The sequence below is a fragment of the Lampetra planeri genome, chromosome 52 (genome assembly GCF_965212315.1).
Source record: "Lampetra planeri chromosome 52, kcLamPlan1.2.h2, whole genome shotgun sequence".
Lineage (NCBI taxonomy): Eukaryota > Metazoa > Chordata > Hyperoartia > Petromyzontiformes > Petromyzontidae > Lampetra > Lampetra planeri.
Window position 1 is genome coordinate 6,337,813 of NC_136158.1, and position 143,374 is coordinate 6,481,186.

At 52.1% G+C, this 143,374-nt stretch overlaps 5 protein-coding genes across 9 annotated transcripts; 1 reads left to right on the plus strand and 4 right to left on the minus strand.

The window, feature by feature from the left end:
- The first annotated feature begins 4,201 nt into the window (after positions 1-4,201).
- Positions 4,202-37,375, plus strand: LOC144734700 (uncharacterized). The gene is made up of 17 exons (XM_078617007.1): positions 4,202-4,548; positions 5,967-6,075; positions 8,330-8,637; positions 11,173-11,260; positions 11,952-12,021; positions 14,171-17,052; positions 18,499-18,602; positions 20,896-21,003; positions 21,447-21,523; positions 22,127-22,246; positions 22,409-22,584; positions 23,416-23,518; positions 25,278-25,439; positions 26,500-26,578; positions 28,631-28,730; positions 29,213-29,421; positions 31,319-37,375. Exons 1-17 carry the CDS (start codon positions 4,533-4,535, stop codon positions 31,465-31,467), a joined length of 4,860 nt encoding a protein of 1,619 aa, XP_078473133.1. The 5' UTR covers positions 4,202-4,532; the 3' UTR covers positions 31,468-37,375.
- LOC144734701 (centrosomal protein of 85 kDa-like) lies at positions 36,857-51,997 on the minus strand. 4 transcript variants are annotated; one of them, XM_078617012.1, is made up of 11 exons: positions 51,390-51,996; positions 49,932-50,308; positions 49,390-49,589; positions 47,874-48,002; positions 46,702-46,854; positions 45,616-45,749; positions 45,067-45,163; positions 44,091-44,153; positions 42,921-43,028; positions 41,170-41,395; positions 36,857-39,944 (listed from the first exon to the last, which is right to left on the minus strand). In XM_078617012.1, the coding sequence occupies exons 2-11, from the start codon at positions 50,227-50,229 to the stop codon at positions 39,754-39,756; spliced, it is 1,599 nt and encodes a 532-aa protein (XP_078473138.1). In that variant the 5' UTR covers positions 50,230-50,308; positions 51,390-51,996; the 3' UTR covers positions 36,857-39,753. The 4 variants fall into 4 exon arrangements, with proteins under 4 accessions (XP_078473138.1, XP_078473136.1, XP_078473134.1 ...); XM_078617010.1 differs by having other exon boundaries at positions 49,390-50,308; positions 51,390-51,767; positions 51,834-51,854; XM_078617008.1 differs by having other exon boundaries at positions 49,390-50,308; positions 51,390-51,997.
- A 1,460-nt stretch (positions 51,998-53,457) lies between these two features.
- LOC144734714 (carboxypeptidase inhibitor SmCI-like) lies at positions 53,458-77,362 on the minus strand. Of its 2 annotated transcripts, XM_078617043.1 has the most exons (8): positions 77,192-77,339; positions 65,780-65,956; positions 62,433-62,477; positions 60,799-60,966; positions 58,993-59,046; positions 58,108-58,281; positions 56,409-56,453; positions 53,458-54,997 (listed from the first exon to the last, which is right to left on the minus strand). In XM_078617043.1, exons 1-8 carry the CDS (start codon positions 77,253-77,255, stop codon positions 54,822-54,824), a joined length of 903 nt encoding a protein of 300 aa, XP_078473169.1. In that variant the 5' UTR covers positions 77,256-77,339; the 3' UTR covers positions 53,458-54,821. The 2 variants fall into 2 exon arrangements, with proteins under 2 accessions (XP_078473169.1, XP_078473168.1); XM_078617042.1 differs by lacking the exon at positions 60,799-60,966 and having other exon boundaries at positions 77,192-77,362.
- A 7,714-nt stretch (positions 77,363-85,076) lies between these two features.
- LOC144734667 (uncharacterized) lies at positions 85,077-109,634 on the minus strand. Its single transcript, XM_078616958.1, has 21 exons — positions 109,375-109,634; positions 105,358-105,560; positions 104,832-104,919; positions 102,999-103,118; positions 102,093-102,234; positions 100,958-101,084; positions 100,175-100,349; positions 97,531-97,709; positions 96,883-97,050; positions 96,271-96,432; positions 95,234-95,340; positions 94,123-94,255; positions 93,358-93,562; positions 92,449-92,630; positions 91,546-91,702; positions 89,517-89,678; positions 88,966-89,114; positions 88,074-88,246; positions 87,618-87,675; positions 86,913-87,071; positions 85,077-86,543 (listed from the first exon to the last, which is right to left on the minus strand). Exons 2-21 carry the CDS (start codon positions 105,505-105,507, stop codon positions 86,496-86,498), a joined length of 2,844 nt encoding a protein of 947 aa, XP_078473084.1. The 5' UTR covers positions 105,508-105,560; positions 109,375-109,634; the 3' UTR covers positions 85,077-86,495.
- A 5,865-nt stretch (positions 109,635-115,499) lies between these two features.
- Positions 115,500-130,121, minus strand: LOC144734628 (uncharacterized). The gene is made up of 4 exons (XM_078616897.1): positions 130,068-130,121; positions 125,764-125,929; positions 118,608-125,653; positions 115,500-118,014 (listed from the first exon to the last, which is right to left on the minus strand). Exons 1-3 carry the CDS (start codon positions 130,119-130,121, stop codon positions 118,650-118,652), a joined length of 7,224 nt encoding a protein of 2,407 aa, XP_078473023.1. The 3' UTR covers positions 115,500-118,014; positions 118,608-118,649.
- Positions 130,122-143,374: the final 13,253 nt, after the last annotated feature.

Below are 143,374 nucleotides of genomic sequence, written 5' to 3' on the forward strand. Positions count from 1 at the left end.
CCTACCAGGCAAAGGCCACTGGGGTATTAACTTGTTTTTCAGAAGCGACCTGGCCACAAATGGTAGCTCAACGAAGCGGCTTATCATTTGGACATTTATAGTCGGGATCAAACACCCGACCTCCTGCATACCAGGCGAGGGAGTTAACATCACACCACAGTTGCGCCCCTTAAAAAAACAAAGTATACAAGTTCAAATTGCATCATCAATTCCCAAGCTTCGGAAAGGGCAGTAAAACGACAGCAGCCACAGACCACACCAAGACAAACATACAGCCGTCTCTCAATAGAAAGTGCACATTAGAAATCTCAGTACGTTGTGTTCAGGATTGCCGACCATGTCACGTTCCACCTGGCCAGCGGAGCGCGTTTCAGATATTTTTTTCGAGCAAAAAAAAAACTTCATTCCAGCTGCGACTGTCTGCGGCGTCACCGGCTCGGAATATACTTCCGTGCGCGGCACACCACGTCCCAGTATACCTGGTCGCCGCTTTGGGCTGTGGGCTGCCCGTAACGTGCTACCGTCTACTGCCGTGTATCAACTGCAGATGATCATCTGTTATCTGGCTGCTTCCAACGTTACCCGGCGGTCCCGGGGCTGATCCGGCGAATTCGGCAAAACCGCTCTAAAGGCTGTAACCAGGTCCGGCGATCGGCACCACGTGTGTGGCAGATAACAAGTCGCTACGCTTGATTTCAGGGTCTAATATGATATACACTACATTAGACACTACATACAACTTCATGCAAATACTTCACGTGTTTTTACATCACCCCATGCAGAGTCTTCGAGATTGGAGTGGTACGTACGGTGCAGTAAATACAGTCACTTTTTAAAGTAGGATAAAAAAAATGTCCATGTGTCTGTTTATTTATGGCAATTTCATATCGTAAACAAAACAAAAACGTAAACACAACACCTTCAAACATAATTTCATTCAAGAATGTGCAAAAATAATCGATTTCAATTATTGATGATTCGCGATTATCCGGCGCCCCATCCCCGCCGGATAATCGATGATCTAGGGGCACTCATTTATGGAGTTGGCCCAATATTACAATTGTAGGGCCACGAAACTTGGGCAATTGTTTGGTTTGCTTATTTTACCCCATGTATTTTTTTGTTGTTTTACGAGCACCCTAAAAATCATTGTCCCTAGGGTCGTTAGATCTGACCAGCTCGCGTGACGAATCCAGTGGAGGAACCCAGGTGCCACACAAAGCGACCAGCTCCTGCTTTGTCCACGTCTGAGCGAGACAATTGCCCAACGAGGCTATTGAACGGCGCCTTCGGGGTGAGCGTAACAAACCGAACCCACGTGGCTGGACAAATGCGCCACGTGGCGAAGAGGTACGTCACTTACGAGCCGTTGAGGCGACTACCTGAAGGTAGAATTACAAAGTAGAGACCTGTACCATACCTGCCAGCCCATGTCTATTTGTTTGTGTTTCTCCCTTGTGATGTAGTATGAACGTTGAGATTTATAAGGGCACCGGGTGACCAGTAAGGTCTCAATTGGTCTGATAAGGGGTTGACAGGTATGGGGCCGTCCATAAATGACGTCACGCGATTTTGGACGATTTTTGACCCCCCCCCCCCCCTCGTCACACGGCGTCACAAAAAGTCAGACCCCCCCCTCAAATATGACGTCACAAATCTCTGCCCCACCCCCCCCCAAAAAAAATGCTTCAAATCGCATTAAACTATTGACATTGTAGTGCGTATTTAATGTGGCGCTGCACTCTGATGTTGTAGGAGAAAACATTTAGGTGCGTGACGTCATTTATGGACGGCCCCTTTAGGAGCAGGTGCGGCTCAGCCTGAGGTGGCCGCCGTTGCACGAGAGCATGGAGTTAAATCCGTCACGTGATGAGCCGGGCGGGGTGGGTGGGTGGGCAGAACTACGCCCGGCCGCCTTTGTCTCCCCAGCGGCGACGGTTACACGCCGAGGAGGTCATTTGAGGTCATCGTCACCGGTGCCTGTGGCCGAGAACGGGAATCGAACTCGGGTCTCGGGCAGGTTTCGCAGCACTAACCGCTCCACTAGCGATCCCTACAAAGACAAAGGAGCCCCTTCTCCCCCGTATAGCCTTAACAGACTGTTGGGGCAAGTGGTGTTAGCGAGCACCGCTCCACACACGCACATACCCACACACGACACGCACACACCAACACACAACACACACACACCCACACACGACACGCACACACCCACACACAACACGCATAAACCGACACACAGACACACAACACACACCCACACACAACACGCACACACCGACACACGACACGCACACACACACCCGCAACACGCACACACATACCCACACACGCACACACACACACAGACACACAACACACACACACCCACACACAACACGCACACACCAACACAACACGCACACACCCACACACGACACGCACACACACGACACACACAGCGGCAGCAATCAGTTCCTGCTGATGTGGTAATAAATACCAATCGTCATCCCATTCCTGTCAACGCCTTATCAGCGCCCTACCTTACTACAGACCAATTCAGACCGTATTGGTCACCCCGTGTCCTTTATAAATCTCAACGTTCATCCTACAAAGTCCCATCACAAGGAATAAAACACGATAAAATAGACAAAACAATCAAATCGTTGCCGGTATTGAAAACGTACTCTTCGGTTCTTTCGGTAAAGTCACGTATATAGGTAAAAAATTAAATACATTAAATCACGACGTTTCGGGCGCTCGTGTTGCGCTTGTGTTACGCCCGAAACGTCGTCATTTAATTTATTTTATATTTTCTACCCACGTGACTTTACCGAAACAACCAAAGAGTATGGATCCCTGCAGTCACGAAAACTTCAAATCTCGATCGGTATTGAAGCGGCTGCACGCCGTATGGACCTGAACACACAATGTCCCTGCACAGGAATACGGCGTTAAACCGCATGGGTTGGGGGCCGTCCATAAATGACGTCACTCGATTTTGGACGATTTTTGACACCCCTCCCCCCCCATCGTCACACGGCGTCACAAAAAGTCAGACCCCCCTCCTCAAATATTACGTCACAAAGCTCTGCCCCCCCCCCTCAAAAAAATAAAACATGCTTCAAATCGCATTAAACTATTGTCATTGTAGTGCGTATTCAATGTGGCGCTGCACTCGGATGTTGTAGGAGAAACATTTATTAAAAAGTATATTTTATTAAGTAGAACGTGTTGTCTATATTCATTTAAAGTTGCGCATTTTGATGTGACGTCACATTTCTCAAACCCCCCCCCCCCTACTCGTCACACATCGTCACAAATGTCTGACACCACCCCCCCCCAGGTGCGTGACGTCATTTATGGACGGCCCCTTAGCCACGGTATGAAGTCGTGACGGACGCAGTCACTCGGCTCAACACGAGTCGACTACACACAGCGCTCGATAAACCCGGCACCATCACGGGACTGCCACTCGCCATCATCATCGTTACAAATTATATCGCTGGTATCAGTGTCGGATGATCCTAGTAGCACAAGTAGCTACACATGTAGTAGCTACACAAGTAGTAGCTACACATGTAGTAGCTACACATGTAGTAGCTACATGTGTAGCTACTACATGTAGTAGCTACACAAGTAGCTACATATGTGTAGTAGCTACACACAAGTAGCTACTACACATGTGTAGCTACGGTCCACGCACTTTCAAGGGCCCCGCGCTAAATGCTTCCAAGCTATCAATTCCGGTTCAGTGATTCTGCACTTGCTCTATTACTACAGTACCATACCGCCTTCAACTTTCACGAACGACTGGGTGTTTAAGGTTAGCGATTTGTCGTATTATCTGGCTTTTTAGCAAATGAAAAAAAACACAATTTACTATGCAAGTAAAAAAAATTGTGTTTTAATATTTGTGTTTAAAAAAAAAATTGGACCCCTTTATAACAACATTTGCTACAGGCCCCGCACTCGCTTCATACGGCACTGGCTGTTACCGGCCGCCTAAAGAGAAACGGGGCAGCGAGCGCAGAAGCCTCCGTCGCGGTCGAATGGAGTCGAAGCCACTTGCGAGGCGCAGTCACCTGGGAGAGGGCGCAGCCGCGGGGCGTCGTCCTCCGCCGATGACGTCCGCGGCAGAGGCGCGCACCTGGACGGGGCGAGGCCGTGACGTCACCGCTCACCTGTCCCCGCCCCCACCGCCACCGCGACCAACGCGCGGCTGCGCAGATTTCTTCCTGTCGCACAGGTGCGCGGCGCCTCCTCCGCCAGAAGCCATCTCCCCGTCTCTCTCTCTCCCCTACCCCCTCCCTCTCCCCCCGTGTGTCCGTGTGTCTCTCTGTGTGTGTCCGTGTGTCTCTCTGTGTGTGTCCGTGTCTCTGTGTGTGTGTGTCTCACCCTGTGTGTGTGTGTGTCCGTCTCTCTCTCTGTGTGTGTGTCCGTGACTGTGTGTGTCACCGTGCGTCTTGCCGTGTGTGTCCGTGTTCTCCCTCTGTCCGTGTCTCTGTGTTTGTGTGTCTCACCCTGTGTGTGCGTCTCGTCTCCGCGTCTCCATGTCTACACGCCGAGGTGAGACATTGTTACGCAGCCAGAGCCACTCACGAGATGTAGATGTTTGATGTTGATGTTGTTGACGAGGTTGATGATGTTTGCGTCCACGTCTCGTCAGAGCTAATTCCGGGCCGTCATCATCGTCAACATCATACGCAGCATTACCATCTTGACTGGCTAACATCATCATCACCATCTTCACTGGCTAACATCATCATTGCCTTGTTCACTGACTACCATCATCATCACCATCTTCACTGGCTAACATCATCATTGCCTTGTTCACTGACTAACATCATCATCACCATCTTCACTGGCTAACATCATCATCACCATCTTCACTGACTAACATCATCATCACCATCTGCACTGGCTAACATCATCATTACCATCTTCACTGGCTAACATCATCATTACCATCTTCACTGGCTAACATCAACATCATCATCTTCACTGGCTAACATCATCATCACCATCTTCACTGGCTAACATCATCATCACCATCTTCACTGGCTAACATCATCATCACCATCTTCACTGGCTAACATCATCATTACCATCTTCACTGGCTAACATCATCATTGCCATCTTCACTGGCTAACATCATCATTGTCATCTTCACTGGCTAACATCATCATTGCCTTGTTCACTGGCTAACATCATCATCACCATCTTCACTGGCTAACATCATCATCACCATCTTCACTGGCTAACATCATCATCACCATTTTCACTGGCTAACATCATCATTACCATCTTCACTGGCTAACATCATCATCACCATCTTCACTGGCTAACATCATCATCACCATCTTCACTGGCTAACATCATCATCACCATCTTCACTGGCTAACATCATCATCACCATCTTCACTGGCTAACATCATCATCACCATCTTCACTGGCTAACATCATCATCACCATATTCACTGGCTAACATCATCATTACCATCTTCACTGGCTAACATCATCATCACCATCTTCACTGGCTAACATCATCATCGCCATCTTCACTGGCTAACATCATCATCACCATCTTCACTGACTAACATCATCATCACCATCTTCACTGGCTAACATCATCATTACCATGTTGACTGGCTAATAACATCAACATCAGCTGTATTACCATAAGTACTGGGTAATAACATCATCATCATCAGCACAACACACGACCGCATTTCTCCCCAGTGACGATGTCGGGCGGAAACGCAGACGTTGTCATCCGCGCTGTGGATGATGGTGGTTGTTGTTGTGGTGGTGGTGGTGGTGATGGTGGGTGATGGTAGTGGCAGTGGTAAATGGTGTTTATCTCAGTGGTGATGGTGGCCTATTCAGAAGAGGACAACCATTGTTAGCTTCTCAACAAAGTGGTGATCGTTTTATCGAGTCAGCCCCCAATACCAGGATTCTGTGGTCCCCCCCCCCCCTCGCAGGTTCAGCGATGCTCGACCTGAGCTTCCTGTCGGAAGAGGAGCGGGCGGTCATCCTGGAGGTGCTCCATCGCGACGCGGAGCTCAGGAAACGGGAGGAGGAGAGGGTCCGGTGAGTAACTCCGTCGTCGGTGTCGGCCGTGATCTATCCACTGCTGAATGCAACCTTCTTCAGCTTTTGGTCCACCTTCCCTGTCGGCGCCTCGTGTTTCCTGCGTCCATATCCCAGCGAACGTTATGCCGACGTCGGAGTAACGTTGCCGCGCTCACTGGGAGAAGTCGCCACGTGGGACGACTCTGCGCGGATAATTCAAAACCCTCTTGGTTAGGCCCGTTGGCAGGTCACCAATGTAATTCCGAGCAGCGGCGACGTTTTGATAGGAATAAAACTGCGTTAATCATTACAGAAATGTATTGCGCGAGAGGGGAAATTAATGCGCACGAGAGAGAGCGAGTTCACGGGGAAGGTGAGAGACAGAGTTCATTGGGGAAGGTGAGAGACAGAGTTCATGGGGAACGGTCAGTGAGAGTTCATGGGGGAAGGTGAGAAAGAGAGAGAATTCATAGGTGAGAGAGAGAGAGAGAGAGTTCATGGGGAAAGGTGAAAGATGGAGAGAGAGTTCACGGGGAAGGTCTTCTTCTTCGTGTCTCCTGTCCAACCGAAATCATCTTTTCCCAATATTCTGCACAGGCCACCGCTCCTGGTGTTGGCATTGCCAAATCTTGACAGGTGCATTGTGGGTGCTGCAGCGCATCTCAGGAGATGATCCACGGTTTGCATCTCCTGACAAGTGCACATTGTTCGCTTGCGATGAGCCCCCCCCCCCCCCCCCATGATTTCATGAGAGAGTTGCATCTTGCCGAAACCCAGTCTCAGTCTGTGTAGGCTCTGCCATGTGAGCCATTCGGAATTGGAGCCAGGGGCGAGGTTGATGTTTCCCATTCTTTTTGTCAGAGGGAAGTTCGAGCAGATTCCGGTGATGTGGTGTCAGTGGTACGGTGGACCACAAGAAGCTGTTTCTCGATATGACAGACAACGACGGTGGTGGTGGTGCTGGCCAATGACCACGTAGCGGATGACGATTGTACCCCTCCACCATTTGCCGGTCGTGGTCACCTGCTACCCTCCTGCTGATGCTAGGGGGCGCTGTGCCAGATAGTTGCCAGATAGGCAGGGAACCAGGGGTGGCTCTCGGGCACCCTGACACGATTCTGCACGTGTCGTTTAGGGCGGTGTCGACACGTTTACTGTGGGTTGAGCGTCCCTAGGTGGAGCATGCATATCCAGACACAGAGAAACAAAGTGCTAATGCGGTGTTGTGTAGAGTGGATAGATGTGCTCCCCACTTGGAATTTTTGCAAGCTTTCGCATAATGTTGTTTCGCGTGTTGACCTTGGCTTTGGTGTTTAAAGTGTGCCTTTTGTCGCTGAGTATACGATCCAGTGTTTACCCCGAGGTACACTGCGTGACGGGGAAGGTGAGAGAGAATGTTCACGGGGAAGGTGAGAGAGATAGAGAGAGAGTCCACAGCCACTTAGTAAGGTTTGTCACATCAACAAAATGTAACCGTTGCCAACAACCTTTACAATTCAAGCACCATGCTTCGCCAGTGATTATGTAATGCGGGCGTAAACGGCCTCGCGGATATGACGTCACGGGGGGGAGGAGTTAGGTCACGTGAGAGAGAGGGGTGAGGTCTTAAGGGAGAGATACCGGAAGAGACGGGAGAGTGTTGGGGACAGAGACACAGTGAGGCCACGCAGGGTGGAGGTTGGAGAGTGGCGAGATCGCCACACACACAGTAAGACTCACGGAGGAACGGGGAGCAGCGGTGGAGCTGCAGTGAGAGCAGCCGGAGGGCCGCACCAGGGACCTGCAGCAGAGCTGCAGGAGCGCAAAAGGCTACGGGAGCGAAGGCAGCTGTGGAGCTGCCAAGCGGGGAGGCTCTGAGCGAGGGCCGTGTGGGACAAGTGTAAGGAACCCAAATAAAGGACAACGGAGACAGACCCAGTGATCGAGTCCTTTATTACAATTACAACAACCACTAGCTTCGTCAGGCGATTTGCCAGAATGTTTAAATGGAGCAAGATGATGGCATCACTGTGTGCCGATCGGGTGCGAAGATTGGAGGCGGACGGGGGTTAATGTAATGATATAAATTGGTCCATAATAGAGGTTTTTTGGGTTAGATCGTGTAAATATAAATGCGTCTGTTAAACCCGCCACCACCCGGCACAGCCAATTAGTAATTGTTTGTTACCTAAACAGAACTTACCAATTCGTTCCTAGTACAGCACTCTCGGTGCTAAATTTGTGTTGCTGCTGCCGCTGCTGCTGCCACTTGCCACTGCTACCGCTGCTGCAGGCAACAGCAGGGGCGGCTTGCCAGCTGGAAGGAGCGATGGAAGGTGAGTGGCGACTGGTTCAACGTCACCAAGTCCCGGCACCACCCCCTCGACCAGACGCCCTCCACGGACCTCGTCCAGGTCTCTCTGCAGCACGACGACACCAAAGCCGCCACCGCCACTGCCGCCGCCGCCTCCTCCTCCGCCTCCTCCGCCGCCTCCTCCGCCACCGCCACCGCCACTGCCACCGCCACTGCCGCCGCCGCCTCCTCCGCCTCCTCCGCCTCCTCCGCCGCCTCCTCCGCCTCCTCCGCCGCCTCCTCACCCGGTGAGAGAGTGTGGACTGCAAGGGGGGGGCCCGCACATTTTCACCTTTTGGCTAAAAATCGGTGGTGGTGGGGGGGGGGAGAGAGGGGATCGGGGGGTTGTCGAGGGAACGCAAGCATGTGCGTGTGTGCGCGCATGTGTGTGTGCGTGTGTGCGCGCATGTGTGGGTGCGTGTGTGCGCGCATGTGTGGGTGCGTGTGTGTGCGCGCGTGTGTGTGTGCACGTGTGCGTGTGTATGTGCGCGCATATGTGTGCGTGTGCGTGTGTGTGTGCATGTGTGCGCATATGCATTGGTGTGTGCGTGTGTCCAGCAAAAACAACCTCCGACCTCCTCACGGTGCCGGATGGCAATGCTGTGGTGGGCAGTGCCATGGGAGGAGGGCCAATTTAGATTGACCGTTCCCTTCATGACATTTGTAACCACCACAGAGGCCAAATGGGGGCTCTGGATGGGTGCGAGGGGCTGGTAACCCCTCCACCTTCAATTAATTACCACAAAACCACGTATAAAATATCTACTTAATAAGCTAGTGCCGGAGGCCCTGGGGGACAGGCGTCTATGACGTTTCCTGGCCAAATCCCTTTTGGCGGAGCCAGGAGATTGAATTTTTACCCTCGGGGTTCCTCCAGAAACAACAAAAAGTCATTTCGGATGGCCACGTGGAATGTTCGAACACTCACTGTGGAGTAGAGGCTGCCACTCCTCTGTCGGGAGCTGGACCGGTACCGCCTGGATTTCTGTGCTATTCAGGAGGTCTGGTCGACCGGCTCTGGCTCCTGCCACCATGAGGGGTGGACAGTCCTCTACTCGGGGCAGGAGACTGCCAAACAACAGTGTGTGGCTCTTCTTCTGAACAAAAGAATGAAGGGGGAAGTTGGAGCGTGGCGGTGAAGTGTGGGAAGCGGTAAGCCCCAGACTACTTTGGGCTCGCCTTCCCATCAACCGGAGGCGAGGAATGGTGGTCGTGGTTACTTATGCCCCCACCAAAGACGAACATCCGTGAAGGGGATACAGGCAAGGCCGATGAGTCAGGTGGCTTCTATGGCCTCCTGTCACAGGTGCTAGCTAAAGTGGCCCCTCGGGATAGAGTCATCTTGTTGGGCGACTTAAATGCCTGAGTTGGTCATGATGCTGGCACCTGGGCCGGAGTAATTGGAAGACATGGGTCAGATCAGCTCAATAACAACAGTAGGAGGCTGCTAAATTTTTGTGCAGCCCATGGGCTTATAATTACCAACACTCTGTTCTGGCATCGGCACATCCACACAACATCATGGATGCATGCCGGGTCCAACCAAGAACATCTACTGGACTACGTAGTGATGGAACAGCGGATGTGGGCCCATGTCCTTGATACCAGGACCTACTGTGGAGCTGATCTGCCCACTGTGACCATCGACTTGTCATCTGTAAGATGCGCCTGCCATTCTTTAACTCTGGTGGTGGGTGTACACCCAGGACCCCATTCAAACCCAAGGTGACCTGGTGTCAGCTAGCTGATGAAAGTTGCAAGCGAAAATGTAATCATCGCTTGCGGCTGGGGTTGGCATCGTCCCCCACTCCTCCAGATGTCGAGGGGAAATGGGCGAGGTTTAGGACTGTGACTCATGCAGCTGCAATGGCTGCTTTGGGTACATGGTCCAGACCTCCCGAGATACCTTGGCTGATGGAGGTGTTCAGGATGGCTGAAAAAATTTGAAAGGCCTACTCTCATCATCAGAACCAATTGGTGATGGGGCAGTTGTGGAGTGAGTGAAGAGTTACCCATACCTGGGCAGTGTGCTCATCACCAGCTCCGGTTTGACAGCAGAGGTCTCACTCCGAATCAGTCGAGCGCCATTATCTTTTCATTGGTTGCGTAACACCATGTGGAAGCTTACCTGGTCTGTAGCTCCGCACGAAGCTGCAGGTTTTCTCGGCCACGGTCATTTCCTACCTTCTCTATGCTTGCGAAACGTGGACTCCCCTAATGGAACATCTTCGCCAGTTAGAAACATTTAGGTTGGCCTGCCTATGATCCTTCCTGGGTTTAACCAGGCTGGATTGTGTGAGGAGCTCACAAATCCTTGAAAGATCTGGACAAAGTCCCATCGGTGAGCTCCTCTGGCAGGCAAGGCTGCGTTGGCTGGGTCATGTCGCCTGCATGTTGTTGTGCGCGTGTGTGTGCACGCGTGTGTGCGTGCGCGCGCGTGTGTGTGTGCGTGCGTGTGCCCCCCTCCTCGCCCCCCCACTACACTACCACTTGTGGGAGACCGGTAGTGTAGTAGTGGCTAGCGCGCTGCGCTATGAACCCAGTGACCCGAGTTTGATTCCCGCTCATGGCAAACACCGGTGACGATTGTCTGAACCGGTCATGGGCCTCCCCTAGCTCGACTGCCTCAAACGAGTGCCTGGCCGCGGTGTGTAAAAACATCGCCACTTGGAAGACAAAGGCGGTCGGGCCTGGTGCTGGCACTTGCCCCAACAGTCTGTTAAGGCAACACGGGGGATCTTTGCCTTGTGTGTGTGTGTGCGCGTGCCCCCTCGTGTCCCCAGGAGGACCCCAGCGTCGTGGAGATGGAGCGGCGGTCGGTGACGTTCCCCGGCACAGGAAGCCGGTTCCTCGCAAGGCTGCCGATGAACCGTAAGCTCCCGGCCCAATCATAGAGATCCATTGTAATTTATGACTACATTAACCCCCCCCCCACCCTGTTCTTACCACCTGATTGGCTCACAAGTGACGACATCACATTTATCCCCCAACAATATTTAAGGCCTGAAACAAAGGAGGAGGATTTCTCCACAACTCTGGCAGTCGCCCGATGATGCTGGTGGTTGTGGTTGTTGTAATTACCGGCGAAACGTCACGGTACTCAAAGTGTAAATGTTGTAAAGGGTTTACTCTCAAACACAACAACTGATTAGTGCTGAACTAGTAACGAATCGGCATGTTTTGTTTGCTTGGCAAACCTCACTAATTGGCGGTGGTGGCGGGTTTAACGACACATTTATATTTTATGCAACCTAACCGAAAAAAAAAACATCTCATGAATAATATTGGTCGTGAAAGCCTCCTACTACTACTACTAAACTTGGCGCTTGCGTTGTTGTCTCGTCGGTAGCCGCGGTGGTGGTGTCACGGCCTCCGCTCCGCACCGGTTGTCAACCGGCGAGCAACTCGCTCGGCCTCACCAGGGTCATGCAAGCTAGGTGGAGCTGAACCTGGGTGGTCGTGCACCGGGCTGGTGGCCAGAATGGAACGCATAGGATTGCAGCATGGCTACGTGTGTGTGCATGCACACGTGTGCGACGAGCTGTGCTGCGTTTCCCAACAGATCCATCGCGACAAAAACAAAGCGGGACGCGGGGCATCCCATCATCGTGAGCGATCCCATTGCCGTGCAGGTAAACGCTTGGCGACACGTGACGATGCGTGACGACACGTGACAATGTGTGACGATATGTGGTAACACGTGATGACGTGTGGCGACGTGTGATGACGGGTGACGATGTGTGACAATGTGTGGCGACGTGTGGTGACGTGTGATGACGTGTGACGATGTGTGGCGACGTGTGACAATGCATGAAAACGCGTGATGACACGTGACGATGCGTGACGATACGTGGTGACATGTGACGACGCGTAGCAAAGCGCGTGATGGCGACACGTGACGGAAACGCGTGACAGCGACGCGTGGCGAAGCGCGTCTGTGCTCCGGTGGCCACAGCGTTACGACGTTACACACGTCCCCTCTCACAACACCAACAGCCGTTTGCTGCCAAGTGGCGGTGACATCACCGCAATGCTTTTGTGGACAAGTCGCTTTTAAAAGAGAGCTACAATAGCTTAGTGAGTGTGGGGCCTTACATGGTAAAATGAAAAAAATGCTTTTTTATTCATCACACTAGCAGGAAGTACCCGGCGTTGCCCGGGTCTTAAAAATATTTCAAAGCTCCTCTTAAAAATGTAACAGCAGTGCGTACTGACTGTGGTGGTACTTGCTATGATTACAGCAGTGCATACTGTGGTGGTACCTGCTTTCACTGCAGCAGTGCATACTGTGGTGGTACCTGCTATGATGACAGCAGTGCATACTGTGGTGGTACTTGCTATGATTACAGCAGTGCATACTGTGGTGGTACCTGCTATGATGACAGCAGTGCATACTGTGATGGTACCTGCTATGATTACAGCAGTGCATACTGTGGTGGTAGCTGCTATGATTACAGCAGTGCATACCGACTGTGGTGGTACCTGCTATCACTACAGTAGTACATGCTGACTCTATGGCAGTATTTATCGACTCTATAGCACAAAGTACTCACTTGACAGAGTGGTGTGGTGAGGCCTAGTTCGGTGCAGAGCCTCAGGCCTCGCCTAGATTGTCCAGCTGGCCGAGGTGGCACCTTGGCGGGCTGGGCTGCTACCCCTGACAGTAATATCTACGGCCTATAGTGGTAGCATCTAGCGACTGTATAGTAGTAATAACTGTACGCATCTGGGTGGGGGGGACATCACACAGTTAAGAATTTACGTGAGCGTTTATATCATTTTAACGCAAAAGAAAAAGTCCCCCTCACTCCCACCGAAGGCGTGCGACTTGGTATGGGCCATCTCCCCCACCAAAGGCGTGTGAGTTGGTATGGTCGTGCATACGTCATAAGTAATAAAATAATATTTTAGCGCAAAAAAATCGCACTAAATCGCTAATTAAACTAATTGAAAGTTGACGGGTGTGAAAAAGGAATAGCGCTTGCTGACCGGGGGACTTATGGCGTGGTGCCTGGCTATTTTTTTTCACAAACCCCACCGTTGGAGAGCCAAGCGAGCGACCACAAACAAACCCACAAACTCAATTTTTTTTCCTTTTATATATATATATTGGGGTGAGGAGGTGAGGTGATGAGGTGGGGTGATGGTGACGAGGTGTGGGGAGCGATCGGAGGAACTTGGCAGGGGGAAGGCTGCTGGTAGAGAGGAGCAACACGGAGTCCGTGCAGAAAACAGGTTCCCTGAACAGACGGAAATAATGGAGGGAGGATGCCCCCAGGGCACCTGTTGACGAGGCGAGGTGAGAGTAGGGCAAGAGGGGGGGGGGGGGAGGAGGTTTTTTGGGAGAATTAAATTTGATAATGAGCAAGTAACATTCCGGTGATCATGCCACGTTGGCCGCACGTCACCGAGAAAAGCGTGCTGGCAACCGCGGCCGATGGCGGGAGGGACACGTACGCGGCCACAGAACCGGCGTGGAGCGGAGGTATCTCGTCGGCTTGAGGGCGAGCTACACCTGGGCAGGGCCGAATCATCGGAAGCGATGGTGGTTTTTTCGTCCGCTCCAGAGATGGAGTGGCGGAATCAGCTCGTATAGCATTGAGAGGCCTTCATCTAGCAGTGGATGTGCAAACGCAAATTATCGCCTTCGCATATCTTCATTTGCCTTCCCGACCCCGTCGATGTGTCAGACGAGTAACGGGGCCGCCGGTCGGTTGAGCAACAATGACCTTGAGGTTGGTCTGTCCTGCATGTGTGGTGACTGCGACGTCTGGCTTGTAGATGAGAAGCAATCCGTTTGACGGAATCGGAGCGTCCAGTTTCTCGGAAGATGACGCCGGCGAGGTCCCTCCACGCGAGACCAGGCCGCGCTTGTCTCCGCCACCATCACGGCCTTCGTCAGAAGCATCCAGGACGTCGGCACCATCACCGCGGGCCGCCACCGCCGCCGCCGCCAAACTTCCAGAGAGCAACGACGGGAAGACTCCACAAAAACATCGGACAGGGGCGAGCCGCAAAGAGGGAGAAAATATTCAGCCGAGTCGACCACCTTCTGGCGGACAGCTTCCTGTCAGAGACAAACATCCACCGCTCGCACAGGCGGCAGCAAAGTCGGAGGCGTTCAAGAAACGCGAAACTGGTCGGGGCGAATCGTCGCCCGGTCGCTCCGATGAACGAGGCTCTACCGCCGCCTCTGATCCTTCAGCAAATGCCGCAGGCGACGGAGGCGGCGACTCCGAGCGCAATCGCCCGCGAGCCGCCAGTAAGCCATCGGCGGATCGCGAGGATGCCGACGTGGGGACCGTCGCCCCCAGCGTTCCCACGCGCCGGGAATGCGGGAAGTCTCCCCATGAAGCTGCGGGAACTTCCTTAAGTCGTGGGGGTTTGAAGGAGGAGGAGGAGGGTGGCCACTCGCCAGCAGAGCCGGCGTTACCAGATCTGCACCACCGCGAGAAAACCAGACAAGCATCGAGCGAGAGGCATCGATCCTCTCCGAGACAACAGCAAGACCATTCTCGCTCGGACGAGCCTTGCCGCGTCGAAAGCAAAACGCGTGCGGAAGATATAGTCGGACGTCCTGACGAAGACGACGTCGCACATCGGTTCCCCGATGCGACGCCCCATTTGAACAAATCTCTGCTGTCGCCGCCCGGCGGCAGAATGGACGACGCTGACGCCGTCGCGCCGCCGAAACCGGCGGCCCCGGTGCCGCGGCCTCGTCGGCCTCGCGATGAAGCGTCGGGAGGAGACGTCTCCAGCAGTCAACTGAGACCACCACCAGCGGCGGCGGAGGCGACAGGGAGTGGAGAGCCTGATGGCACAGACGACGGCCGAGTGGAGGGCGTGACGCGACCCCGGGTCGACTGTCATCGAGAGGTGCGTAAAGTGCAGGCGGCGGCGGAGGAGGATGAACATCGCTCCAAGGCTCCGCAGGCGGCGCCAAAAGGTGGCGTCATCGGTGTTTCGCTGGCGCGGCAGAGGGACGGAGATTATTACAACGGGGAAACGAAACACGCAGACGATAGGCGTCGGGAAGGTGGGTCACGTTGGGCTTCCACCGCTGACGAAGCGGTGGAAGAAGAAGGAAATGGGGAAAATTATCCGAAAGAAATGCAGGTGGTGGTGGCCGATGATGATGATTATTCCAGAAAGTATCCAAGAAAGGAGCCTTTGAAAGCAGAACGAAAATCCAAACTGCCGGCACGAGGTGATTCCAGGGGAATAAAGGAGAGCGAGACAACGACTGAGATCATGGATTCTAAAGCAAAATCATCGCAGTCCCATGCCAAGACGCTTGAAGAAAAAGGCGACTTGAGGGTTGAGGCGATATCACCTGCAGTCGAGTACGAGGTGGAGCACAGGTCACGCCACAGCAATGATGACGCGCATCCGGCCAGTGACGCGCGTCCGGCCAACGATGCGCGCCCGGCCAGCGTGAGCATCCGGAGCGATGCCTTTGGTGGGAATTCTCCTTCCGGCTCCCTGAGGGAGGGCGCGCTCGGGCAAGACGGGGAGCCGGTCGTTCGGAACGTTAAACGTAGGACAGCGGCGGCGGCTCCGGCTCCGCTCGTGCCAAAGATGATTTCCAAAAACGTCGAATCTCTCCTAGACAAGGTGGAAGTGATGATGGCGAAAGCGATTCTGGACGCGCCGAGCATCGGGAGCGGGAATTCTCCAAAAGGCAAGCGTGCCATGTCTCCAGACGAGAGAGGAGATTTTGTCTCGGAGGAGGAGGTGGAGTTGGAGGTGGAGTTGGAGGTGGAGTTGGAGGAGGAGGTGGAGGAGGTGAAGAAGGAGGTGAAGAAGGAGGTGAAGAAGGAGGTGAAGAAGGAGGTGAAGAAGGAGGTGAAGAAGGAGGTGAAGAAGGAGGTGAAGAAGGAGGTGAAGAAGGAGGTGAAGAAGGAGGTGAAGAAGGAGGTGAAGAAGGAGGTGAAGAAGGAGGTGAAGGAGGTGGAGGAGGTGGAGGAGGAGGTGGAGGAGGAATTGGAGCAGGAGGTGGAGGAGGGGGTGGAGGAGGTGGAGGAGGAGGAGTTGAAGAAGGAGGTGAAGAAGGAGGTGAAGAAGGAGGTGAAGAAGGAGGTGAAGAAGGAGGTGAAGAAGGAGGTGAAGAAGGAGGTGAAGAAGAAGGTGGAGGAGGAAGTGAAGAAAGAGGTGGAGGTGGAGGTGGTGGAGGAGGTAGAGGAGGTAGAGGAGGTAGAGAAGGTAGAGGAGGAGGTGGAGGAGGTGGAGGAGGTAGAGGAGGAGGTGGAGGAGGAGGTGGATGGTACGGTGAGGGGCGGCGGCGCGACGAAGACGAGCGATGCAGCGAGGAGCACCGTCTCGCGGCAGGCCCACGACCCTCGTCGAGCACCCTCACCAGGCGGCAGCGTTGAGGAGCGCGATGCGACAATTGACGCTCGGGGGAAGAGATCAGAACGACGTGACGACGTCGAGGTCGCCCGTTACGACCGAGACGGCGGCGGCGATCACGACGATAGCGGCGGCGATCACGATGGTGGCCGTGATCACGACGATGGTGGCCGTGATCACGATGGTGGCCGTGATCACGATGGTGGCTGTAATCACGATGGTGGCCGTGATCACGGCGATCGCCGCCGTCGTGTGCCGGAAATCACGGTGAGCAACGCCAAGGAGACTCCTCCGCAGGCTTCTCCTGCGTCCAGGTAAAGAGCGGCCGCGTTGAGACTCATGGACACCGACAGCGCCCGTCACCACTCCGCTGCCACCAACGCCACCGCCGCTGCTGCTGCTGTTGTCACTGCTGCTGGTGTTGTTGCTGTTGTCACTGCTGCCGCCGCTGGTGCCACCGCTGCTGCTCACATCAGCCACATTGAGGCAGTGCTATCGCTTGTCCCCGATTGATCTCATTTGCAGCCCCTCTATAGCCAATTGGTGGATATTCCACATTCCTATTGTAGGATGTAGTTACTATGCCACTGATAATGTAGTTTCTATGCCACTGATAATGTAGTTACTACGTCACTGTTAATATAGTAACTATGCCACTGATAATATAGTTGCTATGCCACTGATAATCTAGTTACTACGTCACTGATAATGTAGTTACTACGCCACTGGTAATGTAGTTACTACGCCACTGATAATGTAGTCACTACACCACTGATAATGTAGTTACTCCACCACTGATAATGTAGTTACTACGCCACTGATAATGTCGTTACTATGCCACTGATAATGTAGTTACTACGTCGCTGATAATATAGTTACTATGCCACTGATAATATAGTTGCTATGCCACTGATAATCTAGTTACTACATCACTGATAATGTAGTTACTACACCACTGATAATGTAGTTACTATGCCACTGATAATGTAGTTACTATGCCACTGATAATGTAGTTACTACGCCACTGATAATGTAGTTACTACGCCACTGATAATGTAGTTACTACACCACTGATAATGTAGTTACTACGCCACTGATAATGTAGTTACCACGCCACTGATAATGTAGTTACCACGTCACTGATAATGTAGTTACTACACCACTGATAATGTAGTTACTACACCACTGATAATGTAGTTACTACGCCACTGATAATGTAGTTACTACACCACTGATAATGGCGTTACTACGCCACTGATAATGTAGTTACTACTCCACTGATAATGTAGTTACTACACCACTGATAATGTAGTTACTACACCACTGATAATGTAGTTACTACACCACTGATAATGTAGTTACTACACCACTGATAATGTAGTTACTACTCCACTGATGATTTCGTTACTACGCCACTGATAATGTAATTACTACGCCACTGATAATGTAGCTATTACGCCACTGATAATGTAGCTACTACGCCACTGATAATGTAGTTACTACGCCACTGATAATGTAGCTACTACGCCACTGATAATGTAGCTACTACGCCACTGATAATGTAGTTACTACGCCACTGATAATGTAGTTACTACTCCACTGATAATGTAATTACTACGCCACTGATAATGTAGTTACTACGCCACTGATAATGTAGCGACTATGCCACTGAGGATTTCGTTACGACGCTACTGGCGCAGCCCCCTCGCTCGTGCCGAGAGAAATGTGATGTTTTTTGAAGAAGTTGCCAACCACCACAGATTGCCTGGAGATGCGTCGGACAATGACGACGACCTGGCAGCGCCGGGGAGGCCGGGATGCATGCCGAGAGCGGGCACCCTGGACATTGGCAGCGCCGTCATGGGTGAGTGGACCGGTCGAGGTGTCCGGTGAGGCTGACCGAGCGAATGAGTCGGTGACTGGGGTAGCACCTTGGCGTGACTGGGGCGGCAGGGTGTCACCATGGTACTGAATGAATCTGTGATCGGGGCGGCAGGGTGGCATCATGGTATTGAATGTGTCGGTGACCGGCGCGGCACTGTGGCTTGATCGGGATGGCAATGTGGCACTGAATGAGACAATGACCCGGGTTTAAATCCCGGCACCATTCCTGTGTGGTACGTGCACGTTCTCTGCCAGTTCTCCGCCAGTTCTCCACCAGTTCTCCACCAGTTCTGCAGAGTGAGTGCGAGGGAGCCAAGTTTAACTCCCACGCTCATCTAACACCGGTGACAAATGTCTGATCCGGTCCTGCGCCTAGCCCGAGGTCGGACTCAGCCTGGTTCACCCACCCCCTCGTGTGCCGTGCCAGCAGGCTTCATAGGTGCTCACTATAACAGCACTTGTCCCAACAGTCTGTGAAAAGGACCGTTGAGTGTGGAGTTTGTATTTTCTTCCCCCTGTTCAGCATAGATTTTCCTCCGGATTCTCCAGTTTCATCCTATCACAAACCAAAAAAAACATCTTAAAACCATTTGACTAAACCATTTTACCAGGTAAGGCCCCATTGAGCTGTGTAGCTCGTTTTCAGAAGCGACCTGGCTATCACAAATGATAGCACAATGAAGCGGCTTATCACAAATTTATAGCAGTTAAACGCACGTTGAATCTAAATGGGGGGAAAGAGACCGTAAACTCCAAATCCAAAACAGGCGTCATGGTTGGGATCGAACCTACGACCTCCTGTATACCAGGCGAGGTAGTTAACATCTCCTACCCACCGTGGAGCCCCAAACCACATCACAATGCCGAGAGATGATCTGCAAACTTGCTCAACTGGGATCGCACTAGCACAGCAGCAAACACCGCGCCTCCTGCTGTGAAAACCTCACAGGACATCTTGCTAATGACGAGTCTTTGAGACTGGCCGAGGCTTTGCCGGGCAGGGCGAGCGTCGGTAAGAAACAACGCTGCCGGCCGAAATAATCGTTGGCTTTGTTAGACGGAGTTAACGGAACGTCGTTATTACACCGCCCCCCTCCCCCCCCAAACATCGGCTGGGGCCCCGCGGAGTGTCCCGGTGTCTCCACGGAGGCCTTGTTGAGCTTTAGTATGTGTAGTGACATGGGAGGGGAGGGGCTGCTGGGGGCTCTGGGACCCTGGGTGGGCCAGACGCTTAAGCCCCTTGGCACCAGGCGTTGGGTTCTCAGGCGCTTAATCCCCTTGGCGCCGCCAAAGGGGGGGGCTGTGTGTGCTCTGTGGGAGATCTGGGGGCGCACACGGCCCCACCCCTCGTTGGGGACTAGTTATGAAAGCGGAGCTCCCTGGACGATCGGGGCCAGTCGTAGCTCAAGACCCAAGACCCAAGACCAGCCATCTGAGGACCCTGGGACGATGTGAGAGCCAGTGGTGGGACTCTGGAACTCCCGACTCGACGACCTTGTGAGGGCGAGTTCCAGAGCGTAGCCAGAGTAGAGTATCTAGGCTGTGTACCTAGGCTGTAACAGAGTATCAGGACTGTTGGAGTGTTGTATTGTAATAAAGGAGTTACCTCTACAAGTGTCTCCGGAACCCGTTACATATGTACCGTGTATGTTGAACTTCTTTCGCACCGTATGTAGCCAACCGTGTTCATTGGAGGTGCGGGGGAAGGACAACAAACTATGGGTCTCTGTGTCTATGGGTCTCTGCTTGAGTCTATGGGTCTCTGCGTGAGTCTATGGGTCTGTTTATGTTTGTGTGTGTTGAACTTCTTTCGCACCATACGTAGCCAACCGTGCTAATCGGAGGTGCGCGGGAAGGACAACAAACTAAACAAAAAAAGCAGCTCTAAAGAAATGAGTTTGTAAATCTCGATGATTTAAAAGTGCATGGCCCTCAAGTGGCTTCCCAACATTCGGAAGGGAAGAGCGTTTCAGACGGCCACGGAAGCGCATCCGAAAGCGCTCGCGATGGTGGTCAGCCAAAAGCCGCCGCCGCTGTGAGTTTCTCGACGGCCGTTCACGCCGCCACTGTGTCCACTGCGCCGGCGTCTCGGTGGAGCCGAGAGCTTCCCGACGTGCACAATCCCGGATCGCGCAAGGCACCCTGTGGCTTCGTGGCCGTGCTCCGGCGGCGACCCCTATCAAGACGCGTCCGCTTGCCACAGCATGTGTTGAGTATCTGTGTGAGCTTAGCCTCGAGTTGATGCCGCATCCGTTGTGTGCGTTATGCCGCAGGGAACGGCATGAGCCCCGTCGCGAGGATGCTCGCTCGGGCGAACAAGAGCAACACCAACAACAAGCAGCTGCTGACGCGTAGCGTGGAGGACCTGTCGGCCGCCACGGGTGAGCACGGCGCTCGGCACGCACACGATCAGCGCGGTTGGCTACGTGCGGTGCGAAAGAAGTTCAACGCGCATGCTCGCACACACACGCAGATACGTCGGCAGCCGTGCGAGGAACGTGGCCGTGCGCAAAACAGAGCGGAATGAAAGCTGAAACGCGATGCGCGGCCTTCATCCAGCAGTGGATTGACCATGGCCAACAATGACGATGACTGATGACGATGATGATGGCAGCGACGATGATGATGACGATCATGATGACTATGACAACGAAGACGATGATGATGATTGATAATGACGACGACAGCAACGATGATGATGATGACAGCGACAATGATGACAATGATGACGATGATAACGACGATGATGATGATTATGATAACGATGACGGCAGCGACGATGATGATGACGGTAATATAAGCGTCTCGTTATTTTGCATTTCAGGTAACGGCCAAGACCCGGAGCCTGCGGAATCGGTGAATTTGAGCCGATCTGTGCCAGATCTGTTGGCATCGGACGAGGTAAGACTCGTTGGGAACGGCTGAAACTTGTCTTCCCAAATGACAACTCGTGAACAAATGCCCAGCGTGCAATGTGGCAAACGAATATTGGGATGTGCTCAATGTAGCCGAGCGGTTCTTGCAGCAGCTACGTTAACCGCAAACCCCTACATCTGCTATCTGCTGTTATGCAGCGGCGGACGTCAGTGTCCTGGCAACGCCGTTGGAAAAGAGTCGGCAATCGTGCATCGGCATCTTGGTACTGGGTTGGACCCTGAGTGGCACGGGGGAGAGATCGTACGTCCGTCCATCTGTCCGTCTGTCCGAGTGAACAGCGAGATTTCTGCCTTGCCTGTGTAACTCCCAAAATGTCGCGTCACACCAGGTACTTTGCCACGGCGGCACACCGGTGTGATGTCACGGCGGTGTATGCCGGTCACGAAGCTCATGGACGAGACAACGCCACGCAGGTTTTAAACGACCGGACGCGCGCCGCTGGCCGCGATGACGGAGTGGCGGCCTAGCGGACGCCCCCCGCGGAGATGGAACGATGAAGATGGGAGGTGGCGACGGCGGCGTGGGGGAGGCTGATGGTGACGACGGTGATTGTGTGTTCGTTCCCAGAGTGAAAAGGACGACGAGACCGACTCCATGACGGAGAACTTCAACTTCCGACTTCACCGGAAGACCGGCAGCACCGTGACGAGCCACACCGTGTCCAGCTTCACGTCGTCGTCAGCGTCGGTGAGACGCACGGGGCGTGAGGCGGGGCGTGAGGCGGGGCGTGAGGCGGGGCGTGAGGCGGGATCATCATCACACATCATTAACCGCAGCATAAAAATAACGAATTATAATTAATAAGGATGAGGATGCTGAGATCGTGTGCGGTGCGCACGCGGTGTGCAGGTGAGCAGCAGCATGATGAGCCTGTACAGCGAGGCGGGCGACTTTGGGAGCGTGAGCGTGACGGGCGAGGTGGAGTTCTCGCTCTCCTATGAGGACCGCCGCGGCGAGCTGCTTGTCCACGTGAACCGCTGCCGTGGCCTTGCAGCCGCACACGGCAAGAAGAACCGCTCCGACCCGTGAGCACCAACACCACCACCTACGTCACCACCACCACCGCCACTGCCACCGCCACCACTGTCAGAGCCACCACCACTACCGCCACCACTACCAACACTGTAACTGCCGCGCCACGACCACTGCCACCACCGCCACTGCCACCACCGTCACCACGACCAAATGAGCAAAATCACAATAACGGTACTCATTGCTGAATAAAATAAACATTCACTTCATAGGAGCAGTGAATAAATATAATGATTACACCGTTAACCAAACACTGGCTGGGGCGGAGTGCCCTGGTGTTTTCATGGAGTCAGCGGGGCTACGGTCGTGTGGTTAATGTGAGCCATTCCACGGCATCCGGGGTGGTGGCTGAGTGGAGCAGTTCGCTTGTTCCACCAGAGTACACGTGGTTGTATTGGGGTAGCTGAGTGGAGCAGTCCACTTGTACCACCAGAGTACTCGTGGTTGTGTTGAGGTAGCTGAATGGAGCAGTTCGCTTGCTCCACCAGAGTACACGTGGTTGTGTTGGGGTAGCTGAGTGGAGCAGTTCGCTTGTTCCATCAGAGTGCACGTGGTTGTGTTGAGGTAGCTGAATGGAGCAGTTCGCTTGCTCCACCAGAGTACACGTGGTTGTGTTGAGGTAGCTGAATGGAGCAGTTCGCTTGCTCCACCAGAGTGCACGTGGTTGTATTGGGGTAGCTGAGTGGAGCAGTCCGCTTACTAGAATCACGTTTGGCTGGACCCTCGTGAAAACGAGTCTTGAGACTCGGCGAGACTGTGTGCCTGAGTAAGCCACAACAAGAGGAACAATGAGATGCCTCTTCCCTCTCCCCCCTTGCCAACAGCTACGTGAAGATTTACCTCCTGCCAGACAAATCGCGGCAGAGCAAACGCAAGACGATGGTGAAAAAGAAAACCCTGGAGCCCATGTACAGCGAAGTTCTGCGCGTGCGTAACCACCACCACCACCGCTTCCACCACCACCACAACAACCACCTCACCACCACCAACTCTACCACCACCACAAATTACCATATCCTCCAGATTATCCACATTTCTCCCCGTATTCTATAGTGAGAGTTTGGGATGTGTCTTATAATCGATAGCCATGTGCATGCGTGCATGCATGCCTGTGTGTGCATGTGTGTATGTGTCCGTGCGTGTGTGTGTGCGTGGAAACTGGGTTTAACCAGGCTGGATTGTGTGAGGAGCTTACAAATCCTTGAAAAATCTGGACACATTCCCATTCGTGAGCTCCTTCGGCAGGCAAGGCCTCCTTTGGCTGGGTCATGTTGCCCGCATGCCCAGGCACCACATGCCCAAGCAGCTTCTCTTTATCCGCATTGAGGGGGCTAAACAGGCACGATATAGAGTGATGTGGTACGGGAGGATGTGGAGCGGAGTGGACTTGCCGACGACTGGTTCCAGTGGTGTCAACATCGGCCTCTGTGGAGGAGGCTCGTGAAGGACGCTACTGGGCAGTTGGAGGCAGTCGCCCTCCAGCAACAACGGAGGGCAGAGGAGTGATGCTTACAACAACGAGAGGAGCACCGGGCGGATAAAATACAGCAAATTGGCACAGTACGGGGTACAGCTGGTACATCTACCGGTCATCTCAGTCAGGCAACCCATGGCACCTGGGTCTGTCCCGAAACCTTCTGTCAGCGAGCCTTCGACACTTCATGTGGCCTCAAAGTGCACCTGGCCTGGCACAGGTGCCGTGGTGACGTCAGTCACTTAGTAGCGGATATTGGTGTGCATGCGTGAGACCAGATTTGTGTGACTTTATTGACACCGTGCGTACGTTTCGGGGGTGGGGGGTGGTCTTACTTTGAGGCATTTTGTAATCTCGAGATTATGGGTGATGGTGGCTCTGCTGCTGCACTTGCCCTGTGATCCAGCACTGTCCATGCAGCAGTGAGGGTTGGTGGATCGCACGCAGATGGGTTGTGAAACTCCCTTCCCGTGTGCGTCGAGGAGGAGCTGTACCCCTGGTTCGCCAGGAGAAGGCGGCACAGCAAAAATGTGGACTCCACCTGCTCCGTCTGTATGGGATAGAGTGTTTCCCTCTCGCACGCCTGGGGTTTCTGTGGGTGCTTCGGTTTCCTCCCATATGAATTGGCCGATAACCCGCTGCGTAGCTGCTGCTGCATCTTCGCTCGTCTATGGGTGGGTGAGTCAATGAGTGGGTGGGTGGGTGTGTGAGTGAGTGAGTGAATGGGTGGGTGACTGAATGGGTGTGTGGGTGACTGAACGGGTGGGTGGGTGGGTGACTGAATGGGTGGGTGGGTGACTGAATGGGTGGGTGGGTGACTAAATGGGTGGGTGGGTGACTGAATGGGTGGGTGGGTGACTGAATGGGTGGGTGGGTGACTGAATGGGTGGGTGGGTGACTGAATGGGTGGGTGGGTGACTGAATGGGTGGGTGGGTGGGTGGGTGGGTGGGTGGGTGACTGAATGGGTGGGTGGGTGGGTGGGTGACTGAATGGGTGGGTGGGTGGGTGACTGAATGGGTGGGTAGGTGGGGTTCCTCCTCCTGGCGCCTCTGAGTCATACCCTCTCTCTCTACGAGAGTGAGCGGACACTGTGTGGCGGCGGCACAGCGTTACAAGTTGACATCGTCGTTGCTAAATGGGAGCTGGCAAGCAACGTAACCCTGCCGCTACCGCTGCTGCTGCCACTGCCACTGTGTGTGACCCCGCGCCAGTACAAGGTGGACAGAACGGAGCTGAGGAAGCGGGTGCTGAACTTGTCGGTGTGGCACAACGACACGTTCGGCAGGAACATCTTCCTGGGGGAGGTCAACCTCATCCTCAACAGCTGGGACTGGGCCAACCACGTCATGAACTGGTACACGCTGCAGCCAAAGGTGAGGCGTGGTGGCGCGGGTGTGTGCGTGCGTGCATGCATGCGCATGCGTGCGCCACCACGAGACATAAGCGGCCCTCCTGCTTTGTGTGCGCATTTCATCCTCTCCGTGGAATCTGGCTGACCACCGAACAAAGATGGTCACCGCATCGCAAGCACTTTCGGATGCGCTTCCGCGACCGTCTGGAACGCTCTACCTTCCCGATGTTAGAACTGCATTTTGTGTTTAGTTTATCATCCTTCCCCTCCCTGCACATCTCCAATTAGCACGGTTGGCTATGTACAGTGCGAAGGAAGTTCAACGTACATACACACCCACGTGCTATGGTAAAAGGTCGAGTCGGTGATGCCCTGCCATTCAAATGAGCCGCATCGAGGCATAGGTGTCCGTTTCCCGTTTACAACCCTGCTGCAGAGCCAGTGATGGAAATTCCACATTCCTATGGTGGGTGGGGACAACTACTGTTGATCTTCCTCGCCCTGGAGGGATGATGTGGGCTGAGTCAACCCACCCCCTCCTAACCAGGGTTTGTAAGATGAATATGTAGAGGGCATTTTGATGGTCGGCTCAGCCGCAACCGAGTACCTGGTAAAGTGTGTAAACATTGCCACTCGGGATACAAAGGCGGCCAGGCGTGGTGGTGCTGGCCACCCACCACTTTGTGTGGCGCGCCAGCCTTGTGAGTACGTATGTTGAACTTCTTTCGCGCCCTGCGTAGCCAACCGTACTCATCGGAGGTTTGGCCCTTCATGGGGGCTGCTCCCTCAACAGCACTTGCCCCAAACAGTCCGTTTTAGGCCGCATGGTGGATCTTTGCCTTCCTTCGATGATGACGGTGAGCAGAGCAAGAGGATTTTGGGTTAGATCGCGTAAAAAAAAAGTGTCGTTAAACCCACCACACACCCGACACAGCCAATTAGTGAGGGTTTCTCACGTTAACAAAACGTGCCGATTCGTTACGAGTGCAGCACTAAACCGGTATGTTTTGGAGAGTAAAACCCACTGCAACATTGACAAAGCCTACATGTTAAACAGAATGACGTTGCCTTGTCCGTTTCAGGACTTCACAAGCACAGAGCCGGCAGAGACCAGGGGCCAGATCCTCATTGGGCTCAAGTTCATTCCGGCAAATTCTATTGGTAAGCACTGAATCCGCGACCCGCACTGAAACCGCTCCGACGGGGAATCGACAGCAACACCACCAGGTGGCGGACGGCTCAGGCAGGCCTTCGTCCAGCAGTGGATAGATCATGACGATGACGACGACGACGACGACGATGATGATGACGCCTCTCCAGTGTTGCCGCTTGTTCGAAGTAGAGAGACCAAGTACTACGAAAGCACTTGCAAATGGCAACATCACTCCTCGCACTTTCCTGTTTTTTCGCCAGCCAAGCCCAGGCCTCCCGAAATACTGGAGCTGGCTTCTCATTATTGCTGGGGACGTCGAATTGAATCCAGGCCCCGTTTTTCCCTTGTGGCGTCTGCGGCAAGAACGTCAATGCAAATTCTATCCAATGCAACGTTTGTAAAGCTTGGTAACACAAACGCTGCAGTACTTTAGCCTGCATCCCCAGTTCAAATTCCAGCTGATTCTGCAAATATTGTACATCATCCACTCCAACAACTCCTACTTGCACAACCACACTCGCACCACCACCTCATCCATTGCAACCACCGTTTCAACCACAACAAAACGTCCACAACAAAAACGACCTAAAAATCCTTCAACTAAACATCAACGGCATCAACAACAAATCTCTTGAACTCAGCACCTTCCTACAACAAAACTCCATTAATATAGCCCCCATCCAAGAAACTAAATTAAAATCCACTTCTCGCCTGCCCAACTTTCAAAATTTCACTTTCCTCCGTCGAAACCGACCAATAGCTGGTGGCGGTCTCGCTTTCCTTATCCATAACAGCATTCAATTTGAAGAAATTAAAATCCAAATGCCTCCTTCTGATATCACCACAGAAGTTTTAAGCGTCCGTATAAAATCCCATCTAGGCCCACTCACTATAATCAACGTCTACATCCCACCGACCAGTTCTTGCCCTTGCAACTATATCAGTTCAATATAAATCGACTTTTACCAAACAACGACTCAATTGTTCTTCTTGGTTCTTTCGGTAAAGTCACGTAGAAGGGAAATAAAAATAAAACATAATAAAATAATTCTCACAACGTTTCGGCCACAACGCAAGCAGCCGTCCTCAGGTGAAGAACAGGTCTTAGAGTCGCGGCATCTGTTCTTCACCTGAGGACGGCTGCTTGCGTTGTGGCCGAAACATCGTGAGAATTATTTTATTATGTTTTATTTTTATTATTTTATTATTTCCCTTCTACGTGACTTTACCGAAAGAACCAAGAAGATGAATCCCTGCAGTCACAAAAGTTTTAAATCGAAATTTGACTCAATTGTTATTGGAGATTTCAATGCCCACAACAAACTTTGGCACTCTTCCCTTTCAAATGCACGTGGTGACCTCATTGCCGATATCTTGAACGGCTCCTCCTATGGGGTAATCAATAAAACGAATCAAACCAGAGTTCCGTCACCTGGCCCTTCGTCCTCACCGGATATCTCAATAGCGTCAGGAAACCTCCTTTCATCAATCGACTAGAAAGTCTTTACGGCCCTTAGGTCCGACCATCTACCTCTTGTGTTGACCCTCAATGCTGCCAAGCCTTCACAAAAACCACTTGTATTATAACTTTTAAAAAGCCAAATGGCCACTTTTTATTTCAGAATCAGAAGCATTATTCGCCGACAACATCAACCATATCCACACATCCGCACATAACTCTGAAAAGATTTTCAGAAACATCATCGCGACTACCACCAAGCACACCGTGTAACGGTCAGCAGAACTGCTTTCACTCCCATCTCACAGCGTGGCAGTCGAGACAACGGCGGCGAGTTTCTTAAATTCCCCCCTCTGCCCCAACGCCTTTGTCCACCCAGCAGTGTCAAAACAAATGGGTTAACTGCAGTTAGGTCGACAGGCAGCTCGCGTGTGATGAGGTAAAGTGTGGGTACTCCCATCTCTTCTTCCAATAAGGTGCTAACCAGCGTGGCAGACTAGGCCCAAAAAATATCCTCTGCTGGCCAGCAGAGGCACGAGCCGGGATAATTGCAGGGCCCTCCTGGCGCCTTGACTTTTAACTGTTCCTCCCTCGGCGACAGGTGGCCAGAGTCCACCCACGGGCGAGATCCACATCTGGATCAAGCAGGCCAACAACGTGCTGCCCCACCGAGCGCAGGGGGTCGACTCGTTCGTCAAGTGGTGAGTCCCGACACGCGACCGTGGGCAGCGGCCATGCACACGGCCGGTTAGTGCGCCGACATTACGCCCCCCCCCCCCCTCACACCCGCCCCAGCCCTCCGTCCCAGCCGTGTGTCCACACACAATTGTGCTGGATATTCTTAGCGTGTTTATCGCATCAAATGGCACACTTACTGCACATCCTAAGACGAGGGAAACCGGAGGACCAAAATAAAACCCATACAGATAGAAACAGATGACGATTCATTCGCTTGCTGTACCACCTTCTCCTGGTGAGCCAGGGGTCTGGGCATCTCCTAAGACCCTCACGGGGAGTTTCACGTCATTGGTGTGGTGATCTGGCAACCCCCTTGCCTCCCGACTTGCCGACCCAACGACGGCCGCGTATTTTTCACCTGTTGATTTTAAGCTTCGAATCTTCAACAACAACAAAAAGTTGAATTTACCCCAACATGCGCTCTTTCTCTCTTCCCGACGTTCAGCTACATCCTTCCGGACACGAGCCGGAAGAGCCGCCAGAAGACGCGGGTGATCCGCAAGTCGATAAACCCGGAGTACAACCACACGATGGTGTACGACGGCTTCCGCAACCAGGACGTGCTGCAGGCGTGCGTGGAGCTCACCGTCTGGGACCACGAGCGGTTCTCCACCAACCAGTTCCTGGGCGGCGTGCGGCTCGGCAACGGAACCGGTGAGCGCCGGGCCCGCCCTCCCGCCCGCACACCAATCCTTTTAGGGGGGGGGGGGGTCACGCTCGCAAAGAGCAATAATACAGTCGAAGGAACGAAACAGGGAGGACCTCTCAACAAATGTGGCTGTCGCCTGATGAAGCTAGTTGACTGGCGAAACGTCGTACTCGGATTATAAGTGTTGTGGCTTGGCTCTCCAACACACCGGTGTGCTGTACTAGTAACGACTTGGCACGTTCTGTTTACGTGACAAGCCTTACTAATTGGCTGTGTCCGGTGGTGGCGGGTTTAACAACACATTTATATACTTATATAAATCCGGCGCCCCCACCCAGCGAAGCCGCCAGATGAATCGACGATTGACCCTAGTAGTAATAATGTCCGCTTGTGACGCACTTGTTATGTATGTGTGTATGCTGAGCCTCTTCCGCACCGTGCGTAGGCAACCGTGCTATTTTGGAGGTGTGGGGGAAGGATCGACAAACTAAACGCAGAGAAGTTCTAAAGACATTCGTTTTACATCCTAGAGAGAGGGGGGGGGGACCACAGACGACTGGGAAGGTGGCAGCCACTCGGTGCCCAAGCTCTGCGGCCCTCTCTATAGAGGGTGCTTCAAAACAATGTTAACACTTATATGGGACTATCGTTTGTAATGGAAAAAGAACGGATAATAATGATACACTGTAACGTGATAACAAATGTCATGTTAATAGCTTAAAAAAGTCAATCTCCACTTGTTGGCCATCATTGTCAACACATTGCCTGGAATCTTCTCCAGGTGGTTTCCAGAGCCCGAAGGCACATTTCTCGTGGTATTGTTGCAAATTCTCAGAAGTGTTAAAAAAAAATGTAAGCACCCTGTATATTAAGGTGCTTGAGGCCAAGTAAAGTAAATGGGAGGAAATCGGAGCGGCCCAGAGGAGCCATTTCATCCCACACAGACGCAACGTTTGCGCGATCCACCAACCCTCGCCTGCCTCCACAGCGCTGGGTGACAGGCGTGCGTAGCCAGCCGGTTACAGATGTTGGCGTCGCTCCACAAAGGGAGTCCACAAGGGCGCGGTAGAGCATGGGGTGCTCGCCTTACTTCGAGGGTGCGCTGCTGGAGAGAGGCCCCTTCCAAGGCTGCCTTCCTCCATCCTCTAGCTCTGTTCGCAGCTCGCTTTAAATACTCATCTCCACAATAGGTGCTGCCACACCTGGACCTACTCAAGAACTTACTGGGCCACCTAAATTAGTCGCCACCTGCTGTGAATGTTCTTCTCCCCCACCCAATCAACTCACCAACACAATAGACATCCATATCATCCGTAACACAGGCGCAACGTTTGCGCAATCCACCAACCCTCGCTTGCCTCCACAGCGCTGGGTGACAGGCGTGCGTAGCCGCCACCAAGACGACTCTAGCCTCCTATGGTTGAAGTTTACAGTGTCCTGGGCGGATGCTAGGGTCGTTAGAATTGGTTTGTTTTGCAGAACCTGTAACCAGAGGAAGCGGTTTTGCCACACCCAGCAGACATGTCCAGCGACAAACCTGACCCTGATAGGCTGGACTGAGAACTGTGAAGGCCACAGCGGTGTCACGGTTAACACGCCAGACTTCGCTGGTTCAACTCCATCTCCTGACGCGGCAGTTGCCGCAAGGGCACGAGACTCCTAATTCCCCAGTGGGTACGTGGCAGCCGATCGGGCAGGTCGCGTGCTCTAGGCTGTAGTGTGGGGGTACTCTCGCGAGAGACGTCCGGCCGGCGTGAACAGAGAGGAGTAGGCCTCTTGAGCGGGGCTGGGGCCTTTCCCTGTTCACCCGTGAGCCACCGATACCGATGGCTGCGTGGCCTACCGATGGCTGCGCGATGACCGCGTGGTTGTGCGTTTGTCGCCTGTGCCGACGCTTGGCAGGCATGAGCTACGGGCAGCTCGTGGAGTGGATGGACTCGCGCGGGGAGGAGAAGCGCCTCTTCGAGGAGATGGTGTCTCGGCCTGGCGAGTGGGTGGAGGGCGTCCTTCCCCTGCGCACCAACATGGCCACCACCCAGGACTTGAAGTGATTCTCGGGAGGCGAGACTGCAATCCATGGAGGCCGGCGACGTCCGACTCCACTTGCCACGTTGCCACGGGACGGGCGCTTCGGATGCGTCGCAAGCGTTTCAGATTTTATTTTTTGTCCGACAATTGGATTGTTGAGGACCATTCTTTTTTGGGGGAAACTTAAAATTGGTGAAGAACACGCTCTCGAACAAAGGCGGCGCCGCCCCCCAATGGTGCGTCGCTTTCGGGTGGAAAAGTGCGCGGAAGCAACGCCAACAACAACAACGACTTGTTTTCTGGGCCCGGTTCTCGGATCAATCTAAGAATCAGATCTCGAATCCAGTCTTTGTCAAAAAAGACACTTGTTTTTTAAAAAAAGGCACTTATTTTTTGACAATTTTCGAACCATCCTCTAAGGCTGCAATAATACTTCACAGGCTTGTTGCGGTGCACTTATGAACAAGACGCCGCTGAAAGTAAAAAAAAACAAGCACATACGGCTACGTACGGTGCAAAAGAAGTCCATCGAACAAAGATGGCGACTGCATCGCGCACTTTGAGATGCGCTTCTGCAGCCGTCTGGAACGCTCTTCCGTCCGATTTTAGGAAGCCGCTGGGGCTCATGCACTTTTAAATCATCGTCATTTAGATTGACAAACTCATTTCTTGATAACTGCTTTTCGTGTTTACTTTGTCCTTCCGCCGCACCTTCGATTAGCACGGTTGGCTACCTATGGTGCGAGAGAAGTTCAACATGCATACAGCATGCGTACGTGATTACCTTCTGTTTAACACGTAGGCTTTCGCGACCAGTATCATCCATAATGCAGGTTTATATGTATTCATGAATCCTCCCCTCATCCCACTTCGCGCAAGAAGGGCACACAAGTGATAATCATCACATATCTTCCTCTATTTCAGGAACGAAATAGGAGGATCTCCCCACAAATTTGGCTTGTTGCCTGATGAAGCTAGTTGTAATTACTGGTGAAACGTCGAACTCGGATTATGAATGTTGTGGCTTTGCTCTCCAACAGACCGTTGTGCTGCACTTATAACGAATTGGCACGTTCTGTTTACACTAATTGGCTGTGTCAGGTGGTGGTGGGTTTAATGGCACATGTATATATTTACGCGATCTAACACAAAAAAAAACCTGTATTATGGATAATTATGTTCTGCTCTTGAGACATCGTGCACAGCTGTCAGTAAGCCGCACGCTTCATGTGGTCACGTTCACGGTACTTTGCATTTCGACATCGGCCGGTCACCTTCAGGCTGAATCCACCAACCACCACCGCCTCTTCCAATTGGCATTTATTGCTCCTGCTGTTGCTATTATCAGCAACTGCAAAGCTTAACAACAAAACTTTCTAAACATTAAATATTTAAATGTTAAAAAAAACTTTTCATCGAAGTAGGATTAATGCATTTTGCAGATGTCCAAGGGATCCCTTTAATAAAAAAAAATTAACATTGTTTATAGGATAAGCATAGGAATTGTTATTTAACATGGAATGTAATGTGTATTATGCAGTTACGTCGTCTTAACTTAACGCCACACACCGTTAGATCTTATTTGCAAACAGTCTGAAATTGAAGAATAACAATCATAATTATTTACGCCCCTTTGTCAATCCACTGCCGGATGAAGGCCTCCCCACACAGTAGTACGTTTTTTTTACCCTTTTATCTGGCAACAAAACTGACACCTTTATACAAGTGATCATGTTTGCATTAACCACAACACTGGCGGTCAAAATGCAAACAAAAAGACAATTCTGATAATGTATGCACTGTCCTTGAAATTGATTGGTCCACACCTGAGACAGCTTTTCTTAGAAACTAGTCTCACATGGTGTTGGACCAGATGACGCCAAAAGGCGCACAACTCTAAGACAATGCACCATCAGAGTATTGAGAGCTCGGGGTAAGCATTTACATTATGAGACCTCCTTTGCCAGTAGTAAGATATCGTAATAGTTTTTTACCTCCCCACACAGTCTGTCACAGGGATCGTTGAACCATACTTCCCCACGCTGGTCAGTGTGGGTTTATTCAAGTCTGGTTGTCATCCCCAAACGGGTTCACAGGTCCCACTTGCCCTACCCATTGCTGGTCGCAGCTGGGAGTCGAACGCAGGTCGCCGGGTTCGTGGTGCCCTGTGGCTGCCCCACCTATGGGACCTTTCTTGCCAGGATCAAAATGACCTTTTAACATCTCAACACCTATAGAGTATTGTTTTTTTCATTTTTTCTCGTCATTTTGATTCCGGCAAAAAGGGACCCATCGATATAACTGCACGACCCGAAGCTATTCGTGCTCTGGATAGGTGCATTGCCTTTGTGCTGATCGCGTTTTGGCGAACGCCGGTATTGATACTCGGCCATAAAGAAGGCTGTTTCTGCTGTAGGCCAATCAGTTTCAAAGACAATGTGTAACACGTTTATTTATTTTCTGTTCCTGGGTAGTAAGTGTTATTTTCTAATTGCTCATGCCTCAAAAGTATAGAAAATGGCTATTATTCCCTGCAAACTTTGCTTTTGTGACCAGGACAGTGATATTTAGAAATGTACCGATTTACCAGAACATTCCAGATAGATTCAGTGCCGAGTAAACTTGGAATAACTTCTAGAACAATCTAGAACGTTTCAGTAATATAAAGTGGTATAAATACAGGGGCCTTAAGCCCACCAGTTCAGTTTAGTTCCAGCTGCCTACGTGGATACATATCTGCATTTTTCTGAGATGGCATCAAGAGGCTGCAAGCATCCGGCAGACGCATTTTGCTATGTCTGCGGCCAATTTATCAAGACAAGAGTGAAAAAGTCACTCTGTGGAAGCATCTGCTAAGATGTGCGAGGCCAACAAGGCATATTTTGGCATGCCTGTCAGGGATCAAGACAAACCCTGGGCACCTCATTTCACCTGCGAGCAATGCAAAAAAACTCTGGATGGTAAGATGGACAATTGTTGCACGTCATTTTATGTTAGAAAATGTGTTAAAATTTGTAAAATTGTAAAAGTTTTTAATTTTAAAATGTTTTACAATTTCAACGTTATTGAAAAGATATATCATATATGAAAAATGTTGCGAGAATCTCTTACACATTAGTCATGGGTGAAATTTATTTTATAGGATGGTACAGAGGGGAAAAGAGAGCCATGAAGTTCGCTATCCCAATAATTTGGTGGGAACCCACTGACCACTCAAGCAACTGCTACTTCTACATGGTGGACCCTTCCAAACGTCGGATTGGACGTATCTGGACCTTCCTCAATCCATCGCCCCGGTGCCAGACTGCCATGAGCTCCCCGTACCCACTCCTCCGGAGAGCAGCCGTCTTTAGAAGAGAGCAGCAAGTCGGAGACCGAGGAAGACGTAGATCCAGATGACAATTTCAGAGGTGGGGCTGAGGAAAGAAACCCATACTACCCCAACCAAAAAGACCTCAATGGCTTGACCAGAGATCTTGGTCTCACCAAGTCCAATGCCGAGCTTTTGATGTCTAGGCTCAAGCAGTGGAACTTGTTGGATAAAAGTGTGCAAGTCGCAGATCAGAGGAAGCGTCACCAACCTTTTTGCAGCTTCTTCACCCGTCAAGATGGGCTCTGCTTCTGCAACAATGTGACCAGTCTGTTCGAGGCAATTGGAATCGCCTGTAACCAGAATGAGTGGCGCCTCTTGATTGACAGCTCATCCAGGAGCCTCAAAGCCGTGCTGCTCCATATTGGTAACAGGTACCCGTCTCTTCACCTGGCTCACTCGGTGCACCTCAAAGAGGATTACAACAGCATCAAGACCTTGCTGGACGCCTTGAAGTATGATGAGTATGGCTGGGAGGTCATCGGAGACTTCAAAATGGTGGCATTCCTGATGGGTCTCCAAGGCGGTTTTACCAAGTTTCCCTGCTATCTTTGCCTTTGGGACAGCAGGGACACCAAGATGCACTACCACAGGCGGGACTGGCCACAGTGGACCGAGTTCTCTGTGGGGAGGAACAACGTCAAGTGGGAGCCACTTGTGGACCCCTGGAAGGTGCTGATGCCACCACTGCACATCAAATTGGGCCTTATTCAACAATTTGTCAGAGCTGTAGATAAGGAGTCGGCAGCCTTCAAGTACCTTCAAGACTTCTTCGTTAAGCTGTCTCCGGTGTCTTCATCGGACCACAGATAAATAATATCCTGGAGTGCAATGAATTCCCCAAGAAGCTCACTAGTAAGGAGAAAGCAGCTTGGAACAGTTTTGTCGCAGTGGTTCGTGGCTTCCTGGGCAATCACAAGGTCGAAAACTATGTGGAGCTGGTTGAAACTCTGGTGAAGAACTACGGCACAATGGGGGCTGTAGGATGTCCCTCAAAGTCCATATCCTTGATGCTCATCTTGATAAATTCAAGAACATGGGAGCATACTCGGGAGGAGCAAGGCGAGCACTTCCACCAGGATAGACTGGACTTTGAACGCCGCTACCAAGGACAGTATGACGAGAACACGATGGAAGGCCACATTTAGGGGCTGATTCGTTAAAGTGATTTACAGTATCATCGTAAATCTCGAAAAACTACTCCTAAATATTTTAAAGTCATTTTTGTATTACTTTAGTATAAATACATGTTAATTTTGATTCATGTTTTTTCTGATTTATGTTAACGAAAAGACACATTTAATCATTGAAAATAGGTACATTTCAACATATCACTGTCCTGGTCACAAAAGCAAAGTTTGTGGGGAATAATAGCCATTTTTATTACTTTTTAGGCATAAGCAATTAGGAAATAACACTTACTACCCAGGAACAAAAATTGTGTTACATCGTGTTATTATCAGAGCATGTTTGTTTTGTTTTTGCAACAAGTACCGGTACTGTGTGTGGTTAATGCGGACTTGATGCCATGCAATCTGTATCCATTTGACGTTTGAACATCTTAACACCTGCTTCATTGCCAGAAAGGGTAAAACCTATTATTTGTTTCATCACTGCGCCACCGCTCCCCGCCCGAACATTTCTCGTGTTCCTCCTGCCCCCCCAAACGGACGGACTCCGAGTGCCGCGAGGTTCATCTTTGGCGTGACTCACGAGGATTCCTACCGTGACGATTGATGCTCGCGGCCACCTGCACTACAGAATACCAACCGCACCCATTTGCCAAAGTCGTGGCCACGATGCCACCCACTCCGAGCGGGCGCGACCCAGCAAACATTTCTGCGACGCAGACGATGACAATTTTCGGTCAGGAACGGGGGGGGGGGGGCGTTTCATCCTCCTACAGGGCTCTCCCTCCTGCCATGTTGATGCTGTGTCTGCACTTATCTGCTCCAATGCTCCGCTTGTGACCACGTGGGCTTAAAAGTTGTCTTTCTTAAATAAGGTCACAAAGTGAATACAATTTGTTCTTTTTTAAAATGTTCTTTTGCACGTGACATTGTGTAAAGGTTTTTTTTATTGTATCGGTTGTAATTTGTCGTGTGTAAATACGTTTACAACTCCCAAAACATTTACACTCGTCGTCTGTAACCATACACGGGGCATCGTCAGGTCACAGAGCCCATTCCACGGACCCGCGAGTGGGAACCACATGGCAGTGGTTCCTGCTCGCGGGTACACCACGAACCGGTGCGTGCGAGAATCTATTAAGAGTTGTGCAAGTGAAGTTGTGTTTGACATTTCGAGGTCAACAGAACAAACGGAAACGCCGAGACAAAAATGAGAACACGGTGCGACGGTGAAGAGGAAATGTCGCCGATTTAGAAGAAGAAAAAGAAGAGAACTGGCGGTCGAGGCGACTGGTGCCGACACCGCTGCGGCTGGGCAAATCTTGTATCGTCTCTCTCGTGTTATCCACTATTGGTTGTAAATCTACGGTTTAGTTTTGTTGCACCACATTTACAGAGTATACACACAAATTAAAACAACTTCGGAGACGACGGATGTTTGTTTCGCTGGGTTATTGTAATGACTTGGCAACAAAACAAAAAAACCTCCTTTGACGGTCGGTAACGCTGTGGTGACTGAGCAATCCCATTGGGGTGGAGGCCGATCTCAACCAGCAGTGACCCTCAGGGCCACCAGTGGCCAATGAGGGCTCTGGAAGGGTGTGAAGGGGTGGGGGGTGACCCCTTCACCTGCAACTCAATTGCTGGACGTCTGTGAAAAAGAGCTTTACAGCTCAACGGATTCCTCCAGTATGAATATTCAGATTCTGAATTGCAATAATACCTCGATTTATGTCTTCCCCCTTTAACGTCGTTTCGCAGATACGTGGTCAGTCCATTAATAAGTACCACTACCAGCTATGCGTCGCATCAACCCACGCTCACATTGCCGATGGTGGGCAGACCCGGGTAAAGCTGCGTGATCCGGGATAGAACAGCCATTCCCTGTTCACCTTCGGGTACAGAGATGTCCTCTAGCTCCTACATTATTGAACATCTTTTTCGCCCGCGCAGTTCCAGAAGCTTTCCATGGGTGTACCAGAGGTATTTCCATCTGGTACAGATACCAGTGGGAGGGCTGATCGATGCCTGGGGTGAACCTAAAGCGTGCCATGAAGAGGTGGGGAGCGGGGGGCTACCATCAGCCCTACCAAAAATGAAGCACCTTCCCCGGGTATTTTGCGTCATCGAAAAAAACTACACCCCCTCAACTCGCCACAAGCGATAGGGGCAGTCGTGGAGAGAGCGGAGGAGTTTCCATGGCTGGGGCTCTCGGTGCTGCGAGTCGGCAAGATGGGGGGACCCCCCCCCCCCACCACAGCTGGTGCTGGACAGACCACCAGGAGAGACACCTCCAGGCGGACCAGGGCCGGATGAAGGTTCTTGTCGGCCCGAGGCACTTCTAATTCGTAGGCCTTCAGTGATACACTGTATAAATAATAATAATTATTTTACCCTTTAATCTGGCAACAAAACTGACACCTTTTTTACAAGGGGTCATGTTTGTATTGACCAAAATATCTGCAGTGCATACATTATCAGAGTTGTGTTTTTTGTTTGCAATCCGACCGCAGGTATTGTGGTCAATGCAAACATGACTCCTTGTAAAAAAGGTGTCAGTTTTGTTGCCAGATAAAAGGGTAAAAAAAAATGATCATATTTTGCTACTGGCAAAGGAGGTTCCAAAGGTGTAAACTTTATAGAGTTGGTACTGCCGCTGTCAATCCGCTTGTTTCTGACGCGGTACTTCGTCCAGCCACTGGACGTCATCACTGCTGATTATGTTCATTATTTAGTCTGTGCCCTAATTAGATGGGAGAGCGCTGTGACCCGCAGACAAGCAGATTTAATTTTAAATTGAAGAAAAAAAGAAAGCCTAAACATTTAAGCGAAAATTTAATTGGATAACGCAGCTTTAAAAGGATGGCGTTCATCACAGATCACACATTCAACAACAAAAAAACACGGGCAAAATTAGTTTTCGTAGGCCCCTTTAGTTTCCGTAGGCCCTAGGCAGTACCTACTGTGGCCTATTGGATAATACGGCCCTGTGGGGCAGCCACAAACGCAAGCGCGCCGACCGCTGGGATGGTGCCAACAGGGGCGATGTGGGCAGAAGGTAGGATGTCAGTGACCCGCCCCGACTGGTCGTCTGTGGAAAAGAGCTCCATAGCTCATGGGATTCCGTCCGGTATCAATGAACATTCCGATTCTTAAGCTGCACATGGCGCCGATGTCGTCACCATATTAACCCGGGGCACGGCCGTCCGCAGCCAACACAGGGTTGGGGCCCGTTCCCAAATATTGGTGGCAAATTGTGAGTCGCAGACGCATTGAGTGACGGTGCAGCACTCCAGTCACCGTGTTAAATCGTACGAACGCACTTCTTTATTGTCGACATGCTGCAAAAACAAGTTACTTAAATACGTCATGCAAAAGTCAGCGACTTCCTGCTGCTCAAACGAGCACCGGTGCGCTGACCTGCTTATTGCCCTGTAGAGCCAGTGACCGTGGAAATTCCACACTCCTATTGCAGGGGCCATGTTGATCCAGAGGACGCATCCACTTAACTTCGCCACACTGTGGTACTCATTTTGATGATCCCAGAAGGATGATGATGGGCTGCGTCAGACCCCCAACCAGGAGTCGAACTCGCAACCTTCCGCTGCCGAGCGGCTCGCTTGACCGCCGAGCTACCACCGGGGCAGGATGAAATCTTAATAAGCAAATCGGGGGATTATTAAATCACTAAAATAAGGTGCAAACAAAGACTGAAACCCAATATTTTTTAATCCAAATGATAATTTCTCCAAACCTTCTTAAAAGCACCCCTTCGCTCGTCACCGGCATGGTGGCACCGGCGTTGGCGCCTACTGCACGGCGCAGTTCTCCCCCACGTCCTCGGCGTAGCGCTCCGAGAGCACGGCACGCGCTTCATCCACTTCGCGCCGCAGTTGCCGCACGCCGTCCAATGTGGACGCGAGCGGCATGGGCGGGGAGCTCGCCGAGCGACGGTCGGCACCGCCGCCACCGGCGGCGTCCCTCTCATCGTGCGCGAGGCCTGGGAGGGGGGGGCGGTGAGAGAACACGCACGCCCTATGAAGAGGAGCCGCCAATCGCAAACCACGATGGCCACGTGTAACGAGGTCCCCCCCAATGCCAGGACCGACGACTAACTGGGGGGCGCTGCCACAGCGGAGGAACGGAGTTCCAACACCGGGCTTGCAACTCGGAGGTTACCGGTTCGATCCCATCTCCCGGCGTGGCAGCTGAGACAACGGTGCCAAGTTTCTTAAATCTCCCCCCCCCCACGCCTCCAACTCCCCCTCACTGCCGCCTCTGTCCACCCAGCGGTGTGCACGGGTTCATCGCAGTTAGCCGATCCGCAGGTCGCATCTCGGTGGACTATAGTGTGGGTATACTCCCTCCTCTTCCGAGACGTTCGGCCCGCCCAGCGTGCAACAGTAGGCCCGGCTAACTACCTCCAGCTAAACGCCGCCTCAACTAAAGTCCTCCCATATCGGCACAACCGTTGACATTTGGCGAGATCTCCGGTTTTCGTGTTCACCGCCGCTGGCGTCACACGCCGGCACGGAGCAACCGCCACCCCGAAGCGGCCGCTGGTGCAGCGCTCCGGTGCTCAACGCGAGCGTCTCGACTCCGCAGGTCCTGGGGACATCAAGACCCCTCCTCCTACCCCTCCCATGTAGCCTTAACAGACTGTTGGGGCAAGTGTTGTTAGCGAGCACCTATGAAGGCCGGCACAGGACACGAGGGGGTGGGTGGCCAGCACCATGCCCGGCCGCTTTTGTCTCCCCAGTGGCGATGTTTTTTACACAGTGCACCAGGTACTCATTTGAGGCTGAGTCGACCTAGGGGAGGCCCAGGACTGGTTCAGATAAGCGTCAAAGGTGTTGGCTGTGAGCAGGAATCGCCGGCTTTGTAGCGCAGCTAACTACTACCGCTCCCCTACACTGCCACTCCCGGGTACAAAAACAGACGAAGACAAAGATCCCCGTATAGCCTTAACATACTGGAGGAGCAAGTGCTTTTAGCAAGCACCTATGAAGGCCGACCACTGCACCCGAAGGGGGTGGATGGCCAGCACCACCAAAAAAATACAAATATCCTCCATATAGCCTGAACAGACTAAAGGAGCAAGTGCTGTTAGCGAGCAACTTATGAAGGCCAGCACGGCACACAAGGGGGTGGGTGACCAGCCACCACCACACACACAGACACACGGACGGACCCCGCCGCTGCGTACGCTCCCTCCGGGCACTCACTCTGAATCCCGAGCAGCAGCGACAGGTTCGGATCGTGCCCGTGGACTCGCTGGCACACCACCCGGCACAGCGACCGCAGCTCGTCAAAGCAGTGGCTCAGCTGCGCTTGGAGTTCGCTGCCGACTTGGCTCAGCCGATCGTGATCGCGCGACACGTCCATCGTCTCCTGCAGCTCTTCCTTCAAGCTTAAGTGCCCGTCCAGCAGCTTCTGGTTTTGAGCCGCGAGCTGACAACACACATGCGTGAGATGACGACAACAACAACAACAACACCAACAACACCACCAACAATAACTACGACAAAAACCACGTGGGTTTTCACGGCCAAGGCTACGATTCGCTGTTGAGTCTTTTGGGGGTTAGGCCAAACATCAGGAAGTCATAACGGAACTCCTGGATGCTGTCCTGGGCAGAGTGGCAAGTGAAACGTTTCGTATCTAAACGAGTGGTTCTTCTTAACCTTTACTGCAGCCTGCACCCCTTTGGTTCTCAACAGTAAAAAAAGTGTATAATGTTAATAAATACATAGGTTCGATGAAACAAAGTAGTTGTAACTTACGTGCCTGTGCTTAATTTGTGTTTTCAATTATTTACTTTGCCTCGCACCCCCAGAAAGGGCATCTGGCACCACCAGGGGGTGCATGCACCCCAAGTTAAGAACCACCGAGCTCAACGGAGCTAAATCTGTGAGAACTGCACTTCAACTCACCGGTGAGGGAGCTGAAGCAATAATAATTATCGCGTTGTTAAACGCTTTGACCACGCACACCCATTTCATTTGTTTGGTCGTGTCGGGTGGTCAAGGGGTCTGAACGACACAAAACTGACCCAGATCATGAACGTGGCCTAATCCAAAATTTCGTTACAAATCAAAGACACGATCATCATAAAGAGGAAAGTAGGCCACGTGTGCTGGCGTCACCGGTCCAAATAAAAAAAATCACTTTCAAATTACTCAACGGAGAAACACCAGGTAGCAACATCAAATATCACAACACGTGGCCTACTTTAAGGTAGCAACACCAGATATCAACATCGCCCTCCTTCTGGCCGACGATACCCATCTGTGAAACACAGCGCATTCGTTCGTAGCAGCCCAGCGCTATGTGAGCAGAACAAATACCAAATGCACTAAAGACCTATAATTATTAATCAACGCATCTCCAAAGGCATCGTCCCTCGGTGGCGGAGAAACGTGATAATTATTCACTGGAACAGGACTGCCAGCGGAGATGAACGCACACCCCAACTACTGAGCAGAGAGACCCTCCCAGTTGTTTGACTTGCAGCTGGCCTCGGTGAGTTCACTGACCCAGCGAAGCACGGTGGAAATATTTTGAAAGGGATTGAGAGCAAGTGAAGCAATTTGATGCAAAACAACAACAACACAACAGCAATCACAGGGCCTCCCATCTCGACTACCACTGTGGCTACGTGGCCTGCGGATGCTTCAAGGCGCAGCGGATCGTGCGACGATGACACCGCTGTCACGCTGGGCCGACGCCACAAAGGAATGATAGAACGATGGATCATATGGTGACAAGATGGAACGATGACACGACAGCGCGATGGAACAATGGAATGGCGGCACAATGGAAAATGACAAGATGGAACAATAGCACGATGGAACAATAGCATAATGGCACAATGGAAAGATGACAATGGCACGATGCAACGACGCAACAACGACACGACGGCGCGACGTCGCGCTGACATCACGCCACGCTGACACGACGCTGTAATTTCACGCACCTCCTTGACGGCGCTCTGCAGGGCCTGCAGGCCGCTGTCTCTCTCCCCGAGCGCATCTCTTAGAGCCGCATTCTCCTCTTCCTCGTGCACCACTTGCTCTTCTAAGAGCTGGAGAGCGTGCACAAGGCCACAGCAGTGAATAATTATGGGTCGGGCCGACGTAACCCGCCGCACTCAACACAACTTAGGATGCAGATGCATTCTTTCGTAGTGGTTCATATCTGCCTGAAATCCGATTGGTTGTTCCAACGCGTTAAACAAGTTGCTCTTGTGAAATTATGGCACCAATTTTAAAAATCCGGGTCAGGTGACATGGCTATTCTGACTTTTTGGATTCTATCCTGATGACGCTTGACGTAACGTCGTATACTCAATTGCTAAATGTGGCCGTGAGAATTACAACGTAAATCACCGGTCGGGGACCTAAAACAATAACAATCGTCTGCGTTGTTAAACGCTTGTGCACCACGTGACAATTTAATACGTGTTGGGTGGTGGAGGGTCTTACGAACCACATTTGACCAGATCATTGTAGCCTAAACCCAAAGGGCAATATGAATCGTATTGGCTGCGAAATCATTGTGTGTTAAGTTGACCGTCACCGAGCATCCGCCGATGTCCAACGTTTCGCCCCACGAGCTGGGAGCTTCTTTAGCGATGGCGACCTCAATGCCAACAAGGGAGTTCCAATAAAGTGTGTGTGTGTGATCCGGCATGCCACTGCAGAACAAAGACAAACCCAAAGATCCCCCATATAGCCTGAAAAAGACTGTTGGGGCAAGTGCTGTTTGTGAGCACCTATGAAGGCCTGCACGGCATACAAGGGGGTGGGTGGCCAGCACCACGCCCAGTCAACTTTGTCTCCCCAGTGGCGATGTTTACACACCGCACCAGGTACTCATTTGAGGCTGAGTCGACCTAGGGGAGGCCCAGGACCAGTTCACATAATCATCACCGGTATTGACCGTGAGCCAGAATCGAACTCGGATCGCTGGGTTTGTAGCGCAGCGCGCTAACCGCTCCAGTACAAGCAAAGACAAAGAACCCCCATATAGCCTTGACAAAGTGTTGGGGCAAGTGCTGTTAGTGAGCAAACTACAGTACACACACACACATGCACTCTGAACACACGCACTTGCAGGGTAAAGCCACGAGGTTGAAAACACGCACCCTGATTTTATCTCCATGCTCTTCGGTGAGGGCTTCGAGCTTCTTCTTTAAAATGTTTACGATCTGGCAAACAAAACGCGGCGGGGTTAGCGCGTAGCAGCATCCACCGCCGCCACGGCAACGCAGCCGCATCGCGCCGCGGGTGCCAGCGTCCGCACGCACGGCGCCACCGCCAATCCGCTGCTGGATGAGGGCCGTACTCCACCACGGAAGTCGACGCGGTTTGCCGCTGGCGGGGGATTGTAGAGGCGAGGGCTGTAGGGAGTGCAGCGCTGTCCACAGAGTGTCGCTTCCCAGCAGCGGACGCAAGGTTGGGCACCCATCCACCCGCTATCCAGGCTCAAAATCCTGCTCAGCTTCCGACGGAGCTGAGAGTGAGAGTGGTCGGAGGCGGCCAGCCTTTGCCAACGTTTTCCATTCTCACTCACTTACAAACAACCAAGACGATCGCAAACACAGCCGTCACACACGACAATCTCCTGCCAGGGAACGTGGCACTCACGTTGTACTTTCACCTGAATGTGCACACCACGCGTGACGGCACCGACCCTTTTGCGAAAGAGCCAGGTCCAACATCGGAGCCATCAGCTGGTTGCATGCAAATCGGTTGACGCAACTGAACCGCTCACGTGTGGACGTCTGTCTCTGTAACCGGTTGCGAGCAGTTGCACGCAACCGGTTGCTGCTCGCAGTGGAGACAGACTCTGCTGTCAAGCCTCCATCCGCTCGGCGACGCTTGTGCGTCATCATGTGACACATTCGCGCGTGCTGCGATTGGCCGATTACTTTGCTTGCCGCTCCGCTGGCTCGGACGTGGACAAAGCGTTTGCGGGCGACGATTGACCTGCGCGATTACGCGGGAGATGCGGTCACGTAACCGGTCGCCCCGGGAGCCGACCCGGACTCAGGCCGCAGGCTTCGATCGCGTCTGCAACGCGAGAGACGCATGAAGGTGACGCACATGGGGAACACGAACCTTCTTTAAGTTGCAGTTCTCCTGCCGTAGCTGCGTCACGTCCACTCCAGACGGGGGACTCTTTGACTGCTCAAGTGAGTCCAGCTTGTGCTGAAGGCTGCAGGTTTGCAAAACACACATGTGAAGCACAAAGCACTCATCGTGTTACTTAAAGAACTGCAATAGCCAACAGACCTTCGTCAATAAACCGCTACGCACCACCCATCTTCACCAACCCGTACTGACCGGCATGGTGCAGTATCGTCAAATAACCACCCCCACGAACCGCGCTTCATGGGGAGGCCCTCATCCAGCATTTGATTAATGGGCTTGGGCGAGGACTATTTTCTGCCAGACAAAATCATCATCAGAACATGGTCAATCCACTGCTGGATGGAAGGCCTCTCCCAAGCCGCTGCCAACACCACCCCTTCGCGATCCTGCGGCGTAACGACCCACCCCGGCGCCTGCGCCCGAGCCAACTTCTGACCGTTGTGCCTCCTCTCCTCCTCGGTGGAGGACGGACGAACGCCCTCTCTCTCTCTCTCTCTCTCCCCGAGCGGCGCGTACCTTTGCACTGCGGCCATCAGCTCCTCCTCCTTGGTTTTTCGGTCCAGGATTTCGCGATCCCTGTCGCGCAGCCTTCCCTCCAGGGCCTCCACCCTGTGTTGCAAACTCGACCTCAACGTTTCCAGCTCCGTCATCTGTTTGGCGATGAAAACGAACGCGACGCCGAGGGGGGCACGTTCAAAACGTCGGCGACGCAAGCCAAGCGGGCGACTTTTGCGTAACTGCCGCCGACGCGTGGCGATGCACGGTGACCCCCCTCCTCTCTTTCTCCAGGCACAAGCGCAGCCCACGCAGGCGCTAGCCCACGCAGGCGCTAGCCCACACCACTGCTGCCAGAAATTGCTCCCTCCAGAGGGTATTTTGGCCGACTCTTCCACGCTTGGAAGAGGTGGGGAGTTACCCGCACTTCACCCCCACCGTACGACTCCTCCGATGAGCGTGGTTGGCTACGTACGGTGCGATAGAAGTTCAACGTACATACTGCAGGGTGGACAGAGGCACGGGGATTTAAGCACGTTGCTCATTAATTCACCCGACCAGCGTAATAAAATGATCAAATAACAACGCATGACTGTGCCATTGATGTGTGGAGGCCTTCATCCAGCAGTGCATTGTCAAAGGGCTGTACATTTCACGCAAAAACCCTTCTGCCGTTTGCCCCTAGAGAGGAGTTTTGAGTGGCTGGGTGGAGGCGGCGAAGAGGAATCAACTCGCTGAGCAAAGGGCCCTGGGTTTGAATCCAAAGTTCGAGTGCCTTTCCAGGTGCCGTTTCCACGTTCTCCCCCTGTTCTGAACGGGCTTCCTCCGGGTTCTGGAATTTCCTGTTATAGCTTGCTAAATATAAATATATATAAATATATATATATAAATATATATACAAACCCATACAATGTAACTGGTATGGCCGATACATCCCAATGCTGAAGAGTAAACCTACAAATCACTCAAGTGGTATCGCACAGGGCACGAACATATCCCTCTACTGCTGCGAAGACCGAAATAGTCTTTCGAGGTTTCCGTGGGTAAACGAGCAAATAAACGACGATAGCTCTGATCGTTTTAAACATCCCTAATTGTCCAGCTGACCTGCTGAAGGTCTCGCTGGTGGTCCTCCATGGTGGGCAACGCCGAGAGGTATCTGTCCATGCTCTGGAGTTTCCGCTCCTTCTCGTCACGCTCCTCCGCGCTCTTCTGGCAGCGCTTCTTCAGGGACTCCATGTGCTTGTCTCTGTTCTTAATCTGTTGGGAGCACATGCACTTGTTCACACGGGCCAAGCAAGGCCTAAGCTGCACACAAAAAACCAGTGAGGTTTAGCGTTTGCCACGAAGAGCCCTGCAAGTGAAAAACAGATAAAATTGCATTGTGGGTGCATTTGGGTATTGATTCATAATTGATTGGTTAGGCCACTGCGGTCATCCAGAACAAACCGTACAACGTATGATGATGCAATACCCGATCCAAAAAATACAAAGGAGAGATTAGAGCAGTGGTTCTTAACCTGAGGTACACGCTGCACTTTTTGGGGGTGCGATATGCCCTTCCTGGGGGTGCCAGACATGGGCAGATTGTTTTAGAAGATAAATTATCAAAACACAAATTAAGTATGGGCACGTACGTTACAACCACTTTTTTTTAATCAAACTCTATGTATTTATTAACATATTTTTTTTTACGATTGAGAACCAAAGGGGTGCAAGGCTGCAGTAAAAGTTAAGAACCACTACATTAAAGATGCACTCCGCTGCTGCTGCTGACGCTGTTGTCTGTGGCTTGACCGACTGAATGTGAAATTGTAGTCGTTGCCTCTGCATCTACGTCAGCAGCCGTACGACAAGAAGGAGGTGAGGGCCACGTAATAATCTGACCACATTCGTGTCGTTAGGAACTCCTTTTTACCGACACGGTCAAACGAATCAAGCGTCACGTGTACGAGTGTTTAAAACACGGCAGTTATTATAGTTGAAGCTTCCCTCGCCGGTGAGTTAAATGGAAATTCTCAAAGCCAAATTCAGCCGATCGCATACGGCGTGTCGCTTGAAGCTGCGTGGAGCATCTTCAGGCACGAATAAGCGGGTGCGATGGACACAAAGTGATTGAATGAATCGGAACGATAATCAGGAAGTCAGCAAAACCCAAAATGAATCAACCGTAGTAACCCTGGCTGCTGAAAACAAAAAAACCTGCTGGGCGTTAACTTAAAAAAAACCGACGCCACTAAAACCGCTCTGCAAACGTTTCCTCGGTAAACGTGCAGCACCTTCTCCTCCATCTTCTTGAGCTGCGCCGAGTGATCGTTCTGGACCTTCAGGAGGGAATCTCTGAGGGTCCTGACCTCCAGCTCCGCGGCACCCAGTTTTCTCTTGAGGTCCGCAGTCGCTTCGTCATCCTACGAAGAGCAACGAGGGGTATTTCACGCAAACTGCGAGGGAGTTTATCCCGTGCTTTTGTTGCCGACGACAACCCAGCCACCAACCGACACCTCAACAACGTCACCTCGTCGCCGCTCTACTCAAGTCCCCAATCCCCCTGTCTGGGATCGCGCTTTTCCAACCCCCAAAGAATCTCGCCCAGATCCGGAAGAACGCTGGAGAAAAGAGTGGAACGCGGGAGTCCGGAATCAACGCCTCGTTCGAGACACAAACATCGTTTAACCTCCTGACTTTGACGTTCCTCCTCGAAGACACTGGTGGAATCAACAACCGCATCGGAAAATGTACAAACCGAATGGAAAATTCAAGACAAGCCAATAGCAGTGCGCTTGTGGCCATGCAACCCACACTGTGGAGCATACACAAAACCCACTGTAGTCTGCGCTTTTTCAATGGAGGAGCAAACCTACAGGAACTCTCTCCTGAAGCCCTCTCGTGGCCAGCAGGCTTCGACTTTTGTCATTAAGCTCCCGAACACGCTGCTGCTGCTACCATCGCCATGCGAAAGAGTAGCACTCGGTTCTACTTTTCACAATTACTGTAGTATGCATGCTTGTGAGCATGCACCCTCAGATAAACACCGTTTCAACATGCACAGACTGTTCATCACTAGGCCAATATTCACACAAACTGGTGCAGTTTTATTTCTATCCCGATTGTCTGACAGTGGCATCGCGAGACCAAGAACCCGTTCGGATCTGTCACGCAGCGGTGCGTGTCCCTTCATGTTAAGAGAACGGCCCACGGGAGCGGACGTCACAGAGCTACCTCCGAGATCCCTCCTTCAAGTGACCTCTATTCCACACACGATAGCGGGCAGCACTTTCCCACCAGCTCTGCCATATGAAAGTAATGGTCGTCACATGACTCTCGAACGAATACTGTACGGTATTTTAATTTTTAGAGCTGGAATTTAGCCAAATAAGTACAGAACACCTACGAATTAGCACCTTCGGTTAGCACGGTTTGGCTACGGAAGGTGCGAATGAATTTCAAAATACGTATGTACAACAAAAGGTAATGACTCCGGTTATCACAGTTGACTACGTATGGTGCAAAAGAAGTTCAACATACATACGTAAAATAAAAGGTAATGAAAGTTTGTATCTTTTGAACAGTCATTGGTGACCAGGTTGAGACCATCAACTCGCGACGCTTGAGAACCCGGGTTGACCGAGGGTCTCAGCTGTGCCACCTCAGCGCTCTGACCTCTGAGCGACCGGGCCTCCTCTGCGCTTTTGGATTCTGAAAGTAACGTAATTCAGCCCCCAGTGAAACTCATCACCGACAGGAACCAACGTAAGGGCTGCGGGAAGGCGATCACACAACCGCGGTTACTCTCACCTTCGGGTACATCAACAGCTGATGACCTGCACTCTGAAGCGGATGATTTTGCCACATCTCCAAGTCGCACGACCGGCTGCCGCTACCCGCCGCCCTCGCTTTCGGCTCGTAGTGTGAAAAGGGCGGCATGCTGGTCGCCCTGCTGGCATGCGAGGTGAAGCCGGCGCTCCCGGGGTATGCCGGCACGTTCTCACGGTTCTCTACGCTCGCGCCATAGGCATTCGGGAAGACCAGGCGATTCGTGCCGTGCGGGTGCAAACCAAACGGAAAACCGGCAACGACCTGCTGCCCGCCGGGAAAACTGCGCGTCACCCTGGCGGCGCCGTTGGATATCGCTCTCAGGGGTTCGGCGTTGTAGCCGGTGACATAGCCCCGAGCGTCGTACGGAGCTTGAACAACTTTGTAATTTATATCGGCGGAGCGCATAACGGCCAGGTAATCGGCTGCGTCGGCACTGGCCGACTTGGGGACGCGATGCAGGCCAGGAATATTATCGGCGACGTTTGAGCCATGGGGCAAAGCCACGTAGGTGAAATATTCACCCGGGCCGGCTGTGTCAACGTGATGGTTGGCAGTGCTCGAGAGGCAGCCGCCGATGTCGTTGTCCTTCATGCCGCGGAGGATGTTGGTCTGGTTGAGCGTCGGCTCGATCCCAGGGTAGTCGAACGTCTTCGTGTCGTCGAGAGGAAAGGACGTCTTGAGATTGGCGAACGTGGGCGGGCAGGCGGAGGCGTTGCGATGCGGCGGTGGCGGCACGGCATTCGCATCCTGCTCGCGTTCTCGCCTCACGAGGGTCGAGTCGGACACCGTGGGATGATCGCCACGCGGAGCCGGCTCCATGCTCGCGGCCAGATGCGACGACGCGCCACTCTCAGCAGGGACGGGGCGAACACGGCATGCGAGAGGGTCACCCAAATGCCTGCGAGAAACAAGAACATGCATTTGCGTTAGACTGCAGCTGTAACATTTGGAATCAGAATAATTATTTGCACTGGAGGAATCCGATGGGCTATAAAGCTCTTTTTCCACAGATGTCCCAGTAGGGGGCGGGTCAGAATGTTACAACAAATCAACGAAGCAAAAACACGGCAGGAGTGCAAAGTATAGAAAAAGTAAACAAATCACTTTAAAAATATATACAAATAAAACGAAACTATGTTGTTATCTTACCAGGTAAAGCCCACGGAGCTAAGAGCTTATTTTTCAGAAGCAATCTGGTCACAAGTGATGGCTCAACGGAGTGTGGGTAATCATCTGGAAATTTATAGCAGCAAAATACGCTAAATAATCTCAATGCACGTTTCTAAATGTACACAGTGTGCTGGGAGTAGGTGGTGACTCTCACAATATGTGTGCAGAGTTTTCAGGCTTTTGTGATGGGAGTCTGGAGAATTAAGTGGAGTGATTATTCAATACGGGCAACACAAAAAGTGTTTTTTTTATCTATTTGGTTGTGTTTATCTCCTCGTGATGAGACTTTGTAGGATGCACGTTGAGATTTATAAGGACACGAGGTAATCAATAAAGTCTAAATTAGTCTGTAATAAGATAGGGCCCCGCTGATAAGGGGTTGACAGCTATGGAGACCCGTGTCGAGGTTGGGACAGGTGACGCAATGAAGAAAGGATGAAGCAGCCTTTTCTTCAATGTGCCATGAAGAAGGGCCGTTGCTCGAAACGTCGCCCGTTCTACGATTCGCCTTTTAATGCCGGTGTTATTGACAAATGTGTTCTGAGTGGTGTTGTTAACCGATGTCAGCTGTGCGCCAACGCACCTGCAGTAGCTCACTTGCCCGAAACGTCGCCTATTACAGTACAGTACGTGGACCCTGCTGAAGGTCCCGGCACCGTGCTCTTGACACGTGTATTGGGTGGTGGCTGTTGTCGCTGCTGTTGTTGTCGCTGTTGTTGTAGCTGTTGTTGTTGTACCTGTTGTTGTCGTTGTACCTGCTGATGTTGTTGTACCTGCCGATGTTGTTGTACCTGTTGGTGTTGTTGTACCTGTTGTAGCTGCTGTTGTTGTTGTCGCTGTTGCTGTTGTTGTTGCTGCTGCTGCTGTTGCTGTTGTTGTTGCTGCTGCTGCTGTAGACACCGCGCACGGGGGGAGCGAAGCCGTGCAAGGAGCGCGCGGGGCGAGCGACACGGAGCCAGACGTGTCACCGAATTCACTCTCTCCCCCTATCAACTCTCACCCTCCGTGTGTGTAAACTCTCTCCCCGTCTGTGTTAAACTCTCTCCCTGAGTGTGTTAAACTCTCTCCCCGTGTGTGTAAACTCTCTCCCTGAGTGTGTTAAACTCTCTCCCCGTGTGTTAAACTCTCTCCCTGAGTGTGTTAACTCTCTCCCCGTGTGTGTTAACTCTCTCCCCGTGTGTGTTAAACTCTCTCCCTGAGTGTGTTAAACTCTCTCCCCGCGTGTGTAAACTCTCTCCCTGAGTGTGTTAAACTCTCTCTCCGTGTGTTCGCCTCTCACCCTCCGTGTTTGACTCTTCCACTTTTTGACTCTGGCGCTCAACGGTCGCGGGAAAGGCGGCACGTGACAGGAAGTTCCGGGCACGTTCGGAGCACGTGACCGGATCGCGCCAATCGCGGGGTCTCCCTTACGCCATGTCGAGCGTGCGAACGGTGGCGCCATCTTACCTGGGGGGGGGGGGGGTCACGTGGAGCGCGAGTCACGTGGCCTTCATACGTCACGGACGTTGCGTTTTCTTGGTTTTTTCGGTAAAGTCACGTAGAAGGGAAATAATAAAGTAATAAAAATAAAACAATAAAATACAATTCTCACGACGTTTCGGGCACAACGCAAGCAGCCGTCCTCAGGTGAAGAACAGGTCTGTCGGAAAGACAGCGTCTGAATGAACACCACCAGGCTTGGCTTGGTGGTGTTCATTCAGACCTATTCTTCACCTGAGGACGGCTGCTTGCGTTGTGGCCGAAACGTCGTGAGAATTGTATTTGATTGTTTTATTTTTATTATTTTATTATTTCCCTTCTACGTGATGACTTTACCGAAAGAACCAAGAAGATGAATCCCTGCAGTCACAAAAGCTTTAAATCTAAATTTGACGTTGCGTTACCTCGTGGACGTTAAATTCACTCATTCCGCCAGTGCAAACGTAACACGACTCAAAGTGTTACGTGTTGCAGTATTTATAATTGCAATCGGCAAGTTTGCAAAATAGAGCCCCGTTCGCCGCCGAATCTCGGGACGCGTGTTTAGCGTTAATGTTATTAAACGCCGCTGTTTTTAAAAACAGCGGCGTTTAATAAAAGGACATCGTACTCACCGCAGAGAACTGGAGCGACACCCACACTCTATGGCAGCTGGGCACCAAACTGTGCCACTCGCCCGAATTGGAAGGAAAAACTGATGACGTACGTCATCAGAATGGGAAAGGGCTAAAAGTGGAGGCGACACCTGGACCACTTGTTATTAGAGTTTCGCAGCTGGACTCTGGTGGGCCGCCCTGGTTAACACTGCAGTGCATATCTACCATAATACTACAACGCGCAGTCCGATTCGCTCAGTGGACGTCGAAGATTCAGTGACGCGTTGTTAAAACCGCTGAGTAGGCAACACCGTTCCTGTTACACCCAGGCACACAACTCGAGAGGACCATCTGCACCCAGCCTCTTCGCCGTGCCTCTCCATCGCAGGCGTTGAATCCCTGCTGCCACACGTTCATCTGGGCATGATGTGCCCACGTCGGAGGCCCAGAACAGATTCCGATTCATTTCAAGTGCACAGGCTTTCGTATGCCATCGTATTCGTTGCCGCTTGATTCTTCCTATAGGTTTAATTTTCGACAATATCTTTCAATCTTATTTAGTATACCGTAGTTTAAATGATAAGGTTCGTGTTAAAGGGGCGATGGCCCCTTCAAGGATAAGAATGGAGTGGCGGGCAAGGAAAGGAACGTGTTCGAGAGGACATCCGCCAATGAGATGGAGCGATTAAATGAGTGCGTATTCAGGGAGCGAGATGGATCATTGCAGCGCAAGATTGTTAGACGGCAGCATCTTGGGAAGGCCTTTATCCAGCAGTGGATGGATCACAGCCTCGGGCACACATTTTCCCATTTTAATTCCAATTTTATTAAACATTTGACGCACAAGAAAGTAGAAAATACTCGACCCAAGACAGCTAATAAAATCCTTATTCGATACCCAACAGAAAGTTTTAATTCAATTTAACAATAACATTCATTGTCCTCTCTCTCGTGCTCTCCCCCCTTGCCAAATACGCTTAGAAAACATACAAAACAAGATGTAGGCCCTTGGTCCAAAACATCAATAAAGGTTCTACAAAAAGCTTTAAAAATGAGCATCGATATGCATTGCTTAAAGGGCAACGACAACGATACCTCAACACACCTCTTCTACACCAGTGATTGCTAGCGAGTAAGTCGCATTTTAAAACGTGCCGGACATTCCGCTTGTGCCGGTTTTCTTTCGGATTGCACCGCGGCGGCTTGCGTGCCGTTCGGTCGGATGTCCCGAAGTTTTCCGAATTCCAGTTCCTGAAGGAGCTCCCAAGCTCACGGGAGCGAAACGTCGGATGTCGTGCCGAATGGCACATGGCACAACGCGAAAACGCAGCGCGGCGCGAAAGACATTACAAACATCTCCTGGTGGTATCCAGAAAAAGCATTTTCGTGCAAAAATCTTTCCAGCATCATTTTAAACGCGACGCGTACAGACCTGATTTTACCCATCTTGGTGTGCATTAGGATCAACTTCAATACCAAAACAATAAGTCCCTTGTACCAAATAAGCTAAATATATTATTGCAATTATACCACAAATGAGAAAGGTTTGTCCGTGAAAATTCAATCAATTAAAAATCAACAGTTTAGATATAGCAGTATAGGCCACAATCAACATTGAAAACGAAACGACTTGATATTCATTAATTACCGTTCCGTAACAAAACTCGCTGGATGTGCCAGGATAGAGCGACGGGTATAGTGGTGTTCGGTGAGAAGGCACGAGGGGAGAAGCGCCCAGCGGCTGGGGTTATTCGCACCCTGCGCTCTACTGGACATTGTGAAAAAGAGCTTTATAGCTCATCGGATTCCTCCAGTATGTAGATTCTGATTCTGTTACCATTGGGGGCTGTGCACAGGTGGGGGGGGGGGAGGGGAGGGGAACCTCAAGCTCGTTCAGAACAACACGCGCGTTTTATAGCAGGGTTTCTCTAATTCCAGTCTTTTCCAAGCTTAACCAATTTACCCAAAATAAAGTGCACAATATAACCAAATAGAATGATGCGATGGGTTTCTTTTGGTTAAGTAAATGGTGACTGGTGGAGGGGGGGGGGGGTTCCACGTGAACCGGAAGGGCGGTCCCGGCTTTAGAGGGGGAGAGCGCCACGGTGCGATGCCGGTCGAGTGGCTGACGAGAGATGCCGCCACCCGCCACCACCAGCACCACGCTCAGGAGGCGATGTTGGGGATCAGGTACTCGGTGTCGTCCTGCTTGGGGTTGTTGGGCCGCACCACCGTGAACACCTCGGGGAGGTGAGTCTGCCGCTGGCGGAGGCGTTGCATCCACAGGAAGAGCAGCACGAGCACCATGAGCGAGGCCAGCACAGCGACCAGCACGCCCAGCACTGTCGTGGGGAAGCACCGGGAGACCGCACAAGTTCAAGTTTCATTTATTAGGTATAGCCCTGTGAGCCATGCGGCTCTTGAGTCGGGTGCAACCGCAACAAACAAAATATGAACAGAGAACATCTTAAAGCGATGACGCACAACATAAACATCCTGGACAAACAAGTGCCAGGAGTCAACACACACGCGCAACGGTGAAAGCGGACACGTACGGCGTGTTTGGCATTTTATATTCGTTTCGTACTCCCGATAGTGCAGGGCGATCGTCACGTGGTGGGGGTGCTGCTGTGTGGTACAGACGCGGCCTGCGGTGGCGTCACAGTAGTGGGGGGGGGGGGGCGATGTCGCTCTGCGCAATCACAATTTTATCAATGCACACCGTCAGTTGTCAAATTTGGTCCGCGATGCCAGCACACGAAGGCCTAACCCCCCCCCCTCCCTTTTTCAACGGTTTTATTTAACTTCCCTCGTGTTTGTCGTGGTCAAATCTTGTAATCAAAAGTTAGTCTACTTCCTGTTGTCCAATCTATTCCAAATTTTGCACACGTATTCCGATCCGGTGACAATACATGCCTGTATAGAAATCGGCATCAATTCAATTAATTGCCTCCTTTCAAGCATTTAAAATTTTTGTATGGACGGCTTATTAATGATATATTTTTGTGTACGTCAAAAACGCCGTAGTCCCTAAACTGTGGAATCGGTTCGTACAAAAAGAAGGCGCCGCGTGTCTCAGGCGCCATTGACGTACTTCTCGACCGCGAGTTAAACAAAGTTGCTAATAAAACCGTTGTTTAATTTAGTTTATTTCTAGTTATGCCCGGGGATGTTGAACGTCCACCGTGAAGCAGACGGCGCGCATCGCGCTTTGTGGTTAATAGGCACAGCCAGGAGGGCACGCTGGAGATCATCCACGACAAAACGTCCGCAACGGGCGGCGAAGTGCGTGACCGTCGGGCCGCTTCACCGCCCCACCCCCTCCCCCTAAACATCAAGCAACGAAACTCGAGTAAGGGGGAGACGCTGCCACAGTGGGGCCGATGGTCTCGCTATGCGAGACTCGCAATGCGGAGGCGTTGCCGGTTTGAAGTTTATTAAATTCCTGTGCCTAGATCCGCCCAACACGGCAGTGTAAACGTATGCAACCAGCACAGGGAGGCGAGCGGCAGGCCGCGTACGGTGGGGGTGGTAGCGCAAGTCACTGGCGGCCGGCCTGTGGCCACCACCCCGCGGCATCCGAGAACGCTTTCACTGCGAGCGGCTGCCGGGAGTCGAGCGCAGTGCCTCGGCGCTGGCGGCTCGGCACCTGGCACCCCATGGGTGTACCGAGAGGGGGCTCGGACTATACTGCACGCGGGAACCGCTCCGCTGGACGACGCGAGAGAGGACCGGAGGAGCTCTTGACCTCACCGTGCACGAACAAGTCGTTCTGACGTTCCTCGTGGGGCTGGTTTTCTGCAAAACACAAGATGGGACGATTCTCAAAATCAAATCGACACAAACACCACAACACGCGCCCCACTCCCCCAACACCACCGCCGACCGTAACATCACCTGCACACGGTCACATCGGGTCAACAGCACGGCTTCTGGATGGGGCTGTCGGAGCTCCTCTACCGCACTCCACGGCCTCCAGGCGGAGTCTATGGGCGGCTGCCGTCGGCCGGGTTCACGCTGTGGGGCAGCAGAGTGCCATACTTCTTATATTTAATTTAATTGTTTTACCAGGTAAGGTCCACTGAGCTATGAAGCTATTTCTCAGTTTAAGAAGCGACCTGGCCACAAATGATAGCTCAACGAAGTGGATCATCGTCCTCGTGTGTAAACTTATAGCAGCTAAATACCCTAAAAGCGTGAAGCCGATTCTAAACGTGGAGGGGGAAAAACCGGAGGATGTTGGAGAAAAATCCACACGACCACGGGGAAATAAACACGCAAACTCTAAATATACAGCAGGCGTAATGGTTGGGATCGAACCCAAGACCTCTTGTATACCAGGCGAGGGAGAAAGCATCTCCCGTAGCCACCGAGGTAGCCCGCTCAGTGCCTTCAAACCAGTGGGGTGGGAGGGGACAAACACCCTTGACGATCCGGCGGTGAACTCACAGAAGCCCGTGCGGTTATTCTTGTTTCTACCATTTTCTCTCCCAGAAAAGCATCACAGGATCTCGAGACTCTGCCAAGTTTTGCGCAGTAAAGGTCGCCGTTACCGAGTGTATGTGTGCGTGTCATCCCGTTTTTGTATTGTTTTGTTGTTGACCCGCCAGCTCTCAGTGCTGTGGGTCAGCTCGAGAGAGGGGACCCACCCCCCCCCACCATGGGTTGTGCTGGACTGACCTCCACGAGACGCCTCCAAGGCGGCGAGCGAGCCGGGCGGGCCAGGGCCGGATTAATGTTCTTGCAGTCCCTAGGCATTTCTGTTCCGTAGGCCTTCAGGTGATAACTTTGTACAGTTGCTACTGCTGCCCCATGGTACTACCGCCACCGTCACTCTGCTTGTTTCTGACGCGGTACTTCGTCCAGCCGCTGGACAGATGTTGTGACCGATACATTCATTATTTAGTCTGTGCCCTAATTCAATCGGGAGCGTGCTTTGTGCTGCAAATAGTCAGATTTATAAGCAAAAATGTCTTCAACTTTTTCTTACTATGATTATCATATCGGATGAAGGCAGCTTTAAAAGGGGTAACATTCATTTTCATCGGTAACATTCAACAAAAATAACATCGTCAAAATTAGTTTTCGTAAGCCCCTTTAGTTTTCGTAGGCCTGAGGCACAGTGCCTCCTGTGGCCTGTTGGATAATACGGCCCTGGGGCGGCCACAAACGCAAGCGCGTCGACCGCTGGGATGGCGCCAACACGGGCGACGTAGGCAGAGGCTAAGATGTTTGTTACCCGCCCCCCCGACTGGGTTACACTGCGATTTTTGTTCTATTTAGCTCTGGGGAGGAAAGCCTGGAGAGCCTCGGATGGAACACATGCAGACAGAACAGTGAGGGAGAAAACAAACTTTGGCTCTTGTTGCCGCGAGGCGCGAGAGTCACCGCTGTACTGCCGCCACCCACCCCCGTCGCTCTACGTATGGACACGGATGAAGGGACCGGTTACCTCCAGCGGGCGCGGAGCAGACGGCCGCGCAATCCTGCTGGCTCTCGAAGTTGTTTCCGTTGGCATGGCAGCCGCCGTAGATGAACTCCTTGCAGGTGGCGTCGTCCGGGCTGTAGAACCACCGTCGCAGCGAGGCACGGCACGGGCCCACGAACGGCGGAGCGGTACACACGCCTGCTCACACCGCACGACACCCACCCACGGCACCCACGCACGCACGCACCAGAGCAACGAAGAGTTCACTCCCACGAATGAGACTCTCATCCTGCCCTGACCTGGTTGCCACCTCGCTACACAAATAACACTCGAGCTTGAACTGAACGCGACCCCGTCAGGCGCGTCGTCGCCCGCGTCTTTGACTTTTGCATCGGCAAAAAAAAACCTCTTCGTTCTTGGGAGTCCCCCGTGCCCGAGTACGATCGTCACTCCGGCACGGCACAGGGCCTCCGAGATTGACGGCGGACGCCAAGTTGGAGAATCAGGCTCTCCAGTCCCAGTGGAGACACGCCGTAGATTACTAGTCTAGCGCTGTGGATTACGAGTCTAGCGCTGTGGATGACTAGTCTAGCGCTGTAGATGACTAGTCCAGCGCTGTGGATGACTAGTCTAGCGCTGTGGATGACTAGTCTAGCGCTGTGGATGACTAGTCTAGCGCTGTGGATGACTAGTCTAGCGCTGTAGATTGGTGTTGCTACTGCTGCAGTAGTTGCCGTCTGCCGCCGTACACGACCCGAGCTCGATCCGTCGACGCAAGTGAGAAATGGCAGCAGCTGCACCCTGATACTATTCTGCGCACAGTTTTGTATCGCCAAGCCTACTTGCATAAAACGCGAATTACGAAAACGTAGAGAGAGAGAACAAAAAATTAAGGCTGCGTTCCGGTACCTTGCAGTGGTTGCTCAAACTGAATGGGCATCCTCTGGCTCTTGACGGCACGATCTGCACGCACGCAACGCGCGCACACACACGGGCAGCAGCAACGGTTACAACACCACGTCTCGGGTCTATCGATTTTGCTTTCACTAGGTCAGAAGTTCAAGATTAAAAACGAAACTATTTTTATTCCTATTCTTTGGGTCTTTCGGTAAAGTCACGTAGATAGGTTCAAAGAAAATAACAAAAAACTACGACGTTTCGATCGCAACACAAGCAGTCGTAACTTTACCGAAAGACCCAAAGAATATGAATTCCTGCAGTTACGAAAGCTTTAAGTCAAGATTTAAACTATTTTTTACTTCACCAGGTAAGGCCCCACTGAGCGAAGTAGCTCTTTTATCAGAAGCGACCTGGCTATCAACTAAGCGGCTAATCACGTGGAAATTTATAGCGGCCAAATATTCTAAACGTGCGACGCCGATTCTAACATATTGTAGGCGGAAAAAAAGGAGGACCCGGTGAAGAAATAAAAATCACGTGACCATGGGGAGAGAGACGAAAACTCCAAATATACAGCAGGCGTCAGTCGGGATTAAATCCACAACCTCCTACATACCAGGCGAGGGACATGACATTTCACCCCTGCGGTGCCCTACTCTCGTTTCCAAGAGTGACTGAACTCAAGTCATCAAAATGACAAAAAGCGAAAACATGAAAACCCAGTACAACAAATAATCAGACCCGAAATCAGAGCAAAAACAACCATGGTACACATTAATTGAGCACAGTGTAAAGTCGGATTCGAACCATTGGTCTCGTTGCTCAAGAGCTGAAGAGACGCTACCCACTACACTACAACGCCATAGTGTAGAGGTAAACAAACTCTGCCTGGGCGATGCAGCTACGCTTGGCAGTGGTGCAAAAATGTAGGTGTAATAAATGTATGGTGGGGCAATGGCCCTTTCTTCACGTAGCGCGTGAAATCAACTTCAAAACGGGACACGTTCAGAAAATCCCTTCCAGCTCGTTTCTACAATTGTTGTTACCCCTGCCCCCCACAGATTGCCCGCATGACGGTCCCAAATCATTCACCCCCCTCCACCCACCCACTCTGCCGACTGGTCGACACGAGCCGACAAGGCGAAGCCGCGGTCGCTCGTTTGAAGTCTGTGGCCTTTCCGGCCTACGCCGCTAGTCCTGCCCGTCGTTCACATGGGGGTGGGGGCTTTCGCTCGTCGCGCGCTCGAGCAGTCTGCGGTGTGCGATCGTGCCGATTATCGAGCTTTACACCATAAACGAGGCCGCGTCACCTGCGACAAAACAGCTGGCCACGACAAAACTGTTTTTTTTATTTTGGCATCGAACCAAAAGTTCGGGGCACGTCCCACAATTCAGAGAACACGGTCCTGCACGCACCCGTGGGAGAGTTGCAAGCTGCCATGGTTGTGAAGTTGGGGTACCCCAACTTCACAACCACGATTTCCTCCGGTTCAATTCCGTGCCCCAGCGCGGTGGCCCAAACAACGGTGACCAAGTTTCTTTAATCCACCAGCCCAGTGGCGTATGAACGGGCATGACCGCGGTTAATCTGATCGGCAGGTCGCGTGCAGCGAGTCAAAGTGTGCGTAGTCCCACCTCCTGTGTCCGGTCAACGTGGGAAAAATTGGCCAAAATACCATTTCGAAATCAGCTTTGGCGGAGGCCCTTCCGACCAGCAGTGGTGCGCGATTGGTGTAAGGCACCAGCAACGAGCCAACGATGCCGAGGCGCCCCAATAGCGTGGAGGAGCGAGCGTAGAGCGAGCGCCAAGCGTACCGGTGGAACAGGCCTTCATGCATTCCGCGCTGCTCTCAAAGTTGTTCTTGTTGCCATGGCAGCCTCCGTACGTGAACTCTCGGCAAGCCCGGCTCTCCGCATCGTAGAACCACCGCAGGAAGGCGGCCATGCAAGGGCCCTCGACCATGGGCGCCGTGCACGTGTCGTCTTTGCACAGCGGCCCACACACGCACCGCACCGTCAGAGACGGTGGCCCGGGCCATCGTCCGGCGATGGGGGCAATCGCCGCCACCCTCACCCACCCCCCCCCCCCCCCCCCCACTAAAAAACATCCGGCTCCCCTTGAGACCCCGATAATCGGGGCTTGCAGTGAATCACTGTGGTGCCCCCCCCCACCAGTGCTAGATTATCCTAGTAGCAAAAGTAGCTACATATGCTATGGGCGCCGCACTCAAGGGCCCGGCGCTAAATGCTTTAAAGCTATCATTTGTGGTTCAGTCATTCTGTACTTGCTCTATTACTATAGTACTATACTGCCTTCAACTTTTATGAACGACTGGGTGTTTAAGGTTAGCGATTTGTAGTATTATCTGGCTGTATAGCAAACGAAAACATACAATTACTTTACTATGCAAGTAAAAATTTTTATTTTAATATTTATGTGTTTTTTTATTTAGAGCACCTTTATAACATATGTTACAGGCCCCACACTAGCTTAATCAGGCGCTGCCCCCCACACAACAGCGGGTCTCGTAGAGCTACCATCAAGTTTCCTTCTTCAAGTGACCTTCGGTCTACACAGCAGCAGGCAGCACTTTTCCTATCGGCCCCGCGAACAGACAGCCACATTTATTGGACAGGCAAATCGATACTTGTTTTCAGTCCTTGAATGAGCGAAATTAAGTACAGAACACCAAGTTGAACGTTGGGAAGCCACTGGTAACCAGGCCAAGACCACCGAATCACTTGAGAATGTGATTTAATCATGGGCGGCGGATGAAACCTGGATTCGAACCCACGACCTCAGCGGTGCCGGCACGTGCACTACCCCCCCTGCCCCTCCGAGAACCGCCTGCTAAAGCGTGGTTTAATTTGACGTGTCTGCTCTGGCCACAAACGATGCGGTGTTTTGTGCACCTTGGCGATGAACAAGCTACGCAGGACCGCCCCTTTTCCACGCGTAGGAAATGCAAGCATTAAGGGTGGCTTTACATTTTCGGGGAGATGATAACGAACGCGACTGGCTGCCTGTGATCCAGCGCTGTGGAGACGAGCAGCGAGGGTTGGTGGATTTGCTCCGTAAATGTGGTTGCAAAACTCCCTTGTCGCGAGCGTCAAAGAGGTGCCTGCACCCTGGCTCGCCAGGCGAAGGCAGCAAGAATAAAAGGGTCCGTCCATATGGGACCAAGCGTTTCCCCATCGCACGGGTAGGTTTTTCTCGGAGAACTTCCGATTCTTCACGCATATATATATACAAAAAAACTCAATTGGTTGAAAACACCTTAATATTTAGGGGACCACAGAACTTGCCCAATTGCCTGATGCAGGTTGATCGCGTGGCTGCTTTTCGCACCCGAGTTGTTTCTTCTCTACGGGAGCGAATACCGGGTGGCAGCAGCAGCGCGAGACCAGTTCACATTATTGCTTTTATTGTTGTTGTTGAGCGTCATTACCTGTTGGACCTTCCATCCTTGCTTCCTGGGTGATGTTATTCTCACCTGGAAGACAAAAACGATGCAAAATTAAAAACAAATCCTCGCACACGGAACCAAACAAAACCAGGGTTCCTCGTCGCGACAACACGAAACACCCACGGGCAATCGTGTGGCCCTGCCTACCATCTTGAAGCAAAGTGCAAATACTCCTATTAGTCTTGGCAGACTTGTCAGTCTACAGTTATCTGTATAATATTTTTAGCGTGGCGTGATAATAATAATACGTACAACCCTTTATCAATTGAATGCTGGAAGGCAGCTTCTCCCCTCGGCTTTGTTTGGCTGCAGCGATTCAACTCCAACAGTTTGTGTAAATGATGAGATAATCCATCATGAACAGGGGGACACGCGGTGCGCATAGGCTAGAAAACAAATGGATTTAACAACACGCAAAGGTGTCGGTGAGTGGGTAGGCAAATGGGCGAGTGGATGGGTGAGTGGGTAAGCCTTCTTCCAGAATTCTATTGAGAGGTCGTGTAGCAGTCAGCACCCTGCACTACAAATCCGGCGGCCTGAGTTCAACTCCCGCTCACGACCAACACCGATGACGATTATCTGAATCAGTACCAGGGCCTCCATGAGTGGGTGGGTAAAGGTGTGCCGCTGCTGCTGCTCGCAAACAGCAGCAAGCCACAACGCTAGTCCACGCGCCTTGCATGGGGCGCATGCCAAGTGGCCACCACGCCACACGTACAATGATGCTCTCAGCCTTGTCCAGACCAGCAGCTCCACAGAGCGCTGGACGTGTCAACGTTTTATTTGTTTATAGTCACAGACTAAAAAAAAAAGACTTGAAAATGGGGCCGCCCCCTATCGTCCCTTCCAAGACAGCAGGCAACACAACGGCGAGACAACCGCAGACCAGTTGTGTCCTCGGCCAGCGGGACTCATCAGTACAACGGAGACTGCAATATTCTTGGGTTTTTCGGTAAAGTCATCTACATGGCAGGGGCTCGGTCCCATTAGCAGCAGCCGCACTTTAACAACTCTGGCACCCCCCCTCTCAGCCAGTCTACATAACAAAGGCTCAGTCCTTTGTTATGTAGACTAGCCGTAGCTTCAGCCGCACCAACCTTACCATAATAATAAAAAAACTCCTATCCATGGGCCTGCCCTGGCTCCTCCCCCCTCAACCAGTATATATACGGGGTCGGATCTCTTGGAATTTCTCATTTACTTGATACAGCGAGCGTGCTGTGACGGTTCCACCTAAAGACGGAGGCTTGTGTTGCCCCCAAACGTTGTGATTTTTATTTTATTTTATATTAATTTTATTTTATTAATTTATTTTATTTTATATTAATTTAAATTTTTTACCTACGTGACTTTACCGAAAAAACCCAAGAATATGAATCCTTGCAGTCACGAAAGCTTCAAATCTGGAGACTGCAATGTTCACCGCTCGCCTTGAGCACCCGCGGAAGCCTAGTGTATACAGAGGGGTTGTTACTGTCACACCGTTGCACTTGCCTGAGAACGCACTCATTTTCGTCCAGCGCTTTCGTTAAAAAAAACCCTGACAACAGGACAATCTTGCTTTCATCATTTTGGATACTGGCTAAAAAGATTTCCTAGAAATATACTTGCTCGATCCGGGCTATAAGCGTTCCGATATGTGCACTGCCTTTGTGCTGTTCGCCTTTTGGCATTCTGCGGTCTAACACCGGTGAGACTAGGCCATAAACCGTCACTCTCTGGTGTAGGCCAATCAGTGCCAAAGAAAATGCGGAAATTATCAGAGCATGTTTGTTTTCATGCTTTGCCACAAGTACGTGTGGTTAATGCAGACTTGATTCCTCGCAAAAGGTGATGTTTTAACATCTTAACACCCTCCTGTTTTATTGCCAGAAAGGGTAAACCTATTCTTATTTTTTTATCAAATTTTAGGACGTTTGTGAACAATAACCTCAACTTACATTATCATAACATCCCTGCGCCACCCGTTCCAAGTCTAGGCTCAAGGCCTTCCCGTTTTCCTCTCTGCATACGACCGAATGCTCCCGTAACCAATAAAACCGTGCCCACCGCTCCCGTCCATACAGCGCGTTGGCAAGGATGCAGTTTGCATTTAGATGTCGCTATATAAATCCAAATTGCATTGTATCGCACACCCCAATCATCTCCGATGAGCCTCAACCTCCCCGATCATAACTCGTCGCCACCCATTTCTGCATCGCTGCCGGGATACAACAGCTGCTTGCGACAGTAAAGGACATTTACAACGTAATTATACTAATTACGCCAGACTAGAGCAGCGACGTCGACACCACTCGCCAATTTACGTCCTGCAGTGGAACGGGACGGCGGGGGGGAGGGACGCTACTACAGCGGGGGCAGACGCGTCTCGCGTGCTCCTCAACGTCAGCGATTTCCCTGCTGCTCAGATGAGCCACGAGTCCTGACCTTCCGTTCACGGCCCTGCACGGCAAATGGTCGAAAAAATTTGGGGGGGGGGGGGGGGAGGGGAAAGTCTATAGAGAGCAACCAATGTTGACTTAATTCAAAAAGTGGTACCCCCATTTTAAGTAGAGCCTGGGGGTGAAAATGATGACGATGGGCTGAGTCAACCAACCCAACCAGGATTTGAACTCCTCACGACCTTCCAATTAATAATTAAAATGTATAATGCGCATTCCATCCTAGGATCCCCATACGCAATGAATAAAAAGCAGGAAACAAAAACTGAACCAGGGGCAAGCGACCAAACGAAAGAGGGCAGGATAAGTCAGTGAAGTCGCCCACCGATGTTGTTGTGTCTAGGCAGAGCTGTTCTGTTATTCCACTAAGGACGGAGGAGGCCTTGCAGGTCCTGGGGGGGTTCTCATTAGCCAACCCCAACCTCCCCCCCCCACCCAACTCTGTTTGTTTCACACTGACCCCAATTACCCACATCGCTCATCATCATCATCAACATCATCCCGCCACGGTCAGTCCACTGCTGAATGAAGTCCTCCCCAAAGTTGCCACAACCCGTCACATGGTTCGGCGACGCAATGATCCGTCCAAGCAAGCAACCCCACACATGAGCAGCCGACTTCCGTCGACTACCCCCCCCCCCCTGCCCGGCAGATGTCCTATAGGGCCGATGTTTCGGGCAACGGGCCCTTCTTATTCTTCTCCCCTCCGCCAACGAAAGAGGGGGGGGGGCAGCGTTTCCGAAATGTCACCGATTAACGTGCCGCACGTTTGACCCTCGGGGCCACGGGTGCTGTCGGCGAACGGCGCGCCCCGGTTTTGTTGCCGTGAGTTTTATATAAAAAATAACAAAACAAAAATCGCTACGACGAGCGCCCCCCCCCCCTCACCAGCGTCGGTGAGGCACCGTTCCTCGCACTCCAGCTGCGTGGAGAACTTGTTGTCGTTGCCTCCGCAGCCGCCGTAGCTGAAGGACCTGCACTCGGAGGCGGCCGCGTCGTAGTACCACTTGGGGATCAGCGCCCGGCACAAGCCCACCTCCGGCGGCGCCAGGCACAGCTCGGGAACTGTGAAAGGAGACGATTGCCGCACCCGAACCCATTTAGCTGAGTATGACACAAGGGGCTTAAACAACATCCACTCATATGACAATCGACATGCATATGTATTAGTGTAATTATTGTTTTCTTTAGTGTAATCCGGTGCTCTAACCGTGTAAACTTCACGTGTAAAAGCATTCGTATAATATAAGTAAAACTAAAAAGTAGAGAATTTTAAAGTTAACAAAAATTCCATCAATTCACTTGGCCAACAATAATATTAATAATGGAGCAGCCACGATAGGAGCTTAGGTCAGCAACGCACTGGACTTGCAACCAAGAGGTCGCAGGTTGAATTCCATCTCCTGGCGCAGCAGTTGAAACAGCGGTGCAAGTTTCTTACTCCCACCCCACGTCCCCACCTCCCGCACCCTGCCTCTGTCCACCCAGCAGGTGAATCGCAGTCAGCTAATAGGTAGGTGGCGTGTGGTAAAAGTCTGGGTGGGTACTCCCACCTCGATCCAAAACGCGTGGCTCGGCCTGGAAGAGTAGACCAAAACACACTGGTCGCCGCTCCCTCCAATGGAGGCCCCCTTTCGCTAGCATTAGTGGTAAATTAATAACACCACAAAGCAATTGAAGGGCCGCAACCCCTTGTCTCGCACGTGCTGTTCCCGCTCTGCACGAACAATGTTTCCCCGCATCCAAGTTCGCATCCTCAACCAAACACAATCTTATTTTTCCTCTTTCAAAAACCACTTCAACAAAAGTTATTCGGTATGTTCTGGGTATCATTAAGATTTTCCCACAATTTTGTCCTTGGCCATTGTAGGCGCCTAACCCCCCCCCCCCCAACAAACCTTTGCCGGTTCGGAACAAAATGTTCGATTTCCCGACTGGCAGAATATTTATTTCAGATAACAAAAAAGTGTTATTACTCGGGGAGAACGCGCACTCGAGATGGCAGCAGCTTTCCGCTTCACACCGCACAAACACGGGCATTACCGCCGCCACCGCTTCTTCCTTTGAGGAGTTTCCCAGCATTCATTGGCGCTAAGGTGAGCCTCACCCCCCCCCCCCCCATAGCTTACATCACACCACTCCTCCGACCAGCAACAGTTGGCTACGTGCGGTGCGAAAGAAGTCCAATAAATATACATTCGTTAATACAGGTAGTCCTCTTACTTACGATGGAGATGCGTTACGACGACGCCATCGTAAGTCAAAAATATCGTACGTCGAAGATGGCCTAGCCTACCCAGGAGTCTTACAGAATGGTGATAATTTAGCAAAACAGAGCAATTTATAGTACCGTACTGTATAAACTATATACTGTATGCATTAATTAATTACAATACTGTATTGCAGTCAAATGTAAAGTAAAAAAACAAGGAAAATGCTTAGCCTACCTATTATGAACTGCAATTTAATAGAAAGTTTTTTCAGGAAACAATCCTAACTTAACTCCGTCGTACGCTGCTGCGTTTGGCCTCCGCGCGAAATTTCAAATATTTTACAATTTTGTTGTATCGCTATCGCCATCGTAAGAACGAAATATCGTAAGTCGGACCATCGTAACTCGGGGACTATCAGTACACACACCACAAGCATGGGAATAAACCGTCACGCGATGTATCATTTGGCACATTTGGTTTCAACGCTATCATTTGTAGGGCGCAAGGCTGTGATCGCGAAGGCAGGGCACGAGCTTCGGCACAGGGACTCTTCTACTTACGAACGAGTTGGGTTCCAGGTCTGCGTTCGTAAGTCACTTTACTTATGTAAATTCCAAAGTGTTGTACTTTGGAATATGTGTACACGGAACATGGGGAATGGCTTCAAAAGTTGTATGATCTCCTGTAGATGTAAATGCCACTGGTTCTTCATGTTCTGCAGATGTAGATGCCACTGGTTCTTCATGTGGCATCTACATGACATACCGACAGGTTTGTTCGTATGTCTAAACGTCCGTAAGTCGAATGTTCGTAAGTAGGAGTCCCTGTATATAGACATAGGTATATAGACAAAGATCCCCCGTTTAGCCTTAACAGACTGTTGGGGGCAAATGTCGTTAGAGTAGCACCTATGGATGGCCGGAACGGCACATGAGGAGGTGTGTGGTCACACCGCACCAGGAATTCATTTGAAGCCCAGTCGACCTAGGGGAGGCCCAGGACCGATTCAGATAATATAATCGTCACTGGCGTTGGCTGCGAGCGGACATCTAACTCGGGACGCCAGGTTTGTAGCGCAGCGCGCTAACCGCTACACACAACTGCCATTCGCCACGAAGTGGCGGTGATGTCACCACGACGCTTGTGCCAGGCCATGTGCACCTTGAGGCCACGTGAAGTGTCAAACGCCCACTGGCAGGAGTTCACGGGGTAGACCCAGCAGGTGCCACGGATCGACAGCCTGAGATAACTGGCCGATGCACCACCTGTGCCCCCTACTGTGCCAACTTGCTGTGCTTTACCACCCGGCGCTCCGCTCGTTGTTGTGAGCATCGCTCCTCCGCCTTCTGTTGTTGTTGGAGGGCACCTGCCTCCAACTGCCCAGTAACGTCCTTCACGAGCCTCCTCCACATAGGCCGTTTTTGACACCGCTGGTACCAGTCATCGGTAAGTCCACTCAGCTCCACATCCTCCTGAACCACGTCACTCCATCTCCGCTCTAGCCCGTGCTGCGCCTGTTTAGCCCCCTAAACTGCTACACACAGGTATGTAAACACAGCCAATATAGACACATGTAATATATGTGTCTATATTGGCAACCGCTTTGCGGAGTCATCTGGCGCGTTTCCCAACGGCCAAAAGGTGAGTTCTTAAAACGTTTACTTCAGAGCGTCGGGCAAATACAAAACCTCCGTAAACACCACGGCTGCGTTGCGAAACGCCGTACAGTAGTAAACATTGTCACCACACCCCCGAGACGCGGTCTAACCGGCCTGACTCCAGCCCGTTGTTACCGCACCCCGGCCACGTTCTGGTTTTTCCAGATTCTTCTCTCCCTCTCGTACGCAAAACCTTCAAACAAACACCACCACGCTTGCCGAGCTCACCAACCACGGTACAGTCGATGCACCCCAGGGCAAACGCACACCCGTGGAGAAACGACCTCACCAACTCCGAAGATGGTGCGCCCGTGGAGAAATGACCTCACCAAGTCGGTAGAATCCCCGGGCTCGGATTTTTCTGCTCTGGGAGCACTTTGGGGCCACAAAGACAAAGATCTCCCGTGTAGCCTTAACAGACTGTTGGGGGCAAGTGCTGTTAGCGAGTAGCACCTATGAAGGCCGGAACGGCACGCGAGGGGGTGGATGGCCAGCACCACGCCCGGCCGCCTTTGTCTCCCGAGTCGCGATGTTTTTACACACCCCACCAGGTACTCATTTCAGGCCAAGTCGACCTAGGGGAGGCCCAGGACCGGTTCAGATCATTGTCACTGCGTATTGGTGGACAAGAGCGAGAATCAAAACTCGGGTCTCTGCCGGGTTCGTAGCGCAGCGGCGCTAACCACTGCGCCACCGCTCCCCACCCCCCTTAATGCCCGCAACCACTGAACGAAAAATGGCAGCAGATGCGGACACCTGAAACTGATGATGCACAAATAGGAGATGTACAAACTCGCCCACCCATCACAGACCCGCGGTGGACGTAGAGAGCGACTCCCACGTCTCTCCGATTCACAGACACGGAGGAGGCCATCATCACAACGACTCGCCACTCCCGAGGCCATCATCACGTCTCAGGGACCACCTCAACATAACATCACGGGCTGCTGCCCCACGCCTACATCGGCAGCACAGCACTAAATCATAATAACGAACTCCAGCCATGCTCAGTCTACTACTGGATTAAATGCTCCCCACACAGTGTCCGTCACGGGCCGGGCGGGCGCTATGACCATACTTCACCACGCTCGTCAGTGTGGTTTGGTGAATTGGAAGCGGGAGGGCAGGACCGCTCCCGATATCGCTCGCCACCGTGGCTGGGAATCTAACTCTGGTCACTGGGTCCATGTGGCGTCGTGTGCTAACCGCTCAGCCACGCCACAGTCCAAACCAGTGGTTCTTAACCTTTACCGCAGCCTTGCACCCCTTTGGTTCTGCATCGTAAAAAAATGTTATGTTAATCAATACATAGATTTGATTATGCAAAGTAGTCGTAACTTACGTGACCGTGCGTAATTTGTTTTTTCAATGATTTACCTTCTAAACAAATCTGGCCATGGTCTCGCACCCCCAGAAAGGCCCGGGTGGTGCGTGCACCCCAGGTTAATAAGAACCACCCATCTCGAGGGTACACCACCCACACCAACCGCCCAGTCAATGAACAACCCACATGGGACGTCAACGAGTCTAAGAGGCAGCTTCTGCTTGCTCAAGCGTGTCACGGCTGAAGGACCACTGTCTTACCTGAGCAAGTCGGCCACGTCACCACTCTAGAGACCTGCATTCCACTAATAACACCGACACAGCCCATTGGTAATCCACTGCTGGATGAAAGCCTCCCCACGGCATGTCGGGTGAGAATGGAGGTCATGTGACTATACTTCACCACATTGGTCACTGGCCAGGAGTCGGGTGGGGGGTGCGCGTGCTCTATCCGGTTCAGATGTTGCTCGCTATTGACGCGAGCCGTGGGTTCATGGCCGCAGTGTGTGCGAACCACTGTGCCACCGCTCCACTCTTAAAACGCACGTGCGAGCAGCACATGGGGCTCGAATTCATTGTCCATCGAACCGTGGTGGCAACTCGGGCTGGTTTCTCGGCCTTGGCCATGAAGATGGGGGTCAGACGCGCAAAAACAACCGTGAAACCAACCCACGTCTCGTCCGGCTCTGCCACCATGGCCATCTGCAGGGGAGCAGATGGTACAAATGTTAGCCACGTTATCAAAATACTGTTCACAGGGCCCCCCTTGGTGTGGAGCGCAATCTATGGTAAAACTATTATCCACTCTCTCTCTCTGGCCTCTACGTGCTATGAAGAAGGTACAGGTAGTCCTCTACTTACGATGGAGATGCGTTACGACGACCCCATCGTAAGTCAAAAAAAATATCGTAAGTCGAAGATGGCCTAGCCTACCCAGGAGTCTTAATGGTGATAATTTAGCAAAACAGAGCAATTTACAGTACCGTACTGTATAAACTAGATGCTGTATGTATTTATTAATTACAATACTGTATTGCACAGTAAAATGTAAAGTAAAAAACAAGGTAAATTCTTAGCCTACCTATACTGCAATTTACTAGAAAGGCGGGAGATGCGTCCATCCCGGCAGCATCCCAACGTACAGTATCGTACCTCGTACGGCAGGCTGCGTTTGCCTGCAGTGCGAAATTTAAAATATTTTATCATTTTGTCGCATCGCTATCGCCATCATAAGATCGAAATATGGTAAGTCGGACCATCGTAACTTGGGGACTATCAGTGTACGTAGATTTTTCTGCAATACTTTGTTGTCTTTTCTTGGATTTTCTGTTTGCACAGTCACTTTAAGATGTTTTCTTGTTCATGTTTTTGTTTTTCGTTTGTTGCGGTTGCACCCGATTTAAGAGCCGAATGGCTCACAGGGCTATACCTAATAAATGAACTTTGATCAGTATATATATTTTTCCCCTGCAAGGCCACAGTGCGACTGGACTAACGTGTTCAGTTTTTGGCGTTGTTTGTCCGTCAACGCAGCAACAGCAAGCAGCATCACCGTTCGTAATTTGTCAAAAGTGGAACCCCCCCTCAGGCGAGCCAGCGAATACTCAACAACGCTGTAATACAAACATGACCAGGCCAAAAAATCCCGGTGTGTGGGCCACTTCTGAAACGCATAACACCACAAGTTACTATGCGATTAGGATTCATACGGCTCTGCAAGGCTTCCTGGATAAACAAATGACGTAACTGTTATTGTCCCTGTCATAAGCTGCTGGTGGTGGGGGCATTACAATTACCTCCGTCACAAACCCCAGCAGGAGTGACCGTGTCACGCTGGCCGTGCCATACCACGCCGGATGTGCCGTGCCGGCCACACCAGACGCACCGTGCCACACCGGACGTGTCCGTGCCACAACATGTGTGTCACACCTTGACAGTATTTCGACACAGTCACATATTTCAAGATGATGTCACCACCACCACCAACCAATCACCCGTAGGCCCCGATTGTCTGAAGCTGCCCAAAAGCTTATCATCATCTCTCAACGCATCTGCCATTCTACTTTTAAAATCAGCTACATGGAAATGTACAGAACGGCCTTGGCATAACATCCCGTTCACGTACTCCGGATTTCATTCCAACCTGCCAGATATCTACGGCAAAAGGTGAAAGCTCACAGAATCGTAGCCACCGATAAACACAAGACGAGCGGCGGATCACCGGCGCGAGTGCGACTGTGGTCATACAGAACAGACCATAACCAATGCCCGATCCGCAAATACGAAGAAGACATCACAGCGATATATTCTGCTACTCCTGACGTGGTTATCTGCTGGCTTGATGTCCGCCGGATTTTATTTCGATCTGCCAGATATGTGGCAAAAGGTGCGATTGAAGTTCGCCGAATCGTTGCCACCGATAAACACAAATCGAGCGGTGGATCATCCAGAACATACGCAATGATGCCCGATCCACAAATACGAAGAAGAATAAGACATCATCACGGCAATACACTCCGCTACTGTTGCTGCTGACGCGGCCATCTGCTGGCTTGCCCATCCTGAATGTGTGATTGTAAAGTTGTTGTCTCTCTGTATCTACATCAGCAGCAGATGATGACCCATACTCTTTGGTTTTTTCGGTAAAAATCACGTAGGTGAAAATAAAATAAAATTAAATCACAACGTTTCGGAAGCAACACAAGCATCCGTCATCAGGTGTGACTGCTCCAGCAAACATTATTGTAGCGTATGAAACGTCGCGATTGAATTTAGTTGTTTTAATTTAATTACATTTTGTTTTCACCTACGTGACTTTACCGAAAAAACCAAAGAGTTATGGATCCTTGCAGTCACGAAACTTCAAATCTAGAAGTAGAAGATCGACCGGTGGCTAAGTTGACGGCAGCCCAACCGCTGGCCCGGTGGGACAACCGAGGCAGCGGAGGTGAAGCCACAGATCATGGCAACGATTAAAAACATTGCGGCCATCAATACCGCAAAGGCGAGGGCTCGGGTCCTCAAGTTGACACGGTGACTTAAGTTGGGGGGCAGCTTGTGTTCGTGTTGTTGTTATTACACAGAGCCTGCCCGTGTGAGCCGATTATCCCGGGTTGTGGATTTAAACTGTGCTCGTGAAAAAAAATAACTGTAAATATCTCTCATGTTATAGAGTTTCTCTTTGGTTAGATCGTGCAGTTATATATTGGCGAATCATTTTTTGTTAAACATGAAAGCTGCAAATTTCGATCGAAAGCTTTCGTGACTGCAGCGTCTGAATGAGCCATTCAGACACTGTCTTTCCAACAGACCTGTTCTTCACCCGAGGACGGCTGCTTTCGTTGTGGCCGAAACGTCGTGAGAATTGTATTTTATAATGTTTTATTTTTATTATTTCCCTTCTACGTGACTTTACCGAAAGAACCAAGAAGATGAAAGCTGCACTATGATTCTCTCAGCCAGCGGCTCTTGACTAGGGGATGCGAGATGCCCTTTCTGGGGGAGCAAGAGATGCCCAGATTTTCTTTAGAAGGTGCATAATCGAAAACACAAATTAAATCACACGGGCACGTTAAGTAACCACTTTGTTTCATCAAACCCCTATGTACTTATTAACATTATATAAACTCTTTGGTTCTTTCGGTAAAGTCACGTTACATTGCTTATGGCTTTATTTTGGCGATTTCGAAAAGTTTTTTGGTTTGGCCATGTTTGTTTGTTGTAGTACGAGTTAGAATGATGGCTTTAATCTAAGTTGTCTTGTGGTTGTTGTTTGACTTGCATCCCACTGGGATTTTTTTCACAGCGTTGGTGTACGGTGCTTTTTTTCGGAAGACTTTGCAGTTTTTCCTGGATTTTTCTGTTTGCGCATAGTCACTTTAAGATGTTTTCTTGTTCATGTTTTTGTTTTGTTTGTTGCGGTTGCACCCGATTCAAGAACCGAATGGCTCACAGGGCTATACCAAATAAATGAAACTGAAATGAAACGTAGTTAGAAATAAAATAAAAAATATAACAAATCACGACGTTTCGCCTGATGACGACCACTTGTGTTGCGCCCAAAACGTCGTGATTTATTTTATTTTATAACTACGTGACTTTACCGAAAGAACCAAAGAGTATGGATTCCTGCAGTCACGAAAGCTTCAAATCGAGATTGAACATTATCTATATTTAATTAAGAACCAAAGAGGGTGAAAGTCTGCAGTAGACGTAAAGACCCACTTGCTCTAACCCAACGAAGGGGGGTCATAATGCAGCTACGTCCTCACCGTGTCCCCAGCAAGTGCCCCAGTCATGTTCGACACGTCTGGGGGAACCGGCCCGGCCCGACAAAGGGGCCGTCCATAAATGACGTCACGCGATTTTGGACGATTTTTGACCCCCCCCCCCCTTCGTTGCACGGCGTCACAAAAAGTCAGACCCCCCCTCAAATATGACGTCACAAAGCTCTGTCCCCCCCCCAAAAAAAATATAAAACATGCTTCAAATCGCTTTAAACTATTGTCATTGTAGTGCGTATTTAATGTGGCGCTGCACTGATGTTGTAGGAGAAAACATTCATTAAAAAGTCTATTTAATTAACTAGAACGTGTTGTCTATATTTCGTCACACATCGTCACAAATGTCTGACCCCCCCTCCCCAGTTGCGTGACGTCATTTATGGACGGCCCCAAACGTGACGACAGTCACACCAGTTTCGTTTTAAATCCGATTGTTTTGACTGTGAGAAGTGGCGTGTCATTGCATTCGTTAAACAAAACAAAATAAACCAATTAGGAATTGTATTGTATTCTTGGTTCTTTCGGTAAAGTCACGTACAAGGGAAATAATAATAAAATAATAAAAATAAAAACATTCTCACGACGTTTCGATTGCAACACAAGCAATCATCATCAGGTGTGAAATCCATAGCAAGCCATTTTTTTGTTGTGGATTTCACACCTGATGATGATTGCTTGTGTTGCAAACGAAACGTCGTGAGAATTTTATTGTTTTATATTTGTATTAATTCATTATTTCCCTTCTACGTGCCTTATCGATAGAACCAAGAATATCAATCCCTGCAGTCACGAAAGCTTTAAATAGAAATTCAATTAGCAATGGTTATTATTGCCCATTGTACACCACCACCATCACCCATGATATCTAAAAATGTTTTACTCACTCCGGAGCTCGGCTCTTCTTGTGGAACAAGCGGCCGGGATTGCGGGGAGAACTACGATGGGGGTAGCCCTCGACTTCACCACCACCACAACAATCGCCACGTCAGCACGGCGCTCGTGCCAGGCTACGTGCACCTCCAAGGCCACAACACGTGCCCTACTGCACCCGCTCCACTGGCTCGGGCTTGCCCGGCTTGCTGCTACTACATTCACTACGGTGCTGATGTGTTCAATGATACCACCACCGCCGCTGTTGTTGTTGTTGTTGACAAGAGATGCCGTCGTTGTGCTCCTGTGCGATAAGTTATTACGGCGGGGAGCCGTGGCGCAGCAGTTAGCGCAGAGTTCCAATTTAAACAAAAATAAGCCACCCCACCTGTACCCGAGCCCGGTGCTGGGCCTCTCCCTAGGCAGGACTCTGCCTCAACTCCAGTGCCTGGTGCGGTGTGTAAACATCGCCACTGGGGAGACAAAGGCGGCCGGGCGTGGTGTGGACCACCCAACCTTTCGTGTGCCGTGCCGGCTTTCGTAGGTGCTCGCTAACAGCACTTGCCCCTACAGTCTGTTACAGGCTATACCGGGGTATCTTTGTGTCTGTGTGTGTCAGGGTGTGTGTCAGTGTGTGTGTGTGTGTCAGTGTGTGTGTGTCAGGGTGTGTGTGTGTGTGTGTCAGGGTGTGTGTGTGTGTGTGTGTCAGGGTGTGTGTGTGTGTGTGTGTCAGGGTGTGTGTGTGTCAGGGTGTGTGTGTGTGTGTGTGTCAGGGTGTGTGTGTGTCAGGGTGTGTGTGTGTGTGTGTGTCAGGGTGTGTGTGTGTGTGTGTGTCAGGGTGTGTGTGTGTGTGTGTGTGTCAGGGTGTGTGTGTGTGTGTGTGTGTCAGGGTGTGTGTGTGTGTGTGTGTCAGTGTGTGTGTGTGTGTGTGTGTCAGGGTGTGTGTGTCAGGGTGTGTGTGTCAGGGTGTGTGTGTCAGGGTGTGTGTGTCAGGGTGTGTGTGTCAGGGTGTGTGTGTCAGGGTGTGTGTGTCAGGGTGTGTGTGTCAGGGTGTGTGTGTCAGGGTGTGTGTGTGTGTGTCAGGGTGTGTGTGTGTGTGTCAGGGTGTGTGTGTGTGTGTCAGGGTGTGTGTGTGTGTGTCAGGGTGTGTGTGTGTGTGTCAGGGTGTGTGTGTGTGTGTGTCAGGGTGTGTGTGTCAGGGTGTGTGTGTGTGTGTCAGGGTGTGTGTGTGTGTGTCAGGGTGTGTGTGTGTGTGTGTCAGGGTGTGTGTGTGTGTGTCAGGGTGTGTGTGTGTGTGTCAGGGTCAGTGTGTGTGTCAGGGTCAGTGTGTGTGTCAGGGTCAGTGTGTGTGTCAGGGTCAGTGTGTGTGAGGTGTGTGTGTGTGTCAGAGTGTGTGTGTGTCAGGGTCAGTGTGTGTGTGTCAGGGTGTGTGTGTCAGAGTGTGTGCGTGTGTGTCAGAGTGTGTGCGTGTGTGTCAGAGTGTGTGCGTGTGTCAGGGTGTGTGTCAGGGTGTGTGTCACGTTCCTCGTGTGCCGCCCTCGGGGCCTTCACGACGGGACGCGCTGCCCGCTCTCTGCCCCCGGGGCTCTGTGGAGGCTACTGCGGGCGAGCTTTGTCGTGATACGAGGGGGAAGGTGGAGGGAGGTGGAGGAGGGGAGCTCCCGTGATGTTACAACTCATTGTGTCGTGGCGGGGCTGTTGTTGTGGTTCAAGGCGAACTAACGGTGGGGGTTGTTGTTGTTGTTGGGTGATGGTGGTGCTGGTTGTGTGGATTGTGTTGATGTCCACCCCGCGAGGTGAGCGACTGATGATGAGGAGGAGACGAGAGCGAGGCGTGGAGACGAGGTGGTGATGGTGGGGGGGCCGAGATGGGAGATGAGAGAGATTAGTGGAGATGAGGGCTGGGGGGCGAGTGGAGACGAGGTGGAGGGGGGGGGACGTCGCGCCTCTCACCTCGCCGCTCCCCGCTCGCCGCCGCTGCCGCGATGGCGACGCACATCAAGACGAAGATCTTCATGGTGGCGGTGATGGCGGTGATGGCGGTGATGGCGATGCTGCTGCTGCTTCTCACTCCTCCTCTACCCGCGTCTCGCGGATACAATCCACGCCGCCCCCTCCGCCGTCGCTATTTCTGGCCCCGCTCGGTCACCGCCCCCTCCCCTTCCCCCCTCCCTCGCCCCCTCCCCCATCCCCTCCCCCATCCCCCCCTCCCCCGCCCCTCCCCCGCCCCCTCCCCCTGCGTCTCCGCCCCCTCCCAATTCAAGAGCCGAATGGCCCTTTTACACGCACCTTTACATCAGCTGCACCTAGTTTACACAACAAAGGCCCATTTCTAACAGCGTGCTTCAGCCGCACCGAACCTCACAAAAATAATATCCAGGGCCTACCTTGGCTCCTCCCACCCTCGACCAGTATATATACTGTGTTCTTGGAATTTCTCTCACTTGATACAGCTATCGTGCTGTGACGGTTCCACCTGAAGACGGAAGCTTGTGTTGCCTCCGAAACGTCGTGATTTTTATTTTATTTTACTTTTATTAATTTTATTTTTTTTACCTACGTGACTTTACCGAAAAAAACTAAGAATATGAATCCTTGCAGTCACGAAAGCTTCAAATCTAGCCGAATGGCTCACAGGGCTATTACCAAACACTGTAAATGAATTCGAGATTTGAAGCACTTGATACAGCAAATCTGGCTGTGACGGTCCCACCTGATGACGGAGACTTGTGTTGCCTCTGAAACGTCGTGATTTTTATTATTTTATGTTTAATCATTTTAATTTCAATTTTTTACCTACGTGACTTTAACTAAAAAACTAAGAGTACTGTAAATTAAACTGAAACTCCGCCCCCTCCCACTGCGTCTCCGCCCCGTCGCCACCGCGACCCGCGGGGGGAGGAGCTGGGGACGAGGAGGAGGGCAGAAGCAGTGGCCCACCCGCCGCTGCTGTCCCGATTATAAGACGCACCTCCCCCTCCCTCACACCGGAAAGTAAGACGCACCCCACCCCCCGCACCGGAAAGTAAGACGCACCCCCCCCTCCCCCCCACGCCGGAAAGTAAGACACACCCCCCCCACACGCGCCGGAAAGTAAGACGCACAACCCCTCCCGCCACACCGGAAAGTAAGACGCACCCGCCCCCCATCACACCGGAAAGTAAGACGCACCCCCCACACACTCGTGTTCGGTTTCCGCAAAATTATTTAAATCCGGTCTCGCACATCCCTACCGGATTATAAGACGCGCACCGAATGAAGTTTTGCACATCTCTCGTCACATTGCGGACCATGAGACGCGCAACAAATCACGTCATTGCCGGATTATAAGACGCAGCCAGAAGAGGACTACAGGTCTGGTCAGATGCATTCCGGATTATAAGACGCGCGGCCTGAAGCTTTTTAATACTCGCTTTTATTTAACTCACTGTTGTTATCGTAATATCTTAAGTCACTACATTTTTACCCACTTCCCAATGTGGTATCGACTGCAAACTTGGTATACTTATGTCATACTGATGACAATACTATATTCTATCATAAAAAATTAAAATCTATATTTTTAAACATTATTTTATATGTTATGTGTCGGCTTGGGTCTAATTGTCCACGGTCAATTGACGTTGGCTGTAATTGGCCACGGTCCCTTACGTTATGGCAAGCTTCGGGGCCACTTCTTCGAGTCGTGGAGTTCTGCCATTACTAGTACATTTCATAAAAGCGTGTTTAAAAAAAGTTGTTTTAAATATTACTTATTTAAGTGGCGCTCGCATTCACCATCGCAAGTGTGGTTCCTGGGTTGGTGGCATCAGTGAGCGTGAGTTGTAACCGCCAAACCCGCCAAGAAAACCGGTTAGTACAGACAATTGTGTGTGTGTGTGTGCAGAAAACCGGTGCAATACAGAATTGCCTGGAGCAATAAACACAACTTTGTTCAGATTTTAACTTGCTATTGAGTCGATCGGCAGGGCGCGTGCGATGGGGTAAAATGCTTCGTCAGCGTGTAAGAGAGTCCAGGGACTCCTCTACTTACGAACGAGTTAGGTTCCAGAGGTCTGTCCGTAAGTCGATTTGTTCGCAAGTCCAACTTTACTCCTGTCGATTCCGTACATGTTGTACGGCGTGTACACTAAACACGGGGAATGGCTTTACAAGTTGAATCATCTGTAGATGCCACTGGTTCTTCATGTTCTGCAGATGTAGACGCCACTAGTTCTTAATGTTCTACAGATGTAGATGCCACTGGTTCTTCATGTTCTGCAGATGTAGACGCCACTGGTTCTTAATGTTCTACAGATGTAGATGCCACTGATTCTTCAACGTTCTGCAGATGTAGATGCCACTGGTTCTTCACGCTCTGCAGGTGTAGATGGCACTGGTTCTTCACGTTCTGCAGATGTAGATGTCACCTGTTCTTCACGTTCTACAGATGTAGATGCCACTGGTTCTTAATGTTCTACAGATGTAGATGCCACTGGTTCTTCACGTTCTCCAGATGTAGGTGCTACTGGTTCATGGTCTGCAGATGTAGATGCCACTGGTTCTTCACGTTCGACAGATGTAGATGCCACTGGTTCTTCACGTTCTACAGATGTAGATGCCACTGGTTCTTCATGTTCTACAGATGTAGATGCCACTGGTTCTTAATGTTCTACAGATGTAGATGCAACCACCGCCATCTATTGCACGGCGGTTGAACTTATGACTCATGGTCCGAACAGGCAACTGGACATACGGACAGGTTTGTTCGTATCTCTGAAAGTTCCTAAGTACAATTTTCGTAAGTAGAGGAGTCCCTGTAGATTAAATACCCGACCACTCTAGTTACCCCCTCTAGTGAAAGCCCCATTGGTTAGTGGCTTGAGCAAATAATTTGCACAGCCGTATCATTTACACATTTAAACCAAGACGCGAGGGCGATCGGTGAATTAATGAATAAAAAAACACCGCCGGAATTGATTACCGGTTTTAAAAACCGGTTAGCGGTTTCCCAGTTAACAAATCCTCGTAATAAGTCGGTAAGCACGTGTGACCATAAACCTGACGCATGACTAAACCACCAGCCGTTGTCACACGCGCCGCCCCATCACCGCCGACCCGCCGGTCACTGACCCCCACCACCAAGTGTGTCCTCCCGATGACGCATTCACAATTTTTGACAAAGACAAACATCCCCCGTATAGCCTTGAACAGACTGTTGGGGCAAGTGCTGTTAGCCAGTAGCACCTATGAAGGTTGGCATCACCCCCGACCGCCTTTGTCTCCCTAGTGGCGATGTTTACACACCAGACCAGGTACTCATTTGAGGCTGAGTCGACCTAGGGGAGGCCCAGGACCGGTTCCGTTTAATCGTCACTGGTGCTAGTGGCCGTGAGCGGGACTCGAACAGGAACGCCGGATTCGTAGTGCTGCGTAGCGCTAACCACTACACCACAACTCCCGACTGATCCACTGGCACTCACACACGCAGCGATTCCGTTCGGCCACCACCAGTCCGGAACTCCGGCTCCGAGCCAGGTGACTCGGTGGTCAAATCTGGGTAGGGGTGGGTTGACTCCGCACATCATCATCATCTCCACCCCAGGACTCGATAAAATGAATACCACTTTGTGGGGAAGTTAACACTGATGGTTGTCCTCTGGGGAGACTTGCCTCCTGTCATAGGAATGTGGAATTTCCACCACTGGCTCAGGGGCTGTGAACGATGCTTCAGCAGCCATTTGAGCAGGAAAACATCTTTTAGACTTTTCTGTTCTGGATGGGCGTCGCCTTGTGCTGTCGTGGTCTTATGCCGCTAAAGCCTTGCTACAGTGCCAAGCCTAGCAGGGTTCCGCAAAATATCGAGTGAGAGATGAAGCTCTGAGTGTATATATGGCCTGATGTGACAAAATAAAAACATCGCAGACAGGATCACTAGTTCACTCGATCACATGTTCATTGTGAATGAACAAATTGGTTAGTGGTATACACCAGTGAGACTGCAGAAGAGTCTGAATTTGTGTTCAATATAACTGAAGGTGACCAGGGTGAAACGGTAAGGTAGCAAAGCGGTGTGGTAACAAACGTCCAACATTGTGCGGCACGACCTGAACGCATGTGGGAGAACTGCACAGCAGCACAACCACGATAGCTTACGCAGACTCCAAACCCAGACTCCAAACCCAGACTCCAACCCAAAACTCCAACCCCAGGCTCCAAACCCAGAGTCCAAACCCAGACTCCAAACCCAGAGTCCAAACCCAGACTCCAAACCCAGACTCCAACCCCAGACTACAAACCCAGACTACAAACCCAGACTCCAACCCCAGACTACAAACCCAGACTCCAAACCCAGACTCCGAACCCATACTCCCAATCACAGCCAAAACTGGCAGTGGTATTAAATTAAAGCATTATCATCCAGGTTTGAGACTTCAACAAATGTATTGCCAAAATTTTATGGTTTTTACATTTATTTAAGGTAAAATTTTAGTCAAAGCAAAACCTCCTCTTAGCACGGTTGGCTACGTACGGGGCAAAATAAGTTCAACATACATATGTAGTGGTGATACGCGCTGGTAGTAAGGATCGTGGGGTAGCGCGTGGTGATTGGCTGTGTGTTGGTGACGCGCGCTGACGGTGAGGGATCGTAGGTCAGCGCGGGGTCATGGGTTATGTGATGGTGATTGGCTGTGTGTTGGTGACGCGCGCTGACAGTGATGGATCGTGTGGCAGCGCGTGGGGATTGGTTATGTGCGCTGGCACAAGAAGGGATCGTGGGGCAGCGCGTGATGATTGGTCGGTTAGGGTGGGTGCTCGCATCGCGGTCCGCATAGGCTCCGTCTCCTTGGAGCGGAGGGCTATATAAGGCGGTGCGCGCGGGCGCTCGAGGAGAAGTTGGTGACCAGTGAAGACGGAAGACGGAGGAGGAAGAGATAGGGCCCTGAGACACCTAGTCCCGCTGTCCCTGTAAGGACCGGGGCCCTGTGTGGCTCAGAGGCGGGACCTTGGGACCCGGGGGCCGGACGTCCGTGTGAGGACCGGGCCACGGGACCCAGTGGTCGTGATCCGTACCCAAGCTGGGGTGGGTCTAGAGGTTCCCCCGGATGCTACGGGGCTGGAATGCCCGTGTGTGTGTAGCCGGGTGGAACGTGTAGCGTGAGCAGTAGTTACCACCCGTGTCAGGTGGAACGTGTAGCGTGAGCTGTAGTGACAACACGTGTTATTATGACAACCCAAGTGTGAATAAAGTGTGCTACCCGTCAAGTGGTTTCCCGCCGTAGTTTACTATACTTCAACTGGCGTCAGGAGTGAAAGTCTTCCAGGCATGGATACCAGGAAGACTCATCAGACTCACGAGATTGACCGCGAGGATAACCACGACGACGCGGGCCAGCAGGCATCAGGGGGAGAAGAGGAGGAGATGCCTGCGCCACAGGACCCCTCATGGCCGCCAGACGAGCGGCTGGGGGCTGATGCCGGACTCCGCGAGGCACACTCCCGCCTGGCGAAGCTGCTACTCGCCGCGGCGTCCATCCTGGCGGAGATCACCACGTCGGGAGGAGCAGGGACGTCGGCGGACATTCAAAAGACTCGTCTCGCTGATTCCTGCCAAAATGACTTTGCAGTTCCCGCCATTTCTACCGAGCGGACATCTTTTGGCGGGAATGGCGAGCACCACGTGGCGGGGGTCCTCCAAGCGCGGCCGCTTACGTCATCGGCGCGCGCTACGGGCCGCCATCTTCCACCTGCCATAGGGGCCGCCATTTTGCAGACCGACGGTGCGGCGTTGGAGAGCCACGTGGCAGAGGACGACATCATCTTCCAGCAGCGCCTTCCCACGTTGACAGCCTTCAAGGCGGACGGCGGGGACTGGGGCGTATTCCAACGGAGGTTTCTGGCGCATCAAGAGATGTCGGCCTGGTCCGACGCTACGGCGCTGCGGGCACTGCCGGCCATGTTGGACGACGACGCGCTCGCGGCCTTCGGGTCCGCATCGAGATCGGCCCGCTCCACGCTTAGGGCTGCGCTGGGCCTCATTGCCAAAGTTTACGGACCACCTTCGGCCTGCCGCCACCTATTTTACGGCCGACGGAAGGCGGACACGGAGACCGCGCTCGCCTACCGCACGGCGTTGCTGGCCCTCGCCGATGCCGCGTTCCCTCGTATGGACGAGGAGGGGCAGGACGCTATGGTTTTGGAACAACTGCTCAAGTTGGCACAGGACCTGGGGGTCCCCATCAACACAGCCGACGAAGTGGATATATGTTCGTTGTGTGTTGCAACGAGTATTCAAGCTCACGAGGTCCTGCAGCGGAAACAAGTGGTCGTCTGCACTGCTGCCGGGGTCTCAGCTCCGGGCCCGGTGGTCACCGAGCCCCAGGTCGTTCGCCCACGGGAGGAGGCGTTCGCGGCTGCACGACCGGAGGATTGGAGGTCGGGGGGTCGCTCGCCTCTGCGATCGACCTGCAAGCTGGAGCAACCTAGACCTCCGACGTCCCTCATCACGTGCTACAACTGCGGCCTTCGGGGCCACGTGGCGTCCGGGTGCCGTGCTCCACGTCAGCGCGCCACGGGACCTCAGCTGGACGACGACCACGGCCCCAAGTCGTCCCAACTACCCCCGGTGTCCGGGAACTGACGGCTGCCGACCACCGACGACCGGATCCCCGGAACACGGCCGGTTCTTCCAGGCTCGAACCGTGCCTTCCTGGGCTGCCGGTGCCACCGGACGGTCGACAGCGTCTCGTCCCGTACGACGGACCGGCCAGGCAGACTCGCGCTAGGTCGCGCAACTTTTCCTGACCGAATAAATGGGGTGGGGATGTGGGCCGACGCGGCCGGAGCGTCTCGTCACTACGTTTCCCGTCCGCTCGACCACTTTATCACCCGTTCAAGGAGCGTGCGGAAGGGGGATCGGTAGTCAAGGAGACACTGGACACGTTTTTTTTCGGAATAACTTTATTGTGTTGCTCGTCGGTTTGTACATAGGTTGTTGTTGTGTTGTGTTGTTGTGTTGTCTTGTTGTGTTGTGTTGTTGTTTTGCGTTGTTGTTGTGTTACGGGGCACACTTCGGGAGTGGGGTTTTTTTGTTGTTGGTTTGTTGTTGTTTGGCAGCCGGGCCGGCTGCGAGCTATGTGGGGGGGGGGTGATGTAGTGGTGATACGCGCTGGTAGTAAGGATCGTGGGGTAGCGCGTGGTGATTGGCTGTGTGTTGGTGACGCGCGCTGACGGTGAGGGATCGTAGGTCAGCGCGGGGTCATGGGTTATGTGATGGTGATTGGCTGTGTTGGTGACGCGCGCTGACAGTGATGGATCATGTGGCAGCGCGTGGGGATTGGTTATGTGCGCTGGCACAAGAAGGGATCGTGGGGCAGCGCGTGATGATTGGTCGGTTAGGGTGGGTGCTCGCATCGCGGTCCGCATAGGCTCCGTCTCCTTGGAGCGGAGGGCTATATAAGGCGGTGCGCGCGGGCGCTCGAGGAGAAGTTGGTGACCAGTGAAGACGGAAGACGGAGGAGGAAGAGATAGGGCCCTGAGACACCTAGTCCCGCTGTCCCTGTAAGGACCGGGGCCCTGTGTGGCTCAGAGGCGGGACCTTGGGACCCGGGGGCCGGACGTCCGTGTGAGGACCGGGCCACGGGACCCAGTGGTCGTGATCCGTACCCAAGCTGGGGTGGGTCTAGAGGTTCCCCCGGATGCTACGGGGCTGGAATGCCCGTGTGTGTGTAGCCGGGTGGAACGTGTAGCGTGAGCAGTAGTTACCACCCGTGTCAGGTGGAACGTGTAGCGTGAGCTGTAGTGACAACACGTGTTATTATGACAACCCAAGTGTGAATAAAGTGTGCTACCCGTCAAGTGGTTTCCCGCCGTAGTTTACTATACTTCACATACATACAAAACAACTACACAATGCTAAAACTCCAAAAAATCAGCTTCATAATCATCATCACGATCATCAGCCATGGCCAAGACACTGTCGGATAAAGGCCTCCCCAAGCCCCTGCCGCCTCTCACGACCCTGCGACGTAAGAATCCACCCAGCACAAAAAAGTAACAAAAATCTGGCCGGGTGGCTCACCTGCAAAGCGAGAGGCTCGCAATCCGAAGTTTAAATCCTGGTCAGTGGGTTTACAGTCTGTAATTACTCCCTCCGACGTGGATGAAATGAGTTCCACTTTGTGGGGAAGTCAACAGCGATTATACTATGGAATTTCCACCACTGGCACTTTCACGCGAACCGCTAATCAGCATATAAAATAGTAGTGAAAGACAGTAATACACTGAATTAATTCCAAGACAGCAGATGCACGGAGTGAACGTTGCGCTTGGGTTTTAGATGCGACCAATGAAGGCTTGGAGTGAGTGTGCATCAGCCGCTCTTGACACAGAGGAATCGTGAGCAGTCTGGGCATCTTTAACACAGCCACCGGCAGAAGGCCGCAGTGGTAGAGCCACAGCTCTGGGACTATTTTCTCACGCCACTGCTGAAAGAAGGGCCTCCGCTGAGGCAGATTTAGAGGGCCCATCTCTCGAGTGAGTTTTGGCCAACTCGTCCATACTCTTAGGTTTTTTCCGGTAAAGTCACGTAGGTAAAAAATAATATGAAAAGTTAATAAAAGTAATAATGGAAATAAAATAATAAATCACGACGTTTCGGAGGCAACACAAGTCTCCGTCATCAGGTGGGACCGTCACAGCTAAAATTTAGCTGACGGAGACTTGTGTTGCCTCCGAAACGTCGTGATTTAATATTTTATTTTATTTCTATTATTACTTTTATTAACTTTTAATTTTATTTTTTACCTACGTGACTTTACCGACAAAAACTAAGAGTATGAATCCTTGCAGTCACGAAAGCTTCAAATCTAGAATCAACTCGTCCATGCTGGCCCAGGAACGTCTTGGGAGATGAGTTAGGAGTACCCACACCCAATACCCACCGATCGACTAACTGCGGTAGTTCCCATTTATGCCCCTGGGCGGACAGAGGCGGTGGGAAGAATCCAATTGAACGAGAGCCATCGCTGACATCCGTCATGAGGTCCGCCCTGTTGAGCGTTCTTAACCGGAGCACGAGCTGACATCATCGAGTCGGCCGAGTAGCGGACACCAAGCAGAGTGCCGCAGAGTGCCGCAGTGTCCGTGTGCCGTCGATGCCTGCGGTCACTGTCGCGGATTCGTCGAGGGGGAGCCGGCCGGCCGGCCGAGGGTGTGACGCGTCCAAGTCTCCGTCGTCTCACGAGCAGAGCCTCCCGTACGGAGACGAACAGGAAGGCTATGGTCGCTCTTCTCCGTGTTCCGCCTGATGCTTGGAGGCCCAGTTCTGTTGGCGGACAGACAATCTACCGTTTACAGCCCGGTCACAAAGACAAAGATTCCCCATCTAGCATTAACAGACTGTTGGGGCAAGAGCTGTTCGCGTGCACGTCTGAAGGCCAGCACGGAACACAAGGGGATGGGTGACCAGCACCACACCCGGTGATAATACCTCCCCAGTGACAATGTTCACTATCGCACCAGGTACTTAATCGACCTAGGGGAGCCCCACGTCTGGTTCAGATATCGCTGGTGTTGGCCTTGAATGGGAATCGAACCCAGGTGCTTCCTGCTGTGATCCTCGAGCGTTACCACCGCACCACCCGCCACCGCCGCCGCCTGACGAGGGGCATTGTTGTGGAATAGTTCAAGTTACCATGAGCGACTGCCTCTCGGCCTCCAGGTAATGTCCGTCCCACAGCTCCACGGTGAGGCCGGTGCAGAGCTGCGCTCGCCGAGTCCACTGCTTCTCCTCCGCCTCCCGCAGGGCGGAGGCGACGTCCCCACCCCCCCGGGTCAGCAGCGCCGCCACGTTCTGACGACAATCGAAGGGGCGAGAGTCAGGGAGGGGCGGACGCTCCGCGCGCTTCACCGGCCGGCCCCGAGCACGTGAAATCCCTTCGCGTGAGAATGCATCCACTGCTTGCCTCGCCGGCGATCTACACAGCTACCCGATATCTGGGAGGGTCGACCCAGAACGCACGGTGAGCTACCAGCCCCACGCGCCGCTTTTTCTTTTGCATAGCAGCGCCCACACCAAACCGCTAGCGCCACTGCGCACAGCGAGTGGCCTCCTATTTGCTCCTCCTGACGTTGGTCCCACCCGCTGCTCAGGTAGCTGCTCCGCGCTTTGCCCGCGCGTCGTCATCGTCATCACGAGGCCAGAACATTCTAAAACCGGCGACAAATCCTGGTTCTCATAAAAGCTTTAGGCATGTCGGACGGCCGTAGATTCGGTGATCGACCAGCGGTGGACTAGGTGAAAGGTTAGAGTTTGGGGTCGGAGCTGAGGAATAACTACAACAACTTGCACAGTGTGCTGATACGTGCGGTGTGTGTGGAGTGAATGGGTCAGCGTTACCTCATCTGGGGCCCCTTCAAACAGCAGAATGTCATGTTTTCCTGTCCTCACATATGGCCTGGAACATAGAATAATTCAAACATATAATTACTAAAGACACACAAAACTCACTTTCCAGCTCAGTGGACCACCTTACCTCACTACCGCCTGATGAGTGTCAGGCTTTATGCAGAAAATTAAATGTATACCAATGTCCTCGATAATTCAGTTTAATTCAGAAACCTCAGATCTTGATGGATAAAATAATTTAAGAGTTTTATAGACTGTAGGATAATAATGTGCGATGCTTATATTTGATAAATGGTCACAGAGAAAACTGTTATGGATAGGCAGCGGCTGTGGGATAGGGAATTCTGTGATTACAGGGCCCTGTAATCCGCTGAGTTAGAGAGCGGCTGTGGGACAGGGAACTCCATGACCACGGGGCCCAGGACACCCGTTACACTTCTGAGTTACCCGTGGAACAGGGGCAGCACTCCCCAGCCCAGCTGCGGCGACGAGCTGCTCCCTTTGGAGTCCGCGCCGCTCACGTCGGCAAATTCCGAATTTTCACCGTCGTCGCCGCCGTCGTTCCGGCCGAACACCCTGAGCAGCAGCGAGTTCGCCCGGTCCGGCTGCAGATTCAGAATCTGGCAAGAGAGTTCGAGACGTCGCCGTGGCCAGATCCGCCGATGCCATCGCGCGTCGCTGACGCGTCGCTGGCTTAAGACGCATCCGGCACCCGCGGCATACGCAGCACAACACGAATCACTTGACACGCAGTCAAGAGGATTGACTCATCGAGTCTATGGGTCTCTATGTGGGCCTGTGGGTCTCTATGCGAGTCTATGGGTCGCTATGCGAGTTTGTGGGTCTCTATGTGGGCCTGTGGGTCTCTATGCAAGTCTGTGGGTCTATATGCGAGTTTGTGGGTCTCTGTGTGAGTCTGTGGGTCTCTGTGTGAGTCTGTGGGTCTCTGTGTGAGTCTGTGGGTCTCTGTGTGAGTCTGTGGGTCTCTGTGTGAGTCTATGGGTCTCTGTCAGTCTGTGGGTCTCTATGCGAGTTTGTGGATCTCTATGCGAGTCTATATTAGAGTCTATGGGTCTCTATGCGAGTCTATATTAGATTCTATGGGTCTCTATGCGAGTCTATATGCGAGTCTATGGGTCTCTATGTGAGTCTATGTGAGTCTATGGGTCTCTTACGTGAGTCACTGGTGACCAGGCTGAGACCATCAACTCATTGCACTTGAGATCCCGGTTTAATCACAGGCAGCGGCTGAACCCCAGATTGGAACCCAGGGACATCAGCGGTGTCGGCTCAGCGCTCTGACCCCTCGGACCACCCGACCTCCACTCGCATCACGCACCTTACAGTTTTCCAGCTCCCCGCTCAGAGTGCCGCAGTTGACGAGGTTCAAACGGCTCGCGATCACGATCTCCTTGACGGCGTGCGTGTCCAGTTCGGCACTCGGCAATATGTTCGCCAACACCCGTACGTAATGGTACGGGCAGCCGCCTGGCTCGCGCGCAATGCAACAACACGCAGGGGTCAGATGTGTGCAGCGATAAATGCATTGCCCTGTTCGAACCGGCCAACAGTTGTTACCGATGGGGGCCGGTGAGTAGGACGAGATCGAGTCCTGACCGACGCCATCACAAGGCAAAGGGATGATATAACAGGGTGCTGTGGCCAGTTCAAAAGCACTTGTTTGCATGTGCGTCTTTGTGCACGGTTCAGCACTGCGCTACAAACCCAGTGACCCAAGCTCGTGACCCAGTAACAGTGGCGAATATGTGAACCAGTCCTGGGCCTCCGCTAGGCCGACTCAGCCTCAAACGAGCACCCGGTGCGGCGTACGAAAAACAGCACTACAGGCAACACGGGCGGTCTTTGTGTCTGCACGTGTGCGCCGGGTACGTGATGTGACGCTGGCGTCCGTGACGCTGACGCAAACGCCGGTGCGCTGCCGGTACCGCACGGCCCTCAGCGGGCTCAGGTGCGGCGCCGGGCAGCCCGGGGGCAGCGCCCGCCGCGCGTCCAGCAGCTCCAGGTAGACGCTGCGCCAGTCCACAGGCAGCTCTGCAACGCACACAAAGACAAAGGTTCCCCGTGTAGGCTCCGCAAGGTGTTGGTGTTCGTTAGCGAGCACCTGCGGAGGCCCGGCAGGGCACACGATGTGGTGGAGCAGTCACCACGCCCCGGCCAGCTGCCTTTGTCTCTCCATTGCTCCTATTTAAAACACTGAAATCAGGTATCGATTTAAAGCTTTCGTGACTGCAGGGATTCATCTTCTTGGTTCTTTCAGTAAAGTCACGTAGAAGGGAAATAATAAAATAATAAAAATAAAACAGAATCAAATACAATTCTCACGACGTTTCGGCCACAATGCAAGCAGCCGTCCCCAGGTGAAGAACAGGTCTGTCGGAAAGACAGCGTCCTCAGGTGAAGAACAGGTCTGTCAGAAGATGAAATCAGGTACTCATTTTATGCTGAGTTGACCTAGGGGAGGCCCAGGACCGGTTCTGATATTTGTCTTTGATGTTGGCGGTGAGCGGGAATCGAACTTCGGTTGCCGGGTTCGTAGCGCAGTGCAGCTACGAACAAATTCAGTTCCTGAAGTTTTCAGCCTGTGGAGCGAAACGTGGTAGCGTGACAGCCTGGTGGTGTGGTGGCATGGCAGGGTGGTGATGTGACGGTGTTACGGCGTGACGGTGTGATGATGTGTTGGTGAAACGGAGTGACGGTGTGACGGTGTGTTGGTGAAACGGAGTGACGGTGTGAGGGTGTGTTGGTGAAACGGAGTGACGGTGTGATGATGTGTTGGTGAAACGGAGTGACGGTGTGTTGGTGAAACGGAGTGACGGTGTGACGGTGTGTTGGTGAAACGGAGTGACGGTGTGATGATGTGTTGGGGAAACGGAGTGACGGTGTGACGGTGTGTTGGTGAAACGGAGTGACGGTGTGACGGTGTGTTGGTGAAACGGAGTGTTGGTGTGACGGTGTGTTGGTGAAACGGAGTGACGGTGTGACGGTGTGTTGGTGAAACGGAGTGACGGTGTGACGGTGTGTTGGTGAAACGGAGTGACGGTGTGATGGTGTGTTGGTGAAACGGAGTGACGGTGTGAGGGTGTGTTGGTGAAACGGAGTGACGGTGTGAAAGTGTGTTGGTGAAACGGAGTGACGGTGTGATGATGTGTTGGTGAAACAGAGTGACGGTGTGATGGTGTGTTGGTGAAACGGAGTGACGGTGTGATGGTGTGTTGGTGAAACGGAGTGACGGTGTGAGGGTGTGTTGGTGAAACGGAGTGACGGTGTGAGGGTGTGTTGGTGAAACAGAGTGACGGTGTGACGGTGTGTTGGTGAAACGGAGTGACGGTGTGATGAGTTGGTGAAACAGAGTGACGGTGTGACGGTGTGTTGGTGAAACGGAGTGACGGTGTGAAAGTGTGTTGGTGAAACGGAGTGACGGTGTGATGATGTGTTGGTGAAACGGAGTGACGGTGTGACGGTGTGTTGGTGAAACGGAGTGACGGTGTGACGGTGTGTTGGTGAAATGGAGTGACGGTGTGATGGTGTGTTGGTGAAATGGAGTGACGGTATGATGGTGTGTTGGTGAAACGGAGTGACGGTGTGATGATGTGTTGGTGAAACGGAGTGACGGTGTGAGGGTGTGTTGGTGAAACGGAGTGACGGTGTGAAAGTGTGTTGGTGAAATGGAGTGACGGTGTGAGGGTGTGTTGGTGAAACGGAGTAACGGTGTGACGGTGTGTTGGTGAAACGGAGTGACGGTGTGATGATGTGTTGGTGAAACGGAGTGACGGTGTGAGGGTGTGTTGGTGAAACGGAGTGACGGTGTGAAAGTGTGTTGGTGAAATGGAGTGACGGTGTGAGGGTGTGTTGGTGAAACGGAGTGACGGTGTGATGATGTGATGGTGTGACGGCATACCACCGGGGTGCAGCACGGAGAGCCAGTCCCGCACGGTGCGGGGGGAGCCCGCGTCGTCCCTGCTGTAGGAGCTCATGATGTTGATCTCCGAGGGCGAGGGTCGGGCCCCCTCCGTCAAGTAGAACCCTGTCTCGTACGAAGGCCGGGGCCTCGGCTCCTGATGAGGGAGGGGGGGGGGCGTTTGGCGGGGGACAGGAGACATTGCCGAGTTTGCACATCTCTCTCCCCGCGGTCGCGTGCATTTTACTCGGATCTCCGGTTTTCCCCTCCATATTTAGAATCAACACGCTCTTGTTTGGCTGAAATAACTTTCCACATGATAAGCCACTTCGTCGTTGAGCTATCATTTGTGGCCACGTCTCCTTTTGAGAAAGAGCTACATAGCTCAGTAGGCTTCACCTGGTAAAATAAAAACTGTTTAGTTTAGTTTTTATTACACGCTTTGTATTAACTCACTCTGTCTGTTGTTGTATCCTCAAATCTTGCAACTAAATTTTTACCCACTTCCCAATGTGGTATCGACTGCAAACTTGGTATACTTATGTCATACTGATGACAATACAATATTTTATCATTAAAAATTCAAAATATATATTTTTAGACATTATTTTTTATATGTTATGTTTCGGCTTGGGTCTAATTGTCCACGCTCCACTGACATTGGCTGTAAATCACCACGGTATCTTATGTTGTGGCAAGCTTCGGGGCCACTTCCTGGAGTCGTGGAGTTCTTCAATTACTAGTACGTTTCATAAAAGCGTGTTTATATTTTTAAAATATATATTACTTATATAGTTTTAGCTCTCAGCCACTTTGCACAAAATCAACTCAACTCTGCCGCCACGTAGCCTAAACCTGGCAAGCGGCCGCGCCGTGCAGAAGCCGCTCGCTGAGGACCCTTACCGGAGTGAGCGGCAGCAAGCGGATGAGGATGGTGCACGCCGGCACAAGCGGGTGATGGACGAGCGAGTGCTCGTTCAGCGGAGCCGAGTCCCCGGGATCGGGCATCCCCGCCCACAGCCTCAGCTGGTGCCCGCCGCTCTTGAGACATCCGTCGCTCCGGAACAGCCTGAAGAGGACGTTACCTGGAGACGACGCGGACACGCAGGCGCACGGGAGCACGCGCCACGCCGTCCGGATGTTTGTTAAAGTGTTAAAGGCTTAAACTGTTATCACCAGGTAAGGCTCACTGAGCTACGTAGCTCTTTTTCAAAAGTGACCTGGCCACAAATGATAGCTCAATGACTTGGCTCATCACGTGTAAATGTATAGTGGCCAAATAATCAGCGGAGGGAAAAATCGGTGGACCCGGAGGAAAATCCACACAACCATGGGGAGAACATGCAAACGCCAAATATACAGGCGAGGTGGAGTCCTCATTTTCAGAGTGTTGCGGGTGAGCGGCTGCTCTCAGTACTCAGCTCCTATCCTCATGAACGAAATATCCGTGGCTTTTTTTATAAATTAAATTTCAACTTGAAAAACTGCGCCGCCGCCTACTGTCGCCACTGCACTGCTGTCGCTCGCTCTCGGAGACAGAGAACGGCTCAGAGGTGCCAAGAGGAGGAACCACAGATGGTCAGGAAGGCAGCAGCAGCAGCCACGCGGTGAACAATTGCCCAAGCTCTGCAGTCCCATATAAATTAAGATGTTTTCAGCCAATTAACGAGTGCTTACAGGCGGGAAGAAACCGGAGCACTGGGAGAAAACCCGCACGTGCAAGGGGGAAACACGCTATCCCATAAAGATGGAAGAGGTGGAGCCCTCATTTCATTCACGCAGGGATCTCGGGCCGCGGTTCGGGCTGCACACCGATGACGACGGCGCGCCGCGAGTCCCTCTCCAGCGTGTAGATGCGCAGCAGCAGCAGCGCGTCGTCGTGGACTCGCGCGTCGCTCCCCGCGGGGACCGAGACGCACTCCGAGAAGTGGGGGCTCCGCGCCAGGCTGTCCAACTCTGGCACGGCCATGATGTCCTCCAGTCCCTCCAGGCCCGACTTCACCACGCGGCCCGTCACCTGCGCGCTCGCGGAGCGCACGCGAGGATAGCGCTCGACGTTAGGCGGAGCAGCGCTGCTGGGCTTTCCCAGGTGAACGAGCGTAATCGCGACGATGGTGGCGGCGCTGGGCGACAAAGCGAGTTCACACGATCCGGCTGCAGATTCGGAATCTGGCAAAAGAGGTCGAGACGTCGCCGTGGCCAGGTCCGCCGATGCCATCACGGGGGGTGAGCTCTCGCCACGTTCGCATTCACCCGAGAGGATCTGAAAGTCGGGCCTCGACATTGTATTTCAGATGATCCCAAAATATTTAGTTTCGGATCGAAAGAAACCTCCGTCTTAGCCCCCTCCCCCCCCCCACCAAAACACAACGGACCTCCGTGTAGCCTTTAGCAAACTGTTCGGATAAGTGCTGTTAGCGAGCGCCTATTGAGGCTGGCAGCAATCATCATGCACGATCGTCAACCCATCCGTGCTGACGTTTCGACGTCAATTCTCTCCGTCGTGGCAGCCCCTCCTCCTCCTCCCCTGCACGCACGTGACATACTTCATCTGCTCAGGGCGGAGCCTCGCCGCACCTTGATGATGGTGGCGCAATCGGGCAGGTAGCGCACGGCGTCGATGTGGAGGACGAACGGCTCGAAGGGCCGGCACGGGGCGGGCGGCGCCACACTGGGGTCGTGGGCCACCCACGGGGAGAGGGCGCCGTGCCTGCCAGGGTCACGCGTGTGTGGCGGGTGCGTGCGTGGCGGGTGCGTGTGTGCGTGCGTGCGCGTGCATGTGTGCGTACGTGTGTGTGAGGGCAGGGGGGAGAGAGGTGGTGCAGCGGTTAGCGTGCTGCTCTACAAGCCCGACGACCCGAGTTCAATTCCGGCTAATAACAACGAGTGGAGCGCCAGGTGGCTACAACACAGCAAGTTGGAACAGTAGGGGGCATCAGCCAGTGATCTCAGTCAATCCATGGCACCTGGGTCTCTCCCGTGACCTCCTGCCAGCGAGCGTTGGACACTTTGCGTGGCCTTAACGTGTACATAGCCTGGCACAAGCGCTGTGGTGACGTCACCGCCACTTATTGGCGAATGGCGGTTGTTGTTGTTGTTGTGAGGGGGGTGAGAGAGGTGGTGCAGCAATTAGTGCTCTGCTCTACAACGCCCGGCCACCCGAGTTCAATTCCGACTCAGCCTTAAATGAGTAGTCAGGATGGTTGTATGAACATCAGCATTGGGGAGACAAAAGTGGGCGGGCATGACACGCTAACTTAATAGTTGCTAGCTTACAGCTTTTGTGCAGGAGTCTTTTTAAGGCTGTACAGGGGATCTTTGTCTTCGTTATGCAATCTCATGCAGTGATGACACGACTCCCACTCATCCAGGTTCGGGCAGCAGAAGTCAGGACAGCAAAAACCTTCGTTGTACTGTATTTGTATGGCCCCATGTCTATGCTCACCGCCTTCGTCCACCTGCACTGACCAGCGTGCTAAAGTACGGTCAAACAACCCCCCAAGGCCTTCATCCAGCAGTGGATTGATTAAAGCGGCTGTGCAGACGACGCGTGTGCGTGGGTGCAGGACACGGCTTGCACCACGCGGCAGCTCCCCCGCGTGCCCTCGGGCTGCCGCACTCCGTTTCTCTCCGCGGCACTGAAGAAGCTCATGGAGCGAAACGCGGCGGCCCGGGTCCCATGACGCACCAGCGGTTGAGCGCCGGCACGGCCAGCGCGTCGCCATCTCCCCGCAGGTGCGCCAACGCCCGCGCCACGTCCACCGTGTAGAGACGCTGCGTCTCCTCCAGCAGCACCTACAGCAAGAGCAGCGGCAGCACACAGCCAGCTCCAGCAAACGCGGCGGTGGTGACGGTGATGCTGCACAGCAAAGCGTGGGCTCATATCATCTGTCCCACTTCTGTACGGAAAAGGGTGTTGGCCCTATCGCACGCACGGTGGATTTTTCTCCGGGTGTTCCGGTTTGCTCCCGCATGTAAACGCACCGCCCATTCATTGGCTGAAAACATCTTACTATGTAGAGGACTGTGGATCTTGGGCAATCGTGGGTAGCGTCGGCTTGCCACCTGGCAACTGCTGCCTTCCCCCGCTCGACTGTGGTTCTTCCACGATTGTGAGCGACGCAATTTGTATGAACGAGAAAACTAAAACTATCATGAATACATCGTGGAAGTAGGTAAAGTCACGGCCTTGCAATTGCCTACAAAGACAAAGATCCCCAGTATAGCCTTAACAGACTGTTGGGGCATGTGCTGTTTGCGAGTACCTATAAAGGCAAACACGGAACACGAGGGGGTGGGCGGTCAACACCACGCCCGGCCGCCTTTTCCGTCCCCAGTGGCGATATACACACATGGCACCAGGTACTCATTTGAGGCCGAGTCGACCTAGGGTAGGCCCAGGACCGCTTCGAATAATAGTCACTGGTGTTGACCGAGCTCGCGTCGCCGGGTTGGCAGTGCGACGTGCTAACCGCTACACAACCACTCCTCACACGAACATACAAAGGCAAAATCTCCGTATAGCCTTAACAGACAGTTTGAGCCAGTGCTGTTAGCGAGCACCTATGAAGGCCGGAATGGCAGATGAGGAATGGCAGATGAGCACCACGCCCGGCCGCCACTTTGTCTGTACACAAAGGTACACAGGCACGTTAATACACACACATGCGCGGCGGTACACACGCAGGTACACGCACGCATGCCGGTGTGCGCCATCACTCGGACCTGGATGAGCGAGCTCCAGTCGGCGCACGCCATGATCTGGTCCCTGAGCAGCAACAGCAGCGCGAGGCACGAATCCACAAACACACGCTCATCCCACGCGCTCAGGAACAGCTGGTCCCACAGCAGCAGCACGGCCGGTGCCGACAGCACGCTCACGAACGCCTGCAAAAAAGACAAAGGTCCCCCGCACGGCCTTTAACAGACTGTCGGAGCAAATTACGTTAGTGGGCGCCTGTTGAGGCCGGCACTGTGCACAAGGGGCTGTGGTGTGGCCAACGCCACAACCAGGCCGCATTTGTCTCCTTGGTACTGTCGTTTGTAGACCATGCCAGGTACGTACTCATTTGCGGCCGAGTCGATCTAGGGGAGGCCCAGGACTGGCCACTGTGATCGTAGTGCAGCGTGTGTGTGGTGCAGTCGGGTACTGTTCACCAGCCGTGAGACTGAACGCGCCTGTCCTTGCGGGGCACTCTCGCCTGTTCCCACCTTACTTGGAGGTTCAGAAGAGAACCTGGCAGGTGAATGTCGTAGGCAGTTGCGCTGGGTGGGACGCGTGCGCTAGCCACCGCTCTACACGCGGCAGGCGCGGAGGGAGGGGCTCGTGGGGTGCACCTCTCCGATCCACTTGCGCAAGACGAGCAGGATACTGGGCAGGGGGCCGTGCGGGTCCCCGTGCTCCACCGAGTCTCCTCCAGAGTCTCCGCGCTCCCCGTCGCCCGTGTGCGGATGCTTCTGCTTCTCCTCGTCGTCGCCCCACTCCAGGAGGCTCCGGAATTCCTTCTGTCGGAGCAGCACGCCGTCCGCGCCAGCCACGCGACCGGTTTGTGGCTCGGGCGACGAAACCGCAGCCGTGCGGCCGGCACCACGCTCGGCTGCTTTTGCACCGGGGACCCATTTTAAGGCCGAGTAGACCTAGAGGGAACTCCAAGACCGTTTAGATGATAACTGCTGATGCTTGCCACGGGACGTCGGATCCGACTTTTGCCGGTGTCACGGTCCAAATTTGCCACATTTTGAAAAACGGCTCGCAAATCGCTTATTTTGAAACAACAACCAATGGCAACGTCTCCCCGTGAAGCCCACTCCACTGGGCGCTGCATTTCAGCTCGCGCCTCAAAGGGACAGCTGCCAACCCCAAACCCGTGCCCCTGAGACGTTTCGTTTTCGTTGCAACCGCGGCGCGGGTGCAGTGTGCCGTCCGCCGCGCCACCGGTTCCCACGACCCAGCGGCGTCGTGCGCGCCCGGGGCACCGCTCCCACCTGCGTGTGTGGCGCCGCCACGTCGCGCGTCAGCCTCAGCAGCCGCGCGTGCAGGTGCGGGTCGCCCTCCTGCAGCCGCGCGACCACTCGCTGCGAGATGTCGGCGATGCGTCGCCACTCCGGGAAGTGCTTCTGAAGGAGCGCGTTGAGGTGGAAGGCAAGCTGCAGTGTGGCCTCTGCTGCGGTGGGGTGGGGGCAGAGGTCGCAAACGGGTTTTGATTCCTTACCCGTACCCAGCCGCACCAGGGTCACAAACGGGTACCCGTACCCGTACCTGGCCGTACCCGTACCCGTACCCTACCCGGTACGGGTAGGGTACGGGTATCGGGTACCTGATTGCGACCTCTGGGATGAAGCCATGTTGCAGGCGCGGGTGGGTTGATTCTAGGAACTTGAATTGTGAGAAGAGACAAGACGTTGGGAAATGAGTGACAAACAGTTACTCACCAGTGACTCACGGTCTACCCATACCCGTACCCGGCCACACCAGAGTCGCAAACGAGTACCCGTACCCGGTCGGGTACGGGTAGCCGGGTATCGGGTAGGGTACGGGTATCGGGTACCCGGTTGCGACCTCTGGTGGGGGGCGAGCGGGGGGGGAGGGGAGGTGGACACGCGGCGGTTACGACTCGGAGACGGATTGATTTGCATGGGAAGGCAAAACGAAAACTGCTCTAGAGGAGTTGTACAGCCCTAGCTGCCACTGCTATTCAGTGGCCTGAAATCAAATGTATCGCTCCGGATGACCACTGCAAAGTATGATATTGAGTTTTGATTATAGTGTGCTGATCTTTAAAGGTGCATTGAAAAATGTTGTACTCCTACTGATACTCCCGCTGTTATGGAGTGACTCATGCTGCCAGCTATGGCTGCAAAGTTTGGTCGTACATGTTATGTTTTTCGTTTATTGTTAAATTTGAATCACAGTTCCTATGATCACTGTTACGTTGTTTTTATAGCTTTATTTTGGTGATTTCGAAAACTTTTGGTTTAGCCATATTTGTTTGTTGTCTTGTGGTTGTTATTGTTTGACTTGCATCCCACTGGGATTTTTGCACACAGCATTGAAATGCGGTGTTTTTTCTGAAAGACTTTGCTATTTTGCCTGGATTTTTCTATTGCGCGTAGTCACTTTAAGATGTATACTCTTAGGTTTTTTCGGTAAAGTCACGTAGGTAAATTTTTAAAATAATAATTAAATTAAATAATAATACATGAAAATAACTAAATTAAATCACGACGTGATTTCATTTAAATTACTGTAGCGTAATTTTAGTGGAGCAGTAACACCTGATGACGGAGGCTTGTGTTGCTTCCGAAACGTCGTGATTTAATTTAGTTCTTTTCATTTATTATTATTTTATTATATTATTATTAAAAAATGTACCTACGTGACTTTACCGAAAAAACCTAAGAGTATGAATCCTTGCAGTCACGAAAGCTTCAAATCTAGAACTTTAAGATGTTTTCTTGTTCATGTTTTTGTGTGTTGCATTTGCATTCAAGAGCCGAATGGCTCACAGGGCTATACCAAATAAATGAACTGAACAACTGTGAGAATATCCACCGACGGACCGCGTTAGGCATGCAGGGTGGCGGTAGTGCAGTGGTAACGCTCGTGCCTCGCAGCATGAAGGCCCTGGGTTCGATTTTGCCGACGCGGGTGCCTTTCTGCGCGCAGTGTGTGTATGTTCACCCCCTGTTCTGCACGAGTTTGCGCCGGGGTTCTCTGGTTTCCTCCCATAGCCAAAAAATCCCTCCATACAATGTAACCGGCATTGGAAAACAACGGCGTAAAGCTGAAAATGTACCTGAAAAGTACTCAATCGGGATAACAAGAAGCAATATTGCCTAGTACTAGCAGCCTAATGGCCATTTGCTGCGTTCACCTTGTGTTGCATAGAAACAGCTGCCGCTGAAATGTCCTCTAGGCTAAAATAACCCCTCGATACTGTGCCCCGAGGCTTTTCGTTTTGGGGCACGATATAAATACCGGTATCATTCTCGGGGCCTGATTACCGGATTACCGAGAGACGTATACCTATTATTAAATTGAACTATGCCGCAGCCAAATAGCAGCTTTGATGGCCGCGTCGTTCGAAAAACAATCAGTCAGGAACGCCGCCGGTCATCGCGCACCAGCCAGACAAGCCGATTAACCGGCCATGGAGCGGGCGTCCGATTGGGAAACCGCGGGGAGCGTTAGCAGAGAGGATGTTAAGGTGTTTCTTCAGGGCGTTTGGTGGCGGCTGGGATAGGACTGCGCGGTTAAAGTGGAGAACGGGTGGGAAGGATCGAGAGGGACCCAAAAGGGAATAAAGGGACGGGCTAACGATCACTCGGGTCGCCGTGGCGTTAGCTCCCCACGACTGCGTGTGGCTTGTGCGTAGGCTGAATAAAGAGCCCACTGTGAATGTACACTTCTTACAGGAAAACCTCTTCATCGCTTTCATTTCTTTAAAGCTGCTTTTTGTGTTTAATTTGTTGTCCTTCCCCGGCACCTCCGATTAACATGGTTGATGACGTACGGTGACAAAAGAAGTTCAATGTACATACGTACACACATATCATTGTCATTATTGACCGACACGATGTCGACGCCCGGCGCTCAGGGCCGTCGGGCCCTCGGCGCCCCCTCACGCACCGTGCGGGTGCCCGGATGCGAAGGCGAGGTGCAGCGGCACGAGGCGGTACACGAGGTGGGGCGCGTACACGCGGCCGTGCGTGTACAGCACGTTGAGGACGTCGCACACGAGAGTGAATGCCAGCCCATCGCCCGAGATGTACGTGCGCTGCAGCCAGCCGCTCCCGCGCAGCTTCTGCGCAGGTGGGGGGGTGGGCGACACGGAGGCACGGGCGAGCACGCGGCGAGTGAACGTTCGTTGGCGAACGTTCGCTCGACGATGCATCGCCTGTGTACTGTTTGCCTTGCAGTCTGCTGACCCGCCAGATGAACGAATCGCGATAGATGACATACGGCCGCTGCCTCCTCCACACCCCAAGAGCCCCGCTCTCGATTAACCCCCGGCTGGCTCATTAACTACGCACACTCTCCGGTGTTTTGATCCAGGCCATTTTAATTTCGTGTGTCCATGTGTGTGTGCACCATGTGCACCTTGACGCTACTGGGCAGTCGTAGCCAGTCGCCCTCCAGCAACGGCGGGGGTAGGAGCAGCGGCACTCGCAACAACGAGTGGAGCGCCGGGCGGGTAAAACGCAGCGAGTTGGCACAGTGAGCATCTGTCAATCATCTCAGTCAGTCAACCCATGGTACCTGGGTCTGTCCCATGACCTTCGACACTTTACGTCATGGCCTCAAACTGCACCTAGCCTGGCACAAGCGCCGCGGTGCCGTTCCCACCACATATTGGCGAATGGCGGCTGCTGCTGTTGATTTTGCGCGCAGCGTCGGTGCGCACCCACTCACCTCTGTCACCGTGTTGCGGATGAGGTGCGCGACGGGAGATTGCGTGGCGTGCGTCATCCCCATCTGATCCACGCCACGCCACACTTTCCACCGGAACTGCTCCCACGCCTCCCCCTCGCATGCACCCCTGTGGAACAGCCGGGCTTGTTAACCGGTAACTGGTTACCATTTCATTATTAACAACTGCTTCAGTTAATAATAATAATATTTATAACACGGCAGATTTTGCAGACAAGTCCACAACTCAGAGGCGCGGAGACAAAATAGATAGAGGCCTGGAGATGTTTCTTAAAAATCAGAGTGCATTTGATGTTGCGGATCTGCAAAGGGATATAGAGAGTTCCACACCAAGGGGACACAGCAGAGAACCGATGTGAGGCTGTAACATTTACTGGTGTGTGGTGGTTGAACACAGGATGGATGAGAAAACAACAGTCAGAGTCTTTTAGAGATCGCATCGTCTTAAAACTATTAAACAATTTTTCTTATTTTATCAGGTAAGGCCCACTGAGCTATATAGCTCTTTTCAGAAGCGACCTGGCCACAAATTATAGTTCAACGAAGTGGCTTATGTGAAGATTTATAACAGCCAAATACTCTGAGCGCATGTTTCTAAATGTGGAGGGAAAAACCGGCGGACCTGCAGAAAAATCCATGCCACCACGGGGAGAACATGCAAACTTCAAATATGCAGCAAGCGTCAGTGTCGGGATCGAACCCACAACCTCCTGGATACCAGGCAAGGGAATTAACAGCTCGCCACCGTGACACCCCTCAACATGGGTTGAAGAAGCAATGGGCAAAGTCCACGAGAACAGTAGCCATGGTGATAGTAAAACATGAGTGAGTGAGTGAGCGGGTGACTGGATGAGTGAGTGAATGAGTGGGTGAATGTATCCTTGCGACCTGCAGTGTGGTGGCGGTTGACCACAGTACGGATGAGATGAAACAATGCCTGCTAGAGACCGCGTCTCTCAATGCGGGTGGGGGAATCAATGAGCGAGATTCTTGGGAACAGCAACCACGGCGACATACGAGCGACAAGGAGGCGAGCGAGCGACCCCGGGGTGAAAATGGGTGAAAATTATAGTTCAACGAAGTGGCTTATGTGAAAATTTATAACAGCGTCACAAACCCAAGAGACCGGCACCATATTTCTCCACGGAGCCGTGCCGGGAGGAGTTTGCCCGTGAGTCGCGAGCACACTCTGTCCAGGCACTCAGGCCCGACCCCCAGCACGGCGCACATAGACTCTCCCAGCAGCTCGCTCCTGGAGCCTGGCAGAGGGAGGGGGGTCCCAGTTTCACAACACGAGGCCACTGCACAGCACTGCCTGGCACGCACGGCGGAAGCCGCACAGAAGCACACCTTATGTAAGCAACGGACGCTGCTGCCACAGCGGTTGGTGTGATTAGGGGGTAAAGCCGGTGCATCTGGCAGTCATCTCAGTCGGCCAACCCATAGCACCTAGGCCTGTTCCATGACCCCCTGTCAGCAAGCCTTCGACACTTCACAATAGCTGTGAATCTTAACAATGGCCATGAATTGTATCTTATAACAATAATAACCTTGCTCGATTCAAGACGCATGTTAATCTAATCTCACTTACTTACCTACCACACTGCACGATACAGCAACACACTAACCTGGCTGTGAATCGTAACAATGGCCATGAATCATCACAATGGCTGCAAATTGTAACAATGGCTGCAAATCGTAACAATGGCCATGGATCATAACAATGGCTGCAAATTGTAACAATGGCTGTGAATCTTAATAATGGCTACGAATCATAACAATAGCCACGAATCATAACAATGGCTGCAAATTGTAACAATGGCCGCGAATCGTAACAATGGCCACGAATCGTAACAATAGCCACGAATCATAACAATGGCTGCAAATTGTAACAATGGCCATGAATCATAACAATGGCTGCAAATTGTAACAATGGCTGCGAATCGTAACAATGGCCGCGAATCGTAACAATGGCCGTTAATCGTAACAATGGCCACGAATCCCTCCTTGCGAAATCCCTCACCTTGCAGCCCAACCGAGCGGCGCACCGGCTCCCCTTGACGCGCCGCTTCCTGCGCCATCGCCCTTCTGGCCGCGGCAGCGACCGCAACGCGGGTGCCGTCCACGAACGCCGCCACGGAGTCTGGGAGGGGATGAGAGATGAGGCAGACGGCTCCTCCTCCTCCTCGTCAACGGGGAGCTCGCGCGACGCGGGCAGTTCCACACAATCAGGAGACCTCGTGCTCACACGTGTCACGGTCTCGTAAATACACACGGGGTGTCGGTTTTGGAGGTACACTTCTACAGTTTTAGAAGATGTGGCTCATGTCAATGGGACTGACTGTTCCATCTCATCCACGCTGCGTTCGAGCGCCACTACACCGCAGGTCACGACAACACAATCACCTACTCACTCACCACACTGTAGGTTACTACAACCCACTAACCCACTCATCACTTACTTACTCACCACACTGCAGGATACAGCAACACACTAACCCACTCACCCACTCATCACTTACCACACTGCAGGTCACAACAACACACCCACTCATCACTTACTCACTTAATCACCACACTGCAAGTCAAAGCAACACACTAACCCACTAACCCACCCATCACTTACTTACCTACCACACTGCAGGATACAGCAACACACTAACCCACTTACTCATCCACCCACTCACCACACTGTAGGTCACAACAACACAATCAACCACTCACGCACTCATCACTTACCACACTGCAGGTCACAACAACACACCCACTCATCACTTACTCACTTAATCACCACACTGCAGGTCAAAGCAACACACTCACTTACTCCTCGCTCATCCACTCTCCTACCCACCCACTCACCACACTGCAAGTCACCTCACTTCTCTCTCTGCTTCTTTCCTTGCACTACTCTGCTGTGGAATTCCCTCCTTTTTAACACGTAGGCTTTCGCGACCAATATTATTCATAATATAGGTTTTTGGGTCAGATCGCGTTATTTATAAATGTGTCGTAAACCTGATGCTGCTCTATTTAAGACCGGAAGCAACAGGAGAGCTTCACCATACTTGCCCGATGAAGCTGATTGTAATTATCAGCGAAACGTCGTACTACTCAAATTAAAATGATCATTCTCTCTACAGCACACCGGTGGGCTAAAAAGGTGAATTATTTTGTCCTTTGAAAAACGTGACACATTTTTTACTGTTTGGCCGTGTCGGGTGGTGGAGGGTTACGACACATTTATAAACAACGCGATATGACCCAAACCCCTATATTATGAATTCCCTCCTTCCATCATCATTGTATCTTCTCTCCCCACGCTCTTATAACAATAATAACCTTGCTCGATTCAAGACACATGTTAATCTTAACCTAAAATAAATTATATGGCACCTTATCCAAGGCACATTACACAAAATTAACAATTTGCACAGCATGTGAACGTAATTGTGAATAAAATAGATGAGAGGAAGCAATGGTGGCAAATCTGTGGTGCGTGAATTACGTGAAAGCCAAACTGATGACAGCAAATGACGATGAATGGACTGAATGAATGAGGCTCGTGAGTGGTAGCCATGCAATGGTAAAGGTGGCGGTTATGAGCGGGAGATTAAGGGAGTGTGGGGTGAGCTCGGAAAATAAGTGAGTTTAATAATGCCTCGATCTCTTATAACATGGACAGTGTCGCTTGTTGCTGGCCGCTTGGCGTTTTGGGTCTGTGCCCAGCAACCGTATTTAATGAAAGACGGCGAGCAATAAGTCGACGGCTTTACGAGCGCACAGAACTCATCGCACAGTCGCCTTCACAGTGAGGTACTCTATCTCAGAGGTGGCAGCCGTGATGACGTGCACTAACCTTCATTCGGTGACCTCTGACCGTGGTGCTCTTTACCCGGTGACCTTTTCCTCGTGTCGAGGGCTTCTGATGAGACCTCCGTTGAGATCTGCACAAACCAAATCGAGGAACGGCTGTCGGCCAAACCGGCATCACCAACAACTTCCGATGGAACGGAATCAACGAACCGAGCGGGAAATCACTTTGCCTTTTTTAACGGTCACAGAGCTCGGGAGAGAAAACAAAGATCCCCCATATAGCCTGAACAGACTGTTGGGGCAAGTGCTGTTAGGAGAGCACCTATAAAGGACGGCACGTCACACGGGGTGGTTGGTGGCCAACACCACGCCCGGCCGCCATTTTCTCTGGTACTCATTTGACGCCGAGTCGATCTAGGGGAGGCCCAGGACCGGTGCAGACAATCACCACCAATGATTCGCGTGAGCGGCAATCGAACTCGGGTCGCCGGGTTCGTAGCGCAGTGCGCTACCCGCTCCACTACCGCTCGCGCGCACATACGCGCGCATCCACCCGGATCCACGCTGACCTTGTGCCAGGACGCGCCTGGCAGGAGAGTCTCTTGCAGACACGCGTCCAGCCACCGCACTCCGTACACGGGGCTCTTGCCGAGTGACCGGGCGTCCTCGGGCGTGAGTTTGCCTCGCTGCTCTGCGCGCGTAGCTCCAACGTTCGCCATGTGGTACGCACGGAGGCCACCCAAACCGCGTTCGGCACAAACGGCGAAGGGCCCTGCCGCGAATTCAGACGCACGTTTCATGCGTCAAAGATTGTGGGGAAATTGCAGCAAGACATATCTCATTGCTGGACCGCATTTCAACATACGTGCATTTATACGCTCACCGCTTTCAGGGCATGTATGCGAATCTACTCGCAGACATCCGTTTCTGTCTATACACACTGATATCATACTATGAAGAAAAATAAGAATAGGTTTTACAATAAAACAGACGTGAAAAATTAGAATAGTACTCTTTGGTTCTTTCGGTAAAGTCACGTAGGCAGAAAAGTAAAGAATATATTTTTATTTAAAGCTTTTGTGACTGCAGGGATTCATATTCTTGGTTCTTTCGCAATCATCATCACATTCTCACGGCGTTTCGACTGCAACACAAGTGTAGTGACAGAGAAAGGTCACTACTGTGTCGGCCCGTACGAAGGCTGGGGGCCCCAAGGGGGTGCCTGGGGGGTCGCGTGGTGGAGGGATCCGGACCCTCCCAGAGGTGGGGGAAGTGAGGCGTGTCCTGGGAAGGGAGGCGTGGCCTGAAGAGAGCCAGCCACGCCGGGGCGGAGCCAGCCACGCGAAACCAAATATAAGCGTGGTGTGAACGCAGAGCGAGGCGGCTGTTGTACTGTACTCCAAGGTGAAGACATCTTCGGTCGTCAAGTCCCGAGTCGTCGTCCTGGGCCAGGCAGGCCGTTGCCTGCCTGGTCCAGTCTGTGTCGTGTTCCAGAGTGTTAGTGAGTTGAGGAAGGTGGTCACCACCTCATGTAGAGTGTTATATTATTTACCGTTTAATAAATAGTGTTGCCTCCAAGTTGCGTGTGTGTGCACCTAATTTGAACCTACTACACAAGCAATCATCATCAGGTGATGAAAAATTATTTTGTTATATATATTTTTTTCTTTTATCATTTCCCTTCTACGTGACTTTACCAAAAGAACTAATAAATAATAAATTACGACGTTTCGATCGCAACACAAGCACTCGTCATCAGGTAGAAAGATACAGCGGTAGAACTGCTGAACAAGAAAGGGCTGCTTACACTATGAGATCTCTTTTACCAGTGGCAAAATATGATAGTAGGTTTTTACCCTTTTAACTGGTACAAAACTGTTTTGTACCAGTTAAAAGGGTAAAAACCTACTATCAAGAAAGGGCTGCTGCAAAAAGAGATTATAAAAGGGCTGCTATTATTGCAGCAGCCATTTCTTGTTCAGCAGTTCTACCGCTGTATCTTTCTACCTGATGACGATTGCTTGTGTTGCGATCGAAACGTCGTGATTTCTTATTTAGTCTTCTACCTACGTGACTTTACCGAAAGAGTATGGATTCCTGCAGTCACGAAAGCTTCAAATCAAAACTAGAATAGGTGTAACCATGTCTGACAATAAAACAGGAGGTGTTAAGATGTCCAAACACCAATTAGATACATTTTGCAATGAATCAAGTGTGCATTAAGCACACGTACTTGTGGTGAACATGCAAACGAACGTGTTCTGATAATATAATGATCTATACATCGTTTATGAAACTGATTGGCCTACACCAGAGACATCCTTCTTTGTAGCCAAGTCTCACCAGTGTCAGACCAGAGAACGCTAAAGGGCGATCAGCACAAAGACAGAAAGGGTAAAACCTATTATTCATCATACTTAATACTGGCAAAAAAGGTCCCATGATATCATACTCATGGCAATGAGTTCCTGGGTTCGATTTCCGACTCGGGAGCCTTCCTGTGCGCAGTTTGTGCGTGCTCCCCCTGTTCTGCAAATGAAGCGAGTGTGAGTGTAGGTCACGTAGTCCGCATGCCGAGGCACCACTTGCCGAAAGTAGCTTCTATTTGGTCTGATGGAAGGGGCTAAATGGGCTGGAGGAAGAGATGGGCTGGAGGAAGAGATGGGGGAAGAGATGGGCTGATGCGGTCCAGGAGGATGTGGAGCTGAGTAGAATTGCCGACGACCGGTACCAACGGTGTCAAGATCGACCTCGGTGGAGGAGGCTCGTGAGGACGCTACCATTGGAGGCAGTCGCCCTATAGGCAGCAGTAGCAGCTCGACTCCCGTGCCACTCCTCCACGTTCTCTGCCCATGCTGCCCGTCTTCATTAACCCGCATTGACCAGCGCGGTGAAGTATGGTCAAACATTCATGAATGACAAAGATCACCCCGTGTAGCCTCAACAGACTGTAGGGGCAAGTGCTGTGAGCGAGCAGCACCTATGAAGGCCGGCACGGCACACGAGGGCGTGGGTGGCCAGCACCACGCCCGACCGCCTTTGTCTCCCCAGTGGCGATGTTTTAGACACCGGGTACTCATTTGAGGCTGAATCGACCTAGGAAAGGCCCAGGACCGGTTCAAATAATCGTCACTGGCGTTGGCCGTGAGCAGGAACCAAACTCAGGTAGCTGTAGCGGATTCGCCACGAAGTGGCAGTGGCGTCGCCGCGGCGCCCGTGCCAGGCTAGGTGCACTTTGAGGCCACGTGATGTGGCAAAGGCTCTTTGCTGGCAGGCGGTCACGAGACCGACCCTGCAGGTGCCATGGGTTGACTGGCGGGGATTACCCGCAGATGCACCACCTGTGAACACGACTGTGCCAACTTCACCGCGTTTTATCCACCCGGCGCTCCGCTCGTTGTTGTGAGCGTCGCTCCTATGCCCTCCGTTGTTGTTGGAGGGCGACTGCCTCCAACTGCCCAGTAGCGTCCTTCACGAGCCTCCTCCACAGAGGCCGATCTTGACACCGCTGGTACCAGTCATCGGCAAGTCCACTCAGCTCTACGTCCTCCTGTACCACATCACTCCATCTCTTCTCTAGCCTGTGCCGCGCCCGTTCAACCCCCTCGATCCGGCCGAACAAAAGCTGTTTAGGCATGCGGTGGCTGGGCATGCGGGCTACATGACCCAGCCAATGCAGCCTTGCCTGCCGGAGGAGCTCACCGATGGGACTTTGCCCAGATCTTTCAAGGATTTGCGAGCTCCTCACACAATCCAGCCTGCAGGTTAAACCCAGGATGGATCGTAGGCAGGCCAGCCTAAATGTTTCCAACCGGCGAAGACACACACGCACACATACACACACGCACACACACACACCACACACGCACACACCCCACACGCACACACAAGCACACCACACACGCACACACACCACACACGCACACAGACAAACACACATACAGACACACACGCACACACCACACACAGACAAACACGCACACACACCACACACGCACACACACCACACACACACGCACACACACCACACACACACGCACAGACACACCACACACAGACACGCACACATACCACACACACACCACACACAGACACGCACAGACACACACCACACACAGACACACACGCACACACACCACACAGACACACACACCGAACACAGACACACATACACACCACACACGCACACACACCACGCACACACACCACACAGACACACACACCACACGCACACACCACGCACACACACCACACAGACACAAACACCACACGCACACACCACGCACACACACCACACAGACACACACAGGCACACACGCATACACAAAACACCACACACAGGCACACACACGCACACACAGACACACACAGGCACACACATACACCCACACCACACCACACACAGGCACACACACCACGCACAGGCACACACGCACACACACCACACACGCACACACACCACACGCACACACAGACACGCACAGACACACACGCACACACACCACACACGCACACACACCACACGCACACACAGACACGCACAGACACACACGCACACACACCACCACACTCACCACGAGACTCACCACGCCACTCGCCCAGCTCAGCGCGGCTCTAGCAACGGCGGCGCTTGGCAACGGATGGCGCCCACTGCCGCCTCCCCCGCCGCCTACCCCATTGTTTATCTTTAGAGATGTTTAGAGATGTTAAAGATAAACAACGAGTGAACACTTCTCGTTCTGCTTCTTCTTCGTCTTGATGCTGGTGTTGGTGTTGTTGTTCCCGGGTGCCTCGGCTCCAATGCAGCTGCTGCTGCTGCTCGGCCACTGTGGGGAGGGCCCCTTTGGGCGTCGCGGTGGCTATGAGATGTTAACTCCCTCGCCTGGTACGCAGGAGGTCGTGGGTTCGATCACGACCCTGACGCCTGCTGCTGTATATTTGGAGTTTGTGTGTCTCTCTAATCATCATCACCACGGTGGCTATGAGATATTAATTATCTCGCCTGGTGTGCAAGAGGCCGTGGGTTCGATCCCGACCCTGACGATGCCTGTTGCTGTATATTTGGAGTTTGTGTGTCTCTCTCTCATCATCATCATCACGGTGGCGAGGAGATGTTTACTATCTCGCCTGGTACGCAGGAGGTCGTGGGTTCGATCCCGACCCTGACGCCTGCTGTATATTTGGAGTTTGTGTGTCTCTCTCATCATCATCACGGTGGCTATGAGATGTTAACTACCTCGCCTGGTGTGCAGGAGGTCGTGGGTTAGATCCCTACCCTGACGCCTGCTGTATATTTGGAGTCTGCGTGTCTCTCTCATCATCACCATGGTGGCTAGGAGATGTTAACTACCTCGCCTGGTACGCAGGAGGTCGTGGGTTCGATCGCGACCCTGACGCCTTCTGTATATTTGAAGTTTGTGTGTCTCTCTCATCATCATCACGGTGGATGAGATGTTAATTACCTCGCCTGGTATACAGGAAGTTGTGGGTCGATCCCCACCCTTACGCCTGATGTATATTTGGAGTTTGCGTGTCTCATCATTATTACAGTGGCTAGGAGATGTTAACTACCTCGCCTGGTACACATGAGGTCGTGGGTTCGATCCCGACCCAGACGCCTTCTGTATATTTGTAGTTTGCGTGTCTCTCTCGCTCTCCCCGTGGTCGCGTGGATTTTCCCCGGGTCCTTCGGTTTTTCCCTCCACATTTAGAACCAAGAAGCGATTGGAGTATTTGGCTGATATACATTTCCACGCAATGATAAGCCACTTCTTTGGGCTATCATTTGTGATAGCCAGACAGGTCGCTTCTGGAAAAAAACCCGATATAACTCAATGGGCATTACCTGGTAGAATAAAATAGTTCTAATAGTAATAGACATTTCTTGATGGGGGGGGGGGGGGGGCTTTCGCCGTCTAACGTTCAATATTTACAGCAATTAATCCAACAATCTTTAATATCGAACGAGTCCCCTTTGAGATCTGCGGACAGCCTTCTTATAACCACTCCGATGTCAAGGCTCTGTTCCTGGGCTGATCGTGGTTTTCGCCACTGTGCAGATTCCAGGCTTTGGAACAACGCTTTTGCCATTGCTTTCAAGACAATCCGACACGTTTGGAGTAACGTTTAGACGTCTGTCTTGAGAATTCGTCCCTTTAGATGGGCCTCCAATATAACCACCCAATAGACCTTGCCCAGGAAGAGTCATACGACTTGGTGTAGCTCTCCTGGTTAAATAAGTAAATTGTAATTATATAATAACAAACAAGTATATTTTGTTTCTCTCTGTGCCTATGTGTGTGTCTCTCTCTGTGTGTCTCTGTGTTATATGTCTCTGCTTGTGTGTCTGTCTGTGTGTCTCAGTGTCTGTGTTTTGTCTCTCTCTCAAATGTAGCAATCTTTGGAAGAACGTAATCAACCAGGCAAGGTGTTGACTGTTATGTTAGCCGACTCTCTGTGTTGTATTGCATTATAATTCTAAGTTTACTAGGTTTGTTTTCTCTTTCATTTGTATCTGATGATGATTGCTTGTGTTGCAATCGAAACGTCGTATGCTATTAATTAATTATTATTTTCTTTCTACGTTACTTTACCGAAATAACCAAAGAGTAATTCCTGCAGTCACGAAAGCTCCAAATCAAGTTTGAAGTAGATTCTGATTTAACACGTCGGCTTTCGCGACCAATATCATCCATAATAGAGGGGGGGTTTTATTGGGTTAGATCAGGTTCGATGCACAGGAGGATTTCTTCACAATTCCGGCTGTCGCCTGATGATGCTGGTTGTAATTACCGACGAAACGTCACGGCACTCGAATTGGAAAATGTTGTAGTGGGTTTACTCGCCCAAAACACACAACCCGTTAGTGCTGAACGAGTAACTAATTGGCACGCTTTGTTTATGTGCCAAACCGACGCCAAGTTGGCCGTGCCGGGTGGTGGCGGGTTTAACGACACATTTATATTTACGCGATCTAACCCAACAAAGTTCCCCCCCGCCCCTCTATTATAGATTATGATTATTATATAAAGGACGCACACAGAGTCCGGGTAAGGAGGCACAGGGCACGACGTGTATTTCACGCACGCACACACACGGCGGATACAACACAGAGGCTGCGAGGAGGAGTCCGCTGTTGCTCTCCTCGCTGTTAGTGACAGCCGTGAGTGACCCAGTCGTCACGGTGGCGCGAGGTGTTAACTACCTCGCCTGGTATGCAGGAGGTCGTGGGTTCGATCTCGACACTGACGCCTGCTGCTGTATATTTGGAGTTTGCATGGTGGCGAGATGTTAACTACCTCGCCTGGTAGACGGGAGGTCGTGGGTTCGATCTCGACACTGACGCCTGCTGTATATTTGGAGTTTGCATGGTGGCGAGATGTTAACTACCTCGTCTGGTAGACAGGAGGTCGTGGGTTCGATCTCGACACTGACGCCTGCTGTATATTTGGAGTTTGCATGGTGGCGAGATGTTAACTACTTCGCCTGGTATGCAGGAGGTCGTGGGTTCGATCTCGACACTGACGCCTGCTGCTGTATATTTGGAGTTTGCATGGTGGCGAGATGTTAACTACCTCGCCTGGTGTACAGGAGGTCGTGGGTTCGATCTCGACAATGACTGACACCTGCTGTATATTTGAAGTTTGCATGGTGGTGAGATGTTAACTACCTCGCCTGGTGTACAGGAGGTCGTGGGTTCGATCTCGACATTGACTGACACCTGCTGTATATTTGGAGTTTGCATGGTGGCGAGATGTTAACTACCTCGTCTGGTAGACAGGAGGTCGTGGGTTCGATCTCGACACTGACGCCTGCTGTATATTTGGAGTTTGCACGGTGGTGAAATGTTAACTACCTCGCCTGGTAGACGGGAGGTCGTGGGTTCGATCTCGACACTGGCACCTGTATATTTGGAGTTTGCATGGTGGCGAGATGTTAACTACTTCGCCTGGTAGACAGGAGGTCGTGGGTTCGATCCCGACACTGACGCCTGCTGTATATTTGGAGTTTGCATGGTGGCGAGATGTTAACTACCTCGCCTGGTAGACAGGAGGTCGTGGGTTCGATCCCGACACTGACGCCTGCTGTATAGTTGGAGTTTGCATGGTGGCGAGATGTTAACTACCTCGCCTGGTATGCAGGAGGTCGTGGGTTCGATCCCGACACACACACCTGCTGTATATTTGGAGTTTGCGGTGTCTGTCTCTCTCTCCCCGTGGTCGCGTAGATTTTTTTTTCTCCGGGTCCTCCGGTTTTTGCCTCCACATTTAGAAACATGCATTTAGATTATTTTGCTACAATACATTTCCACATGATAAGCCACTTTGGTGAGCTATCATTTGTGGCCAGGTCGCTTCTGAAAAATAAGTTAATATCTCAGTGGGCTTTACCTGGTAAGATTAAAAAAATGGTTATTTTTATTTGTTTATATTTGTAAGTGGTTTGTTTACCTTTCCTATACTTCGCATTCCTATCGTGTTGTTATATTGTTTGCTGTAGTAGTAACCTTCTGACCCCGTGCCCCTACTGGACATCTGTGAAAAAGAGCTAAATAAACTAGCCCACAGCCCGTCTAAAGACGGGTGTATCGCAGTACATCTGAAATATTCAAGCGAAAAGCAGACAGTGACGTCATATTCAGTGCATCCATAAGTGTGAAATTTGTAAGACCGGTAACACAGACTTATTTTATTTGACGATTATATCCCTTATTCTTGGTTCTTTCGGTAAAGTCACGTAGAAGGGAAATAATAAAAATAATTTAAATATAAAACAATAAAAAGTCTCACGTTTCGACTGCAACACAAGCAAACAACCACAGCCTGCGGCGGCCCCCAACAGACTGGTCAAGTAAATCCTTACGATCCATCAGGTGATGATTGCTTGTGTTGCAGTCGAAACGTCGTGAGAATTTTTATTGTTTTATATTTTTATTATTTTATTATTTCCCTTCTACGTGACTTTACCGAAAGAACCAAGAATATGAATCCCTGCAGTCACGAAAGCTTTAAATCAAGATTATATCCCTTGTTCATCATGACGTCGTTTTTTTGCTTCTATGTCTCAGCAGCGTTACGGAGTTCGCGTGACTTGAGGGTTCTGGTTTTTTATTGAGGGTTACGTTCTTGGTGAGGAGGGAGGAGGCTCCCCCACCCATGTGGAGTGACGTCATCCGATCATTATTATTAATGGAGGGGCGGTTCTCCATGTGGTGACGTTTCCTGCTTATGATTATTAATGAGGGGGGTGCTCCATGTGGAGTGACGTCACCCGCTCATGATTATTAATGAAGGGATTGCTCCATGTGGAGTGACGTCACCCTCTCATTATTAATGAGGGGGGTGCTCCATGTGGAGTGACGTCACCCGCTCATGATTATTAATGAGGGGGGTGCTCTATGTGGAGTGACGTCACCCGCTCATGATTATTAATGAGGGGGGGTGCTCCATGTGGAGTGACGTCACCCTCTCATTATTAATGAGGGGGGGTGCTCCATGTGGAGTGACGTCACCGTCTCATTATTAATGAGGGGGTGCTCCATATGGAGTGACGTCACCCTCTCATTATTAATGAGGGGGGGTGCTCCATGTGGAGTGACGTCACCGTCTCATTATTAATGAGGGGGGGGTGCTCCATGTGGAGTGACGTCACCCTCTCATTATTAATGAGGGGGTGCTCCATATGGAGTGACGTCACCCGCTAGTGATTATTAATGAGGTGCTACATGTGGAGTGACGTCACCCGCTAGTGATTATTAATGATAGCGTTACGGAGTTTGCGTGACATCAGGATTCTCGCTTTTTATATGTTAAAATATATTCTTAGTAAGTTGTTGGGGGCCCCTATGGCCTATGGCGCCCCCGAACAACCACAGCCTGCGGCGTCCCCCAACAGACTGGTCAAGTAAATCCTTACGATCCACTCGCACAGCGTGCGGTGTGGGCCTTCATCCAGCAGTGGATTTAAGCACCAAAAAAACTCGAGTACTAATGTAATTGACAGAACACGGCTCTCCCTCAGGGCAGCAGCGGAGAGAGTGCGTCTGGCTCCCTCACGGCATCAGTGGAGACAGCGCGGCTCTCCCTCAAGCCAACAGTGGAGAGCACGGGGGTCCCTCAGGGCAGCAGTGGACGGAGCACGGCTCTGCCTCACTCTCACTCACCCGTCTCCTCTGAGCGGCATGCGATTGTGTGTGAGTGTGAGTGAGTTGGTACAGTAGGGGTCACAGGTGGTGCATCAGCCAGTCATCTCGGTCATCTCAGTCAGTCGACCCGTGGCACCTGCTGGGTCTGCCCCGTGACCTCCTGCCAGCGGGCGTTCGACACTTCACGTGGCCTCAAGGTGCACATGGCCTGGCACAAGCGTCGTGGTGACGTCACCGCCACTTAGTGGCGAATGGCGGTTGTTGTTGTTGTGAGCTGTGTGTATGAGTGAGCGGTGTGTGAGTGGATCGACCGGCAGCTTTCCATGGCTGCGTCTCCGGCGCTGTGGCCGTGATGTTGCTGCTTCTCGGGCCTCCGAGGTGCGCGGCGTACCACGACAACACGAAGTGGGCAGCTCGCGGTCACGTGACGCACGTCAACCAATCCGGGGGCGTACATGTTTTGGAGGGGTGCACCTCTGGTTGGCTGCTTGCTCGCGGTCACGTGACGCACTTCAACCAATCCGAGGGCGTTAATCACAGTCACAGAATGACAGCATGACAGATCTGGGCTATTATATATGTGTATTCTGATTCACGCGTGACCACGGGCGTCTTGGGGGTGCCCGTGGGTCAGCGAGGCGGTGCGCAGAACAGGGCCAGCATGGCAACCTGCCTTGTTGTATTGCACTCCTATGCTCAGATGTTTTTTTATGCCGCCCACCTTCGAGAAAAAAAACGCACTGACCGGCGTGGTGAAGTATGGTCAAATGTTCCCCCCCCCCCAAATAACGAGGCGCGCGTTGTGGGGAGGCCTTCATCCAGCAGTGGATTACAAAGGAGCCGTACATGGCTTGGTCTATCACGCCATATGTTTCGGAACGTTGCTGCTAGGTCAGCTTGGGAGGAGGGATTATTGGGCGTAAGCGGCCGTCCATAAATGACGTCACGCGATTTTGGACGATTTTTTACCCCCCCCCCCCCCCCCTAGTCACACGGCGTCACAAAAAGTCAGACTCCCCCCTCAAATATGACGTCATAAAGCTCTGCCCACCCTCCCCCCCCAAAAATAAAACATGCTTCAAATCGCTTTAAACTATTGCCATTCTAGTGTGTATTTAATGTGGCGCTGCACTCTGATGTTGTAGGAGAAAACATTAAAAAGTCTATTTAATTAAGTAGAACGTGTTGTCTATATTTATTTAAAGTTGCATTTTCACGTGACTGTCACATTTCTCAAACCCCCCCTTCCCCCGTCGTCACACATCGTCACAAATGTTTGACCCCCCCCCCCCCCCAGGTGTGTGACGCCATTTATGGACGACCTCTAAGGCACTACCACTAAGACTTAAAGGTACTGTCTGTTCATAATAATGCATTCATTATTGTACACTACATTGCATCAATCCTATTCTGTTTTTGTGTATGATGGCAGAAGCGGTCAGGAGCTCGATGCCAATGTCGAGGTCCTGCTGGTGCTGGCCATGACGAGAGGGCTTCAGCAGAGAGAGAGAGTTCGTGTCACTTTGCTGTTCCTCCTGCCTCCTCCGTTGAAGGAGCACAGACTACGATGGTTTACCGTTGCATGACCATAACCACAGTGGTTTGTCTTCAATGTATCTCTCTGTGTCTCTCCGTGTATATCTGTGTTATTCTCGATGGGTCTACATGTATCTACGAGTCGATGGGCCGCTATGTATCTCTATGGGCTCTCTGTGTCTCCTGTGTATCTCTATGAGTCTCTATGGGTTTACTCTGTGGTCCATAGTTTCGGTTGCATGGCCACAATCGTACGAGTGGGGCGCATAAAATAAACGAGATGCATGGACTCATAAGGACAAACAAAAAGGCGAGCAAATGCATGTGTCGGCGTGGCCCGAATAATTCCTGACACAGTGCCGTTCCAGCTGAGCCGGAAACGACGAGTAAACGGGTACCACACGCACACACACACGGCATCACGGGGGCATGGATCCCGCATCCTAAATGGCCTGACATGGTCTCACGTCGGCAGGCATCGCATGCAGGCTGCAGCAGTCTTAGCAGTGCGGGTTCCCCCAAAGCCTCGTCCTGTTGGGAATCTGAAGCCTAATTGGCAGGCCACTCGTGGAGGGGAGCGGAAGTTAAACGGGTTTGGGGCTTAACCCTTCAAATATATAGTGAACAAAACAAGATAAGAGTTATAAAATAAAATACAAAGGTTACGGTGCCTTGGCGACGATGGCGACGCGAGCCGCCTTTCATTGCCACATTTCGGGCCCCGGGGTTAGAAGCCGCCAGAGAGGGTACCACTTGGTGGGGAGGGAAACGCTACCAATTGGCAGTGTCCACCATGGGCAGTGTCCACCATGGGCGGCGCCCGCCCATCATGGGCAGTGCCCGCCATGGGCAGTATCGAGCCCCAGTGGACACGCCGTCTAAGTTCGAGACGCGCTCCGCATTGATTTTCCGCGGATAATTCGTGTTAGATTCCGATTCCATTTTTGTTTTCTTTCAATATCACCACCACCGCATATCCTGTCTCTAACGGCACGTCTCGAGCGAAGCTGCCACGGCAATTTCGCTTTCGTGAATGTTTTCCGATCTGGAGGTGAAATGCTCTTCCGTAAAATCATCGGTATCATTTGCCACCCCAAGTGGTACGGACGAGCCATCGTTGAGCCAAGGGACCACAGTTCTAGAATTCTGACTGCCGAGTCAAAAACGTGGCGGTTACAACATTTACACATGTGGCATGGGAGAAGGCACAAGAGACAACAAGCAGATCGCGTCGGTACTCCTTGTGTTTAGCATTCAACGTGTAAAGTTTGCTTAGCATTGGCTGCATCATGCACCCGCCCCGGGCGTGTGTTTATGCACCCCACTCTCTAAGCAAGGTCATACCGCAGGGCCCGAGTGCGAGGTGAGCGAGTCACGCATCCCACGCTCAGCTTGGAAGACGCGTGCGCGCGCGTGTGTGTCCGTGTGTACGGCCTTCGTAAGTGCTCGCCAACAGCACTTGCCCCAAAAGTCTGTTAAAGGCTACACGGGGGATCTTTTTCTTTGCATCACCGAGCTCCGTCCAGGAATCTCAGCAGCCACTCAGCTGTGGATACACGCGAGCACACACACACACACATGAATGCACACATGGCACACATGTTACATGTGTCTGGGTAGCTGCAGGTGTCCGTCATCCAATCTGGTCCTCACGAACCCCCCGCCCCACGCTGCACCTCTGTTCATACTCGTCGCCTTCATAGATTCGAATCAATCGGCGCGGATGAAGTACGGTCGTGCAGCAGATTCTCAGAAAGGCCGGCAAGCGTCATATGGTCGTGACGCGTGTTTTGGATTCCCCCCGAAAAAATGCGAATTGGAGAGAACTTGAAAATGTAAGAAAGTGAGACGGGGTGCAGTGCAACGGCATGCCTCACTCTGAGCTGCGTCTCCATGCCACGCAGTATGTTTGTATTCTGAACTTCTTTTGAACGGTACGTAGCCAACCATGCTATCGGAGGTCACGACCCATGCCAGTCTAGTTTTGTCCTCTGCTGTCGCTACTCCTGTACAGTGCAGTACAGAGCTAGAGCGGACTAGCCCGTTCTAACTTTGTACTCCACTCATTTTCCAAAACAATCACCGTACCAAAACCATAGCCACAAGCGGTAGGGGGACATACGCCAGAGAGAAACTCACCGGCACTCCCTCTCTCTCTCGGTCCCTCCCCGTGCTGCCCGTTCACCTGTGCTCCACCACGAAGCTCATCATCGTGCCGTCGAATAGGGGCGGCGCCACAACGCGCGGGCCCTGCGTCGGCGGCGACTCGGAGGCGACGCCGCTGCCCTTGGGCAGGTTGGCGTCTACGCCCACGCCCGGCTGACCGCCGGCCGAGGTCGCCGGGAGCGTGTACACGGCCTGGGGCTGGGCCAGCACCATGCCCGACGGCAGGAAGTACGGCCGGTCATTGGCAGCACTGACTTCGTCTGGGGCGGCCTTGAAGAACGGTTTGTCCAAAGGGCTCTGCGGTTCTGAAGAGATGCCGTGCACACTCTGGCTGAGATAGTGCTGCTGCTGCTGGCTTTTGTGCATCATATGCAGGTGCATCATCTGCATCTGCTGCTGGGAATACTCACAGCCGGGCGACGCCGCTGCCGCCATCTGCGTGGGCATGACGCCCTGGTACATTACAAACGCCGACCCATACGGCACGTGTGGCGATGCCGCCAGCATGAGCTGTGGTGGCGCAGGGTACATTGCACCCCCACCCGCGCTGGGGGGCATCGCCAGGCCTTGCGGGGGGATCGCCACCTCCACGTACTGCTGCGTATCGGGGTCGTAAAGCCTCTTGCGCTGAGGCTGCGGCGGTTTCTCCACCCAGTAGCACTGCCCCGTCTCTGGGTCGATCAGCATCTTGTGTTGCGCCTGCACGGCAGGCAGCTGCACGTAGGATATTTGCGCCGGCATGTCTGAGCCCTCGCACGATGGCACACCGTGGTTTTGCGCCAGCATTGGCGCCGGCACGGCACCAGAGAAACCAGGGCACTGCACGGGCTGCAGGATCATTGGCGATGGAGGGCACATCAGCGGTTGCATGACCGCCGGCTTCTGAGTTTTTCCGAAATCGAAGACGGGGCTCGGGCTCGGGGTACTTTTGCCGCTCCCGCTGGCCCCGCTGCTATCAATCGAGCCACGCTTCACTCTCTCGTCGCTCGAGGAGGATCTCGGTGGCTGGCGCCGGTGTTGGAGGTGATGGTGGGGTGGGTGCGGCCTGGCGCCGCTGCCGGCCAAGGCACCTGCCTGACTGAAATCCTTGTACGTCTTTGGCGGTACTTTGGGCGGCGTGGTCACCAGCGGCGCTTCCTTGTCCAGGCACGTCTGGGAGTTGGCTGCTCCGCCGTTCTCCAACGCAGTTGGCAGTGTCAGGTAGTATTCGCTATCTGCCGCCACTTGGCCTGGTGTCTCTGGCTGCTGCTGCTGCTGCTGCTTCTGCTGTTGGAGAGAATTTTCCTGTGCCAGGTTCCCCATTTTGGCTTCGTCCATGCGTACGGCGCACGGCGGTCTCACCGATCGGATCACCATCTTTTGGCCCTGGTCTCCCGCATGCGTGCCTAGGCCCGAGAGCACCGCGGAGGCCGACGTCGTTCGCATGGTGGAGAACGGCTGCGGGACCTTGTTGGTGATCTTCTGGCTCTGCCAGGAGGACCGGACCCTGCACGCAGGTGAGGGAGAGCTCGCAAATAGGGCCCTCGTCTGGGTCACTACCGGCCTCGGCGCAAACTGCGCCTTGAGATTCTCCACCGCTTTCTCTCCGTTGGCATGCGGGAGCTCTGCTCTGCCGTCGTTCGGTGGAAACACGTCGGGCGGTTTTTCGTCTTGCTTATTCCCGTCTTTACGAGAATCTGCCTCCTCTGGCGCATCTCGACTTGTGGCGTCGAACATTTCACTTGGCTGCTGTGGTTTTGGCAGCTCTTGTGCCGGTTGCGGCCGCGCCTGCAGCTGCTCCCGTTGCTCAGGCCGCTGCTGGCGACTCGACCGTTCCAGCGCAGAACTCGGTCTCCCGTCGCACTCCGCCGCGCTGTCTTCCACCGCTGGAGCAGATCTGAGCTTCCCCTTGGTGTCCTCCTCGAGGGAGGCGATGAGCGATTGAACGTGGCTGCCCTGCGCGGGGCCCTGGGCACCCTGCTGCCATCTCATCCCCTCATTCTGCTCATGCGCCAAGCACGTGTTGCTCGTGGACCACGCCGCTGCCGATGGCATCTCCACTGCCTGCCGGCTTTTGGGAGCGTGCCGCGCACCTTCTGACGAGCGGCTCCCTTGGGGCCCGTCACCGTCGGCGAGCACGTCGGCCTTGGCGACCGTTGCCGGCTTCTTGACCTCTTCCGGCTTCGGTGTCCATAGCAGGGAGCACGGCGGCCACGCCGGGTGGTCAAGCTGAACAGACGGTGACGTGTCTGAGGACTTGGCTACGAGACGGTAGGGTGGCGGCTCGCTCTCCCGTTTACACTCCTTCTCCACCTCCCTCACCGCCGCCACCACCGCCGCCGCCGGTATCACCACCGCCCTGACGCTGCCACTGCTGCTGCTGCAATTGCTCCCTCCATCATTACCGTTAGCGTCTTGGCCCTCACCACCTTCCTTCCTCGTGATCGACTTGCAGTTGATGACGAGCGGCGGTATGGCCCCGATTCCACGGCCCGCGTTGGGCCACAAGTTCACGGGCTGTAGCTGGCTCATCCGCTCTCGTTCTGCCAGTCCCGAGACCGCCACCGCGGCCGCCCCTCCCATGTGCATCACCGTCTGCGTCGCCGGCCCGCGGTGGGAGCCCGCAACTTCGCTCGGCTCGACGCGGGCGGTTGGGTACGTGCTCTTGACGAGCTTGCGGACGTCACGCACCTGGTGGAGCGGCGCCTGGAACTTTGGTTTCTCTTCCACTCTCACCGGCACTGTCATCTCCACCGGCTCGATTTTGAAAATGGCCGGGAGCGTGTAGCTCGCCGCGGGCCTTGTCTCGCCCGCCCGAGCCCCCTCCGCTCCGGGGCCATTTTGGGCGACTGGCTCCGCGGCGATGTTGGGCGTCAGGAGCTTGGCAATGCTGAACGGGCTTGTCTTGGCGTCGCTGCCCGTCTTCCGCAGGCTGATCTTGATCTCGGGGGAGCAGGACATCACCACGGCCTTGGTCGTGTCGCCGATGTAAAGCGTGTTGTTGCTCTTGTAGGTGGCGTATGCAGGAGGAGGTCGGCGGTCGCCAGAGTCTCGATTGTCATCCTGAGATGCGCTGCTCGGCCGCTTGGCGCAATCGCCGTCGGCGCGTTCGACGCGCACCTCGGCCCGCAGCGTGGTGTGTGCGCCCCTGCTGTCCGCGAGTTTCCCGCCATCCTCGAGTTTCCCGCCGTTGTCGCCACCGCCCGTGCCAACGTCGTGCTTGGGCGATGCGGCGGAGCAAGAGCCGCCGCCGCCGTGCCGAACGCATGGAGCCGCAGGCGCTGCCTCCTCCTCTTCGGGGCCGGCGAAAGAGCAGTATTCATTCCTTCCGGGCAGATCTTCCGGCGGGAGGGCGATTTCATTCCTTCTCCCGGTGCCGCGGTGCGGAATATCGATTTGGATCATTTGCTGCCGCGCATCTTGCACCACGACTTGCGCTAGCGATACGGTTTGCTCCCTGCCGTGCCGCTGCTCCCCGCGTCGTTGCCTCCACGAGCGAAACGCGCTGTGCTCGCTGTGCAGGAAGATGTTTCTCGACACCGTCGCTTTTCCAGAGGCGCCTCTCTTAGATTTCCCCGTGCTGCGTGTCTGTCCTTCTGAAGCTTTAGTTTTACCCCGAACATTCGTATCCATGGTCAATTCGCCTCCCAGCATCCTCTTATTCCCCTGCCCATTCCCCTGCCCATTCCCCTGTTCATTTCCCTGTTCATTTCCCTGTTCATTTTCCTGTCCATTTCCCTGTCCATTTCCCTGTTCATTACCCTGTTCATTGCCCTGTCCATTCCCCTTCTTCTCAACCCTGTCCATCTTAGCACTGTCGTCTTTTCCATCCTCGACCTCCGCTGTGTGACGATGATGACGATGACGATGATGAGGATGACGACGGCTCGCCGGCTTCACTTGCGTCTCATCAGGCGGCGCGGGACCGGAACAAACATCCGCTCCTGCGGAATTGGCAAACCCACCGCAATCTCGTCCCTCGCCTGGGTCGCCTCCATCACCATTTGCAGCCGTGGCGTCGATTCCCGCAACTCTGCCGGTGAATCGCAACTCCGCGCATTCCACCATCATGCTCGTGTCTCTCAACTCCCCCCTCTCCATCCTCAGCTCCTGCTCCAGCTGCATCTTCTTTGAGATGACGTTCTTCAGGATGCTGGATGCCTGCTTGGCGTGACCGGCTGGCTTGCCGTTGGTCACGCGGGCCGCCGCGTCCGCGTCGCTGTCGTCCGGGGCGTGCGCAGCGATGACTTCACTCATATCATTGCTGCTCCACGTTTGTCGGCTCTGTGAGAAATGCTGATGGTGCACTTGCAGCTGCACCTGCTCCTGCTGCTGCCCGCTGTAGCAGGCACTTCTCTTCTCCTGTGTGTGCGAGTGCATGCTGCACGAGAACGTCACGTTGTCCTTGATGTGCATCTTCACTGTGTCCTCCTGTGAATTCTCAAACTCCCTCTCCAACGTCACCACAGCCGCCTGCTGTTGCTGATGCCGCTGATGCAACTCCTGTTTCTGTCTCAACACCACGGAGCGTTTCATCACGGTGCCTGTCACGTGCGTCTGCTCCGAGCCACCGCCGCCGCCCCTGATGTTCTCTCTCCCGCTCGAGGCGGACCTACCGCTGCACCGCGCAAACGTCCCATCGGCCCGCGTCACCGTCGTGATGATTCTCCCATTAGCCACGTGAGCACCGGCGTCCGATGCGACGTTGACCGTTACCTCGTCGCGCCGCCCCAAGTCGACGTATGTCGGCCAGCGGTTGAGCGAAATGTCGTCATCGGGAAACCAGATGGCGCCCGGATTGGCGTCGATGGGCGAGCCGGGTGCCGGCACGGCCTTCTCCGGGTATGGCTCATAGGGGCACGACAGGCTCCGGAAGGCCTTCGCGGTTAGGCTGCGCACCTCGTTGTCCACGTCATCCACCCCGCCGCTGGAGGCGTCGCTTGCGTAGCCATTCGCGCCACTGTGCGTGACGTCTCCAACACGTGGGGGATTCGGCCCCCGACCCTCGTCATCGTCGCGGCCCCCGCGAGCATTTTCCCTTCGATCATCAGCGGCGGTGGCGAACATCTCTCCGCTGCCACGAGCGGGGTCACAGCAGATGACGTCAGTGGGAATTTTGCCGAAACCTCCGAACTCGTCGGCACCATCGTCGTCGTCGTCAAGTTCTTCGATGGTGACGCCTGGCGGTGTGATCGACGCAAACTCTGATACCAACAGCTTCCCGCAACCGGCGTCGCCAACCATCCATGTGTCTTCATCTAGGCCGCCCACAGTTGCTGAGCTGGCGGCGGTGCTGGCCTCGCTGGATGAATCGGCGCTCACGCTCAGCTTCTGTTCCTCTGTCCTCCACTCAAATCCGTCCGTCGCCAGAAGCGCCGAGCGACATCCCTTCTCGGCCCCGTCGCCGCCGTAGCTGGGGCTGACCACCTGTATGGGGCCGCCTGCCGCCTCCTCAAGCTCCCCCGCGCTGCCTCTCCCGCCCCCTACACGATTCTCAATCTTCTCTGCTCCTCCGCTGCGCGTCTCCTCCTCCGCCAGGCCACGGCATTCCACGGTGATGTAATAATCCCGTGGCTCTTCGGCCGACAGCGGCGAGGTGGGCACCCACGTTACCGAGCTCTCGTGCACGGACTCTCCCCCCGCTGCCTCCGCCACCGAGTCCCGTGCCGGCGCCGGCGACACACCGATGCCGGCGCTGCCCACCGTCGTCTCTGGGGTTCGGCTTGCGTCGCGGCTCGTCATGCAGCGCTCGCCGCTCGCGAAGCTCCACACGTCCTGGCTTCCGAGGCGCCGCTCTGGGTCGCCGATGTTGATCTCGTGCGTGGTGATGAAGTTTACCTCGCTCGCGTCGCCTGCCTCTCCGCGCGCGGGATTCAGCTCGTGCTCCGCCGAGCTGGTGGGCGAGGGTGAGTCGAGCGAGGGCGAGTTGAGCGAGGGTGAGTCGGGCGAGTCAGGCGAGACATCCTGCACTGCCGCTGCCACTGCTTCCCCGCTTGAGTTTCTGTCACTGACTCCATCTTCTGCTGGAGCGTCGCCGTCACTCGCACGGGCAGCACCACTGCTCCGGCGCTCATTTGAGGCATCTGCCGTTTCACTCTGTTCCAGTTCCTCACCGCCGTCCCACTGATCCGCCATCCCATCTGGAGTGTGCTCACTGCCATCCTGCTGATCTGCCGTTTCGTCTGGCGTGTGCTCACCACCGTTCTGCCGATCCGCTATCTCATCTGGCGTGCACTCACCACCGTCCCATCGATCCGCTGTCCCATCCGGCACTCGCTCGCCATTGTCCCGCCGATCGGCCGACTCATCCGGCAAGCCCTCGACGTTGTCCTGCCGATCCACTATCTCATCCGGCAAGTGCTCGCCACCATCCCGTTGATCTGTCGTCGCATCCGGCATGCGCTCGCCGTTGTCCCGCCGATCCACCGACTCATTCGGCAAGCGCTCGCCACCATCCCACCGATCGGCTGACTCATCCGGCACTCGCTCGCCGTTGTCCCGCCGATCCACCGACTCATCCGGCAAGCGCTCGCCGTTGTCCCGCCGATCTACTATCTCATCCGGCATGCGCTCGTCACCATCCCGTTGATCTGTCGTCTCATCTGGCACGCGCTCGCCGCCATCCCGCCAATCCGCCGTCCCGTCTGGCGCATCTTCTTCACCGTAGCGACCGGCAGCTAGCTGCGCCTCCTCGGGCGTGAGCGTGTCGTGATAGACGATAGACTCGTCGTCCGTGGAGCTCGCCACGATGCCCATGTCCCCGCCGCGGCTCGTTGCCACTTCTGCCGCGGGCTTGACCTCGCCGCCTTCACTCGTGAGCGCCGCCCCCCGTCCTACATCGCCGCCGCTTCCCGAACTGCGCACCGCATCGCCGCCCCGCACGCCCGCCCACTCCGAGCGGTCGGGGGACGCCTCTCTGATCTCCACGTAGGCCCACTCGGGTGGCGTGGCCCTGGAGCCGTCCGATGGGCCGTGAATTTCGGAGACGCTGGGTTCCTTGCTCGTTCCCACCGGGTGCTCGGCGGAGTCTCCGACCGCCACTGAGGACATGTCACCCACAGTGTTGGCCTTTAGTCGGAGCGACAGACAAGGCGGCTGGTGAGGGGTGACAATAACGGGGAGGGGGGGGGGATGGATTGAGAAGCCTTACCCGAAGCTCCGTAGCGAATCCTAGGCAGCAATGCGCTGCAGCCACCACCGCCGCCGTCGCTGCAGCAGCGTGGCACCAAGTCACAACTCTCAATCCGCACGTACGTTCGCTGCAGCTCGCCGGATATCTCGTGCACAGATTCGCATGCAGTCGTGCAAAGGTTTCCCTGAAAAATGAATAAACATGCAGAGGCCAAAATATCCAGCGGCCACTCCGATCCCCCCCCACCCCCATCGCGAAAGCTTTGCGCCCGCCTGCAACTCAATATCATCGCTCGTACAGTACCCGAGAGTTTTGGTAATGGCGACGCGGGTATGCGCTGGGCTCACTCGGAGTATTTATAGCAATCGCCATGAGCCGCCAAGCGCGCGGAGGCACCACGATGGCGAGCCCGAGCGGGTTGAGTCATTCATCATCGGGCTCACGGTTTTATTCGGACGGTCGGTTATCTTGTCATTGTTGTTATCGTCGACGAAATTGGAGTCACGCTTGGTCAACGCCACGACTGCGAGTTTAACCCAAATCCTGACAGCATATCAAATATAAAATAACAACGCGTGTAACAACACTTGTGTATATTGCAGCCGATGTCGCGATTCATCAGCCAACCTCAGGTGGAGCAGCACAATGACAATCTCGTCAAATTGGTGTCGTAAAACCCTCCACCACTACCCCCCGACACAGCCAAGCGATTTTAATTGCCACAAGACGACGCGCCGGTGAGCTGCAAGAGAGTTCCCAGATTCCTCGCGATTACAATCCGGCGATGTAAGTTCGATGCCTGGCCACAGCGAGTGATGTCTGAAACAGTCCTGAGCCCCATTCATCAACCCCACACTGACCAGCGCGGTGAAGTATGGCCAAACAACTCCAGTGACCAACACGGCAGTGGATTGACAGAGAGGCTGTAAAATAATAATAACAACAATATATTTATTCACATTACACCGTGGGTACTCGCAGGGCTTAATTTTCGGCTGAATATTTCCCAGGTCACTTTGTCGACTGGAGCATGTGGCACGTGACTCGTGGCAGGCTAAAGCCACGGTTAAAGGGTATACTGGATGTAGTGTGCCTGGTGCCTAAATATGTCATGGGACTCCGACCGAGAGAGACCTGGCTAAGATTAATCCGCAGATGCTGTGGCTCACGATGAGATGAGCGGGCGCGAGCAGGCCGCAGAGGCACGGTCACAGCCCTGAGCGTGACCTTGCTTAAAGAAAGGGGGGGGGCACACGAATTCGGGGGTGGGGGAAGGCCGGGCTGGGAGGACACTAACAGCGTTGATGCGGTCGGATTTGGTCGAGCGCTCACCCCTTGCTGTGGGACGGCCAAATAATAACGGCAGCCGGTATTAAATATTGAGGGAATATAGAAGGGGAGCTGATTCTTCTAGCAAGTTGGCGAGGGGGGGGGCTCGGCCCCCCTTCAGCCCCCCACGACGGTACAGGACCGGATTGTCACGATGTCCCCACATCACTCACACATCATTGTTTACCAGATACTGTTTCATCTCATCAAACTCACCCCACTGCATGTCACCACAGCACACTCGCCCACACACTCACTCACCCACACACTTACCATACTACAGGTCACGACAAAGACAAAGATCCCCCGTATAGCCTTTAACATACTTTTGGGGCAAGTGCTGTTAGCGAGCACCTATGAAGACCGGAACGGCACAGGAGGGGGTGGGTGGCCAACACCACGCCTGACCGCCTTTGTCTCCCCAGTGGCGATGTTTACACAGCACACCAGGTACTCATTTGAGGCTGGGTCGATCAAGGGGAGGCCATTGACCGGTTCAGATAAACGTCGCTGGTGTTGGCCGTGAGTGGGAAGCGAACACGGTTTTTCTGGTTTGTAGCGCAGCGCGCTAACAACTACACTACCACTCCCCATACAGTGAGGGAAAAAAGTATTTGATCCCCTGCTGATTTTGTACGTTTGCCCACTGACAAAGAAATGATCAGTGTATAATTTTAATGGTAGGTTTATTTGAACAGTGAGAGACAGAATAACAACAACAAAATCCAGAAAAACGCATGTCAAAAATGTTATAAATTGATTTGCGAAACCTTAATGACTTGGAGAAGATCTGCAAAGAGGAGTGGGACAAAATCCCTCCTGAGATGTGTGCAAACCTGGTGGCCAACTACAAGAAACGTCTGACCTCTGTGATTGCCAACAAGGTTTGTGCCACCAAGTACTAAGTCATGTTTTGTAGAGGGGTCAAATACTTATTTCCCTCATTAAAATGCAAATCAATTTATAACATTTTTGACATGCGATTTTCTGGATTTTGTTGTTATTCTGTTTCTCACTGTTCAAATAAACCTACCATTAAAATTATAGACTAATCATTTCTTTGTCAGTGGGCAAACGTACAAAATCAGCAGGGGATCAAATACTTTTTTCCCTCACTGTAGGTCACAACAACACACTCACCCACACACTCGCTCACCCACACACTCGCTCACCCACCCACTCGCTCACCCGCATACTCACCACACTGCAGGTCACAACACACTCACTCAACAACACCCTCACTCAACCACACACTCGCTCAACCACCCACTCGCTCACCCACACACTCACCACACTGCAGGTCACAACAACACACTCACCCACCCACTCGCTCACTCACACACCACACTACGGGTCACAACAACACACTCACTCACCCACACACTCACCTACCCACCCACTCGTTCACTCATACTCACCACTACAGGTCACAACAACACACTCACTCAAAAACACACTCACTCAACAACACACTCACCACACTACGGGTCACAACAACACACTCACTCAACCACATACTCATTCACCCAGACACCATACTGCAGGTCACAACAACACAATCACTCACTGACTCACTCACCCATTCATCCACTCACTCACCACACTGCAGGTCACAACAACAAAAAGACAAAGATCCCCCGTATAGCCTTAACAGATTGTAGGGGCAAGTTCTGTTAGCAAACAACTATGAAGGCCGGAACGGTATACGAGGTGGGTGGCCAGCACCACGCCCGACCGCCTTTGTCTCCCCAGTGGCGATGTTTACACACCGCTCCAGGTACTCATTTGAGGCTGAGTCGACTTAGGGGAGGCCCAGGACCGGTTCATATAATCGTCACTGGTGTTGGCCGTGATCGCGAATCGAACCCGGATTGCCGGGTTCATAGCGCAGCGAACTACTGCTCCCCACAACAACACACTCACCCACACACTCACTCACCACACTGCAGGTCACAACAAAACACTCACCCACTCACCACACTGCAGATCACAACACACTCACTCACTCACCACACTGCAGGTCACAACAACACACTCACTCACTCACCACACTGCAGGTCACAACAACACACACACTCACCACACTGCAGGTCACAACAACACACTCACTCACCACACTGCAGATCACAACAACACACTCGCCCACTCACTCTCACCACACTGCAGGTCACAACAACACACACTCACCACACTGCAGGTCACAACAACACACTCACCCACACACTCACTCACCACACTGCAGATCACAACAACACACTCACCTACTCACTCACTCATCACACTGCAGGTCACAACAACACACTCACCCACTCACTCACTCACTCACCACACTGCAGATCACAACAAAACACTCACTCACCCACTCACCACACTGCAGGTCACAACAACACACTCACTCACCACACTGCAGGTCACAACAACACACTCACTCACCACACTGCAGGTCACAACAACACACTCACTCACCACACTGCAGGTCACAACAACACACTCACTCACCACACTGCAGGTCACAAAAACACACTCACTCACCCACACACTCTCACCACACTGCAGGTCACCTCACTTCTTTCCTCTGCTTCTTCCCTCGCACTGCTCCACTGTGGAATTCCCTCCTCCTCCCATCGTCTCTGTCGCCCCCCCCCCAAAGCTCCTCCAATAATAACCTCACTCAATGCAAGACACGCGTTCCATACACTCTTATTCGTTACAACGTATTATTATTAGTCGTGCTGCTTGTTGCTGGCCGCTCGACGTTTTGAGCCTGTGCTCGGCAAACTCCTCAAAAAAAAGAAGTCGCTCACACGCCACCCACCTTCTATCACAACCACCAGCAGCATCTGACACCGGAGTTGCTATCTCGCCTCGTTACACGCTCCACCGCTCCGCCAACGTTCCATCTCCGCGGCGATGGTCCCTCGCAACAACACAAAAGGTGTGGGACACACAGGGAGGCCGGGAGAGAGGGGAGGGAGGGAAGACGTGGCGGCTGCCTCGTCGTCCACGGAGCGAATGACTCCGTCTCCGACACCCACCGCCACCTCCATGAAGCCCCGGGCTAATTATATCGGCTGGCGTTTGTCTCGCGCGCTCGGGCGCATTGCCCCATACGAGAGAAACTTGACTCATTATAGAACTGCGGTCTAAAGCGTTCACGTTCAATGTGTGCATAGTCCAGGAGTGCGCACTGACAGCGTACCGTGTCAGCCCATACGGTTTACCCCGTATTCCTGTGCAGGGAAATTGAATGTTCAGGTTCAAACGGGGCTACAGCCGTTTCAATGCGGGAAAACAAAAAAAACTGTGTCCGTGTTTCTCCCTTGTCATGGGACTTTGTCGGATGAACGTTGAGATTCCTCAGGGCACGGGGTAACCAATGAGGTCTGAATTGGTCTGTAATAAGGTAGGCACTGATAAGGGGTTGACAGGTATGTGATATGCATACAAGCGCTTCTTAGATGCAAGCTCAGTTATTATGGTATAAACCAGTGGTTAGCAGAGGTGTGGACTCGAGTCATGTGACTTGGACTCGAGTCAGACTCGAGTCATGAATTTGATGACTTGCGACTCGACTTGGACTTGCATAACAATGACTTTGTCCCACCTATGAGATGTGGACTCGAGTCATGTGACTTGGACTCGAGTTAGACTCGAGTCATGAATTTGATGACTTGCGACTCGACTTGGACTTGCATAACAATGACTTTGTCCCACCTCTGGTGGTTAGTAACCGGTGTGTGCTGTGGTAACTATTTAACTAACGATTTTTTATGTTACCAGGTAAGGCCCACTGGGCTATATCGTAACTTTTCAGAAGCGACCTGGCCACAAATGATAGCTCAACGAAGCGACTTATCATGTGGACATTTATTGCTGCCAAAGACTCTAAACGCGTGGTGTGGATTCTAAATGTGGAGGAAAAAACGGAGGGCCCGGAGAAAAATCCACGCGACCACGGGGAGGGAGAGAGAGACACGCAAATTTCAAATACACAGCAGGCGTCAGGGTCGAGATAGAACCCACGACCTCCTTCATACCAGGCGAGGTAGTTAACATCTCCTAGCCACCGTGCAAACTCCAAATATACAGCAGGCGTGAGGGTCGGAATCGAACCCACGACCTCCTGCATACCAGGCGAGGGAATTAACATCTCTGAGCCACCGTGGCGCCCCTAAATCATTATAAATACCTGACAGTAAAGATTCCCGGCCAGAAAAGAAAGTGACCAGAAAGGGGAATTGGCATAGGGGAGGTGGTGGTGGTGGTGGTGGAGGTTGTCTGAGTGGGGTGAGTGCCACGGCCCTAACCCCTCCGCGCAGCTGTTGGCGAAGTGACTCGGGCTCCTCGCTCCCTGCCTCCCTCTCTCCCTGCCTGGGCTGCGTGGCAAGCACCGTGACCGACACTGAACGCTTTGCTCAACGATGCCACGTCGAGACTCGAGAGTCGAAATTAAAGTTTTACAGCCAGCCTCTAGCCCAGCGGCCCTTGACCTTTACTGCAGCCTTTGGTTGTCAGTCGTAAAAAAATTAACCCGTAAAAACAAAGTTTTTCACTATAAATCCTTTATATGCGTGGCATCGGTTTTATTTTATTATTCATTTCTGTTTTTCTTGAGTAAGAGTTTCATTTTTATCACATTGGTATTTTAAATTAAATATGAAAAAAATGTTTTCCTAAAAAGTGGAAAATTTTGGGAAAAATTTTTCACGAAAATAAATTGTCACGCACAACGAGTCTGTGTGCAAAATGTCAGCTCGATTGGATCACGGGAAGTGGGTTAAAAAACGACCGAAAGATTTGCACGGTCGTAAGCGCGCAAGCAAACAAGCAAGTGAACTTAATAAAAAGGATTAAAAAAAAGTATAATGTTCATAAATACGTAGGGATTTGGTGAAACACAAAGTGGTTACTTATACGGTGCCCGTGCTTCATTTGTGTTTTCGATGATTTGCCGTCTCAAAAAAAATCTGCCCGTGTCTCGCTACCCCCCAGAAAGGGCATCTCGCACCCCCAAGGGGTTGTGAGATCCACCCCAGGTTGAGAACCACTGCTCCAGACGATGGCCCCCGGCGGCAGGGCGAGGAGCTCGCAGTCGGATCCTGGTTGTGGGGGGGGGGGGTTGACTTGGCCCATCATCCCTGCAGGGTCAATAAAATCAGTACCATGTTGTGGGGAAGTCAACTGGTTGTTTTGTGGATAGGCTCGCCACCAACATATTTTAATGTGGAAATGACACATTGGCTAAGGGCTGTAAACGGGAGTTGAGCCCCAATGCCTTAATGTGGCTCATTTTATTAGAAAACCACTTCGGTTTTAATAAAATGTTCAACTTTGGATCAGCGTAACAAATTTTTGAAATACAATCGACCAAGAGTACAATTATCTTTCGATTTTCCGTGGGAAGACATCCATATTGTGAATTAACCGTGCTTGTGAAATAAATAATTTTAAAATATATATCTTTGCGTGCACTGCTTTAATCATCAGCTGCTCCTCACTCGTCGAGGGTCACAATGACTCATTGCCCCCACGTGACCGCAAACACGAAGGGGGCAGGTGAATCCGATGACATCATCCACCACCAGGTTCTCAGTAACGTCCCTCGCCACCACTGTGCCCCCCCCCCCCCACGCTGGCGCGATGCTAACGAGACCCAGAAAGTCAAAACCCGAATACTGCTGCTGGATAACGTTGGTCTGGAAGGCCACACGGCCGATGGACTCGACACTTCACGGTTTATGCGTGGATACAGGGAAGGCGAGTTCTGTTTACATTTGTTTTCACCGGTGCATCTCGATTCAAACAACCCTGATGCTGCCGCATGGAAAGCTGAATGGAGTTGATTCAGGAGTCACAAACACCTCCTCGTGAAAGACCTGAAGACGCAGAAGATCTCTGGCTGAGACCTTCTGCCCAGAAGCTTCTGAGGCCACAACCCCTGAGCCACATCCACTGCACAAACCATGGTAGCAGCAGACGCAGATTCCTGATGATGACGACGACGACGATGATGATGATGTGGTTGATGCACACATGGGAGATGTACAAATTCTCCCGCAGCGTGCGCGGAGACTGTGGTCAGCCCACCCACCACAGAACCGTGGGGGACGTCTCGCGACTCGATGTCTCCGATTCACAGACACGGAGCAGGAGGCGGATAAGGCGGCATCATCACAGCGATGCGCCCACACCTGACGCCATCAGCTGTCTCACCAACCACCTCAACGTAACATAAATAAGTAATATTTAAAAAAGTTTTTTTTAAAACACGCTTTAATGAAATGTACCCTACTAGTAATGGAAGAACTCCAGGAAGTGGGCCCCGAAGCTTGCCACAACGTAAGGGGCCATGGTGATTTACAGCCAACGTCAGTTAAGCGTAGACAATTAGACCCAAGCCGAAACATAACATATTAAAAAGATTGTTTACATTTTATAGTATTATCATCAGCATGACATAAGTATACCAAGTTTGCAGTCGATACCACATTGGGAAGTTGGTTAAAATTGAGTTACAAGATTCGAGGATACAACGACAACAACAGACAGAGTGAGTTAATAGAAAGCGTGTAATAATGAAAAGGGCTGTTGTTCGAGGCCTATATATCAACATCGACACGAATATGGAAACGTCTTCGCCGTCGTGCCGTGTAGGTGAATGCAGTATTTACGCTTCACAGATAATGTTGAAATCAAGTAGAAAGACAAAGATCCCCCCGTATAGGCTGAACAGACTGTTGGGGCAAGTGCTGTTAGCGAGTGGCACCGATGACATCATGTACACACCGGCTATGCCCGTCCGTCTGCGATGCGAGGTCACGTAACTCGTGTAAAGATCATCCGATACGAACCAAACTCCAGGGTAGAGCTGCGTTGCCCCGAGGGACCCGGCCTAGAGAAATCCTGTCTGTGTGTAATGTGGTGAAGTGACTGTGTGTAACGTGGGGTTACAGTGAAGTGACTGTGTGTCTGTGTGTAACGTAGTGAAGTGAATGTGTGACTGTGTGTAACGCGGGGTTACAGTGAAGTGACTGTGTGTCTGTGTGTAACCAGGGGTCACAGTGAATTGTCTATGTGTAACGTGGGGTCACGGTATCTCTCGTGAAGCTGATCCGATACGAGTGGAACTTCAGTGGGTCGAGGCTGTGTCTCTATTCGGAGCTCGCCCGAGAGAGACCCGGCTACATCGATCATCACAGTGAATTAATCGGCAAATCACCTCAACAATATTCCGACTCTATCACACTGGTCAACAAAAAAAAGTTTTTTTCTGGCCTGAACTTTTGCAGCTGTTTTAGACTAATTTCAGGGTGCTGATTCCAAATCTGATCTCAGATTTGCTCTATCACATCTCATTTTTATGTTATCGGCATACCCCATTTTCATTGATTTTACCCGAAATTAACTCTGTCACTTATGATTGCAAGTTGTTGCGAGTCAGTGACTGCTTTAGTGTTAAAATATGGTGCTGTATTTTTAGGATAGTGTGTTTATAATATCATTTTATGTAGATATCCACATTTATTTAATAATTTTCTTCTGCAGTTTTTATTGAAAATGCTAAATTTGATATCTCAAAAACCTGATGTGATAGACAAAAACTGATGCCAGAAAAAGTGTGTTGACCAGTGTCACCTTAATCTTAGTTGAGGGCATTGCTTGATAACTCCTCCTGCCAACGCCATTCGTCCAGCTCGTGCGTGACTGGAACTTGAGAGTGCCACTTTTGGAAATACTTAATTTAAAAGAGGAAACGCAGTTGTAATCCCCACTGTTGTGAATGTCATTTTATAAATGCAGCATGTGAAGTTCATTTTGCTGGCGTCATGGAAAGTGTTATTGTGAATTGCTGACTAGATTTCCATTGTGCACAGTTTTTGGATGTTGGTTATTTATCAGTCAAGTTTTTTTTTATGTTCTAGATGTTATTCTACACTACCGCTGTAATCCCTCCCTTCCCCATGTAACGTGCTTGTGTCAGCCCTTATCGCCGGGTCGCCATTAAAGTGGCGAAGATCACATTTACCCCCACCTCTATTTAAGACCGAAACAGGAGGATTTCTCCACAACTCTGGTTGTCGCCTGATGATGCTGTTTGTTGCAATTACCGGCAAAACGTCACAGTACTCGAAATGTAAATGATGTGGGTTGTAACTCTCCAACACACAACCGATTAGTGCTGAACTAGTAACTAATTGACTTGTTTTAGAGTGATAAACGTTACTAATTGGCTGCGTCGGGAGGTGGTAGGTTTAACGACACATTTATTATCACGTGATCTAACCCAAAACACCTCTATTATTGATTGAAACAGAGCTTAGGTCAATGGGCCTTACCCCTGTAGTGGTGATACGCGCTGGGGTAGGGATCGTGTGCCAGCGGATAGTGATTGGCTGTGTGTGTTGGTGACGCGCGCTGACGGTGAAGGATCAGGGGTCAGCGCGGGGTCGGGGGTTATGAGGCAGTGATTGGTTGGGTATCAGTGACGCGCGCTGACAGCGATGGGATCCTGGGGCAAGCGCGCGGGGATTGGTCAACTAAGGGGGATGCTCACGTCGAGGTCCGCATACGCTCCGTCTCCCGTGAGCGGGGGCTATATAAGGTGGTGCGCACAGGCGCACGTGGAGCGAGTGACCAGCGAAGACTGAAGACGGAGGAGGAAGAGATAGGGCCCTGCGGTACCTAGTCCCGCTGTCCTGTAGGGGCCGGGGCTCTGTGTGACCCAGAGGCGGAACCCTGGGACCCGGGGCCGAGCGTCCGTGAGAGGGCCGGCCCTTGGAACTCAGAGGTTGTGGCCCACGCCCAAGCTGGGGTGGGCCTGTAGGCTCCACGGACGTTACGGGGCGGAGTGCAGTGTGAGCATGCAGTGTGAGCCATAGTAACTACACGTGTCAAGTGAAGTGTGTGTAGTCAGAGGAATAGTGACCACACGTGTCAAGTGTGGTGTGTGTAGTCAGAGGAATAGTGACCACACGTTGTATCGTGACAAGTCAAGGTTTAATAAAAAGTGTGCTACCCGTCAAGTGGTTTCCTGCCGTCATTCCAATACTTCACCCCTATGACCTGACTGCTTTAGTATGTACTGTGTACTGTATGTTGAACTTTTTTCGCACCGCACGTAGCCAACCACGCTAATCGGAGTGTGCGGGGGAAAGGACAACAAACTATGGGGCCGTCCATAAATGACGTCACGCGATTTTGGACGATTTTTAACCCCCCCCCCATCGTCACACGGCGTCACAAAAAGTCAGACTCCCCTCAAATATGACGTCATAAAGCTCTGCCCCCCCCCCCCACAAAAAAACGATGCTTCAAATATTTATAAAAAAAGTCTATTTAATTATGTAGAACATGTTCTCTATATTTATTTAAAGTTGCGCATTTTGATGTGACGTCACATTTCTCAAACCCCCCCTTGTCACATCGTCACAAATGTCTGACCCCCCCCTCTCCCTAGATGCGTGACGTCATTTATGGACGGCCCCTATGAATCTCTGTGTGAGTTTATGGGTCTCTGTGTGAGTCTGTGGGTCTCTGTGTGAGTCTACAGGTCTGTGTGAGTGTATGGGTCTCTGTGTGAGTCTACGGGTCTCTGTGTGAGTCTACGGGCCTATGTGTGAGTCTACGGGTCTCTGTGTGAGTCTATGGGTCTCTGTGTGAGTCTATGGGTCTCTGTGTGAGTCGATGGGTCTCTGTTTGAGTCTACGGGCCTATGTGTGAGTCTATGGGTCTGTGTGAGTCTACGGGTCTCTCTGTGAGTCTATGGGTCTCTGTGTGAGTCTACGGGTCTCTGTGTGAGTCTATGGGTCTCTGTGTGAGTCTTTGGGTCTCTGTGTGAGTCTACGGGCCTATGTGTGAGTCTACGGGTCTCTGTGTGAGTCTATGGGTCTCTGTGTGCATCTATGGGTCTCTGTGTGAGTAGATAGGTATCTGTGTGAGTTTATGAGTCTGTGTGAGTTTATGGGTCTCTGTGTGAGTCTATGGTCTCTGTGCGAGTCTATGGGTCTGTGTGAGTTTATGGGTCTCTGTGTGAGTCTACGGGCCTCTGTGTGAGTCTACGGGCCTCTGTGTGAGTCTATGTATGAACGTTGAACTTCTTTCGCACCATACGTAGCCAACCGTGCTCATCGGAGTTGCGTTTAGGTGCGTCGGTCATAGCGGGACAGCAGGCGCGGGTTGGGGGGTGGTGGTGGTGTTGACCATACTTCACCACGCTGGTCAGTGCAGGTTGGTGAAGGGGGTTTATTTTGTCGTACTGACTGATTGCCACGAGGGCAGAGGTCGCAAACGGGTTTTGATTCCTTACCCGTACTCGGCCGCACCAGGGTCGCAAACGGGTAGGGGGTACGGGTATCGGGTAACTGATTGCGACCTCTTGGATGAAGCCATGTTGCAGGCGCGGGTGGGTTGATTCTAGGAACTTGAATAGTGAGAAGAGACAAGACGTTGGGAAATGAGTGACAAACGGTGACTCACCAGTGACTCACGGCCTACCCGTACCCGGCCGCACCAGGGTCGCAAACGGGTACCCGTACCCGGCTGGGTACGGGTAGCCGGGTATCGGGTAGGGTACGGGTATCGGGTACCCGGTTGCGACCTCTGCACGGCTAACCAGGCCCACCACACACCGCGTTTCTTCGCACTGGCACGGTGGGGGGTGCCGGTAACCGGACCGTCTACATTTCCTTCTTCCATCGCCCCCCCTCCCCCCCCGGAATAATTGAGAGCTGACTCGATCGATCTATAAAGGGGGACGTGACGAATCCGCCCGCGATTGATTTTACGAGGATCTCGGGGGGGAGGGGGGGGCACATCTCCCGTGGCGATCGCGAAACGGAAAAACCCAGAGGGCTCGCGGACTGCGGTGACGACATTCACAGAGCCCCCCCCCTCCTCCTCCAGCTGGGGTGGGGGTGCAACACGACCCCCCCACTCCCCGCTGGACCCCCCCCCCCTCCTCCAGCCCCCCCCTCCTCCAGCCCCCCCTCCTCCCTCCACGCGCCCCCGGGGCATCGCCACTGCCCCCCCCCCCACACTTGCACCTGTTCTGGAGGAGGACATTTAGGACAGTCGCACACAGACAAAGATCCCCCGTGTAGCCTGTAACAGACTGTTGGGGCAAGTGCAGTTAGCGAGTTAGCGCCGATGAAGGCCGGCAACGACACACGAGGGGGTGGGTGGCCAGCACCACGCCTGACCGCCTTTGTCTCCCCAAGTGGCGATGTTTACACACCGCACCATCTACTCATTTGGGGCTGAGCCGACCCATGGGAGGCCGATGACCGGTTCGGATAATCGTCTCCGGGTGTTGGTGACCGTGAGCGGAAATCGAACTCGGGTCGCCGGGTTTCGTAGCGCAGTAGAAGCGCTCACCGCGACTACACTACCGCTCCCCACAGTAGCACACACAGGAACACACACAGAGACACACAGACACGCACACAGAAACACACACACATAGACACACACACAGACACGCGCGCGCTCCCGCACTCTCGCCCACTCTCTCTGTTGCTAACAACACCGACATCAACACCCGAGGCAGCGAAAACAGAAACTCTGAGGCTACCAGTCCCCACCCCCCGCGTTTAGCAATGCTTGCACTTTCAAAGCACAACATCATTGTTATTGTGTAGTAGTTGTTTTATTGTTAATGATATCAAGCTAGCCTGTGCCATTATGGATTATTTGTTTAGACCTTGGGCCTGCCGTATTTTCCCGCATATAACCCGCGGGGTATACCACTTTTTACAAACAAAACAAGACCCTGCGGGGTATATGGAGGTGCGGGCTATCCCAAAAATATTTGACACGTGTGACATGTCATAACTCGTTCAATTTTTCCATGGTAGGACTATCCACTATGCAACACTTACCTTTGACTAAAGCACTGCTGAATAAACCACTGACACTAAAATTGCACTTGTTATCACGTTTTTAATTATTCGAAATGTTTGTATAATGAAACGACAATGTTTGAAGTGGGCGCACTTTATTTACCGTAATACTTCGAGTGGCTGTAGGGGGTGCGAAAGTTTCAGCAGAGGCTATGGATTGCACAATGGGAAGGGCCTAACAAGCGTCTACCAGACGCGGAATCATAATTGCTGAGTCCCTTAGGCCGCTGCTATTGGCTGAGCACTATACAGTCGCGACCATGAGGTTTGTTTCAAACTTCCAATGGCTTTGTTGCCAGGAGGAAATGGCGTTACCGTAGTGCCGCTATTGTCTGTGCAGTGCGCAATTTACCAGCGCTAAAACTGTACAGGGGTAACTACCGGTCCAGTAGCTGTAATGATGAGGTCGATTGCTGGTAAGTCTAACAGTACGCTTACTTACTTAGCTACCAGTTATGTGTTACTTTTTTATTGAATATTTACTTTTGTTACTTATTTACTTGGTGCACGTTATGATTTTAATGTTAACAATTGATAGTGGAATGCATTACAAATGTAAACTTCGTATTAATACGATGGAATTAAGCTGCGGTAACGACGTTAAAGATATGAATGCATGCGGGGCATATGGAGGTGCGGGCTATCTGAAATTAGTTTTACACAACACGCTATTTTTGCGGGGTAAATGCGTCTGCGAGTTATATGCGTATGCGGGCTCTTTGCGGGAAAATACGGTACTGGCTTTTCGAGACAAATATCACCTGGCAGAAATTATTTAAGCCAGAACAATCTGAACCAGCTTTGACCTTTGGGATCTTGTTTTTAGATATGAGGAGGTGGATAAGGCGGCATCATCACAGCGATGCGCCCACACCTGACGCCATCACTCTCGTGCAGAGCATTGTCTACTGTAGTACAACAATGACAGTCTAAATGCATTGTCTACTGTACATACAACCATGACAGTCTAAGTGCATTGTCTACTGTACATACAACCATGACAGTCTAAATGCATTGTCTACTGTACATACAACCATGACAGTCTAAGTGCATTGTCTACTGTAGTACAACCATGACAGTCTAAATGCATTGTCTACTGTACATACAACCATGACAGTCTAAGTGCATTGTCTACTGTACATACAACCATGACAGTCTAAGTGCATTGTCTACTGTAGTACAACAATGACAGTCTAAATGCATTGTCTACTGTACATACAACCATGACAGTCTAAGTGCATTGTCTACTGTACATACAACCATGACAGTCTAAATGCATTGTCTACTGTACATACAACCATGACAGTCTAAGTGCATTGTCTACTGTAGTACAACCATGACAGTCTAAATGCATTGTCTACTGTACATACAACCATGCCAGTCTAAGTGCATTGTCTACTGTACATACAACCATGACAGTCTAAATGCATTGTCTACTGTACATACAACCATGACAGTCTAGGTGCATTGTCTACTGTAGTACAACCATGACAGTCTAAATGCATTGTCTACTGTACATACAACCATGACAGTCTAAGTGCATTGTCTACTGTACATACAACGATGACAGTCTAAGTGCATTGTCTACTGTACATACAACCATGCCAGTATAAATGCATTGTTTACTGTACATACAACCATGACAGTCTAAGTGCATTGTCTACTGTACATACAACAATGACAGTCTAAATGCATTGTCTACTGTACATACAATAATGACAGTCTAAGTGCATTGTCTACTGTACATACAACCATGACAGTCTAAGTGCATTGTCTACTGTACGTACAACCATGACAGTCTAAGTGCATTGTCTACTGTAGTACAACCATGACAGTCTAAATACATTGTCTACTGTACATACAACCATGACAGTCTAAGTGCATTGTCTACTGTACGTACAACCATGACAGTCTAAATGCATTGTCTACTGTACATACAACCATGACAGTCTAAGTGCATTGTCTACTGTACATACAACCATGACAGTCTAAATGCATTGTCTACTGTACATACAACCATGACAGTCTAAGTGCATTGTCTACTGTACATACAACCATGACAGTCTAAATGCATTGTCTACTGTACATACAACCATGACAGTCTAAATGCATTGTATACTGTACATACAACCATGATAGTCTAAGTGCATTGTCTACTGTACATACAACCATGACAGTCTAAATGCATTGTCTACTGTACATACAACCATGACAGTTTAAGTGCATTGTCTATTGTACATACAACCATGACAGTCTAAATGCATTGTCTACTGTACATACAACCATGACAGTCTAAGTGCATTGTCTACTGTACATACAACCATGACAGTCTAAGTGCATTGTCTACTGTACATACAACCATGACAGTTTAAGTGCATTGTCTACTGTACATACAACCATGACAGTCTAAGTGCATTGTCTACTGTACATACAACCATGACAGTCTAAATGCATTGTCTACTGTACATACAACCATGACAGTTTAAGTGCATTGTCTACTGTACATACAACCATGACAGTCTAAGTGCATTGTCTACTGTACATACAACAATGACAGTCTAAATGCATTGTCTACTGTACATACAACCATGACAGTCTAAGTGCATTGTCTACTGTACATATAACAATGACAGTCTAAGTGCATTGTCTACTGTACATACAACAATGACAGTCTAAATGCATTGTCTACTGTACATACAACCATGACAGTCTAAGTGCATTGGCTACTGTACATATAACAATGACAGTCTAAGTGCATTGTCTACTGTACATACAACAATGACAGTCTAAATGCATTGTCTACTGTACATACAGCCATGACAGTCTAAATGCATTGTCTACTGTACATACAACCATGACAGTCTAAGTGCATTGTCTACTGTACGTACAACCATGACAGTCTAAGTGCATTGTCTACTGTACGTACAACCATGACAGTCTAAGTGCATTGTCTACAGTACGTACAACCATGACAGTCTAAGTGCATTGTCTACAGTACGTACAACCATGACAGTCTAAGTGCATTGTCTACTGTACATACAACCATGACAGTCTAAGTGCATTGTCTACTGTACATACAACCATGACAGTCTAAATGCATTGTCTACTGTACATACAACCATGACAGTCTAAGTGCATTGTCTACTGTACATACAACCATGACAGTCTAAATGCATTGTCTACTGTACATACAACCATGACAGTCTAAATGCATTGTATACTGTACATACAACCATGATAGTCTAAGTGCATTGTCTACTGTACATACAACCATGACAGTCTAAATGCATTGTCTACTGTACATACAACCATGACAGTTTAAGTGCATTGTCTATTGTACATACAACCATGACAGTCTAAATGCATTGTCTACTGTACATACAACCATGACAGTCTAAGTGCATTGTCTACTGTACATACAACCATGACAGTCTAAGTGCATTGTCTACTGTACATACAACCATGACAGTTTAAGTGCATTGTCTACTGTACATACAACCATGACAGTCTAAGTGCATTGTCTACTGTACATACAACCATGACAGTCTAAATGCATTGTCTACTGTACATACAACCATGACAGTTTAAGTGCATTGTCTACTGTACATACAACCATGACAGTCTAAGTGCATTGTCTACTGTACATACAACAATGACAGTCTAAATGCATTGTCTACTGTACATACAACCATGACAGTCTAAGTGCATTGTCTACTGTACATATAACAATGACAGTCTAAGTGCATTGTCTACTGTACATACAACAATGACAGTCTAAATGCATTGTCTACTGTACATACAACCATGACAGTCTAAGTGCATTGGCTACTGTACATATAACAATGACAGTCTAAGTGCATTGTCTACTGTACATACAACAATGACAGTCTAAATGCATTGTCTACTGTACATACAGCCATGACAGTCTAAATGCATTGTCTACTGTACATACAACCATGACAGTCTAAGTGCATTGTCTACTGTACGTACAACCATGACAGTCTAAGTGCATTGTCTACTGTACGTACAACCATGACAGTCTAAGTGCATTGTCTACAGTACGTACAACCATGACAGTCTAAGTGCATTGTCTACAGTACGTACAACCATGACAGTCTAAGTGCATTGTCTACTGTACGTACAACCATGACAGTCTAAGTGCATTGTCTACTGTACGTACAACCATGACAGTCTAAGTGCATTGTCTACAGTACGTACAACCATGACAGTCTAAAAGCATTGTTTACTGTACGTACGGCCGATGGTGATAGCGGAATCTGGAAAGCTGCGTTGCCTGCACAGCTGTTCCAAAAATGGAACCAAGACATGTCACCCCCTTCATCAATGTCACGTCTGTGTCTCTCCAAATTGAAGAGAGGCAACCCTAGCTGTACTGTAAGCCA

Bases quoted from the DNA above. Each gene is read 5' to 3' on its own strand.
- LOC144734701 (XM_078617008.1), bottom strand. From the start codon at position 50,229: ATGGAGCCGGCTCCGCGTGGCGATCATCCCACGGTGTCCGACTCGACC. The intron at 46,855-47,873 runs GTGCTGCACGTT...TGCTCCCAACAG, and splicing joins TCAAGAAGATGGAGGAGAAG to ATTAAGAACAGAGACAAGCA. The intron at 43,029-44,090 runs GTGCGTGTTTTC...CACGCTCTCCAG, and splicing joins AGCATGGAGATAAAATCAGG to CTCTTAGAAGAGCAAGTGGT.
- LOC144734700 (XM_078617007.1), top strand. The intron at 18,603-20,895 runs GTGAGTGGACCG...GTTATGCCGCAG, and splicing joins CATTGGCAGCGCCGTCATGG to GGAACGGCATGAGCCCCGTC. The intron at 22,585-23,415 runs GTGAGCACCAAC...CCTTGCCAACAG, and splicing joins AAGAAGAACCGCTCCGACCC to CTACGTGAAGATTTACCTCC.
- LOC144734714 (XM_078617043.1), bottom strand. From the start codon at position 77,255: ATGAAGATCTTCGTCTTGATGTGCGTCGCCATCGCGGCAGCGGCGGCG. The intron at 59,047-60,798 runs GTACGCTTGGCG...GCGTGCGTGCAG, and splicing joins CATGAAGGCCTGTTCCACCG to ATCGTGCCGTCAAGAGCCAG. The intron at 58,282-58,992 runs GTACCGGAACGC...CGGTGTGAGCAG, and splicing joins GTTTGAGCAACCACTGCAAG to GCGTGTGTACCGCTCCGCCG.
- LOC144734667 (XM_078616958.1), bottom strand. From the start codon at position 105,507: ATGGCGAACGTTGGAGCTACGCGCGCAGAGCAGCGAGGCAAACTCACG. The intron at 101,085-102,092 runs GTTTGTGACGCT...GCTGTTCCACAG, and splicing joins ATATGGTGCCGGTCTCTTGG to GGGTGCATGCGAGGGGGAGG. The intron at 89,679-91,545 runs GTATGCCGTCAC...TGTGCGTTGCAG, and splicing joins CTCCGTGCTGCACCCCGGTG to AGCTGCCTGTGGACTGGCGC.
- LOC144734628 (XM_078616897.1), bottom strand. From the start codon at position 130,121: ATGGAGGTGGCGGTGGGTGTCGGAGACGGAGTCATTCGCTCCGTGGAC. The intron at 125,930-130,067 runs GCAGCCGCCACG...TTCATTTTTCAG, and splicing joins TTCGCTCCGTGGACGACGAG to GGAAACCTTTGCACGACTGC. The intron at 125,654-125,763 runs GTAAGGCTTCTC...ACATGTCCTCAG, and splicing joins GATTCGCTACGGAGCTTCGG to TGGCGGTCGGAGACTCCGCC.